The following is a 144,179-nucleotide window of genomic DNA, read 5'->3' on the forward strand; positions in this document are numbered from 1 at the left end:
GTCCAGGATGAAACCCAGGTTGCGAGCGTGGTCCGTCGGTTTGGGTGCGGTGCCCAGGGCGGGGGGCCACCAGGAGTCGTCCCAGGCGGAGGGCGAGGAGCCCAGGATGAGGACCTCCGTCTTATCTGAGTTCAGTTTCAGGCGGCTCGTCGTCATCCACTCGGCTACCTCTCTCATCCCTTCGTGCAGGTTGGCTCTGGCGGCGGCGGGGTCGTTGGTCAGGGAGAGGATCAGCTGGGTGTCGTCGGCGTAGGAGATTATGTTGAGGTTGTGTTGGCGTGCGATGGCCGCGAGGGGACTCATGTAGACGTTGAAGAGAGTCGGGCTCAGTGAGGATCCTTGAGGGACGCCGCAGATGACTTCGGTAGCCTCTGACTTGTACGGTGGTAGGCGGACTCTTTGTGTTCTTCCGTTGAGGAAGGAGACGATCCAATCCAGTGCCTTCTCCTGGATTCCGACGTTGCTGAGGCGCTGCACTAGGGTGCGGTGGCAGACCGTGTCGAAAGCCGCGGAGAGGTCTAGGAGGATGAGGGCCGCTGTTTCTCCGTTGTCCATCAGGGCTCGGATGTCGTCAGTGGCGGCGATGAGGGCGGTCTCGGTGCTGTGGTTGGCACGGAATCCAGACTGTGATGGGTCGAGGGATCCATTCGTCTCGAGGAAGGTGGCCAGCTGTTTGTTGACGGTCTTCTCGATGACTTTGGCTGGAAACGGGAGTAGAGAGATGGGGCGGTAGTTCTTGAGTTCGGTGGGGTCTGCTGTAGGTTTCTTAAGTAGAGCACTGAGTTCGGCGTGCTTCCAGCTCTCGGGGAAGGTGGCGGTGTCGAAGGATGTGTTGATGATGTCTCGCAGGTGGGGTGCGATGACAGCGTCGGCTTTGTTGAAGACGTGGTGAGGGCAGGGGTCGGTCGGAGATCCGGAGTGGACGGAGTTCATCATGTGGACGGTGTCTTCGGTGTTGACCGGGGTCCAGGCGCGGAGGGTGGTGGCGGGAGGCGTTGCTGCGGTCGTGGCGTGCGTCGGTTGAGTGCTGAAGCTGTTGTGTATGTCTGCGATCTTGTTGTGGAAGTAGGAGGCGAGGGAGTTGCAGAGGTCTTGCGATGGGGTGATGTCGTTGTTTCCGGCATTGGGGTTGGAGAGCTCTTTTACGATGTTTAAGAGTTCCTTGCAGTTGTGAGCGTTGTTGTCCAGTCGGTTCTTGAAGGCCGTTTTCTTGGCGATGCGGATCAGTTGGTGGTGTTTCCGGGTGGCGAACTTGAGGGTGGTTCTGTTGTCCGGCGTGGGTTCCTTTCTCCAGGCTTTCTCGAGGGCTCGGCAGTTCTTCTTGGAGCTCTTGAGTTCGTCGGTGAACCAAGGGGCTCTCTTACTGCCGGGTCTGCTGGGCGGGATCCTCAGAGGGGCGAGTTCGTCTGCGCATTTGCTGATCCACTTCGAGAGGTTGTCGGCGGCCTGGCTGGGGTTCGCTGAGCTGGCCGGAGGGTGCTGGCTCAGGGAGGCGGCGAGTTGGTCGGCTGTGATCTTGTTCCAGCTTCTTCGAGCAACCTGTTGCTGGTGGTGGTGGATCGTCGTTCTTCTGAAGGTGAAGTGGATGCATCTGTGGTCCGTCCAGTGGAGTTCTGTGGCGTGGCTGAAGGCGATGTCTTTGCTGGATGAGAAGATGGCGTCGAGTGTGTGTCCGGCGAGGTGGGTGGGGGTGGACACCAGCTGCTTGAGTCCAAGGTTGGCGAGGTTGTCGAGCAGGGTGCTGGTGTTGCAGTCGTTGTTGTTCTCCAGGTGGAAGTTGAAGTCCCCCAGGAGGATGTAGTCAGCGGAGGGGAGGGCGTGCGGGCTGACGAAGTCGGCGATGTCCTCGCTGAATTGAGTGCGTGGTCCCGGAGGTCGGTAGATCAGGGTGCCTCTGAGGGTGGTCTTCGGGTCAGTGTGGATCTGGAAATGCAGGTGTTCGGCGGAGGGTGGGGTGTTGTCGGTGCTGGTCGTGATGCGGATGGTGTTCTTGTGGATGATGGCGATGCCTCCTCCCACCTGGTTGGCGTTGCGGTCCCTCCGGGTGATCTTGTAGCCTTCTGGGATGGCGATGGCGATGTCGGGCGCTGAGGAGGCGTTCATCCAGGTCTCCGTGATGAAGGCAACGTCAGGGGCTGTGGCGTCTAGGAGGTTCCAGAGTTCGGTGGCGTGTCTGTGGACGGAGCGGGTGTTGAGCAGGATGCACTTGAGGTGGTTGCTGCTGGTGTTCGGCATGGCGGGTGCTGGTGTGGGGCAGGTCCGGATGCAGGTGAACTTGCAGGCGTGACAACTGAAGGGTCCGTAGGTGCGTCTCGGGGGGGCTTGGTGGCAACCTGGGAATCGGCCGGTGTTGAGTGCGATGAGGGTGGCGGCGGTGTACGTCAGGCGGGTTGGCCGGGGTCCTCGAGGGCCAGGGGTCCTGGCACTGGGCGCGGTCCAGGCGCGGACGGGCGTAGACGGGCTTGCCTTTGGCGCGCCTTCGGCGCACAATCGGCGCGCCCGCTGCGCGTGACCGCTGCGCGTTCGCACGGTCGCCATATATGGCGAAGTGCGCGGGTGGGCGGAGCAGCTGGGAGGCGGGAGCGGGGAGGGAACAGAAGGAAGAAAGGGGCGGGGTCAGCGGTGGTGGCGGGAAGCGGGGAGCGGGGAGGGAAGACGGAGGGCGACAATGGGCGGGGAAAAACGGGCAATACGGCGGAATACAACAAATCTGACAAATACAATTACAATTCCACAATTACAATTACCATACAGTAAAACAACACCAGGGGCACAGGGAGAGGAGCGCTTAACACGGACCACGCCGCTCGAAGGAGGGGGCGTGGTCACGAGGCGGCAGTCGGGCAGCGAGGCACAATGGAGGGGGAGGCACACGCAGCAGCTGGTGGCCGTGCGGCGCAGGGGTGTCCTAGGACTAGGTCACACTCACCTGCGTCGCACGGTCGCCATATATGGCCAAGTGCGCGGGTGGGCGGAGCAGCTGGGAGGCGGGAGCGGGGAGGGAACAAAAGGAAGAAAGGGGCGGGGTCAGCGGTGGTGGCGGGAAGCGGGGAGCTGGGAGGGAAGACGGAGGGCGACAATGGGCGGGGAAAAACGGGCAATACGGCGGAATACAACAAATCTGACAAATACAATTACAATTCCACAATTACAATTACCATACAGTAAAACAACACCAGGGGCACAGGGAGAGGAGCGCTTAACACGGACCACGCCGCTCGAAGGAGGGGGCGTGGTCACGAGGCGGCAGTCGGGCAGCGAGGCACAATGGAGGGGGAGGCACACGCAGCAGCTGGTGGCCGTGCGGCGCAGGGGTGTCCTAGGACTAGGTCACACTCACCTGCGTCGCACGGTCGCCATATATGGCCAAGTGCGCGGGTGGGCGGAGCAGCTGGGACTGGGACTGCATCAGTTAATCATTAATTATTATTATTTTTCCCTTTGAGGCGTTAAGGTTTTTACCTGGACCAAGGAATTGAATGAATGTATGTATGCGGTGTTATGGGCCCCAACAATATGAAGTTGTTCTTTCCAGGTAATTGAGTTTGTGTAAGCCTGCCTTAGAGGGAAATTTTTTGTTTAGCCTCGCTGGATCAGGTGCTGCGGTGCGAAGTGCAGTGGTACGGCGGGCGGTGTCCCCAGATCGTGGTGCGAGCAGCGGCTCAGTGGCAGCGTCAAGTGGCGGCGTCGGTGAGACCAGGGTTGCGGTGCGAGATGGAGGCGGTGCTTGTCGCGGTGCTAGCAGGTCACGGTGCATGCATCTGCGTCGTCGTTGCTGAAGCGCTGTCGTCGGTTGACGAGCGGGAGTCGATGGCACCAGCGTCGGGGAGCCAAGGCTGTGGTGCGGTACGAGGGCGGTGCGTCGTGTAACTTATGAGTGATGCCCCCTGTCCGCAGTGAAAGCAGCGGCGTCGATTCCGGCGGGAAGTGGCGGCGTCAGGAGAGCCACAAGCCACGGCGTCATCGTATAGCGATGCGAGCAGCGGCTCGGTGATGGCATCTGTAGGTGTCGTCGGTGAGACCAAGTTTACGGTGCGGCATTGCGGGGGTGTCCTCTGTGGTGCCAAAGCTTTGGCGTGAAGCGAGGCGGTTCGGAGTGCAGTGCCCACAGGTTGCGGTGCAAGCAGTGGCTCGGTGGCGGCGTCAACAGGTGTCGTCAGTGAAACCAAGGTTGTGGTGCTGTGTTGCGGCGGTGCCCTCTGCGGTGCCTTCAGGACACGGAGTCGGCAGCGGCATTGTAGACGTTGTCAAGTTGTTTTTCTTCTGGTTGCAGCACAAAACACACAGTCCCCAGTGCTGCGGGTAGAAGAACTTGAAGTCTTTGCTGTTCCTGAGACTTCGTGAACAGGGGGCAAGCTCTACCTCTTGGAAAGACTCACAAATTTGGTTGCAGAAAGTCCAGTCCAGGCCTTTCACTACCCAAGACAAAAGCAGCCACTGCAGGTCAGCCCAGCAAAGCACCTAGCAAAGCAGTCGTTCCTTTTCGCAGCTTCTGCGGCTCTTCTTCGTGGCAATCTTCTTTTCAGATGAGTTCTAAAGTTGTGGGGTCTGGGACCCAGTATTTGTATCTAAAAATCCTTTGATCTTCCAGGCAGAGGGTGTCTGTGTCTGTCCGGCCAGAACCAGTTGGGCCTTCTCTGGCGTGAATTCCTGGCAGGTGGTGGAGACGGCTTGGTCAGGGGTTGACCAAGCGCTTTGAGGTGCAAGGAAATCTCCTCCTTCTTTCCCCCATTGCAACCCAGGTCTATGTAGCCCTTTCCTGTCCTACCTAGACTATCGGAAGCCACCCTGCGTCCTAGCCATCTGTCGTCCAAAACCCAAACAGGCAATCCACATTCCAACAGAGGCACACGGGATGACCGAGCAAAATAATACCCACTTTCTAAAAGGGCACCCTCGCTAAAAGCTGCGCCTTTAAACGCTGAGTTCAAGCATACCAAACTCTATTCACTTGTACCTTTTCTGGGCTACGTACGTGGGTGGCACGATCCGTGCTGCAGGCCCACAATTAGCAGGTGACTCACAAGCCCCGGCACCCGCAGTGCCCTTTACTGGGGACTGACAAGTAAGTCAACCATGCAATCATAACACAATTTCCCACAGCAGCACCAGCACTTTACCACTGATTAGCAGTGCGAAAAGCGCACAGAAACGTTAAACCAGCAAAAACAGAGTAAAAAACCAGGAGGCCAGAAAGCAAAAACTCGGGGGAAACACACCAAAAGATGCCAAGTCTAACACTGGGTGAGTGCCTCCCTCTTTTACAATTTTTAAAGCAAGAGAGCTAGCCTCAAAAATCCTTCAGCCAACCCCAGCGAACTCCAACATTACTGCCCAATCTCCCTGCTCCCATTACCAGTGAAGGTACTGGGAAAGATCATCAACAATCAACCCATGACTCACCTGGATCAGGACCAGCTACTTGACGCCTCCCAATCCGGCTTCCACAGCAATCACAGCTAAGAAACCGTCCTGATCGCAGCCACTGACGGCATCCAAACCCTCCTCGACAAAGTAGAAACAGCAGCTTTCATCCTCCTTGACCGCTCAGCAGCCTTTGACACCATATCCCACCACACACTAATTGAAAGATTCCACCACATCGGCATCCAAGGAGACGCGCTCAGATGGATCACCTCCTTCGTCACTAGAAGAACCCAGAGGGCCCACCTCCCACCTTTCACCTCTGAACCCAAGGAGATCACTTACGGTGTCCCCCAAGGCTCATCCTTAAGCCCCACACTTTTCAAAGCATATTTGACCCGCTGGTCAACATAGTCAGATCCTAAAGTCTCAACATAATTTCCTAAGCAGGTGACTCCCAACTCATCCTCTCACTCACCGATGTCTCTACCACCACCAGAAACAACTTCCACAGATGTATGACAATCATCGCTGACTGGATGAAGAAAACTTGCCTGCAGCTAAACACAGACAAGACGAAAGTACTGATCTTTGGCAACAGCAGCAACACATGAAATGACTCCTGGTAGCCATCAGACCTAGGACCCACACCCACTTCTTACAACCACGCCAGAAACCTTGGAATCATCATCGAAAACAAGCTCACCATGAAATAACAGATCAACGCCGCCTCACCTGCCTACTTCCACACTCTGTGGGGACATTGTTGGTTGCCATTTTAACCCCTGTATGCTCATGACGGCTCCCGGCTGTCATGCATCACGGTGGGCGTGTGCGCACGACGGCCGGGAGCCGTCCGAATCCCGCCCACCGTTTATTTCTCCCGCACAGCGCGGGAAATAAACCCACGTCCAAGGGGTTAAGGGTCGCGGTCTGGTTGTCGACCGGCCGACCCGACCCCCTAATGGGAACCGCAACACAGACGCGATACAGACGCACCAAAAGTAAGCCTGTCTGCGCCTGTCCGTGGCCAGCGCCAGCCATGCTGCCCGATTTTCAACCATGACCCGTATTGCCTGGTCTAGAGATCAGCTTCTAAACATGGACAAAACTGCCTGTCTGGGTAAGCCCAAGATAGACCTGGGGACGGGCGCCTCTGAGTATTTCTGGAGCACATGCCTCTTTAAGCTGGTGGTTAGCGGAGGAAGGGTGAGTGGCAGTATGACTGCGTCAAAGCCCCTCTGGTGCCCCCCTTGGCCAATAGCATTAATATCAAGGCCTGGTTGATCAACTAGATCTTTACCCAAACACGCAGAGGACTTTTGGCTCTCCCTGGAGTCAAACTCCTGGGATCTTATGTTTCTAACAGAAACCTGGCTGAGGGAGGGCACTAACCCTGACCTGATGCTGGCGCTACCCGACGGCTTTCGAATTACTTGTGCCAATCGGGGTGGCAGCAAGATAGGAGGGGGTGTGGTTTTTATCCTGAGGGATGTTTGGGAGATCTCCACTAGGAAAATGGAGCACATTGGTTACAGTGAGGCTCTGACGTGTGTCAGAATCTCACCCTCCTCCTCAGTGATCGGGATGTTGGTATATAGACCTCCTGACAGCCCATCCTGCCACCTGTTGCAGCTCTGCGACATTGTCGCTTAACTCTCTGAAGTATGCCAGTCTAAATGCGCCAGGCTAATTCAACGTCCATGTGGATGATAAAAAAATTCCCAAGCATCATTACTGGTAGAAACTCTAGAGGGTTTAAATCTCATGTAATGGGTGACCGCCCCTACTCGCATGGTGGGCCATATGCTTGACCTTATTTTTTCCAAAAATCCTAACCTTAAAGTGGAGGCACCGGTACGCCTGATCTGGACAGACCATTTTCTGATATCATTCAGTTTCTGGCTTGAATTCAATTGGTCTAACTCCTGGTCGATTTCTGACAGGAGGAGAAACTGGAGGAGGGTCACCTCAGAAGCTATGGGATCGGCACTCCAAGATGCTCTCCCCCAGTTGACAGGTGATCCCGACAGTGATGTATCCAGCTTCAATCGCTAGGTCACCTCCGCCTTAGACAGTGTTGCCCCACTTAGGTCAGTGACGTCTTCAAGAAGGAAACCCTCCGCCCCCTGGTTCACCACGGAATTACGAACAGAGAAAAGTTTCTGAAAAAAAATTTGAACGCTCCTGGAGAAACTCCTATGATCCAGTGGCTAAATGTAGAGGCATTGAAAAAATTCCATCGGCGTAAGCGCAGTACTATAAGAGAATATTTACCTAACCAAACCAAACAATCTGACAACTCGGTCAAAGAATTGTTTAAAATTGTCCCAAGCTTTACTACTCCCGCTGCTCTGGACAGTACAGTTAACGCCATCTTCTACCCTCTGCGCTGACCTGTCAGACTACTTTGAGGAAAAAGATTCAAATGATCTACTTCGTCTTTCCTTTGTCATCGTCCTCCCATGTGCCAAGTCTAACGCCAGACCCTCCTGGCACCTGGTCTGAATTCCGCCCGTTGCTGCCCGAGGTGTCACACAGGGAGATACACAAGTGTAAGTCTGGCTCTCCGGGAGATCCTTGCCCAGCTCAGTTCTTCAAACTACTGGTCCCTTGGCTCAATCTGCTTCTGAACCAGATCTGGAACTCCTCCCTGACAACTGGCATTTACCCAGCTACTTGGAAGCAAGCATTCTTGCTGCCTCTAATTAAGAGACCAGATGCGGGTCCAGCAGAACACAAGAATTTTAGGCCCATCTCCGTACTGCCAGCTCCAGCGAAAATTCTGGAGAAGGAAGTCCAGAAGCAACTGGCTGAATTCCTTGAATTGGACAACTGCTTTCATGATTCGCAATTGGGTTTTAGAACGGGGTACAGACTGGAGACCACACTTCTTGAAGTCTCTGAAACTGTGCGTGAATCTGTGGACCAGGGCACCTCAGCTTTGCTGGTGTTGCTGGACCTGTCCACGGCTTTCGACACAGTGGCTCAGCCTATTCTACTGGAGAGACTGAGACAGGTGGGAGTGAGGGGTACTGCTCTGTCCTGGCTCCAGTTGCTCATCGAGAATCTCTAACAACAAGTATTCCGACGCCCTTATGTCTCCTCTCAGAAACCCCTTGTTTACGGGGTACCCCAGTGTTCAGCGCTGAGCCTGCTAATTTTCAATGTATACCTGGCCCCTCTAGCGACTGTGGTTGAGACATGAGGTGTGAGAGTAGTCTCCTATGCTGATGACACTCAGATGGTGTTCTCTTTCAAAGAACACTTGGAGGCTGCCTTTCTGAACTTTAAGCAATGCCTGAAAAACATCTCGGCCTGGATGATTTAGAATTGCTTAAAGCTTAATGCTGAGAAAACAGAGGTCTTATTCTTCACTGAGGCAGCACCACCACCTTTTAATTTATGGTAGCCCTTGGAGCTGAACCCACCACCTAACCCGGTGGATTCGGCCAGAAATCTGGGATTTAAACTTGACAATGACCTCTCTTTCAAGACCCAAGTGTGGTGTGTCTCCTCTATATGCTTCTGGAAGCTAAAAGCTTTGAGAAAATTCTTACACTTCCTGCTGGAGGCCTGCAGGAAGACTACAGTCCATGCACTGGTGACCTCCCAGCTGGACTATTCGAACAGTCTTTATCTAGGGCTGCCAGCTTATCTGGTCCTCATGCTGCAGATAATTCAAAACGCTGTGGAAAGACTAATTAGGAACGTGCCGATTCGTCATCACATTTCCCCACATTTACGGCGCCTCCATTGGCTTTCTGTTAATAGAACGATCGAGTTCAAGGCGCTCACTTTGGCCTACAGAGCCACCGGAGACAGGGCCCGGGTTGTCTGAGGTAGAGATTGCAAATATACCAGCAAAACCAGGCCCTGAGATCAAACCACCTGCGACTGCTCTGGGTTCCTCCCTTCTTTAAGGATAGGTGGCAGAGCGTTCACGGTGAAAACTGCAAAACTCTGGAATGCTATGCCCCTTCACCTTCGCAAGATGGAGTCAGAACAGGCCTTTAGAAAGGCACTAAAAACCTGGCTCTTTAACCTGCCTTAGATTGACCCACTTGTTACCCTCACTGCAAATCTGCAATCTAGTGCCAGGACACCTCTGTTGAAGTAGCCGTGCGCTCTACAAACTACATTTATTATTATTATTCCAGAATTCCGAATGGCCCTTGTTAGAAATAGGGGTTTCTAGTTGGCAGAGGTAGGTACCTTGTAAGCAAATAGGGTCCCTTACTTCTAGCCAGGGGATATACACTTCAGATAACCAGTGCTCACCCCCTTGGTAGCATGGCATGAGAAGACAGGCTTATCCCAAAGGCAATGTGTTAAGTATTTGTACCAACACTCACAGTAACACAGTGATAACACCACAAATGGACACCACACCGAATTAGAAAAATAAAGTATCTTTAACTGAACTGAACAGGACCAAAATGACAAAAATCCAACATAAACGTATTAAGAAAAATGACTTTAAAAAGGTTTTAGCAACTGAGTCCATAGAAAACTATAGATGTGTGATTTCTTGCAAAGTACCTGTTGCTGCGACTAAATTCACAAAGCCAAACAGCTGCAGCGATGAGAAGCATAAAAAAATTAAGAGATGCGTCGTTCCTGAGACCTTTTTGGATTCGATGCAACAGTTCCGTTGTACACAGGGGAGCGATGCATTGGATCTAGTCTGTAGGGGTAAGCGATGCTTTGATTCTGAGACGACTCCGATCCGTGGGTGATGATTCGGGAAAAACGTGACGCACAGGGACGATGCGTGGAAATCCGGGATGCGGTGGCGAACAATGCAGCGGCAGCGAGGCGCTGCGTTGACCGTTTCAGCCACGATCCCTCGATGTGTCGGTTATTGCCTAGGCGACAAGCGCGGCGTTGGTTTCGCCAGCGGCGCGGGGAGCTTCTGCTCGCACCACGGCATTGTGTTGGAAAAACTCACAAAAAGAGCGATGCGTCGATTTCCTTGTTGTTGCGTTGCTCTTCCAGCTCTCAACAGCAGAAACAACCTCCAGAGGCCCAAGACAGTCACAGGCACCTCTTGGCAGGTCAGAACTCCCAGCAAAGAAGTTCAGGGGAGCTGGGGGGAAGTCGCTGTGTTCCTGAGACTTCAAAACAGAAGGCAAGCTCTACTCAAGCCCTTGGAGACTTTCCTCAAGCACGGAACACAGCAAAGTCCTTCTCCTATCCTTTGCAAAAAACAGCAGCTGCAGGCCAACCCCAGACACACAGCAAGGGCAGTACTTCCCCTTTAATTTCTCCAGCTCTTGTCCTTGGCAAAGGTTCCTCTTGATTTCAGAAGTAGTCTAAAGTTCAGGGGTTTTAGGTCTAATACTTATACCCCAAAATGTCTTTGTTCTCTTTGTGCAAGGGTCTCTGAGCCTAGTCCAAACCAGTTCTGCCCTCTCTGGTGCAGCTGCCCGACAGGAGGTGGAGACAGCATTGAGTAAGGTAGATAGGCCCTATTCAGATGCATGGGAAATCTTCTCCCACCACTCTAAAGGCAGACCAGGCCTACTCAGGTGCTAGTGAGAACTTCTCCCCCTTCTCTGAATGCAGCCCAGGTCTATTCAGTCCAGCCCTGACTCATTCAGGAAAGGCAGGACTCACATCACCCCCCCCGGTGCTGTCTGAGAGAATGCACCTCCCCAGCCCGTCACTCTGAAACCAGACAGTCAATACACAAACAGGCAGAGGCACACAGAATCGTTAAACAAGAAAATGCCCACTTTCTAAAAGTGGCATTTTCAAACACACTATTTACACAAGCATTTACAATGCAATAGGTCTCGCAATGACATTGTTTTTGTCGCGATTGTCGGCCAGCGGCCGCGGTATGGAACTACGATCCCCAGAAGCCCCACAACCCCTCCTACCGGAAACAGGAAGTCACACCCGCCCAGCCGGAACTACAAAGTTTTGCCGCTCCCACAGGAGGGGGCTTGTCAATCACGAAGTTCCGGATCTTTGAGCAGTACTTTGTAGAGCCACAACCCGCGCGGCGCCTGGAGCGACACTTTCGACATCTTAGTTGCTTGATTCCCCTGAGTCAGGTTTCCTGGATATTTGCCATCCTTCCTCCAGACTCGGTCAGCGGAAGGTGTTGTCCCCGCAGGACGACCGAGTCTCACTCCTACCACGGACCACTAAACCTGGGAAGCGGTTGCAGACGCGTTCCCTCCATCCTCGGCCAGTATCACATTTCCTTCGGTGAAGTAACCGGATGGAATCCGGTATTCCTTGCAGCTCGACGGACACGCTACGGTCAGGTATCTAAGTATCCTGAAACCCCTGTGCCTTGCTGATTTTGGTTTGTTTGCTTGTTGTTTTGTTTTGTTTTCGAAGTATTCACGGGCCATAGCCACGTGTGCTACTTCTTGCGCCTGCGCTTGCCTATTGCTGATTTTTTGTGCATTGCCTCCCACGACTCGCCAGTCTCTGGTTCTGAATCCCTGACGTTCCCCCTGAGCACTATTATCCTCTGGCTCCCTGAATGCTGTCGGGAGAAACTATTCCATACATCACCGTTTGTCCTGTCCGGCGCAAGTCCAAGTGCACCATTACAATCTTACAGGTACAGAGCTTATCAGGAACAAAGTCAGCAGCGCAGGGGAGGAACTGGGGTGGTTCTGCCTGCCCCCATCTCATTAGTCTTTCTCTCTCTTCCCCTGTACAGTCCCCTTCAATTAACTAGCCGGCCTATCAGGAGAACTGGAAGACAGGAGAGACGCAGTGGTGTTCCTTATTTATCCCCTTCTTCCGTTTTTTCCCCAGAGGACAGTTCCCATAGTAGAGTGCATTCTCATTTTCCTGTGAGGTGCTGCGCCCTGGGGAATTTGGGGGTTTATACTTCAGTCCTCGTTCCTGCTGATGATCTTCCGAGGTTAGTGGCTATCCTAGGGCGTAAGCTGCTAGCGTCGTGACAGTTTTGAGCTATTGGCATTGCAAATGTCATTGGGTTTTTCCCCCTTCGTGAAGCATTAATCAAGTAATGGCGTAAATGACAATGCCTTTTATTTATGCTTTAAAAACTAAAACAAAAATAAAAGGCATTGTTATTTGCAATGTCAATAGCTCAAACTCGCGTAAATGCGACACCTATTGCATTGCAACCACTTTATTGTTATTTCTGAGCTCGGATTTTGGAAGGACGCTCATTCCTGCCTTTTACATCACCAAGCAAATATATACATTTTATTAAAACGGTGCATTAGAATCCTGCATGTTTTGTAGCCTAAACAAATGCACTTGAACCCTCTGCCCGGTGCAGTTTGGGCACTCTAAACACATACATGAGTGCATGGTGCATGAGCGCACCAGTTGCATTACGGACAGACATATTCTTTTTTTTTTTTTGCGGGGGTAGGGCACAGGAGATTAAGTGATTTGCCCAGAATCACAGGCTGTTGAGCCTCCTGCCGCGACTCAAGCCCGGTTTATCACCTTCAAGTATGGCAGCTCTACCCCTTATGCCACAATCTCCCCAGCTTCTGATTTTTTCTACACAAAAATGTGTCCAGCAGCAAGAGGGCGAGGAGGCCTGCCTTTACCTGCGATAACCTGCAGTTCTTCTGAGCAGAGATTTAAGAACACACAAGCAACGGTCTAGGAACAGACTGGCACTTGTCGGAGACACAGGAAATAGTCCACATTTTCACCTGCCATCAACAGCAATGCTGTCTCTTGCTCACCTAACTTATTCTTCAGTGCAGACAGCACAACTATCTCTCATGTTGCGTCATAGGTAGAGCTACTCCTCAATTGCAGCAGTAAGGGCGGCTGCCCCTTACTTGCCCAAGACAGCTAGGCTTCGCCTCCCTATTGGCCGATCAGTTTCTTGCTCTGCTGGGTGATATCACACTCATCACAGCTAGCAAATCTATCTCCCGCCTGTCTCAGACAGCAGAGCTGCCCCTCACCTTTCATAAACACTGGTGTGATCCCACAAAAGTTACAGACAGAAGAGCCATGCCCTGCTTCTTTGCGCTCCAAGGGCACTGGAATTATGTGATTGTGCGGTCACGGCGATTTTCGCATAATTAGATATTTGCTGCATAATCCATCATCTGCTGGGTTTAAAAAACGTGTCCCTCACACGTGCACATAACCTATACATCTGACAAATGTAACATGAAAACATATTTTGTAGCCTAAACAAATACACTTGAGCAATCTGCCCGGCGCAGTTTGGGCACTCTAAACACATACATGAGTGCATGGTGCATGAGCGCCCCAGTTGAAAACCCGGTTGAGAGCAATACTTCATAAACTGGGCTGACAGAAATGCACCGTTTGTGCAAGCACCTTTCACAATGCGCTGAGTCAGCCCGCTCCTCCTCGCCTCCCTCCTCTAACAAGCATCGATCTCTTGTCTTTATGGGGCCATGTGTTTCTAATTAGAAACACATGGCCCAATAAAGATAAGAAAGTGCTTTGCGACGGCAGCAAAGCTGGCAACCCAGTCCGGCTCTGAGGGGAAAAGGAGTGAACCAAATCCCTCATTTCCAATGGCAGGCCACCGTTTAGAATAAACGGTGATGCCAGCCAATGGAAATGAGGGCTTGGCCTTCATGTCCCTCTCAGATTTTTTTCCCCCCAAGTAGTGTCGCTCTGCGAGCTGCGCATGCGCGCAGCAACACGAGGCGAGACCTAAAGCAATCTTTAGTAAAAGACGTTTTTATTAAATTCTGAGTTCAGAGAGGCTAAACTTTCTTTTTATATCTTATCCCTATGGGAAGATATGCTTGTAAAATGTTACAAAGCATTTCCCAGTCTGTCCTATGGGGCAAGAGAGCCTTTCAATAGTGAAAAACAAAATTGGCAGTATTTCGCCATCAGGACATGTAACACACATCAGTACATGTTCTACCTTTCACATACACTGCACCCTACCCAGGGGGGGGTACATTGGCCCTACCATAAGAGTGTCCTATATGTAAGAAAAGGGAAGGTTAGTGCCTGGCAAGTGGGTGCTCTTCCAAAGTCGACATGACAGTTAGTAAACTGTGCACAGGCACTGCAGTGGCAGGTCAGAGATATCTTTTTAGGGTTACTGATGTGGGTGGCACAATCAGTGCTGCAGGCCCACTAGTAGTATTTGATTTACCAGCCCCGGTACACCCAGTGCACTTTACTAGGTACTGACCAGTAAATCAAAATATGCCAATCAGGGAGAACCAATCATAATAACAATTTACACAGAGAGCATAGGCACTTTAGCACTAATTAGCAGTGGTAAAGTGCCCAGTGTCCTAAAACCAACAACAACATGTCAAGAAAAAATAGGAAGAAGCAAAAATTTTGGGGATAACCCTGCAAAAAGGGCCAAGTCCAACAGCCCTCAAGACCTGGCTGTTCGATTAAGCCTACAGGACCTGCAAGTGCCTGGATACCCTATCGGATGATTAGCCACGCTTTATAAATCCTGCTCGATCGAAGCCTTGATCACCGTGGAATTCACAGTTAGCCTTTCTTAAACAAGTAAAGCAAAGTGACTCATTTTTTATAGCCTCTATCCAAGTATCGATGTCTTCAGGATGGTGAAACACTGACCTATCAATTGCTCCTTCTGTCCATTCAAGTGTGGGAATCGATAGAAATCGCTGTTAGCATGAGCTGAAGCCATTTTGTTTGTGGCTGCCATTTTAGTTAGCCAAGGAGTGACTCCCCTGCTTGGCAGGCACCAGAAACGCTAATCAACGGTCGCAAACTTTCCTGCTCCCGCCGGAGTTGGAAGTCCCTGCAGCCCCAGAAGTGGATTTCCTGACTTCCTGACGGCCATTGTGAGTCCCCAGCAGAGTTGAGGTGAGTGGACCCCACGAGTGATGAGGAACAGCAAGACCCGGGTACCATGAACTATTGTCGCGTGCAACCCCTTCACGACATTCTCCGAACTTGTGCTTTGGACCATTTATGGTTCAAGCCTCCAGCAGGTTTTGCAGTGAAAATCAGAGGCCTACCCCATCCCGAGCGACCGTGGGCTCCTGTAAAGCATTTCCTTCTGAGGCGTTTTTGCAATCCCTTGCCTGTTGGCTTGTGGGTCCCCTGAAGACTTTCTGATCAAACCAAGGGGCTTCCCTGGTTGCTCCAGGCCTGCCTTCACTCACCCTCACTGGGTGAGCCCCACAGACCTTGCTGGTCTGCAATGCTGACTTTCTTCGATTTCCACAAGACTTACTGTTGCCAAGGCTTGTTGACTCCAATCCGGTTGCCGACACCCCAGTAAGCTGCAGACGTCGTGGGACACTCCGAATCCAGCTGCTGGTCATCGTCGATCCTTCCTGGACCTCATGAGCAAAGAGTCAAAATGCCCTTGATCACCTGAAATCACCCGACTTCCGTGGGCATCCAGCTTCCTGGTTCCCGGTCACTGGCAAGTGACTGTGAACACTGTCCCTTCAATTTTCAGGTCATCTGCATCTAGAATCCAGCCTTGGATTCCACCGGACACTTCTCCAGTCTTCACAAGCAGCAAATCTTCTTTGGTCTCCATAGAAAACAGCGACGCGCCCCAACACCAAAAGACACCTATGCACCCGGCTTCCCTGGGTGAGGTAACTCGTGCACTCCGGTGCCATAGTGTGTGTTGGCCCTCGAATTACCTACCTTGCTTGTAGACTTCCTCAAAGTACCCTTAAACTTTAAAAATCAAACCGAGACTTGCTCCATTTTAATCAATAGGGAACCCGCGGCTGTGTTCACACACTGCACGCGTCTCCCGTGGGTTGTTTACTTACCTGCTTTTACTGCATTAGTGAAGACCCAGCGATTCTACAGGCCCTAGGCCGAGTCATTCTGCAAGTCGACTTTCCTAAACCTCTTTTTTAGTATATGATCTTTTCCGCCCCTAGGGCCCCAGCAATATTTGTGCTTAACTTATTGTGAAACATTGATATTTGAATGTGTTCCTGACTTCTAATCTCATAAAGAGATTAGTAGAGTGTGTCTAGAAATAAATACATATATAGTTGATATATATACCTGTGTGGTGTCCTTTCATTTGGTAATTCAAGAGATTATAAGGTAAAACAAGCTGCTTTATATTCCTCAATGACTGAAGGCTGCTCTCCACAACTACCACTAGGATAGCTTTCTTTAAAAGGTTGTCTTAAACCTATCTACCATAAAAGTCGAATTGGACTGGTGCAAGGTGGCCACTATAACTAGTGACCAGCATATGCCAGGCCAACTTCTCACATGGTGTTTTCTGTGAGGATATTAGAATACAGCAAGGCCTTTTTCGTCTGAAAAAGCATAGAAGCTAACGCCTTCAGGTCGTAAAACACAGCTGAGTAACATGGCTATGCCCGGGCACAAGCTACAGATCAAGCTGTGGGGACTAGGTTTTAAGTTAGTACAAAATGGTATAAAGGCACGTGCATTGAAGACTACTGATTTTAAAAGTTAGAAATATATCTTCATTATTTTGGATAAAAGAGAGAAAGGATAAAAGTAGGGACTTTCTTGTTGCTTTTCTAATAAGCACATCTGTGGATGTGATGGTAAATAATTATTGCCCTCTAAAAAGTGACACAAACTTTTTATGTTTCACTAAAACTTCTGTGCTTAGTGTTCTAAATAAATGCATTTAAAGGTAAAAGGAAAGGAATAAGGCTTGCTTTTCATATGTGGAAACATCAAAAGAGGTTAGTGATCATTATTCAAGAAAAATGACAACATGACTACATGAAAAAAATTGCTAAAAGTCATTGCACTAAAATCGCTTTTGCATTATTATGATCTTTATAATGTCTAATAAGACTATTGTGGAACTTCAATACTATTTAGTAAAGTAGAAAATTACCCTGTGCAAAGCGTGCGTTAAAATTTCAATGTCTAAATGGTTAAATATACTGTGCATCAAAATTAAAAAGAAGAATATTAGTTTCTCTAGCAATGACAATTTTATTCAATCTTAGGGACAAACTTAAAATATGAATCCTAGTATGGCCTACTGGCTGCAGTCTTAAATACACTTACAAGTTATGCAAAGAGTAGCTGTACAGACATATGAAGTACATTGCAAGCCTTTATGCGCAAGAATTCTGGGAGTATTATGGCATTCTGAAAACTAAAATTTTGAGCCAGTTCTTCAGGTGTTAGAAAGCACAGCGCACAAGAATAAAAAATATAAAGAGCAAACGTTGCATCCTACCTTTAAAATATCAGTGCACAGGCACAGAGCAGGAATGCCTTCAAGCTATGCTTCTCGTGAGTTACTTTGAGCTGTGATAATTACGTGGGGATAGCTTTGCACAGACATGGGACAACAGGTTTAAGGGTCAAAGGCTGAGTTCTATATTCAGCAAACTGGCAGGGCTAAGGGCAAGGCTTGCTCTGGCACTTCGACCTAGGAAGATATTCCAAAGGAGGGGGGTCAGCGCAGAGAGAGAGCGAAAGCTTTGCTTATTATTTTTGGCAGGAGACCAGGCCGGTTCCGCAGAAGCTTTGTGAAGGGGGAAGTGACTAAGGAGGATTGAGAGGTCACTGCTTATAAGTGTCATTGACATGAAAAGTGTGACGCTTGCAGCAGAAGTGGGTATTGGAAAAAGGTGGGGGCCGGGAGTGCTCATAGTGGCTGGTTAGCAGCCCAGAAAGTTCTGTGCTGGGTGCCTATTTTTAGTTTACTGATAAGATAGGACGGGCCAGACGAGAAATTGAAGGTTACAAAGCTGTCTTTGTATTTTACATAGTCAAAATAGGGGCACAAAGAAAGATAAAATTGAGGTAGCTGCCTGCTTGTATGTTGTAGACATGACAGGCCTAAGAGGGACACTGAAGGTAAGTAGTGTCAGTTATGATTTGTGCTTTTTATTATTTTGTGTGTTATGTTGAAGTGTCTTTCTTACTGTTTTGTGTATTTTTGCTTCTATTCAGAGCTCTTTCATGAAGTGTTCTAGGGCTGACAAGACTATAGTTGGACACGTGAGTTGGTTTGAAAAAGACGTCATAGGTGTGCACAATGGTCTACGCAGTTTTATATAAAGCGCTTTAAGCTAAGTCCCCCCTCTCCCGTAAAGAATGGGTTAGATGCAATCGCAGCAGCGATGGACCATACCACGAGGTGGTGGAACGAGTGTTCCGTATGTACCCGTGGGACCTAATCAATGTGCGAATTGTAAAAAAGAAAGGCGCTGTCAGCTGTGTGTTGAAGTATATGTGTTTTTAAACAAGTTGTTTAGAAAGAAATGTTGGTGCATTTTTCATTTTTGTGCGTTTTGTCTTTTTATGAATTGTTCATGCTGTTCCTGTGTGTCAGATGAGACACAGTAAGTTGTGTCGACAGGTCACCACTTAGGTCACCTACTGTTGAAGGGGGGAGAGGAAAGTAAGGAAATAGAATATTATTTTTAAGCCTGACAAATTAAGCAGGCCAGAATATTAGTTTTTGGGCTGCAGGTTCACTGTGCATAAAGTGCATGACACAGTGTTGTGCGTCATCGATCATTTACATAATATATTGAAATTGTTTTATGTTTTCTGAGCTTGGTATACAGCAAGTATACATGATGGCTTGTCGTGTGTTTTTATTTTATGCACGTTTTTGTTTTTGCACTTTTTTCTTTTGATACTATTACAAGCTCCCCTGTGTTGTGAGGGGATGGTCATGACGATGCCCATCGATACGCAACAGTTGGTTGGACTTGTTCCGGTTACTAAATTTCACAGATATATTTCATGCTGTGAACATGACAGACAACAATTCACCAGTGCATGTCTATTTGGCTATAATGGTATTGAAGAAAAAGATAGACAGGATTAAAAGTGTGTCACCTGCAGTCAGTCATGTTACTGCCCCTCCCTATTGTAAAATTGGTGGAGATGGAATTGGCATAGCGACAAAGGGACGAGCAGACTAGATTGATGTTCCCTGATTGGATCCTTAAGGAGAACTATAAATCTGTGGCTCTTGCTAAAGGTGACCTTTTAAACTTTCTCATGATATTGCATTTCTATACGTAGTCATATGAGACACCAAGAGTTTCTTATTTGCTATCCTGAGTAGCAGGACCGAGACTTTTAAGTGGGTAGAGTGCTCCCCCCTGGACAGGTGATGTGGGAGAGGATAATGTTTTTGGATCAGACACCAGAGAACTAAGAATTATTAGACTAGTGTGACAGGTATTCTCAGTGACCATGAGGAGGCATTGTTCAGCTTGTGCATTGCATAGGGCACCTCATGCACAATTACTAAAAGGGGTATTTGCATGCCCCTGATCATTTGTATCATGCTCGTTCCCTTTTTGGCCTTTTCCAGATAAGGAATGCAGGAACATACAGATGTAGTAATTCAAAAGATGTTTACTCCACTAGACAATGGCGCTCTGTGTGTGAAGACATACATTCAGATAGAAATTCCATGTAGCAATCTACCCTTAGCTGGCAGAGGATAGTCCTCTCACATTGAAGCTGGCGAGGATAGTCCTCTCACATTGAAGCTGGCGAGGATAGTCCTCTCACATTGAAGCTGGTGAGGATAGTCCTCTCACATTGAAGCGGGTGAGGATAGTCCTCTCACATTGAAGCTGGCGAGGATAGTACTCTCACATTGAAGCTGGCGAGGATAGTACTCTCACATTGAAGCTGGTGAGGATAGTACTCTCACATTGAAGCTGTCGAGGATAGTACTCTCACATTGAAGCTGGCGAGGATAGTACTCTCACATTGAAGCTGGCGAGGATAGTACTCTCACATTGAAGCTGGTGAGGATAGTACTCTCACATTGAAGCTGGCGAGGATAGTACTCTCACATTGAAGCTGGTGAGGATAGTACTCTCACATTGAAGGTGAGGGCTGGTGAGGATAGTACTCTCACATTGAAGCTGGCGAGGATAGTACTCTCACATTGAAGCTGGTGAGGATAGTCCTCTCACATTGAAGCTGGCGAGGATAGTACTCTCACATTGAAGCTGGCGAGGATAGTACTCTCACATTGAAGCTGGCGAGGATAGTACTCTCACATTGAAGCTGGTGAGGATAGTACTCTCACATTGAAGCTGTCGAGGATAGTACTCTCACATTGAAGCTGGCGAGGATAGTACTCTCACATTGAAGCTGGTGAGGATAGTACTCTCACATTGAAGCTGGCGAGGATAGTACTCTCACATTGAAGCTGGCGAGGATAGTACTCTCACATTGAAGCTGGTGAGGATAGTACTCTCACATTGAAGCTGGCGAGGATAGTACTCTCACATTGAAGCTGGCGAGGATAGTACTCTCACATTGAAGTTAGTGAGGATAATGGAGACGACCCAATTGAAGAGACCAGAAGTATTGCCCTTGGCTCTGTATTGTATGAGGGCGACAGCGCATTTTAGATCAGAGCTGTCCCATGGCTTTTGGCCCTCCTGATTGTTGCGGGCCACCTGCTCACTGCTCCAGTGTCAAGCAGCAGGCGATTTGTTTTTGTGCTACTTGTAGGAAAATTAACAAAAAGTTACCTTTCCTATGCCACCAGGTTCTGCAGGTTCTCCCAGAAAAGAAAACAAAAAGAGGAAGGACTTTGGCATTTTGACCTGCAGAACGGTGCTCAGATAAATCGTGACTTGTGAGAACAACAGCTACAGTCCCAGCACTCAGAAAGCAGCAAGGCTGGACAGCGATCGCCAGCGCGCCGTCAGTGGCATCTCCAAAGCATCGCATTTGCTCCATCAGAGGGTGTTGGACAGCAGAAGAAGGAGGAGCTGGTTCCCTGCTTGCCGCAGAACCAGAGTTTCAGCACAAAAGAGTGAAAGAAAAGGATGCATCCCTGTTGTTGACGGCAGGGCTTACTTAGGGTTTTATGCTCCACCTGTCATGTGCTGGTAACCTCTGACAGCGTGCAGTCCCTCGAGCCCCTTGGCCATAAGTCTTGGCCACCCCTTTTTTCTTTGCTCCAACGGAAGGCCAGTGCACCAGAGGATCTGAGATTTGCAAAAGGCACTACATTTGTGGTGCCCATGTTGAAAGATAAAAAGCTACACTGATGCACCGCCTTGAGACATTGAGACTGTAAAGTGAACAGCGGTGTTTGCCTGGAGGACACCCTGACCGACACAATAGAAGCCTACCAAAGAGGCTTAGAACGGACTTTGGCGTAGTTGATCATTGATTGAAGAAGGTCGCAAGTGACTATCATTATTATAGAAAGTAGGTGTTCGATATGTTCCCATTTGGGAGAGTTGTCGCGCAAGAGGAACAGCTTCTGGCGGCCCAGCCCATAGGTCAAAATGATCCTGGGTGGCCTAGTTGGACCACTAGAACCAAAGTTGTGGTTTTATTCTACATTTTTTGTTGTTGTTATGATTATATTATTTGGCATGATATGTTATCAAGTTTAGACATGGCTCCGCCCCAGAAATGATGCAGGTTGGTCCAAATTGATCCTCCAGAGATGAAGTAATGTGATAGTTTTTACGGTCCTCATGAAACTGTTTGGAATAGTGTCCTGTCTAGTGGAGCATCATCAAGTTCATACCCTGATAGAGACCGCCATTGTTTCACCTGCTCATGCCTATGCCATGTTTGTCCTGCGTAAGGAGGGACACCGATAAAATATGGGCAGTATATGATTAGATCCTACTAGTTGTAGGGCCTGTGGATTGCTCCCCATTGTGATTTGTTGTGAGACTTTTTTCCTGCTGCCTGTTTTCAATGTGGCCTAATGCTCTGTTCCCTTTGTGCTCCTGCTTATACCTTATATACCCACTTAACGAAATGTTTAGTATATAAATGCCCACCTAGCAATGGATCAGGATATTAATGAATGTATGAGAATACATGTGCAAAATATTTTCTATAGTCCTTCTAGATCATAGGGATGTCTTCAGCTAATGCTAAAAGGGCCCTCTGTGAGAATCGATAGAAATCGCTGTTAGCATGAGCTAAAGCCATTTTGTTTGTGGCAGCCATTTTAGTTAGCCATGTGCTGGCCATGTGCTTCTTGTCTCTTTACTGTTGTCTGTTTTACTATTCTGCTGACATCATCACTATAGTTAACTCTTCCTGCACTGAGCCCAAGCTATGTACATTTAGAAATGGCCTGTAGTTGCTAGAATACACCTGCTTTAGAGTGTAACTGTCAGGCTATTCCAACTAATGTAAGCTGTATTGTTAGTATTTTCTGTCTAACCATGTATGTGAATAGCTATTCTTGTGTATGCTTGTGCCTCCTCTTTTTGACTCTTTATGCTTACTCAGCTGTAATATGGGCATAAATGCCCCATGGTGTCTGCATTCCATGTACTGCCGTATACATTGCCTGTGGGTTCTGTATTGATGCTGTCCCATCCATGGATGTCAATAGACTTGTTATTTGATGTTACAGCTTCCGTGCCAATCTCTGTTCTGTTAGTCTAAGGACATGCGAGCAAAGAAAGGCAAACTCCTGTAACTGGCAGGCCCCTAAAAAGGCTCGTTCCCTCACAAGGACTGAGGATTTATATTTGTATTCTTCCCGCTGTGACTCTTCGGTCACCAAATGGGCCCACACAGTTCAGTAGTATTATGTTTTTTATAATTGTTACTTGGTGGGAGCCCAGTCGGAGAGGAGTGTGGTACAGCGTTGTTGAATTTGTCATGACAATTTATCATAGGAGACTCTGGAACAGGAAAAGGGCTTTATCATGCTGCTCAGTGACAATGAGTCGGCTTTGTTAACAGGACACATCACTGGATGTGTCATCCCGTCACCACACCCAGCAGTGACACCGTAAACCACCTCAATCGAAGTATACAGGCATAGAGTTGATAAAATGGATACAATGTCTCTTGCCTTGTGTTGATGGTTTAAAATGTGTATTGTGCTTATATACAGAACCATAAAACACACAAATGATAGACGGAATTCAGAATAAATCAAGCATTCATCCCCAGTCAAGCGATCTGGGTTAAATCCATTGCTCTTTTGCTTACCATGCCACACCAGTTCAGACCCAGCCATATGAAAACCATTGGCCCTGCTCCTCATGGGAACAGTCCACCTCGAACTGCAAAGCCAGGTACTCCCTGGCCCAGAAACAAGCATCCTGGGACCGGTTTTCATCCCTCATCAGTCAGCTTGAATCCAGTGCACAGTGAGCCTGGGACCCACGTCTAGGCATACCCTTGGCCCTTTATATGGTTCCTACCCAGGGTGGGCTTTCCTATGGTACATTGGCTGTGCGGTGCCCTTCAAATAAATGCCTTGTCACTTTCTGTACGTTCATACAGTTACTTCATTAATAACACTGTCACAGTCTCCAAGAACTCGCCCCGAGTTCTGCAAAGCCATCTCTTGCTTCATCACCCAACTCGCCATTGCCTCCGAACACTACATATTCATAGCAGATCTCAACTTCCACATGGAAGACCTTAGCGACGTCAGCACTGTCAATCTAATAGAAAGCATGAGCAACATTGGCCTCATCCAACTCGTCATCGACCCAACACACATCGTAGGGCACACGCTTGACCCCATCTTCATCTTTAGCGAAACAATCAAGTACCACCATGTCATAGAACTCGCCTGGACCGACCACTCCATTGTCCACTTCACCATCACAGGGCACAGCGCTACACAATGCTACTGAAACCAAAGCCAAACCACTAAGGACACACCAGCGCAACTGGAAAACTGTCTCAGACATGAACTGGGACAACACTCTCCATTCCAACTGACCGGACACAGCTCCAGACCTTAAACAGGCCATCAGGAACTTCACACACTGGATCACCAACTATGTCACCCCCACTGAGCCAAACAAGATCAAAGAATTGGCAAAGAGTGTCAACTTCTTTACCCCGGAACTTCAGACTTCTAAATGAGACTGTTGGCTGGAAAGAAGACGGCGTTCCAATAAGGATCCAGTGCACTACACCACCTTCAGGACATCGATCAACCACTACCACCTCCTCCCTAAAGAAGCGAAGAAGAGTGCCCTCACATGCTGGATAAAGATCAGATCGAACTACAGGAATGAGCTCTTCACCATCGTTATGGAATTCAGCAACCCTGTGTCCACCGAGAATATCATAACTCCCTTCCGGGATCTGTGCTACACGCTTGCTGACTACTTCCATTAGAAGATCTCCGTCATCTACAGGGACTTTGAACCTCAGCTCTCTGCCAGCGACAGCCTCGACCTCCTCACACCCACTGACACTAACTCTGACCGCTTCCTGGGATCTTCTCATTGCACAAGAAACCACCTCTATAATGAACTCCATGCACTCTGGGGTACCCACTGATCCATGTCCCCACCATATATTTAACCTCAGGAGCAAGGCGATCAGATTAGAGCTCACAAACCCACTGAACAAATCGATCGCCATGGGCTCCTTCGCGGAAGAGTGGTAACACGTAGAAGTGAAACACTTCCTGGAAAAACGTTTAGCAGACCTAGAGCAGCTGAAGAACACCCGACTGATGCCCCTGCTCTCGTTCCTGGCCATAGTCTTTGAGAGGACAATTAATAGTAAGCTGACCAGACACCTGGAGCACAACAACCTCCTGGACTCCTCCCAGTCAGGCTTTCGTGCCAGTCACAGAACAGAGTCTGCCCTGATAGCAGCCACAGATGATATCAGAGCCCTCCTGGACCTCAGTCAGACCACAGGCCTCATCCTCCTTGACCTCTCGGCTGCCTTCGACATGGTCTTCCACCAGATCCTGATCGACAAGCTCCACAACATCGCAATCCAAGGAAATGCCTTCAAATGGATCGCCTCCTACCTCACCAGAAAATCCCTGAAAATCCGACTCCCGCCTTACTCCTGAGCTCAAGGACATCATCTGTGGTGCCTGACAAGGATCCTCCGTCAGCCCCACCTTCTTCTACACTTACATGATAGCCCTAGCCAAGATTATTAGATCACAAGGGCTGAAGGTAATATTCTACACCAACTACACCCACCTCACCAACTAAAGACACAACTTACATAGGTGCATGGCCAACATCACCGACTTGAAGCACAACTGCCTAAAACTGAACACGGACAAGACGGAATTCCTCATCTTCAGTAACCATGCATTTCCTTGGAGAGACGCATGATGGTCAGCAGAACCTGGCTTCTTCCTCTCCCTTACCGATCATGCCTATGACTCACAATGCACATGCGCTGCAAGATGATCTTGCAACTCCCCACCAGCACCAGACAAATGATCACCCAAGCCCTCGTGACCAGCTGGCTTGACTACCTAAACACTTTGTATGTAGGAATCAACACTAACCTCCAGAGACAACTGCAGACAATACAGAACTCATCAGCCAGGCTAATCCTCAACCTCCTGAAGCATACCCCACACCACTCCCAGTCCATAAAAGAGAAAAGATACTGACCCACGTTTATAAGGCACTCCACAACGAAGGAGTTGCCTACATCAGCCAAAGCTTATTCTTTAACCAGCCTGCCAGACATCTGCATTCCGCCTCCCTCTTGCTCGCTCAAACTCCCAGAGTCTGACAAACCAGGCACGGAGGCCGCTCTTTCTCCCACCTGGCTGCAAAGACCTGGAATGAACTTCCCCCGACACTTGAGATTTGCCTCATCAATGCATCTGGAAAGATCTTGAGATCTGGCTGTTCAACTGATCGGCCCCTCTGACAACTCCTTCCCCAACGGCTTGAGAACCTCAAGGATGATTTGCAGCGCTTAATAAATACCCATTGATTGATTTGAGTCTGTACATTCATATAGATTTTTCCCAGTAGGGAATTTGATGTTGTTTTAACTCTCCCTTGCTAATAAATGCCTTGCTACATTCAGTGCAGTCTTCAGAGAGGACTTTTGATGTTGCGTTAGCTCTGCATTCATGAATTCATGGTCACATTCAATAGATGTATAGAGTTTCTCTCCTGTGTGAACATTCTGATATATTACATTTTGTTTTGTAATCGATCCCTTGCCACATTCTATTTATTAATAGGGTTTCTCCCTAGTGTGGATTTGTTGATGCTGCATTAGCTTATTCTTCCTTGGAAGACTTTATTACACTCTGTACATACATTAGATTGTAGATTTTCAGATGTCGCTTCAGTTGACCATTTCTTATGAATGCTTTGTGGTATTCAATACATACATATGTTTTCTCTCCTGTGTGAACCCTCATTTTGTATAAAATGTTGCTTTGTAATGAATGCCTGGTCACATAACGTAAATTCATGTGGTTTCTCCTCACTGTGGACCTGATATGGTTTTAAATCTCCCTTTATATTAAATAGCTTGTCACATTCAGTGCAGTTTAATGTTCTCTTTCCATTTGGTATAAATGCTTTGTCACATTTTGTACACTGGTATAGTTTCTCTCATGTGTGAACCTTCTGATGCATTTTTAAACTTTGCTTTGTAACAACTCATAAGTCAGTCAGTACAGCCATATCGTTTCTCACCAGTGTTGAATTTCTGATGTTGTATTATGTACATTCATAGAGTTTCTCCCCTGTGTGGACTTTCTGATGTTGCATAAAATTTGATTTTCTAATGAATGCCTTCTCACATTCAGTGCAGTTAAATGGTTTCTCCCCTATGTGAATTTTTTAATGACGCTTCAGCTCTCCAGTTGTTATAAATGCTTTGTCACATTAAGTGCATTCATACGGCCCACCCCCCAGTGTGGACCTTTTGATGTTGCTGTAGCTGTCTATATTTTATAAATGAATTGTCACATTCTGTACATCGATATGGTTTCTCCCCTGTGTGGACATTTTGATGTTGCTTCAGCACTCTATTTGTTATAAATGCTTTGTCACATTCAGTGCATTCATATGGTTTCTCCCCAGTGTGGATTTTCTGATGTTGCTTCAGCGCTCCATTACTTGTAAATGCTTTGACACATTCAGTGCATTCATATGGTTTCTCCCCAGTGTGGATTTTCTGATGTTGCTTCAGTGATCTATTACTTGTAAATGCTTTGTCACATTCAGTGCATTCATATGGTTTCTCCCCAGTGTGGATTGTCTGATGTTGCTTCAGCGCTACATTCTGTGTAAATGCTTTGTCACATTCAGTGCATTCATATGGTTTCTCCCCAGTGTGGATTTTCTGATGTTGCTTCAGCGCTCCATTTCTTGCAAATGCTTTGTCACATTCTGTACACTGATGTGGTTTCTCCCCAGTGTGGACTTTATGATGTATCATTAGATATGACTTTCTAATAAATGCCTTATCACATTCTGTACATTTATATGGTTTCTCCCCAGTGTGGACTTTTTGATGCCAAACTAGATTCTGCTTAAATTGAAACACTATATTACATTCTGTACATTTATACGGTTTCTCCCCAGTGTGGACCACTTGATGCCACTTTAGATTTGTCTTCGATCCAAACCCTTTATTACATTCTGTACATTCGTACAGTTTCTCCCCAGTGTGAAACCTCTGATGTTGCATTAGCTCTCCATTAGTTATAAATGCTTTGTCACATTCTGTACATTCATACGGTTTCTCCCCAGTGTGGATCATTTGATGCTGCTTTAGACTTGTCTTCCATTCGAACCCTTTATTACATTCTGTACATTCGTACAGTTTCTCGCCAGTGTGAAACTTCTGATGTCGCATTAGTTCTCCATTTGTAATGAATGCTTTGTCACATTCAGTACATTTATATGGTTTCTCCCCATTGTGGATTTTCTGATGTCGCATTAGCACTCCCTTTTTTATAAATGATTTGCCGCATTCTGTACATTGATATGATCTCTCTCCAGTGTGGGTTTTCTGGTGTTGCTTCAGCTCTGTATTTCTTATAAATGCTTTTTCACATTCAGTGCATTCATATGGTTTCTCCCCAGTGTGGATTTTCTGATGTTGCTTCAGCGTTCCATTAGTTGTAAATGCTTTGTCACATTCAGTGCATTCATATGGTTTCTTCCCAGTGTGGAGTTTCTGATGTTGCTTCAGCGCTCCACTACTTGTAAATGCTTTGTCACATTCAGTGCATTCATATGGTTTCTCCCCAGAATGGATTTTCTGATGTTGCTTCAGCGCTCCATTACTTGTAAATGCTTTGTCACATTCAGTGCATTCATATGGTTTCTCTCCAGTGTGGATTTTCTGATGTTGCTTCAGCGCTCCATTTCTTCTAAATGTTTTGTCACATTCAGTGCATTCATATGGTTTCTCCCCAGTGTGGATTTTCTGATGTTGCTTCAGCGCTCCATTACTTGTAAATGCTTTGTCACATTCAGTGCATTCATATGGCTTCTCCCCAGTGTGGATTTTCTGATGTCGCTTCAGCGCTCCATTACTTGTAAATGCTTTGTCACATTCCGTGCATTCATATGGTTTCTCCCCAGTGTGGATTTTCTGATGTTGCTTCAGCGCTCCATTACTTGTATATGCTTTGTCACATTCAGTGCATTCATATGGATTCTCCCCAGTGTGGATTTTCTGATGTAGCATTAGCTCTCCCTTTGTTATAAATGCTCTGTCACATTCTGTACATTGATATGGTTTCTCCCCAGAGTGGACTTTTTGATGTCGCTTCAGTTCTCCATGGGTTACAAATGCTTTGTCACATTCTGTACATCGATATGGTTTCTCCCCTATGTGGACATTTTGATGTTTCTTCAGCTCTCTATTTGTTATAAATGCTTTTTCACATTCAGTGCATTCATATGGTTTCTCACCAGTGTGGATTTTCTGATGTCGCATTAGTGCCTCATTTTTTATAAATGATTTGTCGCATTCTGTACATTGATATGATCTCTCTCCAGTGTGGATTTTCTGGTGTTGCTTTAGATTTCCCTTTCTTTTAAATGCTTTGTCACATTCAGTGCATTCATATGGTTTCTCCCTAGTGTGGACTTTTTGATGCTGCTTTACCTCTCCAATTGTAATAAATGCCTTGCCACATTCTGTACATTCATACGGTTTCTGCCCAGTGTGGACCATCTGATGCCACTTTAGACTAGTCTTCGATCCAAACCCTTTATTACATTCTGTACATTCGTACAGTTTCTCGCCAGTGTGAAACTTCTGATGTCGCATTAGATCTCCATTTCTTATAAATCCCTTGCCACATTCTGTACATCCATACGGTTTCTCCCCAGTGTGGATTTTTTGATGTTGTCTTACATTATTCTTCCATTCAAACACTTGATTACGTTCTGTACATTTATATGGTCTCTCCCGAGTGTGGTTTTCCTGATGTTGTTTTAGTTGTCTACTTGTTATAAATGCCTTGTCACATTTTGTATATTCATATGGTTTCTCCCCAGTGTGGATCATTTGATGCTGCTTTAGCTTTGTCTTCCTTCTGAACACTTTATTACATTCTATACATTGATATGTTTTCTCCTCTACATGGACACTTGGATGCTGCATTACATCTTTCATTGCAAAGAGCACTTTTCCACAGTCAGTACATCGATACGGTTTTTCTCCAGTATGAAGTTTCTAATATCACACTTGCTCTTTTTTTGCCTGGTAAATGTTTTGTCACATTCTAGAAATTCATACGGTTTCTGTCCGGTGTGTTCTTTCTGGTACCAGGTTATCTCTTCCTTCGTAATGAGCACCTCAGACTTGCTTCAGTAGGTCAGTGTGTTGTGTCTTTAATGTCTATCAGCTGATATCTAAGAGCCAAGTACAGACCTCATTGGGCAGCTTGGGTTTTCTGCTGTAAAAAAAGACTTTGGCGAGGCATTAGCCTTCAAGGGAAGAGTTTTTGAGGCATACTGTTTTTACATCACTGCCCACACCAGTGATGTTAAATATCTTCACTTTTTTGTTTATTACTGCATTTATTTCACCTGTTGGATTAAGAAAAAGAAACACTGAATAAGTTTAAATGCAAAGCTCTTCAGAAAAACCTATTGGCTTTTAATGATACATTTAAGTGTCCATATAGACAAGTGCGCTGAAGAAATTCTAGATTCCACTTTCAATGTAAAGATGCAATAGGCAGAGTAAGGGCATACGATCCTTACGTGATCCCCTTCTATCGAAGAGTGTGGACTCAAGGAGTAACCAAGAGACCAGAGACTGTTCCTTGTTCAGCGAGTGAGATCTTCTCCCCACGACACACTACAATGTTAAATCCACAGCACCAAGATGCTTCCCTTCTTAGCCAGGGAATGGTTCCTATTATCACACGGCCTAACTAATAATACAAGATGGAGCCTGTTAGAAACCGGGTCTCTAGTTGGCAGAGGAACGTACCATGTCCAAATAGGGCCAGCAATCCTAGTCAGGGTAAGTCACAACACAATTCCGAATTATGCTGTGCTCACCCCCTGGTAGCTGGGCACAGAGCAGGCAGGCTTAACTTAAAAGGCAATGTTTAAAGTGTTTGTGCAATAACTCATACAACAACACAGTAAATACCTCACAAAAAGACTCATCAACAGTCTAGAAAAATAGAGAACATTTATCTGAGTAAAACAAGTCTGAAACGATCAAAATCAATCAAGTAGAAGCTGAGATATTGAATGTTGAAGAAATAAATGGAAATAAAACAATTAAAAGCAGGTAACTCTAAAAAAGGTTACTTCAGGTTGGCCGCGAGGGACTGGTGCAAGTTCAAAGTTCAGGCCGACTGTGATGGAGCGCAGGAAGACTACAGGGACTCATTTGGGCCCGCTGAACACAGTACCTTGGAGTGCAGTGTGCGTGGTGAGGCCTTGTGCCATCTAGCGGCAGAGGCTTTGCAGGGCTTTGCGCTGTGTCACATCGGATTAGGCAGAGACTCCGCTGCAGAATCCACTTCTGGGGTCCAGGACTTGGAGGGGGCACCTCAGACAAAGGTAGGACTTACAGACGGTAGAGTCTAGCAGCAACAACAGAACTGCAGGAAGTCTCTTGTGTCTCTGACACTTCAGAAACAGGAGGCAAGCTAACAAGCCCTTGGAGAACACTTTGGAGTGAAGACAGAGTCCAGCTCTCCTTCCAGGAGAGTCGGAGAGCTGCAGTCCAAAGGCCAACACACAGAAAAGCAGTTTTTCCACTCAAACAGTTGTGTCTTTTATGCAGCACCACAGTTCTTTTGACAGCGGTTCTGTGTAGATCCAGAAGTGTTGTATATGACACGGCAAGAGACTCAGCACTTACGTCCAAATGTGCCTTTGATGTGAGGGAAACTCCAAAGTGCGGTTTTGAAGTGCACCAGTATCTCCACTTCAACCCCAGCACTCACTCCAGACTACCAAAGGGAGTGATCAGTCCTTTGTATGGGGTCAGTCCACTGACATGTGAAGGGTGGGCCCCGTCCTCCCATCTGCCCAGGAAGACCCATCGGAATGCATATGGCTGCTAAATCACACCCAACTCGTGCAGTGTCTGTGGCTGTCTAGAAGTAATGCACAAAGGCGGCAGTCACCTAGCCCAGACGTGTATTAGAGACAGGGTGTAAGGCACAAAGAGCAGTACAAGCAGAGAAAAGTCCACTTTCTAAAAGTAGCATTTCTAAAATAGTAATGTTAAATCAGACTTTACCAGTAAAGAGGATTTATTATTACTATTCCAAAAATATGAAATATGAAATGGCTACTACTTTCCAATCAGGAATTACAGCTTAAAGGTATTCTAAGGAATTCCCAGTGCGAACACAAGTGCGGGATTGCCCCTGGACTACGGCTGTTTGACATAGACCATAAATATTCTTTCAATTTGTAAATGTGAAGACTTACCAAATTTATAATAACCCTGATAAACAAATACCCGTGAAGAGCTACTACTTTAAAATTCAAGTCTTGAAAAAGCCCTGGTCTACTCAACCCTATGGGCGAAACACGTGTCGGCTGTTAGCACTTACCAATATGATCTCATAATAACATCATTCAGAAATAAGGATGTAATTTGTGTGGTGGACTATTTAAAGAAGACTCACTATAACATAAACATAACAAGTTTTTCCAAAAAACGACTCAATGAATTTTTCTTGATCATCTCAATACTTAAATAAATGAGGAGGGGTATCTACTCATGTTTCACTAGCCAATGAGCGTAGGCCTTACAGCAGTGAAAATGGAATTTAGCTGTTTGTCACTACCAGGACATGTAAAACATAGAAGTAGAGGTTCTGACTTTACTTACATAGCACCCTCCCTTTGGGTTACCAAGGGCCTTCCTTAGGGGAGACATATGTAATAAAAGCAGAGTTGAAGGCTTGGCAAGTAGTGTTAAATGCCAAGTCGATGGGGCAGTAAACTGCACACACACAGGCATCGCAGTGGCAGGCTTGAGACATGGTTTCAGGCTGCAGATGTGGGTAGCACAATCAGTGCTGCTGACCACTAGTAGCAAATAATTTGCTGACCCTGGGCACATGTAGTGCACTTTAATAAGGATTTATAAGCAAATTAAATATGCCAAGTGAGTATGAGCCTATGCTACCATGTCAGACAAATCTGAGCTGCTCTTTTTCGGCTGTGCCCCTGATCCGGGCTGGAAGACATGGTGGCCCCAGGACATGTCCCCCCCAGAGAAACCATCTTCTCAGGTAAAAAATCTCGGAGTGGTGTTTGACGATGATCTATCTTTCCGTCCACACATCCTGGGATTAGCAGGGAAATGTTTCAGCATCCTCAAGATGCTCAGGAAATTTCTTCCTCTACTCTCACTGCAGTACCGTAGGAATGTAGTCCAGGCGCTGGTGGGCTCCCGCCTGGACTATGCGAATGCACTCTTTGCAGGCCTACCTAAGTATCTGTTATCCAGACTGCAGATTGTTCAGAATTCGGCGGCCAGAGCTATCTATGGGCTGCCCAGGAGAGCTAGTGCCTCTGCGCTCCTGACTAGGCTGCACTGGCTCCCAATTTCGGGGAGAATTAGATTTAAGCTCCTCACTCTGGCATTTAAAGCCCTCCATGCGATTGGCCCTAACTACCTGAGGAAGCGTGTTGTTTTCTATGTGCCGCGGAGGTTGCTGAGGTCGGCGGACCTGGCTAAAATGGAGGTGCCTGTGGTCAAACGTGTTCGGATGGGAGGTCGTTCCTTCCAATATGTGACAGCCTGCTTGTGGAACGAGCTCCCACTCTCCCTTCGGAAAGCGAACAACCTTCTGGCTTTCAGGAAGGAGTTGAAGACTCTGTTCTTTACCAAGTAACCCGCTGTGACTGTAGTAGGTTTGCCTTTGGTTTCTTGTTTCTCTGGGCCTCTTTGCCAAAGCGCCGGGACACCCTTTTGGGGTAGCCGTGCGCTCAAAAAGTGCGGCTTAACATAACATAACATTTAGGTGAGAGAGCACAAACACTTTAGCACGGATTAGCAGTGGTTACATGCACAGAGCCCTAAAGCCAGCAAAAACGAGCACAGAAAAAGGAGGGAGACAGGTAAAAAGTTGGGGGAAAGACTACCCTAAGACTGTCAGGTCTAATAGAGCCTTTTCCAGTGAATGGACCACGCAACACAGAGCATCACAATAACAGCGGAACACACAAGCAACTGCTGCAAGGGAGTCCTTTATACTATCAGAGAGCCTGGGATAGGACCTGGACAGGTAATCGGAGCATCTTCCACATAGTGTGCCCAGAGATCAGAGGCTCTGACCAGATCTACACAAGGAACAGGAGGTTTACAACCATAATAAACAAACATTGGCAAAGTCAAGAAGTCGCACCTTTTAGACGTATAGGCTTTCCCAATGCTGCACAACATCAAGAAAAACAAGCATTTGCAATGCAATAGGTCTCGCATTTGTTAGAGTTAGAGCTACTGGCGTTGTAAATGTACATATATTTTACTTATGTGTGTAGTAGTGGATGGATGTGATGGCAATTGTGCGTTTTACCATTAATCTAAAAGAAAGCATATTGATTGTGTTTCTGGTGTATTGGGCTTACTGCGATACAGTTTAAAGCAATCCTGGATTTGTTTTAGCAAATGGAAACTATGCATTTATTAAGGACACGACAAGAATGCTTCATTACATAAAGGGAACTGCTGGGTATGGACATATTGAATCCAAGAGAATAGGAGATACCTGATTATTTTATTTGTGGGTATTTAATAACGTTAAGCAGTATGATGGTGCTAGTTTTAACTGTTTTTTAACACCACGTTGGGTGGCTGCTATGAATCTGTTGCGATTAGTGCTAGGGACCCACAACGAGCAGAATAAAAAGAGAAAATTCCAGGTTGTAACCAGTAGGTTTGTGCACAGACTAATGAAACATAGCCAGAGGTTGTAATGATAGGATGAGCAGGGAGACAGATCCCTGGGTGCGGACACAGACTGGAGATGCACAGGACGCATAGGCATAGGGAGCAGAGACCCGATGAGCAGGGCTAGAGTGAGGCAATGTGAGTTGAAGCGGACACAGGAATTACAGGTTATGAAGGCAGCGATCCCATACAGTGGACACACACTGGGGGCACAGTGAGAAACCATAAACCAAAAGGGGGCATTTTTTGGGGTAGACACATTGGAGAACAAGGGGATCAACCAGGCATAAGGAAAGAATAAGAGGATGAACAGCCATCAAGGCACAGAGGCCGGGGGCCCATGCAGTGGACACAGTGGGAAGGAAGGCAACTTGTGAGAGCTAGCATATTGCAGGGAGGCAGAGTTACGGTGAGCACATACAGCTACGGAAAAACCGATGAGATGTATATCTGCGTGAACCCATTAAGAGGTAGCAAAGAAGAGCCACATAGGAGTGTCCTGAATTTTTACAGTTTGTCCTGAATTTTTACTCTTATCATCCTAAATTTACACCCATGCCAGTTGGTCCCCCAAGGTGGTAGGGGTGCATAAAGCGCCTTGGTGGGCCTAGCAGAGGGGGCAGAGGCTAGTGCCTGAGAGGAGGGAAAGGCAAGGCAAGCATAGTGCTTTAGGTTAAGTAGAGGAAGAAAGTGCTCCGGGGTGAAGGGGCAGTGGGGATTGCTTCAAAGGAAGGACATTGTAAAAGAAAAACCCAGCGCTGGTGAATCACATTCTCAATGACATGGAGTCATTATGTGAACCTACCTGGTCAGTAAAGCCTTTGAGAGTGGAGCCATGTCAGGATTTCACAATATCCACCTGAATCTTATTTACATGCGATAATGAAAATGAGAACCAGAATGGGTGCGTAGTCTGGCCCTCGTCGACCTGCGTCGGATGACCCTGATGTATAAACAATTACAAAGCATTATCACGATGCTGCCACAAGAAGAGCAGGCATTGGGATGCTAATAATCATATCCAAAATAAAACTGACTTTTATTTTTAAAAAAAATGTTTTTAAATGTTCTAGCTAAGAAGGTAATGGTTATTGATATTTATTGAATGACTATATTATTGTCTTATTAGGAACACAAGCATTTTGAGAAGACAAGTTGCCTGCCGAGAGTGCTGGTTATTCATTCCTCCTCAAGTGTCACACACGACTCGCCACTGATAGAAAAGTACCGGACTCCTGGAACTGGAAGGGATCTTGAGTATGACAACTCTACAGAGGGTTCATTTTACAAAGGTGAGTTTTTAATAAACCAGTGAGGCTGACTAAGACCCTCGTTTCAAAGGTCGTGCAAATTTGGTTGTGATACTGCTGCACCAAAAATAATGTATTTATACATTATTACTATTCATTGTTTAAATTAAATATAAAGTATTTTTCAGATGTCAATTAGTTCCTCATGCATTACAATGCAAAACTTCAGAGGAAACCGAGGTATATTTCTGGGTGAAGCCAAAATGCTTTAAGCATTTAAAGAAGCATTAACTGTCATACAAACAGCTGCCTTGTTTCACCCTCAATGCTCGTTCCAAACTAAGGGGCTGATTAGGATGGTGGTCTGACTTTCATCCAACCGCCACCTTTTCGCAAAGGTCGCGAAGTCTATGTTTTGCATTGCGGTGGGTGCGGCTGGCTGCAGCACACGCCGCAGTTCAAAAAGGGAACACTTAGCAATTCCCTGCCCTTCGTGGCAGGCACCATGCGGTACCTGCCACATGGTGCAGGAATATGTAGGAAGCACCATAGGTGCCCCCCAAAACCCACAGCTGAGGGCTAGGAGGGAGGAAGGGGGCACACTACAGGCCCCCATAGTCCATTTCCGTCTCCCTTTTGATGGCGGGTTAACTGCCATGAAAAGACAGGCTTAAAGGCACATTGTAAACCCTGCGGCGGTGTCTTGCAGGCACCGCCACCGTTGTAGGGAATACAACCCCCTACGCCGCACCGGCATGCTAAAGGAGCCCGTCGGATGTGTGGTGGTCTGTCTTTCCAACCGCCAACCATCCGCCAGCCATTGTAATATGGAGGGCAGAAAACATGGTTACGACGGCACCACCACCGACGGGCTGTCGGTGGCAGTCTCACCTTCATCGTAATCAGCCTCCAAGTGTAATTTAATCAACGCCACTGAAGTTACCATGTAAAACGTTGTAAAGGGGGCTTTGCACACCTGTGTAAACTTCTAGGAGGTCAATGTACCATTCCTTAGACAAGATCCCTGAAGCACCCATTCATTTAAAGTTCCTTCAACAAAAGTACTCTACTCCATGGAGTACTTATTTCTCAGGCAACAGTGTCTAAACCATCTGTGGAGTTTAGAGAATAAAAATGGATGCAAATTAAAGTAATCTGTAAGCTGGAGCACGTACTACTTCCTTGGCAACAAAAGTTCCCATCCCCTCAATCCCTCCCCCTCCGAAACAGCATTGGGTGGAAATTTCTGAAGAACAGATACCCTTGGGTACTAAAGCATGGTGGCATCTAGTACAAACGGGTCACAAAGTCTGCAAGAGATAGATGTCAAAGGCTTGTATGTCAAACTGGCCATTACGAACTAGATCAGTTAACTACCATGAAAGGCAGAACTAGGATTGCCACAAGAATATTTCGTAAAAAAAGAAATCTGGTTTCTACCGGCAATCTGAGTGCATCAAGTAAGTACTAGGCAACCCTATGACAAAAAGTAAAAACAATCCTCAAAACTAAACTGTAAACGTAGGGAGAATTCCAACCTCTGCACCCCACATGGTAGCACCACTGGTCGACCTCCAGTAACATCAGTTAAAATGAAAGGTTTTGTTAGGCAGCATTGCCAGGTGGTAGATTCAGCACAGTAACAATGCAAAGCAGCAAGATAGGAAGGAGTCCACCTAGCAAACCTTACTTTCAACCCCACTTCTCATACGAGGACCTCAACAAGGGAGTCAGGACAAGACAGAAGCAGCTACAAAAACAAGTTGTGTCACCAAACGCAGCCACAACCTTCAACCTCCGAATGACGTTTCAATTGAATCGGCGATTTGGTGCACAAAATATAATTGTGTGCTCTATTCGTTGTCGCAACACTGTGGTGCAGGGGTCTCAAATGTTCTCCTGACAAGCTAGAAGTTCACTCATTCAACCTCCCACTAATATGCAAGCATTCACAATGCCATTTCCCTCCCAAATACAGACATGTGAATTACTCAGCATATGAGCCCGGAGAGAATGGAGCGAGGTGTAAGCAAGTACACTTAAAGCGCCTTTTGTGCTACGGCTCAAATAGCAGCTCTTTTTAGCTACAACCGATTGAAGTAAATGATCTGGGTGAATGAGAATGGCATACACAATCTGTAGCCGTGAACTGCCAACGGGCCGGATAATCAGAGCTTTGCACTCAAGTGACCAACAACCAACCAATGAAGAGTGCGCCATGTCCCATACAGCACATTCCTCTATGGAAACTGGGCATGTGGACCAGGAACTGGCTGTGAAAGGATGCTTCTGGTAATGGTCAAAATGGACTGGGCCAAACTCCCATCACCCACCAAAGCAGACATCATGCAGGACTTGATAAGGAAAGATCCGACATAGCTTATGCATGCTTGCTGAAAGTAGACAATAAGCTCAATAGAACATTAGGTTGTTTCTTGTCTCTATCACGGAAATTAGACATGATTTACCCAGAGTGAGGACTGGGCTGAACTATAACCTGTGAGAGCTATGACCAGCTATGACCAGCCACCCGGGAGAACACTACTGATCAGACATTCTTCACACTTGATCAGTAATCATCTGTCGGGCTTCTGTTCTGAAACTACTAGTGTGAAACTCTACAAACCACACACAGTTACCACGCAAGACGTCCATCCAGCCACCAAATGATATGGAATGGGGTCCTGCCCTCACTGGTCCTATTCTCTGGGTTGGCAGGTTGTGCTCCCTTCTCTTCCACAGGTCACGACACCATATCTGCCCCACAGATACAAACCCCTCCCAACTGTTCTGATCTTCTGTGCTCGCAGCACTTCCAAATGTACCTACCTTGTCCTCCTTCTACAGCTGTTCACAGCCACCCAAAAGCCATTCTTTCACTTACCTGCCTCCCTTACACCCCCATACTAACCACCAACCCTCACAACTCTCCCGCACAAGATCCCAAACACATGTCCTGCTTTGTGTCTCAAGCGTCACTTGCTTCAAGCTTCAGACCGTACACTGCACCCAGATCCAGCAGCGTGGCATCACTGCACGCACACAGGCACTTCTGATAACAGAATCACTGGCAGATCGCACACTACACAAGTGCCAGTACCATAACATGGGCACACTACACAAGCACCAGTAACCTAACATGGGCAAGCTACACAAGCACCGGTAACATAACATGGGCACGCTACACAAGCACTGGTAACATAACACAGGCACACTGCACAAGTGACAGTAAAATGGGCATGCTACACAAGTGCCAGTAACAGGGCCACGCTACCCAAGTGCCAGTAACATAACATGGGCACACTACACAAGCACCAGTAACCTAACATGGGCACGCTACACAAGCACCGGTAACATAACACGGGCACACTGCCCAAGTGACAGTAACATGGGCATGCTACACAAGTGCCAGTAACAGGGCCACGCTACCCAAGTGCCAGTAACATAACATGGGCACACTACACAAGCACCATTAACATGGGTACACTACACAAGTGTCATAACATGGGCACACTACACAAGCGCCATAGCATGGGCACACTACACAAGGGCCATAGCAAGGGCACACCACACCAGCGCCATAGCATGGGTACACTACACAAGCGCCTGCAACTTGGGCACACTACAAAAGTGCCAGTAACATGTGCACGCTACAAAAGTGCCAGTAACATAACATGAGCACGCTTCACAAGCACCAGTAACATGACATGGGCACGCTACACAAGCGCCAGTAACATAACATAAGAACGCTACACAAGCGCCAGTAAAATAACATGGCCACGCTACAGAAGTGCCAATAACATGAAATGGGTATGCTACACAAGCACCAGTAACATGACATGGGCACGCTACACAAGTGCCAGTAACATGGGCACGCTACCTAAGCGCCAGTAACATAACATGGGCACGCTACACTAGCGCCAGTAAAATAACATTGGCACGCTACACAAGCGCCAGTAACATGGGCATGCTACACAAGCACCAGTAACATGGGCACGCTACACAAGCGCCAGTAACATATTATGGGCACCCTTCACAAGGGCCAGTAACATAACATGGGCACATTACACAAGCGCCAGTAACATAACATGGGCACGCTACACAAGATCCAGTAACATGGGCACACTGCCACTGTATCAAGGACCCCCATTTGGGCAAGTCCACGTGTACCATCAGGGACATCCGCAATTCTTCCAACAAGGAAATAACCTCCCTTTTTAGACAGAGGTTGGAGCAAAAGAAGAGGGCGGAGAAGAGGGCTTCAAAAAAGAGTACAATGGCAGGAACAACCAACCCTCTCGGTAGAGACGAGGAGCCAGACAAGAGGGAAGAAAAATTGATTGTTAATCTCTCCTCTAGGACTCTTACCTCTTCCGAAGAGAAAGTACTACAGAACGGTTTGGGTTATGTCCCTACCCCTAACACTGATACGTTTTGTGACACCTGTGAAATTCAAGGCTTTTTTTGCAAGATACGCCTCAAAGCCTTTTTCCTCGACAAACCCACCATCCCAACGGAGGACTCAGGGCTACAAAAACCATCCACCTTCACACCAAACAGTAGCATGGTACCAAACGAGGTATTGACATTTGAGCAGGCTGTACTCAAAGACCTAACCAATGACATTAAACCTACTACCTTTCACAATTTATCCTCAGCTGAACTGACAGCTGTCAGGGCTCTGGCGGATGACCCAGACATTACCATTATACAAGCCGATAAGGGAGGGGCCACAGTGAAGTGAACTGTTGACTATGATACAGAATTCCTACGACAACTCAGCAACCGGAGATATTACACTCCCATAACAGATGATCTCACCCCGCGACTAGCCATCATTATATCAACCGTGGTCTTCTCTGCTGAGACTGAAGGGTGGATCACTAAGAAGGAAGCAGAATTCCTCATCACCAAGGAACCCAAGACACCCAGCTTTTACATCTTGCCAAAGATTCACAAAGGGGTTACTCCAGTACCCAGTACGCCCATCGTCTCGGGGATTGGGTTGATCCTCGAACCACTCTCTTGGTTCTGTGATTATTTTTTGCAACCCCTGGTTAGAGCCATTCCATCGTTCTTACAAGACACCACTGATGTCCTCCGCCTGATTGAGGGGGTCCAGCATCCAGAAGAAATTAACCTTCTGGTTACCCTGGATGTTGAGGCCCTCTACACCAACATCCCACAACGTGCCACATTAAGTGTCATAGAGGATACACTGACTAGAACAGATTGGGAATTTCCGACTCCAGTGCCATTCGTGCTCGAGTGTGCTACGTTGGCGTTGACTGAGAACTTTTTAAAATATAATAAACAACTCTATCATCAGGCCCAGGGCGCTTCAATTGGCAGCACATTCGCGCCGAGTGTGGCGTGTTTGTATATGTCTGCCTTTGAGGAAAGAGAAATCCACAGTCCATCGAACCCCTACCTCACTAATGTGGTTTTGTGGAAGAGGTTTATTGATGACATCCTCATCTTGTGGAAGGGGGAAAGATGGAGATGTGATGAATTTTGTTACTGGATCAACACCTTAAACCCCTATTTGAAGTTCACCAGCACCATCTCAGACAATAATATCCCTTTCCTTGACCTCAAGATCATGTTAGACGAAGGTCAGATCAGTACTACACTGTACAGAAAACCCACCGACCGAAATTGTCTTTTACCGTTTAGCAGCCACCACCCAAGTGCCTCGAAAGAAAACCTGCCTTTCAGTCAGTTCCTCCGAATTAGGAGGAACTGCAGTTCTGTGGCCGACTTTAAAACGGATGCAGACATTTTAGCAGAAAACCTACGCAAAAGAGAATATCCGAAACGCAACATTGCACTATCACTTAAGTGGGCCAAAAATAATAATCGAGTAGCACTACTAGAAACAAGACAAAAAGAGTCCAGTGAGGTGCTCACATGTCACCACTTTTACCCCATACTCTAATAAGATCAGGAATATCATAAGGAAACATTGGGGCATCCTTTATTCCGGCACACTTAACCTGCCCACTCCGAGGTTTGCTTTTGAATGCACCAGCAACCTCAAGGATATGCTGATACATACCAGGCCCAAAGTCCACAACACCACCACACAGAGATCCTTGTGGGACCTTCCACCTGTTGTGGGACACAACCCATGCGGTGCCTGTACAGTTTGCCCACTTACAAAACCTACTAAAGATACCACATTTTGCAGTGGGTTTAAATGGCAGCTAAAGAGGCACACTAACTGCAACAGACCTATCAAGACACGCATTACAGAACACGGGAGCAATATCCGATGTCATAAAACCAACACCAAGATGACTGCACATTTTGAACTCCTGAAACATTCACCAGATTCACTATGCTGGGTCATTTTAGAAGCGCACCCCAAAATGAACAAGGGCACTCTGTTCCACACTGAACAGGGATGGGTGCTTAGGCTTGCCTCCGATAAAGAGGGATTAAAGGAGGATATTTCCTGGATCCTGCTGACTATATAAAATATACCCTCTAGAGTATCCCTTTCCCTCAGAATTCTGGTTGATCAACACATAATTCTGGCTGGTACACAAGACGCAGTAACATAACATGGGCACGCTTTACAAGCGCCAGTAACATAACATGGGAACACTACACAAGCACCAGTGACATGGGCATGCTACACAAGCGCCAGTAACATAACATGGGAGCACTACACAAGAGCCAGTAACATAACATGGGCACGCTACACAAGCGCCAGTAACATGGGCACGCTACACAAGCGGCAGTAACATGGGCACACTACACAAGCGCGAGTAACATGGGCATGCTACACAAGCACCAGTAACATAAGTTGGGCACACTACACAAACGCCAGTAACATGACACGGGTACACTGCACAAGCACCAGTAACATGCGCACGCCACACAAGCCCCAGTAACATAACATGGGCACGCTACACAAGCGCTAGTAACATAACATGGGCACGCTACACAGGCACCAGTAACATGTGCACGCTACACAAGCGCCGGTAACATAAGATGGGCACACTACACAAGCGCCAGTAACATGACACGGGTACACTGCACAAGCACCAGTAACATGACACGGGTACACTGCACAAGCGCCAGTAACATGGGCACGCCACACAAGCCCCAGTAACATTACATGGGCATGCTACACAAGCACCAGTAACATAACATGGGCATGCTACACAAGCACCAGTAACATGACACGGGTTCACTTCCACAAGCGCCAGTAACATGACACAGGCACACTGCACAAGTGCCAGTAACATGGGCACGTTACACAAGCGCCAGTAACATAACATGGGCACGCTACACAAGCGCCAGTAACATAACATGGGCACGCTACACACACACCAGTAACATAACATGGGCACGCTACACACGCACCAGTAACATAACACGGGCACACTGCACAAGCGCCAGTAACATAGGCACGCTACACAAGCGCCAGTAACATAACATGGGCATGCTACACAAGCGCCAGTAACATAACATGGGCACGCTACACACGCACCAGTAACATAACATGGGCACGCTACACATGCACCAGTAAAATAGGCATGCTACACAAGTGCCAGTAACATAAGATGGGCACACTACACAAGCGCCAGTAACATGACACGGGTACACTTCACAAGTGCTAGTAACATGACATGGGCACACTGCACAAGCGCCAGTAAAATGGGCATGCTGCACAAACGCCAATATCATGGGCATGCTACACATGCGCCAGTAACATAACATGGGCAAGCTACACAAGTGCCAGTACCATGGGTACACTACACAAGCGCCAGTAAAATGGGCACACCACACAAGTGCCAGCAACATGGGCACACTACACAAGTGCCAGTAACATGGGCATGCTACACAAGTGCCAGTAACATGGGCCTGCTACACAAGCACCAGGAACATGACACGGGCACACTGCACAAGTGCCAGTAACATGACATAGGCACACTGTACAAGTGCCCATGACATGGGCACACTGCACAAGCGCCGGTAACATGGGCATGCTACACAAGCGCCAGTAACATGGGCAGCTGAACATCCCCAAACTCATGTTCTCACACAGAAAAGGAAAAAACCCAAGAGACATCTTGGTACACACCCGCCCCAAACTAGAAACGATAAGTCCCAACAACTACTGAGTACCCTACCGATGGGCCACCATCCTTGTTGGAAATGCAGTGTGTGTCACCTGACCTCCACTACAAAAAAAGTAACCTTTAACAACAAGATGAGTTGGGAGTTACGCAAATTCACTAACTGCAATACCACAGGGGTCGTGTACTTGATCACATGCACATGTAACCTACATAATGTGGGTATGACCACCAGAAAGGTTAGCACCAGGATAGGAGAATACAGCAGCAACATCAGGTGCCACTGGGTCACCAAAAAATTGTATCACATTACAAGTGAAACACACCCCTAACGATTTACACCAGGTAGTGTTAGAACATCTCAAACACATCAAGAAATCAACAATCTGGAAAAAAAGAGTACTAGAGAAAGAGCAGCGGTGGGTGTATAAATTGCACACGGACACTGAAGGACTGAATCATGATATCCCGTGGGGGCAGTTCGTTAGATAAATCAGAAATACACCTTCTGCCAGACTTAGCAGTTTGTTTGAGTATACCACTCTACTCACAATATAACGGAAGTAAAGGTCCAACCGCACCCGATACTCACACTAACGAAAATCATAAAGCTAATAACACATGGGTACACTTCATCTAGAATGCCCAATTGCACAGGAAGGCTCCATCACCATTCCATTAGCAGCAGCTCATTTGGGAACAGCAGACTGCCCATCGGTGGCATTTATACTCCAAATAGGCTACTACGAGTCTACTATTCCATACCAGATATCTTGCATTATCCAGTAAACGGGCACCATTTATGACTTCCACCTAACAAGACATGAGGTTTAGTCATCACATGATGTATATGCAAACTATTCTGAGAAGAGCGCAGTCGAGCTGTTATGTCTAAGGGCTTGAGCATCATTCTGTTGTACCCCATTATCCAGGAATCTGGCATTTTTCATGACTACCTCTAACACGACATGAGGTTTAGTAATTTCATGATATACATACAAGCTATTCTGAGAATTTTATTTATTTATTTTTGTGTTTTATAGAGCGCGAACTTGACCCGTGAGAGTATCAGAGCGCTTTACAAGGTATACAGTGGTGAACAAAACAAAAGTTTAAAGTGCAGAAATATACATAATCAACAGAAAGGATGGCAAGGGGACGGGGTGCTGAGAACAAAGGGAAAGAGGGGGATACAGATGTATGGTTACAATCACCGTTAGAGTCAGTAAAAACAAAGGTGCCACTTATTCTCGGCGGGGAGAATTGGTGATCTGGGGAAGAAGCGAAAGTCTTAGATTCATCTGGCACAATGTGGTGGTTGAGGGCATGTCTTAGATGAGGAATTTACCCATGAGGAAGGTTTTGGCCTCCTTTTTGAAATGTGCTAGAGAAGGGATTCTTCTGTTGGCGGGTGGGAAAGAGTTCCAAATTCTTGGTGCCGCTCCGGTGAAGGCCCTATTGTAGGTTCTTTTTTCTGAAAGAAGGCAGGTTAGAGTAAGAGGTTTCTAGCAGATTGGGAGTTCCTCCTTCCTCCAGATACCATTAGTTTCTGTGCCAGATAAGCAGGGGAGTTTGTGTATAGAGTCTTGTGTGTAATGCATGCCAGTTGGATTCTGGCCTCTAAAGGGAGCCAGTTCAGCACTTTCATGTGTGGGGAGATGTGGTCGAGAAGAGCAAAGTCGAGCTGTTATGTATAAGGGTCTTGCGCATCAATCAGATGCACTGTTGCGCACACAACATACTGCAAAAATTACCACTCTACATCATACTTGAGTGTTTAAATGTATCCCCCTTGTAATGTTATCCCCCTTGTTAGTTTTCTTTTCTTTTCACCTTTTGTCCACAATACCCGACCGTTTTCTCATTCGCCTAAGATGGCCCTGCTCCATTGCCAGTCACAGCGGCCATTTTGTGAGAGACACGGTCTAGTTTTTGAAGTAAGCATGACTAGGCTGATCCGGGTCTATTACATTCGCCCAAGATGGCCCCGCTCCATTGCCAGTCACAGCAGCCATTTTGTGAGAGAAACAGACTAGTTTTTTTAAGTAAGCATGACTAAGCTGATCCGGGTCTATTTAATGGCCAATAGGAGACAGACGCGGTAAGATGCAGTTTCCAGGGGTGCCATTAGGTCATTTTCCGAGAGGACTACTTTGACAAAGTAAGTCCAGCCAGACCCTTTTGACCTTATTTCTCATTTTTCCAAGGAAATAATAAGGTTTCTATTTTCCTTATAGAATAAGCCAAGGCACTGGGATTTCCCTCCCCGTTCCTATCTCATTTACCTTTAGGAAACTCTATTGACTATTTCTATGTCCCCATTACCATTTTATGTCCCCATTACCATTTTGAAAGCCCCTCTGCCCCTGCAGATCATGGGGCATATTTCTGCTGAAACTAAAGTATGTGTCATTGATATGTAATACTATTATTTTGTTATATGTTGTATGTCACTTGGTGTCTTTTTCATAAGTGCTTTTAAACTGCAATTTGTACATAATAACTTATCTTCACAAAGACATAGTGTATGATTGATTTCTTCCATCACAGATGATCGCACAAAATAGCTGTTAAGTATACCCACTATAGAGGAGGTCATTGATCGAGATAACACGCCGCATTTATAAAGGGCCTGCCAGCTTTTTAAATTTTCATTTTGGTTTATTTCCTACAGATACCGCATGTCAGTGTACAACCGTATGTATTCAATATTGGGAAATTGCGTCTCCTGCGATTTCACGTTTAACATCACTACATTTGAACATGGCAATTTAAAGTACAACTTGGAAACTTTTTCAAACTGTAACACACGGAATGTAGTGTATTGTATCTGGTGTCCATGTGGCCTCCCTTATATTGGACAAACACAGCAACCGGTCAAAGCACGGATCAGCCAACACCGTCGTCGCATACGTAGATCTGTACTGAATGCCCCCCTGGTATCACAATACAATGAGAAAAATCACACTGCAGACGAGATAAAATGTCAAATAATTGATATTGCCTCTTTACCAGAGAGAGGAGGCGACATCACAAACATACTCCAACGCAGTGAGTGCCGCAGGATAGATAAGGTCAATTCTATTGAAGAAGGGCTTAACTCTACTGAAGAATGGAGAGGGTATGTCACCACACTTCATTGATGAACCCTTACTAGACCCGGTCTGCATTGTCATAACCAATAACCATACGGCATACTACATGTAATGTATCATGTAGTTACTCACAGAATACGCCTGCACTAGACTCGGGATTGACACTTGTGACATGTGTTCACTAATGTAAATAATATGTGGTCATGGACAACTCCACCAAGCTGATCGGCAACCTCGCCAACCTCGGCCTCAGACAACTCGTCACTGCACCCACCCACGCCGCCGGACACACGCTGGACGCCGTCTTCTCCACAAGCACCCACGTCACCTTCAACCACACCACCGAACCCCACTGGACCGACCACCGCTGCATTCACTTCACCTTCAAAAAACCAACCACGTACCACCGCACCCAACAGCTGCCTCGCCACGGCTGGAGCAAAGTCACCGAAGACAAGCTGCTCACCACCCTCTCCCAGAACCCTCCCACCGACCCCACCAACCCAGACGCCACAGCCTGCAATCTCAGACAGTGGATCGACGACTGTGCCAACACCCTCGCCCCACTGAAGAAACCCCCCAATAGCAACGCCAGCAAGAGAGCCACCTGGTTCACCGACGAGCTCCTGGCCTCCAAGCGCGCATGCCGGAAACTGGAGAAGAAATGGCTCCACGAACGCACACCAGACAACCACGCAGCCCACAAGGACGCCACCCGCAGACACCACCACCTCATCAGATCAGCCAAGAGGTCCTCCTTCAAAGACCGCCTGGATAACAATGCACACGACAGCAAAGAGCTCTTTCGCATCGTTAAAGAACTATCCAATCCCAGCGCCAACACCAACGACATCCCGCCCTCACAGGAACTGTGCGGCTCACTGGCCATCTTCTTCCACCGCAAGATCGCTGACATCCACGACAGTTTCAACACCACGACGGACCCGACCACGCCAGACTCCACCCCTCCTCCGAACACCAACAACGCCAACTGCCTTACCTCCTGGTCCAACGTCAGCGACGACGAGACACGCAAGGTCATGAACTCCATCCACTCAGGATCTCCGACAGACCCGTGCCCACACCACATATTCAACAAGGCAGACGCAGCCATCGCCCCCCAACTACGGAAGGTCATCAACATCTCCTTCAAAACAGCGACATTCCCAGAAAGCTGGAAGCACGCCGAAATCAACGCCCTCCTCAAGAATCCCAAGGCGGACCCCAAGGACCTGAAGAACTTCCGGCCCATCTCCCTACTCCCGTTCCCGGCGAAGGTCATCGAGAAAATCGTCAACATGCAACTGACCCACCACCTCGAAGACAACAACATACTGGACCCATCCCAATCTGGATTCAGACGTAACCACAGCACAGAGACTGCCCTCATCGCCGCCACAGACGACATCAGGCACCAATTAGACAATGGCGAAACATCAGCCCTCATCCTCCTAGACCTCTTGGCCGCCATCGACACGGTCTGCCATCGCACTCTAAAAACACGCCTCCAAGAAGCCGGTATCCAAGAGAAGGCCCTCGACTGGACCACATCCTTCCTCTCCGGCGGATCCCAGAGCATCCGCCTCCCACCCTTCAGATCCAAAGCCACCGACATCATCTGCGGCGTCCCCCAGGGCTCCACCCTCAGCCCTACGCTGTTCAACATATACATGGCCCCCCTTGCGCAAGTGGCCCGCCACCACAACCTCAACATCATCTCCTACGCCGACGACACTCAGCTCATCCTCTCCCTCACCAAGGACCCGAGCACCGCCAAAACCAACATCCACGACGGAATGAAGGCCATCGCCGACTGAATGAGGAGAAGCCGGCTGAAACTGAACTCAGACAAGACGGAGGTCCTCATCCTCAGACCCTACCCCTCGGCCTGGGATGACTCCTGGTGGCCGGCCACTCCCGGGACAGCACCGACACCCACCGACCATGCACGCAATCTAGGATTCATCCTCAACTCCTCCCTCTCCATGTCCAAACAGGTCAATGCCGTCTCCTCCTCCTGCTTCAACACCCTCCGCACGCTTCGCAGGATCTACAAGTGGATCCCGACGAAATAAGAAGAATGGTGACACAGGCCCTCGTCAGCAGCAGGCTGGACTACGGCAACGCTCTCTATGCCGGAATCCCAGCCAAACACCTACGACGACTACAGCGCATCCAAAATGCCTCCGCCTGACTGATCGTCAACGTCCCCCGCTGCAGCCACATGACCCCCCCACCTGACAAACCTACAATGGCTCCCCGTCGACAAGAGGATCACCTTCAAACTCCTCACCCATGCACACAAAGCACTCCACGACACCGGACCCGGCTACCTGAACAGCAGACTCAGCTTCCACACCCTCACCCCCCAGCTCCGCTCTGCCAGCCTCACACTCGCCGCCGTCCCCCGCATCCAACGAACAACCTCCGGTGGCAGATCCTTCTCCTACCTCGCCGCCAAGACCTGGAACACCCTACCTACCCAGCTACGGCAGACCGAAGACTTACACGCCTTCAGAAGACTCCTCAAGACCTGGCTCTTCGAGAAGTAGCGCAACTCTCCACCCCCTCAGTGCCTTGAGACCCTCACGGGTAAGTAGCGCGCTCCGCAAATATCCGGATTGATGGACCTTATGTATATCTCATTTTAGATTGCGAATTTCTGTCCAATGCATGCTTGTTCCACATGCCGCAATGGTCACAAATTACACAATCTGCAGAATGTACCGCGAACCGTGCAGTGTGTATATAATAAATAGCCGCACTTCTGAAGGATAATTCACCTTCCTCACCATGCACCCTATTTTTAAAAATTATGCCTCCCAGTGCCATCATCAACACTAGCGCAGTCTTTCTATTTTGTGGCACACTTTAAACAGAATTGCACACACACAGAGGTCTCTCTTCACTGTTTACCCTTCGCGGGCACCGATCGTCGGATTGAACGGCGTTACGGTGATCCACAACTAGGCCTGTCAGTTCTCCATGTAGAATGGCGGGAAAATCTTGTATTTAGCAGACTTCACCCAGAGCGATCAGTGTCATTGAACCGAGAGCTGACTCACGCGGCCAGAACTGAAGCTGACTTACGCTGCTTTCTTCTACAGACACAGAGATCTGTCCGGTCACAACACGATCCGGGTAATGAAGTACTGGGTTTTTCGGAACCCAGCGGTGCCAGGGAACACACCCGAAGACTTCGAGTTCTTCCTGTTTCAGACTTACAGAAACACTGAGTCTTCTTGGTGAAGTCAAAGATCGTATTTATTGGCTGCAGCCAGTAACAGGTATCCTAGAAGTACAACATGTGTATATTCTCAGGAGACTGCTCACTTACGAAAACCAGCCTTCTCCTTATATACCAAATATTATGCTTTAGGCAAACATTCCTCGTTTTACGGTATGATCATTCACATGCATTCATTACAAAGGAAAAGACAGAGTCATAATGGCAAGTACATATTTCAGTTCGTTCAGCCCTTAATCAATTACCCGGCAAAGCTTAGCACCTTCATCAGATATCGACGGACACCCAATAAAAACGGGCACCTCCTCCTCGTAAAACGGGTCATAAAGAGGGTAACAGGGGCAGGTGTGTAGAAGATTAGGCATGGTTTGTGTGTGATGAAAGGTTTCGTGATATGCTGGGCCCTGATACTAATCTCATTTGGCCGCGGGAAGGGAACTGACCGAACAGGTTTGGCCTTAGGCAGCGGAGTCAGTTCACCCAGGTCACCGAGGAGTCAGCGAAGGTGTGTGTGTCCTTCAGACCCATGCTTGGCCGTAGTCCTGTTGCCTATGAGAGGGCAATCACAAAATGGCTGTCGTCCTAAAATGGAGCTCGAGGTATTAGGACAGAAACTCTGATTTCAGGCGATCTCGTCACTCAAATGTGACGCAAATGCTTGTGCATAGTATCCTAAACATTGTCGGTCTGTTGATAAAGAAATCGTCATGTTAGAATCATGCCAGATACGTGGTTCCGAAATTTACAGTACCACAGACCCTCCTTTTGCCCTTACATAGGCAATAACCTATACTCCCGCTAGTCTGATTCCAGGTCTATGTCCATAAAGTCGCGGAGATGTTGCTGTAGCATCATCCTATTGCTTAGCTCGTCTCGTGTTACAGGTTTCCTTATACATGATGTAGCGCAGATGCCACAAATTACAGGAGCACACTGTACACATAGACAGAGCAGGAAAAGAATGGCTAAGATCATTCCAATGACTATCAGGATCTTCCAACCCCAAGCGGATATCAGTTCCCAAAACCACCCCGCCAATGACCATTCCCCTTTATCTACGTGAATAGATTCGGAGATTCTATGCAGTTTGGAAATGGCCTGGAAAACTGTTGGAGCGTTATCTGGAATAAAAACACAGCAGCTAGATTGGATCACTCTACATACCCCACCCCGGTCTGCAAGTATGACGTCTAACGCGACCCTGTTCTGAAGAGTCATAAGACGATCCGACTGGAGCTCAGTAGTCAAATTACCAAGGGCACCGGCTGTTTCAACTACCGTGGATTCAACCACTCTTGTCAATTGCCTTATGTTCCTGCTGTTAACCATTGGACCCCAAAACAGCAGAGAACCCTTTATGAAATCTCCAAACTCTTGTCCTGCAGTGTCATCTTGACTGATGACGCCTCTAACCATCCTTGTCTTATGGTAATCTGCCGCGGTCATATAGGTGGGAGGCAGCAGGAATGAAACAAAACATGTGCCCGAAAAGTCCGGGGGCAACCATGTATAGGCTCTATCATGGCAGATGAAATAGGTACCCTTGGCTGCTAAGAACGAAGGGGAAGTCTGAGATGCAAAAACGTAAGTTTCAGCGCAGATACTTTTCCCTAACTGAGCTCTGGGATTCTTGCCATAACCTTGCAAACATAGGTGACCCTGATGGGGTACAATCCAGATCGGTGAGGATTTCTTTGCTCGCTGGTTCTCACTCAGAGTAACTTCATATCCTGTCATATTCCAGCCAATATATGCTAGTGTCTCATCTCTTGGGATGGTTTCATAGGAAATCTCTTCCCTAATCATATCCACGATCCCCTTAACTAGAGCACTATTCTTGGGATTATCTTTCACAGAACGTAGGGGGTTGGCTTCATGAGCATACATGAACATTGTTCTATACGCCCACACAGAACCATTATGGCTGAAAGGTAGGAGTAGGTTCGGGATACCTTTATCACTAGTATGGGGCATAAGGCCACACATCCAACAGTTAGTTGTGTTTACTACTAGTTGGTGTTGGTGTAGGAGCTGAATGAACGAATTATTGACAAATTCCAATCTTCTAGCGGACTCGTGTTCAGGCAGGGGATGAAGGGAATGCGAGGAAACAGTAGGAGGAGGTATGGGCTGTGCAGTTGGTGCGAATGTTACTTGGAAAGAGAATAAGACATATCCTATGAAGATCGTCATCACACTCAGTAACATGGAAATACATAACATCAAAAATCGTTTTCTTGTCATCATTATACATGTTCTGTCTTTGCAGTCCATTGGTTTAGCAGGTCTCTCATTCTCGAAAAACTCCATCCTCTCTGAGTGCTGCTCGCGGTGGTAGGGTGTTCTATGCTAAGGAAATGCTTCTGTCAGTCCAGGGCAACTCCTTGGACCGACCAGAACTGCTGACCTAACGTCTTCAGTTGCACTCCAAAGACTTGGGCAACCGCGACCCTGCAGCTGAACCCGGATGGCGGTTCGAAAAAGCAAAAATAAGCAAGTTTCTCAGATGAAAGAGAGAGCTGCACTTCCCAAAATTATTAAAAAATAGCAAGGGAAAGGAAAAGAATTGTATTTATCCATAGTCCTTGGCCTCAAATTGTAGCGATTTCTCCCAGGTACTGTCTGGTCTTGAAACAAGAGTTCAGGCTCTGTAGTGTCCAATCGAATTGACGGTGGCACAGCCTCTTGCAAAATGTCATCGCTTTCCTGCTCAGAACTTGTTCCTTTTACACGTGCATCGCTAAACGGCAGAAAACGAGGCACGGTTTCAGTCTCAGAATCAGCGATCCCCTCCTGGACCCACCGGTCATATGGCAGAGGCAAAGGGACCCTCTTGCAATGGACGCCGTGGATCCAGTTCTTTTTCCCTTTTACTCGAACAGCTGATCTCGTTGAGAGAAGGACGAGACGGGGGCCGATCCAACGGGGCTCATCATTCTTTGTCCGTTGAAAGTTTTTGACCAGCACCCATGATCCAGGATTGACAGGATGTCCTGGAGTTTCAGAGACCTGAGGAAGAGTATCATGCACCTGTTGGTGTAAAACACGCAATTTAGCCGTCAATTCATACAAATAATCAAGCAGTACTGGATACTCGATCTCACTGAATTTTGTAGGCCTTGGCACTCCCCATATATTGGCCGGGCGGCCAAACACGATTTCATAGGGACTAAGTCCCACTACTGAATGTGCAGTCATTCTTGTTGACAGGAGTGCTAAAGGCAGAGCGTCAGGCCATTTAAGACCAGAGCTTGCTTGAATCTTGGCCAACTTCAATTTTAATGTGCCATTATATCACTCTACTAATCCAGCTGACTGGGGATGATTTGCAGCGTGAAATTTTTGCCGGATACCCAGTCCATCACATACTGTTTTCATCACTCGACCCACAAATTCACTCCCATTGTCACTCCAGACCATTCTCGGCATTCCACATCTAGGGAAAATTCTTTTACAAGGGCTTTAGCTGTGGACAGAGCAGTGTTGTCTTTTAAAGGGTATGCTTCTATCCACCTTGAAAAGGCACAAACAACAACGAGTGCATATTTCAAATTGTTGCATCTTTCCATGTGGATGAAATCTAGCTGCAAAACCTCAAACGGATACGTTGGAGGCGCAAAATGACCAGCTGGAGTTGGGGTTCCCCTACCAGGATTGTATTTCAGACACACCATGAAGTTTTTGACCACATTCTCTGCACATTTAGGAATTCCAGTATTTTGCCATACTGGAGCCAACAACTTACAAATCCCTTTCACACTGATATGGGCCATTCCATGAGCCATTGTCACCACTGCAAGCACGTACGCATCGGGTAACAACCATCGCCGATGTTCTGACAAGTCAATCCAACAACCATTTTCATCCAGTTTACCCGTACTTTCTCTCCACATACTTAATTCTTTCTCTGAAGCTTCGGCTTGAAGAGACTTCACACTCTCTATCGTGTCTTCACACATTCCAACATCACCAACCCATCTTGCAGGGCCTGCAACATACATCCGATTCTTCACATTCTTTGCTGTTTCTTTTGCGATTTCATCCGCAAATGCATTACCACGACCAACATCATCAGTAACCTTCTTGTGTGCACTGCATTTCACAATCGCAACTTGTAGCGGCAATGTCAGTGACTCAAGGAGCTCATTCACCAACTGACCATTTTGTATTTTAGCTCCATGTGAAGTCAGGAACCCACGTTCCTTCCATAATCGCCCAAAACTATGGGCCACACCGAAAGCATACTGACTGTCGGTATATATGGTCACTTTCATTCCTTTTGATAGCACACACGCTCTTGTAAGTGCAATTAACTCTGCTGCTTGGGCTGAATTTCAACAATCGTATGCAAAGTCGTGACAGCATATGCTGCAGTTGTATCACCATTCGAAAGCTTGAAACATGAACCATCCACCCATAAGGTACCATCACACTCTACAAGGGGAGTATCTTTGAGATCCACTCTCCCTTTTGTTTCTTCTTCTGTTCTAAAAAGACAATCATGCTGCTCAACATCATCTGTCTCCACTGAAATCGGCAATAACGTGGCTGGATTCAACGTATTGCACCTTTGTATGTGAACATGACTCGCTAGCAGTGTCAACACGTAACCTGACAATCGAGCACTAGTTAAGTGCTGTGTTTTGGTTCTGTTTAACAACGTGTCCACTGCATGTGGAACCATCACAAACAACGTGTTGTTCATTACTAACCCAGCAGACTGTCGAATAGAAACAGCGGCTGCCGCTGTGGCTCTCAAGCAACTCGGCAATGCTTTAGCTACCGGATCCAAAATTGATGAAAAATACGCGCATGGACGCTGCTTGCCTCCAAAAGACTGTGTCAACACCGACAATGCACAACCTTCACTCTCGTGCACATATAGTTTAAAAGGTTTGCTGTAGTCAGGGGTACCCAGCACAGGAGCCTAACATAATGCTTCACGCAATTCGGAAAAACTTTTCTGACAATCTTCAGACTATGGGACGGGATTCGGTGTATCTTTACATGTTAATGCTATCAAAGGTTTGGCAAGCAGAGAAAACCCAGGTATCCATTGTCTACAGTAGGATGTAATGCCCAAGAAAGCACGTACTTCTCTCTGAGTCCTAGGCACACTCAATTTTGCTAATGCCTGAATTCTTTCTGGGGTCAGTTTCCTTCCCTCCTTCGATAAGAGATGACCTAAGTAGGTCACTTCTTGTCGACAATATTGCAGTTTTGAAAGCGACACTTTGTGATGTAGATTAGACAAATGACGCAACAACGACAATGTTGCTTCTTTACAAATGTCTTCAGTATCTGCGGCGATTAGTAAATCGTCAACGTACTGAATAAGGGTAGCACCATCAGGTAAAACAATCGCATCGAGCTGAGTTTTTAAAGCTTGGCTGTATATTAATGGACTTTCACAGTAGCCCTGAGGAGCGCGTTTGAAGCGAAAGCTTCGACCTCCTAGGCTGAAACCAAAAATATCTCTGCTCTCCTCGGCAATCGGGATGCTGAAGAAAGCATTCTTTAAGTCAATCACCGAGAACCAGGCGGCGGAGGCTGGAATCATAGTCAATAAGGCAGTAATATCAGGAATGACTGGAAACTGTGGCACAACTATTTTATTGACCTCTCTAAGATCAATCACGAACCTGTAAACAGGTGGCTGAGAAGGGTCAGTACGTTTCAAAACAGGCAGAACAGGACTATTGCAAACGTTGCCTCTGGTCTCCTCGATCACATCTTTTCCAATTAAATCATAAATGATCGCCAGCAACGCTTTTTCACCTTCACTAGAGTACTTATATTGGGGAATGCGTGGCAATTTAACATTGGCTTTCAATGTCACAACATATGGCGGTATTTCCAAAAGGCCCACATTATTAGGACCAGTAGCCCAAATGGCATCAGGAAGAAACGACAATTCTGTTGGAAGTTTATCCTTTGATAAATACATTGGAGAAACCTACCCAGTGTAAGTTGTACTTCCGAAGGAGAACAATATATTGTTGCATACAATCTTTTCAACAAATCCAATCCCAACAAGTTTTCACCACAACCTGTTGTCAAAATTAGGGGTGCTTCCAATTCACAAGGTCCAACAGAAAGGGACATAGGGCAAGAAATCGGATTCCTAACCGGGGCGCCAGAAAAACCTACCGAAACATTCATCTTGCCAGACAAAGGCGCGCCAGGGAGTTTTGAGTGCATAATAGAACTCTTTGCAGCACCAGTATCCAACAGAAAAGGCTCTGACACACCTGATGTAGTCACCTTAACATACGGTCCACGTTGATCTACTGGAACTGAAACAACTCCCTCTCTTTGTCTATGGCTGTCCTAGCAATCATTACCTTCCATATTCTCATCTTCCACATAATAATCATCATTATAGTACTGAGCCGTCCTACCAGACGCATTAGTTTGTTGGTCAAAACTATTCAGTGTATTTTGAGGTGGAAGGGGACGCGCGTTCTGGGTGAGACTTCCGCGTCCTCTACCTCTGGGAGTTTGCTGAACACCTCGACCTCTTGCGCTAAATGCACCATTAGCACGCTGCAACAAAATAGGACAACTATACTTGAAATGACCCTCTTCTTTACAATATGAACACTGATTGGGACCTACAGGGGCACGCGGTCGAGTAAATTCATACCTTTGCATGTTTTTCTGAAACTGTTGAGGTTGCTGATAATTACTCTGACCACCACGTGGCGGGTACGCCTGCTGTAAAAGAACTTTCGTTTTTAATTCCTTATTTTTCTTGTCTGCTCTATCTTTCTCATCTTTATCCCTGTTTTCCTAATACTGTGCAGTAGCTAATATTTGTGCTGAAGAGGAAACAGCCCAAGAGCTTTCTGAATCTTTCAATTTCTTACACAACTCTGGAAGCAAATTATGCACAAATTTGTCAACGAACAACCGTTGACCACCTTCTGTACTCATATCTTGACCACTGTGGTCGATAAACGTTTCCTCAAACCTAGTGAAGAAATCAGACTGTTTCATCTTTCTTCTGCTTACACGCAGATAACTTATCCCAATTAACACGCATCGCAGGCATTAAAGTTTTCATGTAAGTGATGATCCTAGCAGGGAGTTCTGCTACTACGGGATCAGGCTTGGCACCACCAACTTGCCCATCGTTAGCAGCTCTAATATTAGCCCATGTGGCGCCTAACTCTTGCACGTGATCTGTATTGCGAATCAATCCCCACAAAGGCTGCGGAACCACATTCCCAAATAACATGTCTATGTCAGCCAAATTCATAACACATGATTCCGTAGTCTGCGATAACTCCTTATAATATCCTGCAGGGTTCTTACGGGGGTCGGGTAAAGTTTGTTTAAGGGCTAACACTTCAGATCGTTTCCAAGGGATGTGTACCCAAACACGCTGAAAATGAGCTGGAGCAGCAGCAATACCTTGAGCGGCATCGGCCGCAACAGCGTCCTTCTATACCGGAGGGACTTCCCTCATAGGGTACTGCCGCACCTTTTTACCAGAGGAGTCATGTTTAAACAGTGACTGGGGAGGATCCTCAATCCTAAAAGATAACAATGTCGCAATTGCTTTTTCGACTTCGGGACCCACAATTGTACCTTTTTCAAACTCAAACCGTACACGGCACAAATCCTGCGGATTTGCATCCAAATCATTATCCTCCAATTCCTCACAAAGGAAAACACACATCTGTTCAAAAACGTATCTCTGTTTCGGTGCTTCCCATTGACAAAAGACCTCCATAACAGACTCCAAATTATACCTTGATGGGTGAACAATCCATTTGCGCGCCATACGGTCAAACATCTCTTTCTCGTGAGAATTAGGCAGTTGACTACGCGTCTGCTTACGCTTTGGATCAGGGGTCACACCAGACGACCCGAAGAAAGGTAATATAAAACTAGCAACTGTATCCGTCACTCTCTGTCGTACAGAAGGAGAAGCTGGCAAAAGAACAGGGGAAAAGACAGAGGGAAGCACAGTAGGTGTAGACGTAGATGTAGAGACAGTATCAGGAAGAGCGACAAGAGAGGCAGTCGATGTAGTAGGCAAAGTCGTAGAAGGTAAAGGGGGGACAGGCAGCAAAGTCGGCGGCCCCTGAGGGGGCTGCACCATAGGAGCAGGGGCCAACTGAGGAGGAACTGGTGGCAGAGGAGCTTGATGTAAAATAACTGGATGTTGCACAACTTGGTGTTGCGGAGGCGCTGTAGCACTCTGCGCATAAGGGGGTGGTGAACTTAACAAGTGTGACATCAAAGTATCTTTCTCTATTTCTTTTGACGCATCTTGCCGAAGAAGCGGCAAAACTGGATAACATTTATCTATCACTAGTTTACATTGTCTGTGCAACTGCTCACTCATCTGTTCCTCTTCATTATCTTGAAACTGCAAAGCAGCTTGCATTATCGAGATACCCTTTTCTTTTTTATTTCTTTTTGCCAATTTAATTTCCTTCTGTTTGGCTTCCTTACGCCATAGGCGGAAAGAGTCAAACATTGCCGGGCGGGCTTTCTTCTTAAAGAGTTTAACCTCTAGATTATCCAGAATCTCTGTGTCGAAACTACCGTATTGGGGCCACTTTAAGTCACCATCTTTTCTGGTGTAACGGATCCATACTTCATTATATGTAAGTGGGCCTATGCCATGTTTTACATATAATTCATAAGTTGGAGTTCCAATCGGAGGAACCGGACACGAGTCCTCCAATCGGGAATCCCTATTATAACCAAGACAAAACAAATTTCCAAGTATACTAGAACCAGACATCTTCGCTCTCTAGTCTAGTTTCAAACTTCAAAGGATTATCGAATACGAAAGTCTCGTGAATACACGAGTCCCTTGGTTTTGGCGCTTGCAAGTTCCAAATCAAAAGATCCCAAAGGGGATATCAAACCAAATAATCAAACTAAGGACTGGGAGAAGCTCCACTTATACTTAACTGAGGTATCGATGACATCACCAGAAGACTCGTTTAGCGTTTCGCTCTACCAATTCATCGAGGGTCCAAAACAGGGCGATAGTCAGGGCAGCAGTCCTTTGTAGCCGTTGGGACGCGGAGAACCTCGAAGCAAAGACTTTCGGACCACGTCGACATACAGGGGTCGATGAAGTGGCGGCCTTCCTCCAGAATTTTCCTACAAAGCTCCTCACGAACCTCTGGCTTGGACCGGTACCGCTGAAATCGCCCCACGCTGGGCGCCAACTAAAGTACTGGGTTTTTCGGAACCCAGCGGTGCCAGGGAACACACCCGAAGACTTCGAGTTCTTCCTGTTTCAGACTTACAGAAACACAGAGTCTTCTTGGTGAAGTCAAAGATCGTATTTATTGGCTGCAGCCAGTAACAGGTATCCTAGAAGTACAACATGTGTATATTCTCAGGAGACTGCTCACTTACAAAAACCAGCCTTCTCCTTATATACCAAATATTATGCTTTAGGCAAACATTCCTCGTTTTACGGTATGATCATTCACATGCATTCATTACAAAGGAAAAGACAGAGTCATAATGGCAAGTACATATTTCAGTTCGTTCAGCCCTTAATCAATTACCCGGCAAAGCTTAGCGCCTTCATCAGATATCGACGGACACCCAATAAAAACGGGCACCTCCTCCTCGTAAAATGGGTCATAAAGAGGGAAACAGGGACAGGTGTGTAGAGATTAGGCATGGTTCGTGTGTGATGAAAGGTTTCGTGATATGCTGGGCCCTGATACTAATCTCATGCGGCCGCGGGAAGGGAACTGACCGAACAGGTTTGGCCTTAGGCAGCGGAGTCAGTTCACCCAGGTCACCGAGGAGTCAGCGAAGGTGTGTGTGTCCTTCAGACCCATGCTTGGCCGTAGTCCTGTTGCCTATGAGAGGGCAATCACAAAATGGCTGTCGTCCTAAAATGGAGCTCGAGGTATTAGGACAGAAACTCTGATTTCAGGCGATCTCGTCACTCGAATGTGACGCAAATGCTTGTGCATAGTATCCTAAACATTCTGGGTCTGTTGATAAAGAAATCGTCATGTTAGAATCATGCCAGATACGTGGTTCCGAAATTTACAGTACCACAGAATGATTTAGTCTAAGTAGCAGGAATATTCTTCCACTCGCCTTATCTTATTGATACCAACCATCCCCTCCTACTTTACCACGCAGATAAACACAGTGCATTGTCATTGTATCCAGAACTCATCAGGGATTAACAACACCGCTACGGCTGTAGCATGTTCATGGAAGAGCCTGTTGGCCGAATTACACTTTTAATAGCCAGCCTTGCCTCACCTTGAGGTAAGACCAGCTCCACAGATCACACTGTATGACATATCCTGCCACAGCTTACCGCTGTTTCTGACTGATTCATTTCTCTTTTCATTATCCTATCAGGATAGAACCCGGCTGGGTCCTCATGTGAGTTATTTTCTTCACACTTCACAAAGGCTGCGCTTAGAATATTTCAGGTAAACCCCTTCCTTTGAAGCCCTTTTTAATCCTATTTCTCGCATCTGTGCCGGTATATGGGCCTTATGCTTACATTATTTTGTTATAGATGTCCCTGCATCACTAGTCCTGAGGAGACCCCACATTGACAAGAAGGGTCGAAACGTTGTCGACAAGCACAGAGAACGAACCATTACCCAGCGTGTATCATTGTGTACTTATGCTGTTGAAGAAATTATATATGAATGGTGGTTTCTTACAATCTATGGAAACCATGTATATAAATATTCATCTTATAACTCACACTTAGGTTAAATTTTTTCACTTGGGAACACAATGCACAAATACTTGCTCCCATAATTGAAAAATGGTATATATATGTTTTTTTGATTCTCAAAACTTGTTATACTGAACCTACTGTGTGGATGGTCTCTTGCCCTCTGACATTGTTGTACCCTTTGTATTGCGATTGTGCCTATATACTGCTTAAATCAGTTGCATTAGTCCGCAGGAACCGCCGTTTACTCATATATACCTAGTACCCTGGTTCTGTTGTGAGTAGGGTTCCCCTGTTCTTCTCACCAACATAACGTGGGCACACTACACAAGTGCCAGTAACATGGGCATGCGACAGAAGCACCAGTAACATGACACGGGCACACTACACAAGTGCCATAACACGGGCACACTACACAAGTGCCAGTAACATGGCCACACACAACACAAGTGCCAGTAACATAACATGGGCACACTACACAAGCACCAGTAACGTAACATGGGAACACTACACAAGCGCCAGTAACATGGGCACGCTACACAAGTGCCAGTAACATGACATGGGCACACTGCACAAGTGCCAGTAACATGACACAGCCACACTGCACAAGCGCCAGTAACATGACATGGGCACACTGCACAAGCGCCAGTAACATGACATGGGCACACTGCACAAGCGCCAGTAACATGGGCATGCAACACAAGTGCCAGTAACATGGGCACGCTACACAAGTGCCAGTAACATGGGAACACCACAAAAGTGCCAGTAACATAACATGGGCACACTACACACGTGCCAGTAACCAGGGATGTGGAATTCCCATAGCCCGACGCCCGGGACATATTGTTTGGGGTCAAGGGCAACAAGTTTTCATATGTATTTTGTCCTTGGGACAAGTAGGCCCCCTATAGCATAAAACCTTGGCTGCCACTTTACAGTAACATGTTATGAATCAGGGAAAGGCATTGCCTGCAGGTAAGGTAATATTTATATCCATGTGTTAATGCTGTTACAAATTGTATTTGTTGTTCATTAATTGAAAGCCTCTATTCTTAGGGTGAGCACTCTAATTAAATGTTGTAAGCTCCGACTGCACCACTGACAGTGGTTCCAGTATGAAAGTGTGTACATACGTTTTCAAAGTTTAGCAATATGAGGCTATGTATAATGCTCCCAAAATGCTCTTTGATTACATGCTAATATTCACAGAAGCTTGAAACAAATATTGATGATTCTTTGCTTTCAAAATAAAATGTTCACCCAAAACAATAAACATTTCACTAAGCTACTGATGTGTGTTGATGTACGCTAGTATTTCCCAAAAATATTCATAATGGAAAATCAGTTTAACCAGTTTTAATAAGATTATCGGAAACATGATAATAAATAAGCATTGGTAAAGCCAGTAGGTCGGGAGCAAAATGGAGTCAGCGTGAGTCACTCAGTCGCTCACGTCATGCACATTAGTGATCGGCTATCTGGCATGCGGTCTGCTTTGAGACGCCGGATCCAGAACGAGAGAACGGAATCCTGGTGATCGGTCCTTAAACTCAGACCGCCGTTCTTGAATCAGAAGCGACGAACGCTGTAAACGGGCTTGGTGCGTCAGCCTCCGTAAGAGCTGTAAGAGTGCTCCGGGCCTATTTATCCGCTGGCTGATAAGAAACATTGTTTCCTTGGTGCTCACATCAGTCTCTGTTTGTCTGCTGATACAATCGAGAGGAAAAAGACAGAGGAGCCGGATTATGTCGTCCAGGGTAGCCAAAGCCAACAAAGGAAATAAAATGAAAGCTGCACAAGTCAACGCAGCTTTTGGAGATGCCGGACCGACAGAGAACCCTTCCAAAAGTAAATGGGAGGTCGAGCCCCCTAGGAAGACAATAGGGAGACTCGGTGGGTGGTGCCCTGAACGATGGTGCAGGGCCCCAGCCTTCAATTGCCAAACTCTTCTCAGGTATTAAGGCACCTCCTTCAGCAGTAGACTCTTCTCTCAATCTTACTCCCCCCCTGAAAGCGAACCTGAGTGCTCACTAGTTGACAAGCAAGGTGACCCGTCTCTCCTTCAACCAATTATGCCCCCAGAGGAAGATCCCACAGTAGGCCAGCCTACGGATACTGAGACCCCAGGGAGACAGCGTGACCGCTTTGAAATATCGCCAGCCCTTATGAACTCTAACTTCACCCCAGCACCAATGGAAGGAAACATCGGAGGGGTTGGAGATCCGGGGAATCCAATGCCCTTCGCCTGTGCTGGCTCATCGTTAGATTCGGCTCCAAAGATTTGTGCTCCAGACGAAGGGTCCATACTCCCTGCAGCCAGCATTGCCAAATACATCCACAGCTTGGAAGCCAACCCTTCCCCCAAGCCCCTTGGACACTGGAGCTTACTGGTGAAAACTTCTACTTTGTGTCGGATGGCTCTGGATTCTCAACTGATGAGGCTGTATCTGATGCAAGTGAAGACGACAGCAACGACTCTTCCAAAGTTACTGGAACAGTGCAGCACCTAAAGAAGACAAGGAGCAAGGCTAAAAGGCGAAGCCAGCTTAAATGGGACTATTCAGACTCACAGATGTCCTAGCCCCTCGACGAGGACGCTGCCCAGTTCTTAGACGGGGGAATCTAAACACTACTTCAGAAGATTCTGCAGAACCCTCTTTAGCTTCCATCTTAACCTCAATCAAGGAATTTCAAGAAGAGGTTCGCTTTGATAGCTGCATAGCTAAAGGGCCTGCCAAGACATTACAAGGAGGCATGAGAAAACTAAATAAAATATGCACTGACATTAGTGACCGTGTCACCATGGTGGAAGGCCGCACAGAGAGTCTGGAAACAGAAGACTCCTCTATCAAAGAACTAGGCTCCTCTAATGCTGCATGTCTGACGGACTTGATGACGAAGATGGAAGAGCAGAAAAATCGACAAAGAAGGAATAATCTTCATTTGCTTGGCATTCCAGAAGGAGTAGAAGGGGACGATCCAATGCGCTATATCGTTAAACTCCTTCAAGAGGCCTTTCCCGAGCACTCGAACTGGAATTGGGACCTTGAAATCCAGCGGGCACATCGTTTCCCTTTTAACTTAAAGCAATGCTGTGATGGCAGCAGCTTCTCCGTGGAAAAACTAAGAGTTTTTTTGGTGTTCTTTGGAAACTTTATCCTTAGACAGCTGGTTTACAATCAGGCTCGCCCAAACTCACAGAAGGGCTCCAATGGGGTAATGTTTTTTGCGAAACCTGATTTCTTTCACTCTACAGTGGAAAGGAGGTAGTGCTTGCGACAGTTAATCACCCCCTTCCAACAAATGGGAGACCAAGTGTTTTTAATGAATCCTGCCAGATTAAAAGTCATCTTAAACGGGGCTTCCCAGGTCTTCCAGTCTGAGATTAAGGCTGGGGAATTTTTGGAGGAAATCAAAGCGAAAAAAGGGGCTGAGCTAGAACGCAGATGATATTCTTTGACTTAAGGGTAATCCCTGAACCTACCATTTTTACACTTTGCTTTTCAAGTTTTTCAGATCTGTCTAGTCTCCTCAGTCAATGGGCTTTACTAATGTGTTTTGCTCACCTAGCGTCCTAATAGAAGACATAGGCAGATTAGTATATGCATATGCATATGGAGCCATTTTTCTCACATGCCTCCTTTAGCATGTATTTATCTTTGATCCCTCTTTTTATGACTTTCTCTTCTTTTTTCACACAATATAAGCCGAGCTCTTTGTAATTGATCTAATGACGTGGCATAGCGGTGGGGACCCATTGCTGACAACCATCTCTCAGGTTTTTCCTGATTGCTCTAAGTTAGGGGGGGGATGGGAGGGAAATTATACTGTGGTGGAGGGTCTAAGGTTATTTTCTACGGATGTACTGCCTGGTTAAAGTAAAAATTTACTTAAAGCTCAATGAATTGACGGAGAAAAAGGGTGGGAATAAAGCTGAGGTGAAGGAATCTTTAAAGTGTGTTGTTCTCAGTGGGAAATTGAATGTAACTTTGTTTGCTTTTTGGGGTGCGCAGCCGCCATTTTACTTGGGGATGAATACAATTTACACAGTGTCTAAAGCTGACCAATTGACAAATTACTTTAATGAATAAGCTAAGTACTCTTAGAATTGTCTCAGTCAATATATGTGGTTTGAACAACACCATGAAGAGACAGAAAGCTGCACTGGGTTTACGATCACTGGGGGCTAACCTCGCGTGTCTCCAGGAGACACATATTGAGGGCTCACAGAACACCTGCCGAATTCTTTGAGATATAGAGTCATAGGGGGGGAACCACACAAGGGGCAAAAATAAGAGGTGTAGGGGGTTTTGGCTGAACACAGATACCCTCTAAGATCTACCCGCGTGAAATTGGATCCCCTGGGAAGGTGGGTTATTATGGAATGCTGCTTATCTTCAAATTATTATTTTACATTATGTTCCATCTATGGGAGCAACATGGATGATCCTGGGGTTTTCAATTGGATTAAAGGAGAACCCGCCCACTGGCCCCTGCCAATAGTTATATGTGGCTATCTTAATAGTAATTTACCTTGTAATTGGAAGGCGGATGATCAATGGACATATGTAGGTAGGAAGCACCAAACATTTTAAGCTATATTAAACCCAATGCAAATTCATGGGCTGAGTGACGTATGGGCTAATCTAAGATCTACTCAGCCTGGGTACACTTATTTTTCAGCTTCACATCTCTCTCTGGCAAGGTTAGATTATTTTTTGGTTTCATCTTCTCTGCTCCGCGACTGTTCTATAGACACTGCCCCACGCTTTATGTCAGACCATAACCCACTTATTTTAAACATTGTTGGAATGGGAAACAGCAGGGAGATTACGAACTGGAGTTTTGAAAAGCTTTATTGCAGGATATTGGATACCGAGCATATATGCAGGGGTGGATCCAAGAATTTCTTGAGTTGAATATAGGGACAGCTTCAATTGGGACGGTATGGGACACGTTCAAGGCGGGCATCCGGGGGGGAGACCCTTCGGTTTTCTATAAGAATAAACAAAAAAGAAAAAATGTAGGTCTTAGAAATCTAAGATAAGTTAAAAAAGGCGGAAGAGAAACTAATTCAGGCAGTCCAAACTGGGGCGGAAACTGACACCGCGCAACTTGAGGTGACAGTTTATAAAGCTGAAGTGGGGTCAATCTTCGCAGAGAAGGTTGCAGCCAAATGGGCCACCGCACGGGGAAAAAGTTATGAATACAGAAACTCATTGGCCCTCAACTGGCTCTTAGAACCAGACAGCAGGCTGCTGCCAATGGAATACTCTCTATTCAACTGGTAGCTGGTGAGATTACCAACGACCCGATCAAAATCCAAAAGGCATTTTGCGAGTTCTATCAGAAACTTTATTCTGATGAGAATAATAGCCCAGCAGATCAGAGAAAGGATGCGGTCGACGACTACCTGAATAAGATCACCTTGTCCTAATTTAGCGTGGAAGACCGAGACCAACTAGAGGAATCTCCTACCTGGGAGGAAATTGCTAAAGCCTTAGCAAGTCTGTCAGATGGGAAGGCAGCTGGGACTGATTGTATCCCGGTTGAGTTTTATAAATCTTTGCTCCCCAAATAAAGACTATCTTTACTTCACTAGTAGTCTCTATTTTTGATGGGACTCCTCCGCCTGCCTCCTGGTCCAATGTTAAAATTGTAATTTTCCCTAAAAAGGACAAGTCACAGCTCGAAATGGGCTCTTATAGGCCAATCACCCTCATCAACTGTGATTCTAAGATCTTTTCCCAACATTTTTGCAGCTAGATTATCTTCAAGAATCGAACCCTTGGTGTCTGAATGGCAACATGGGTTTATCCCCAATAAAGGAACCACCGAACACATCCGTCGGACTATTATATTATTTGACGTGGCCCAGGTATCAGGAGACCCGATGTCACCAATTCTACTTGATGCAGAAAAAGCATTCGATCGGGTCTCCTGGCAGTTTCTCTGGGGCGTCATGAGAAGGATGTGCTTTGGGCTTAAGTTAATTCAAGCTATCCAAGCCCATTATATTAACCCTACCGCCAGTGTATCAATCAATGGGAAACTGACCGAGCAGTTTGAAATTTCACGAGGTGCCCGACAAGGCTGTTCTTGCTCCCCACTGCTCGTTGCTTTATACATAGACCCCCTTATCAAAACAATTGAAAATAATCAAGCAATTCAGGCAGTGAGTAGATTTGTCAAAGACGCTAAAATTATGGCTTATGCCGATGATATGGCCGTGGTAACCCCGGATCCTGAAAGTGCCATTTCAGCATTGGAACAGGAGGCTCAGGAGTCTGGGAAAATCTCGGGGTATGCCCTTAAAAACAAGACCCAGATCATTTTAACCCCCGGCCGTCCCGCATCACAGTGGGCGTGGGAGGAGGACGGCCGGGGGTCGTCCTAAACATGCCCGCTATTCAAATCGCCCGCACGGCGGCAGAATTTGCGCCGCGGTCAACGAGTTAAACAATGAAATCAATTGGGTGGATAGTCGGGTCGTTCAGAAAGCCAAATATTTGGGGGTGACTGTTGCCGCAAACACTGATACGATCGTAGCAGAAAATCTAATCCCACTGGCTGCAGATACAAAAAGAGCTGTACACTGAATAAATATTCTGCACCTGACAACAGTGTTATTAAGATGACTTATTTCCCTAAATTACTCTACTTTTTTAGGGCTATACCTCTTGAGTTCAGTAAAAATATGCTTCAGAGTTTTGAACAGCTTTTTGCATGTTTATCTGGGCATATTCTCAGCCAAGACAAGCTTTTTAACAGCTTTCTCTACCCAGGGAAAGGGGTGGATGGGCACTCCCCAACATAAGACTATACTATTGGGCTTCAGTACTACAATATAATATGGAACTGCTGCACGACCACTCATATTTCTACCACCAGGCTCCCCTCTCCCTATCAATTACTACTTGCAAGGGAGGCTCGGGGATGTTTGTGGCGTCAATTGATGCTTGGGTACTACAGACGGGTTAGATTTAAGACTCTGATGAGTGCATTTAAAGTTTTCTCTAATATGTGTAGGCTCTACTGGCTGGGGAGATTGAATTATTACTCTCCCATTAATGGGAACACCAACTTGCCAGCCATCTTTGGGAAATCCTATCTTCTAGATTGGCATAAAGCAGGAATTTTAAAACTGGGAGATTTAATCACCATTGAAGGAATTAAATCATTTAATGATCTTAAAATACAGTATAAACTAAGAGAACAAGAGATTTTTAAATATATTGCTATAAGGGATTTCCTGTCCTGAAAAGCTGGTGTGCCCGCTGGATTCGCAAGGATAGAGCTAATTGATAAATTAAAAGCCCCTGCCTTACCTCGGATCAGATATATTGATTCTGCCCTAAACAGTCAAAAGCCCGATGATTTGCCCAAAGTAGCAAGCAGATTGCAACTGAAGTTAGAGATCCCTCATAATATTTTTCTGGAGGCTCTGAAAGCCGCCCAGAATGACCTGCTGTCGGCCAAACTGCAGGCGCAATTTTTTAAGACCACTTTTTCCTGTAGATAACACCTAGCAGGATTGTTAAATGGGGAACGGGCAAAGGGACGGTTTGTCCTAGGTGTTCGGAGTTCAGAGCAGATTCAATACATATGTTCACTACTTGCCCAAAACTTTCTCCATTCCTTGTCAAAATATAGGTTTTCCTAAGTAAAGACCTCTCTCAAGACATTGAGTTAACTCCTACGACTATTATGCTAGGGACACAAGACATGGTTAGCAGGAAGAGGGGTGGCGCACTTATTTTTGTAGCAATGATAATATTACGGATTTGTATAACCTCTTCAGGGATAGACCCAAATTCCCCATCGTTCTCCCAATGGCTGGCCCGACTAGTGTTGACATGTCATTTGGAGAGAGCAATATACGCTAAAAAATGTATCCGGGGAAAAAGGAAGGGCTTAATTATTTGGGAACCTCTAACTTTATGGCTTAATCAGACACACTGTTAGGACCTCTGAAAACCAATGTTCATTCTCAATTCTGTTCTTATACAAGATGTTATAAACTTTGTGTGTTTTTGGAATGCAATGAGAGGACAGCAGTAATAGGTCCTCTCCACCTAAATGTTATATTTTTTGGTTCTTCTATTGTAAAGGGGTGGGGGTGCAGGGGGGAGGGGTGGGGCGGCTTGACACTGCATAAATCTTTGTAATTGTTTTCTCCTTTTGTATCGTATGTTTTAAAAAAAAAAGGAAAAGCCAGTAGGTCTGAAATTGTTGGTCAGCCTTTTGTTTTCGTCAATGCGTCACTGGCATGGTTCTGTAAAACCTTATTGGTGTGGGAGCTGCCGGGCCCTCACAATTATAACAAACAGTGGCAAAAGCAAAAATTGTTTTGGTCTCAAAAGGCACACATTGCAAAGTAGTTCCTGGCACTCAACAAAACAACTGTGTGGTGATAAGCTCCTTGTGAAAGAACCGAATGCTGTCACTCACAGAAGCTAGCTGATAGACAGAGAGAGGCATTTTAATAAACACAAAAGGTCATGGTTAACGCCAGACCTAATTAGTGGCCCAATTATTAAATAAAGTGCACCCATGTCCTTGGATTAAGAGCAGATATACGACTTTGATGAATTCCCAAGACTTTACATAAGTAGGCCAAGAAATAGTACTCCTAGAAAATATTTGTGAACTGCATTTTAGCATGAGCAAATATGCAGGTGTAGATTTGCTCATGTGAAAATCTGAGTGTTTGCAAGTTTACTTCCCCTCCAACCACTGTTTTCCCAACCCAGGAAGAAGTTTTGTGTCTGCCATTGTCAGGAGTAAACATCCAAGTTTTCTCTGTATGGGAAAAGATTAGAGAAGAGTTGGTGAAATCCCTTAAAACATGCAAGTTAGTAGGTTTGCACAGACTCAAAAGGGCATTCCAACCCTGGAACAGTTTTACCATTACCTTCAGCCCCAGTATGTAGATCTGTGGAAACGTGGCAGCAAAAGGGAATTGCTAGTATTCGAACCCTACTATAGAAGGAGTCCTGGCATAATCCACCTTTATAACAAATCTTTTACCCAGCATACCATCACTCCGCATACAGAGATAACGCAAGTACCATTACTCCGCAATGCCATTATAACACATGGCATTACATTTAATATGCTTTTACCAAGCATGCTTTTACAACGAAATTAGTTGTAAAAGCATGAATGGTAAAATCATATTTTATTTAAATTGAAGTTTAAGGTAAGTATATGGTTTTGGTATGTAGGAGTATTTGTTTTGAGGTTCAGGGGAATTTTAAGGGTTCAGGGTGGGTTTGGGTAGTGGGGTGCACAGGGTATTTTTAGAGTATAGGGTGGGTTTGGGTTTTGGGGTGCTTGGGTATTTTTAGGGTTTAGGGGGTATTTAGGATTTGGGGAACAGGGGCATTTTTAGGGTTCAGGATGGGTTTTGGTTTTGGGGTGCAGGGGGTATTTTTAGGGTTCAGGGTGGGTTTGGGTTTTGGGGTGCTGGGGTATTTTTATGGTTTAGGGATTATTTAGGTTTTGGGGTGCAGGGGGTATTTTTAGGGTTCAGGGTGGGTTTGGGTTTTGGGGTGCTGGGGTATTTTTATGGTTTAGGGAATATTTAGGTTTTGGGGTACAGGGGTATTTTTAGGGTTTAGGGTGGGTTTGGGTTTTGGGGTGCTGGAGATATTTTTAGGGTTCAGGGTGACTTTAGGTTTTGGGGTGCAGGGGGTATTTTTAGGGTGGGTTTGGGTTTTGGGGTACAGGGGCATTTTTAGGGTATAGGGTGGGTTTTGGTTTTGGGGTGCAAGAGGTAATTTTAGGGTTCAGGGTGAGTTTAGGTTTTGGGGTGCAGGTGGTATTTTTAGGGTTCAGGGTGGGTTTGGGTTTTGGGTTACAGGGGCATTTTTAGGGTTTAAGGGGTATTTAGGTTTTGGGGTACAGGGGTATTTTTTGGGTTTAGGGTGGGTTTGGGTTTTCGGGTGCCGGAGATATTTTTAGGGTTCAGGGTGACTTTAGGTTTTGGGGTGCAGGGGGTATTTTTAGGGTTTAGGGTGGGTTTGGGTTTTGGGGTGCGGGGTAAAAATTTGCGCAGTGATTGTATTGCGGAGTAATTGCACCCGCGTTGTAAAAAATGCGGAGTGATGGTATGCGGTATAATAGTTTGCGGAATAACGTCATATATTCCAGAGAGGCTACTTCAGAGGTCCTATATAATGAGATTGCTGCCATAATTTCTCACCGCATTACAAGGCACAAAAGGTACAAGTGGATTTTGTTACAGGACAAGTAGATTTATAAAGCAACCTGCCCCATGGACAAGTAGATATTTTATTAAATTCCACACCCCTAGAACATAACATAGGCACGCTACACAAGCACCAGTAACATGCCATGGGCACGTTACACAAGCACCAGTAACATGACATGGGCACACTACACAAGCGCCAGTAACATGGGCACACTACACAAGCACCTGTAACATAACTTGGGCACACTACACAAGCGCCAGTAACATAACATGGGCCCACTTCACAAGCGCCAGTAACATAATATGGGCGCGCTACACAATCACCAGTAACATAACATGGGCACGCTTCTCAAGCGCCAGTAACAACATGGGAGCACTACACAAGCGGCAGTAACATAAAATGGGCACACTACACAAGTGTCAGTAACATAAAATGGGAGCTCTACACAAGCACCAATAACATAACATGGGAACGCTACACAAGCACCAGTAACCTAACATGGGCACGCTACACAAGCGCCAGTAACATAACATGGGCACGCTACACAAGCGCCAGTAACATAACATGGGCACGCTTCACAAGCGCCAGTAACATAACATGGGCACACTACACAAGCGTCAGTAATATAACATGGGAGCGCTACACAAGCACCAGTAACATTACATGGCCACACTTTACAAGCGTCAGTAACATAACATAGGAGCACTACACAAGCTCCAGTAACATAACATGGGCACGCTTCACAAGCGCCAGTAACATAACATGGGAGTGCTACACAAGCACCAGTAACATAACATGGGCACGCTGCACAAGCGCCAGTAACATAACATGGGCACGCTACACAAGCGTCAGTAACATAACATGGGCACGCTACACAAGCGCCAGTAACGTAACATGGGCACGCTACACAAGCGCCATTAACATGGGCACACTACACAAGTGCCAGTAACATGGGCACGCTACAAAAACACCAGTAACATGGATTCGCTACACAAGTGCCAGTAACGTAACATGGGCGCACTACACAAGCGCCAGTAACATGGGCACGCTACACAAGCTCTAGTAACGTAATATGGGCACGCTACACAAGCGCCATTAACATAACATGAAAACACTACAGAAGCGCCATTAACAAATTATGGGAACGCTACACATGCGCCATTAACATGGGCACACTACACAAGCGCCAGTAACATGACATGGGCACTGTTAGAAATGGGGGTCTCTAGTTGGCAATGGGTGGCCACTGTCCAAGTAGGGACCCTTCTTCCTAAGTCAGAGTAAGCAGTCTACACCCTTTGACAACCCCTGCTCAACCCTGTGGTAACGTAGCATGAGCGGCTAGGCTTATCTCAGAGGCAGTGTGTGAAGCATTTATGAGGAACACTACAAATGGACACAACTCAAGTAGTTATAAAAAATAGGTATATTTATATAGACTTAATCACAAGACCAATAACAGTAAAAAATCCACACTACTAGAAAAATAGGGTTACTTTAAAAATGCTGAAAAAATAGTTCAAGGTGCACAAAATGATGTTCAGTTCAATGCAGTGGTCTCTGCGAACCTTTTACTCACAAGATATCTGGATTCTGTAGCAAAGCAACAAAAATGTCGCTAAGGAGTTGTATCTATAAATTTCCTCAGGCTAACCAGCGATGCGTTGAATCCTTACCACAAGGGAGGATGATGCGCTGGGTTGCGGGCAGGAGAAAGCGACAAACTTCTTCATGCTAAGTCGGTGATGCGATAAAATCCTTGCCGCTAAGGGAGGATGATGCACCGAGCCTGTTGCGTGTGCGATCTTGCTGCAATAGAAGTAAATGGCGCTCCACGAGGGAGCGATGAAACTGATGCGATGCGGGGAAAATGGCGAACGCTCGGCGTCCGCGCTGCGATGGGCTTGGTGCGATGATTTGAGGTTAGCGAGCGCTTTGGGGCACGCTAACAAGCAAGGTGACAATCTTCGGATCTTTAGCGAGCGTTTTCAGGCCCGCCGTGAGGCGATTCAATAACTTGGGTTAGCGAGCGTTTTCAGACCCGCTGACAGGCTCTGCGACGATCTTCGGGATAGCGGGCGTTTTCAGGCCCGCAGACAGGTGATGCGACGATCTTCGGGATAGCGGACGTTTTCAGGCCCGCTGACAGGTGATGCGATAACCTTCGGGGTTAGCAAGCGCTTTCAGGCCTGCTGACAGGTGATGCGACGATCTCCGGTAGCGAGCGCTCGGCGGTAGCAGAGCGACGATTTTTCTCACGCTCACCAGCTGCAGCGGCTCGCTAACGGGGGTTAGCGACAATTTTCAGCACTCTTTTCTCAGCAGTAGAACTAGAGGCCCTGGAACTCACAGGAGCCTCACCTGCAGATAGAAATCCTCGCTGGGAGGAAACAGGAGGCTGATGGTGGAGTCTGGTGTGCCTGAGACTCCTGCAGGAGGCTAGCTCTTTTCTAGCCCTTGGGTGATTGCTGTAGCAAAAATAAAAGTTCCTTTAAAGTCCTTTTCCTCTTCTTCCAAGTCCAGTGGTAACCACTGCAGGCCAGTCCAAGAAACAGCACACAAGCACAAGGACAGTCCTTCTCCTGCAGATTCCTGTAGTTACACGGACAGAGGTTCTTCTTGTTGTCCCGGAGCAATACAAATTGTAGGGGTTGGGGCATAAATATGTATACCCCCAAAGTCTTTGTTCTTAGGAGCCACAAGTCTCTGAACCCAGCCAGAACCAGTTCTGCCCAGCCCTGGAGCACTTTGTTTACCAGGCTGCATCCTTCTTTTCAGAAAGAGGATGTCTGACCTCAGACGCACAGCGGGAGGTGGAGCCAGCATTCACCTTGCCAGGCACAGCACTATTCAAGTGCAGGAGCTACCCTTCCCCTTACTCCAAGGCAGATCTCTCTATTCAACCTAGGTCTGACTCAGCCTGCCCTGTCACTCCAAAAACCAGACAGCCAATACACATAATAGCAGAGCACACTGGAAAGCTTAGGCAAGAAAGTACCTATACTCTAAAAGTGGTAGTTTCAAACACAGAATATAAAAATAACCTTCACTAAAAGATGTATTTTAATATTCTGAGCTCAGGCATACTAAATTCATTTTTCTACCATGTTCTGGGGGTCAGTTAGGACTATAGGATGTAATAGCCAAAACCTCCCATTCTGGCCTACGGAGAACAGGTAGCCTTTCAGTAGAGAAAAACGAAATTGGGTGTAATTCACTACTAGGACATGTTACACACATCAGAGCATGTCCTACCTTACACATAGAATGCACCCTATCCTAAGGGTGGCTTACAGGATGCCAAGGGAAGGTTCAGGGACTGGGAAGTGGGTGCACTTCACAGCCAAGATGGCAGTTCTGGACTGCACGGAGACACTGCAGTGGCAGGTCTGAGACACACTTTACAAGCTGCTTCTGTGGGTGGCGCAAACCAGTGCTGCAGGCCCAACAGCAGCATTCGGTTTACCAGCCCTGGGCACACATGGGCCACGCTACTAGGGACTAACAGGTAAACCAAATAAGCCAATCATGGATGTACCAATTCACATATCATCTTTACAAAGGGAGCATTCGCGCTGGGGCACTGAATGGCAGTGGCACAGCGCCCAGAGCATCTATAACCAGCAAAAACAGAGGAGACACAGCCAAAAATGGAAGGGAAACTCACGCCAATGGTGCCTGGTCTAACAGGCATGCGACACAAGTGCCAGTAATATAGCATGGGCACGCTACACAAGTGCCAGTAACGTAACATGGGCATGCTACACAAGGGCCAGTAACATAAGATGGGCACGCTACACACGCACCAGTAACATAACATGGGCACGCTACACACGCACCAGTAACATGGGCACACTACACAAGCGCCATTAACATGGGCACACTACACAAGCGCCAGTAACATAACATGGGCACACTACACAAGCGCCAGTAACATAACATGGGAGCACTACACAAGAGCCAGTAACATAACATGGGCACACTGCACAAGTGCCAGTAACATAACATGGGCACACTACACAAGCGCCAGTATCATAACATGGGCACGCTTTACAAGCGCCAGTAACATAACATGGGCACACTACACAAGCGCCAGTAACATAACATGGGCACGCTACACAATCGCCAGTAACATAACATGGGCACACTACACAAGCGTCAGTAACATAACATGGGCACGCTACACAAGCGCCAGTAACGTAACATGGCCACGCTTCACAATCGCCAGTAACATAACAAAGGCACTCTACACAAGAGCCAGTAACATAACATGGGCACGCTACACAATCGCCAGTAACATAACATGGGCACACTACACAAGCGTCAGTAACATAACATGGGAGCGCTACACAAGCGCCAGTAACATAACATGGGCGCACTACACAAGCGCCAGTAACATAAAATGGGCACGCTACACAAGAGCCAGTAACATAACATGGGCACACTACACAAGCGCCAGTAACATAACATGGGCACGCTACACAAGAGCCAGTAACGTAACATGGGAACACTACACAAGCACCAGTAACGTAACATGCGAACACTACACAAGCACCAGTAACATGGGCACGCTACACAAGCGTCAGTAACATAACATGGGAGTGCTACACAAGCGCCCGTAACATAACATGGGCACGCTTCACAAGCGCCAGTAACATAACATGGGAGCACTACACAAGCGCCAGTAACATAACATGGGAACACTACACAAGCACCAGTAACATAACATGGGCACGCTTCACAAGCGTCAGTAACATAACATGGGCACGGTACACAAGCGCCAGTAACATAACATGCGAACACTACACAAGCGCCAGTAACATGGGCACACTACACAAGAGTCAGTAACATAACATGGGAGCGCTATACAAGCGCCAGTAACATAACATGGGCACACTACACAAGCGCCAGTAACATGGGCACGCTTCTCAAGCGCCAGTAACATAACATGGGCACGCTACACAAGAGCCAGTAACGTAACATGGGAGCACTGCACAAGCGTCAGTAACGTAACATGGGAGCGCTACACAAGCGCCAGTAACATAACATGGGCACGCTTCACAAGAGCCAGTAACATAACATGGGCACGCTACACAAGAGCCAGTAACATAACATGGGCACACTACACAAGCACCAGTAACATAACATGGGCACACTACACAAGCGTCAGTAACATAACATGGGAGCGCTACACAAGCGCCAGTAACATAACATGGGCACACTACACAAGCGCCAGTAACATAACATGGGAGCACTACACAAGCACCAGTAACATAACATGGGCACGCTGCACAAGCGCCAGTAACATAACATGGGCACGCTAGACAAGCACCAGTAACATAACATGGGCACGGTACACAAGCGCCAGTAACATAAAATGGGCACGGTACACAAGCGCCAGTAACATAACATGGGAACGCTACACAAGCACCAGTAACATAACATGGGCACGCTACACAAGCGCCAGTAACATAACATGGGCACACTACACAAGCGCCAGTAACATAACATGGGAGCACTACACAAGCACCAGTAACATAACATGGGCACGCTGCACAAGCGCCAGTAACATAACATGGGCACGCTAGACAAGCACCAGTAACATAACATGGGCACGGTACACAAGCGCCAGTAACATAAAATGGGCACGGTACACAAGCGCCAGTAACATAACATGGGAACGCTACACAAGCACCAGTAACATAACATGGGCACGGTACACAAGCGCCAGTAACATAACATGCGAACACTACACAAGCACCAGTAACATAACATGGGCACGGTACACAAGCGCCAGTAACATAAAATGGGCACGCTTCTCAAGCGCCAGTAACATAACATGGGCACGCTGCACAAGCGCCAGTAACGTAACATGGGAGCACTACACAAGCGTCAGTAACGTAACATGGGAGCGCTACACAAGCACCAGTAACATAACATGGGCACGCTTCACAAGCGTCAGTAACATAACATGGGAGCGCTACACAAGCGCCAGTAACATAACATGGGCACGCTTCACAAGCGCCAGTAACATAACATGGGCACGCTACAAAAGCGCCAGTAACGTAACATGGGCACACTACACAAGGGCCAGTAACATGACATGAGCACACTACACAAGCGGCAGTAACATAAAATGGGCACACTACACAAGTGTCAGTAACATAAAATGGGAGCTCTACACAAGCACCAATAACATAACATGGGAACGCTACACAAGCACCAGTAACATAACATGCGAACACTACACAAGCGCCAGTAACATGGGCACGCTACACAAGCGCCAGTAACATAACATGGGCACGCTACACAAGCGCCAGTAACATAACATGGGCACGCTTCACAAGTGCCAGTAACATAACATGGGCACACTACACAAGCGCCAGTAACATGGGCACACTATACAAGCGCCAGTAACATCACATGGGCACGCTGCACAAGCGCCAGTAACATAACATGGGCACGCTACACAAGCGCCAGTAACATAACATGGGCACGCTACACAAGCACCAGTAACATAACATGGGCACGGTACACAAGCGCCAGTAACATAACATGGGAGCGCTACACAAGCGCCAGTAACATGGGCACACTACACAAGAGTCAGTAACATAACATGGGAGCACTACACAAGAGCCAGTAACATAACATGGGTACGCTGCACAAGCGCCAGTAACATAACATGGGAACACTACACAAGCGCCAGTAACATGGGCACGCTACACAAGCGTCAGTAAAATAACATGGTAGCGCTACACAAGCGCCAGTAACATAACATGGGCACGCTTCACAAGCGCCAGTAACATAACATGGGCACGCTTCACAAGCGCCAATAAGATAACATGGGCACACTACACAAGAGCCAGTAACATGACATGAGCACACTACACAATCGCCAGTAACATAACATGGGCACACTACACAAGCGTCAGTAACATAACATGGGAGCGCTACACAAGCGCCAGTAACATGACATGGGCACGCTACACAAGCGCCAGTAACATGACATGGGCACGCAACACAAGCGCCAGTAACATGACACGGGGAACACTGCACAAGCGCCAGTAACATGGGCACGCTAAACAAGCGCCAGTAACATAACATGGGCACGCTTCACAATCGCCAGTAACATAACATAGGCACACTACACAAGCGTCAGTAACATAACATGGGAGCGCTACACAAGCGCCAGTAACATAACATGGGCACACTACACAATCGCCAGTAACATAACATGGGCACACTACACAAGCGTCAGTAACATAACATGGGAGCGCTACACAAGCGCCAGTAACATAACATGGGCACACTACACAAGCACCAGTAACATAACATGGGAGCGCTACACAAGCGCCAGTAACATAACATGGGCGCACTACACAAGCACCAGTAACATGACATGGGCACGCTACACAAGAGCCAGTAACATAAAATGGGCACGGTACACAAGCACCAGTAACATAACATGGGAACACTACACAAGCACCAGTAACATAACATGGGCACGCTACACAAGCGCCAGTAACATGGGCACACTACACAAGCACCAGTAACATGACATGGGCACGCTACACAAGAGCCAGTAACATAAAATGGGCACGGTACACAAGCGCCAGTAACATAACATGCGAACACTACACAAGCGCCAGTAACATGGGCACACTACACAAGCGCCAGTAACATGGGCACACTACACAAGCGCCAGTAACATAACATGGGCATACTACACAAGCGCCAGTAACATGGGCACACTACACAAGAGTCAGTAACATAACATGGGAGCGCTATACAAGCGCCAGTAACATAACATGGGCACACTACACAAGCGCCAGTAACATAACATGGGCACACTACACAAGCACCAGTAACATGGGCACGCTTCTCAAGCGCCAGTAACATAACATGGGAGCGCTACACAAGAGCCAGTAGTGTAACATGGGAGCGCTACACAAGAGCCAGTAACATAACATGGGCACGCTACACAAGTGCCAGTAACCTAACATGGGCACACTACACAAGCGTCAGTAACATAACATGGGCACGGTACACAAGCGCCAGTAACATGACATGGGAGCGCTACACAAGCGCCAGTAACATAACGTGGGCACGCTTCACAAGCGCCAGTAACATAACATGGGATCACTTCACAAGCGTCAGTAACATGACATGGGAGCGCTACACAAGCGCCAGTAACATAACATGGGAGCACTACACAAGAGCCAGTAACATAACATGGGCACACTACACAAGGGCCAGTAACATGACATGAGCACGCTACACAATCGCCAGTAACGTAACATTGGCACACTACACAAGCATCAGTAACATAACATGGGAGCGCTACACAAGCGCCAGTAACATTGTTGGACTTGGCCCTTTTTCCAGAAATGTTTCGCTTTTCTGGGAAAATAAATGTGTAAATGGAAAGACTGAATGTGTGCAGACTGAGTTTCCCCATTTTAAAAATGTAATTTAAGATGGATGCCAAAGCTGTGTGGTTGCGCCGGTTGACTGAGCTGGGTTGACAGTCTAGGCGTTATTTCCCAGCAGCCCCAGCTTTTGGAGGGAAGCCTGGCACCCAGGGTGCTCTACCCCTCCCCCTAGGCCAGTTAGAGCCAGTTTCCCCAGACGCTTCTAGAAGCTTCTGGCACTGTCTGGAAGGTGGGGGTGAGGGGCGTAGAAAGGGCGGAGCTGGGCTGCCATGCAGTCAGTCAGAGGGTGGACCTGGGAGAGAGGGGACCTGCTGCCAGGGGTTACCGCCACATAGGCCTGTGTGCTGGGCCCTGAGCCTACCTACCCCCCCCCCTACTGTCCACAGGGCGAGGGAAAGATATAGTTGGGGCAACGCAAACCTGGAGAAGCCCTCGCAGGAGTTTTAGGCGGTAGGATCAGTCAGGGACCTATGCCTCTGAAGGTGACAGGGTTTAGGCACTGCCCTTTAAGTGAGTGAGGGATCCTGAACTACCCACTGATCTGGCCCGGCGAGAGGAGAATCCAGGGACGACAGGCAGAGACTGAGTAGTCCGCCTGCAGCCACCAACGCAACTTCCCCCCTCAAGAAACCCTCAACCAAGGGGCAGGAACCAGAACGCGCTATTTACCAGCCGCCTGCAAAGAGAGAGCGCTATTTACAAGCTGCCTGCAGGGAGAGAGCGCTGTATTCAAGCTGCCCAAGGAAGGAGAGCGCTATATTTGGTGAGCGCTATCTGGGGACGGACTGCAGTCCCTGCAGAGAGAGAGAGAGCTATGTATAAGCCGCCTGCATGGAGAGAGCGCTATATTCTAGCTGCCCGTGGAAGGAGAGCGCGATAGCTGGTGAGCGCTACCTTCCTAATTGACTGTGCCCGGCTGGTGAGTGTGGGAGAACTGCCTTGGTCAAAGAGGGTGCCCACCCCGCATTTGTGGCGCCGCCGCATATTTACAACATCGGGAGCCCACCCCGTGTGTGTGCCGCCATGCGGTGTTGTTTATTTATACTAGCGGGTGCCCACCCCGCACTTTGTCACCGCCGAAATCACCGCCGCGGCCCCCGGAGCGAGGGAAGGACTGACGCGGCTGGAATCAAGGCCGCGCGGGCCTGAGGAACGCTTCGAGGCATTGCCCGGCAACAGGAGCCCCGGCCGCGTCATCGGCCGCGCCCCCGCGACAGCCGCGCACGGATTGGCTGCCGGACGGCAGGAAGCCAAGAAGCAGCCCGGAGGTCGACGGAGACTTCGCTCCGTGGTGGGGGCCCTCCGGAGCCGGAGGAGAGCCCCGAGTGCTGCGTCGAAGTCCCGGGTCCCAGGAAGGGGCCTGGGGGAAGCCGAGGGAAGCCCCGTGTGGAGCCGCAAAGCGGGAGCATTGTCGGAGTCCCGGGTCCCCAGCGGGAACCTGGGCGAAGTCCTTCAAGAGTGCCGGTGAGTGGAGCCTTGGTCCGCGCTTGAGGGGGGAGGCATCGGGGCATTGTCGGTGCTCGCCTTTCCCCCCCGGGACCGCCTGAGTGTGGGTGGTCCTCAGCTGCCCCACTTGACAGCGGGCAGCTGCATCGGGCCCCCAGAATCGATTTAAAGCACCTGGAGGGCAGGCTCCCCCACGAAGGGGCCTTTTTGAGGAGCGGGGGATGGTGAGGGTGACGGGGCACATTGTCGGTGCCCGCCCCCCCCCTGCACCAGTGTGGCTCCAGAAAGGCTCCGAGCAAGTGCCAGGGGTAGGGGCTAGCACTGTTTAATGCCTCCACCGCTTGCTACGTTTAGGGCTCCAAGAGCTTGCTACTGTTTGGGACCTTGGGGGGCCGCATTTGAAGCGGGTCCCGGAGTGGGGCCCCAGGGTCCCTTCCTCATCACGACTGTGGATGCCCTGACCTACTGTAATGCTGAGGAACATGATTAAATGCCAGGGTTGGCGCCATATTTACAGGCCATGTTTAAGCGCTATGTTACAGGACATGTTTTAACGCGCGAGTGCATCGCCCTGTGCAGCGCTATGTTGAAGGGTATGATCTAAAGTGCTATTCAGATGCCAGGGTTTAATGTATTGATGCCTGTTTTCACGCGCTATGTTTATTTGCCATGCCCTGCGCGCTAAGGCTTGTTTTAACGCGCTATCGCCGTGAAAGGTGCAGCGCTATCCTCGAATGTCATGTTCTTAAGCGCTATGTTAATGGTTATGTCTAGATGCCAGGTTAAGGTGGTGATGCTCTACCTACCCTAATTTCCTGCCTAAGGGGATGCCCAGGACGGTCAGGTATATTGTGATGCTGTGAGGTTTCCTTTACAGGTGTGCCGGCCTAATGTTCAACGTCATGCCCTGATGTATTTTATTGCAGGTTGCAGCTAATGGACTTACGTTTAGTATCTGCTAAATCGCAATGATTCCGGCAGGGGCCCGATTGGCCCTGCCCTGTATATAATTCCCCCCTGTAAATTTGACCCAGCGCCAGTTGGCGCAGTGTAGAGATTACCTGACACCTTGTGGTTTTGGACAATACAATAGTTCTTTTACCTAAACTGGTGTAGTGTCTCTTTTTGTAGTGTGCCTTGTGTGTCGCCTGTGTGTACTGCGTGGATGCTTTGCACATTTCCTCCGGAGTTTGGCCCGCCCGCTCTGCACCACGCTACCCGTTTCCAACAAACATAACATGGGCACTCCACACAAGCGCCAGTAACATAACATGGGAGCGCTACACAAGCGCCAGTAACAGAACATGGGCTCACTACACAATCAACAGTAACATAACATGGGCACGCTACACAAGCGCAAGTAACATAACATGGGCACGCTTCACAAGCACCAGTAACATAACATGGGCACGCTACACAAGCGCCAGTACATGGGCACGCTACACAAGCGCCAGTAACAAGACACGGGGCACACTGCACAAGCGCTAGTAACATGGGCACTCTAAACAAGCGCCAGTAACATAACATCGCCACGCTACACAAGCGCCAGTAACATAACATGGGCACGCTACACAAGATCCAGTAACGTAACTTGGGCACACTTCACAAGCGCTAGAAACATAAGATGGGCACACTACACAAGAGCCAGTAACATGACATGAGCACGCTACACAATCGCCAGTAACATAACATGGGCACACTACAAAAGCGTCAGAACCATAACATGGGAGCGCTACACAAGCCCAGTAACATAACATGGGCACTCTACACAAGCGCCAGTAACATAACATGGGCACACTACACAAGCGCCAGTAACATAACATGGGCGCACTACACAATCAACAGTAACATAACATGGGCACGCTACACAAGCGCCAGTAACATAACATGGGCACGCTATACAAGCGCTAGTAACATAACATGGGCACGCTACACAAGCGCTAGTAACATAACATGGGCACGCTACACAAGTGCTAGTAACATGACATGGGCACGCTACACAAGCGCCAGTAAGATGACACGGGGCACACTGCACAAGCGCCAGTAACATGGGCAGGCTATACAAGCGCCAGTAACATAACATGGGCACGCTACACAAGAGCCAGTAACGTAACTTGGGCACACTACACAAGCGTCAGTAACATAACATGGGCACGCTTCACAAGCGCCAGTAACATAACATGGGCACGCTTCACAAGCGTCAGTAACATAACATGGCGACGCTTCACAAGCGCCAGTAACATAACATGGGCACGCTACACAAGCGCCAGTAACATAACATGGGCGTGCTACACAAGAGCCAGTAACGTAACATGGGCACACTACAGAAGCGCCAGTAACATAACATGGGCACGCTACACAAGCACGAGTAAGACAACATGGGCACGCTTCACAAGCGCCAGTAACAGAACATGGGCGCACTACACAATCAATAGTAACATAACATGGGCACGCTACACAAGCGCCAGTAACATAACATGGGCACACTACACAAGCGCCAGTAACGTGACACGGGGCACACTGCACAAGCGCCAGTAACATGGGCACGCTAAACAAGCGCCAGTAACATAACATGGGCACGCTACACAAGAGCCAGTAACGTAACATGGGCACGCTTCACAAGCTCCAGTAACGTAACATGGGCACACTACACAAGCGTCAGTAACATAACATGGGAGCGCTACACAAGCGCCAGTAACATAACATGGGCACGCTACACAAGCGCCAGTAACATAACATGGGCACACTACACAAGCGCCAGTAACATAACATGGGAACACTACACAAGCGTCAGTAACATAACATGGGAGCGCTACACAAGCGCCAGTAACATGACATGGGCACGCTACACAAGCGCCAGTAACATAACATGGGAGCGCTACACAAGCGCCAGTAACATAACATGGGCACGGTACACAAGCGCCAGTAACATAAAATGGGCACGGTACACAAGCGCCAGTAACATAACATGGGCACGCTACACAAGATCCAGTAACATGGGCATCTATGTAAGACTGGGAATGTTACTGTTTAATTATATATTTGGACTGAATTTATAGGGCTTGGAGCTACTAGCATCGGATTAGGAGGGTTACAAACAAAGCAGGTCCTGCTCTCGTACTGTCTCTTTAACTCCAATTATAACAGTCCTTATGACCCCAGTGCCCGCGTCTATTACTTAAAACATTACACTTCGGCTTGGAACACGCAGCTGAAAACTGCATCAAGTACAACCACAGCACCTCTGGGTGAAAATAATCCGAGTGTCTGTGTCTGCCACCCACAACTCACCTGCATCAGATCACACGGCGCGCTCACCTCACACAGCACCTCTGGGTGAGAATAATCCGAGTGTCTGTGTCTGCCACCCACAACTCACCTGCATCAGATCACACGGCGCGCTCACCTCACACAGCACCTCTGGGTGAGAATAATCCGAGTGTCTGTGTCTGCCACCCTGCAACTCACTTGCAGCAGATCACACGGCCCCTGGCTTCATCTGACTGACACCCAGGACTCATGTGGTCGCCTCGCCACCAGTGAAAGTGGTCAGACGGGGGCGAGGCATTCCCAAAAACACCCTCTAGTCACCCCCACCCGAAGGATAATTGCTTTTTAATGGCCGGCTGTTGTGCCCATCTCTCAAGGGAGGGGGATATGGCTGGACCGGGGGCCTTACTGGATCCCTCCCTCCCCTCGACTCCGAACTGACATGGGAAACCTGACGGGGGCTTTAGTGGTGACTCCAGCCCACGGAGGCTTGCGACAGCTGAAACATCTGTGGAGGAGCCCGGGCATAATTATAGAACCTGATGTCAGCAGACTAGGATCGGGACTGGCAGGCGCAGCTGGTACCCACACGAGCCCCGCACTGCTGCTGAGGACGCAGAGCTCATACACGCGTGCCACACCTCCCGCTCCGGGAGACTGCCGTAGAGGTTCGTCCCCCGCCGCCGACTCCTGCAGAGAACAAGCATTGGCAATGCAGCGGGTCTCGCATCTTTTAAAATCAAAGCTATCGGCGTTTTAAATGCCGATGTCATTTGTCCTGTGTGTTTGAGTTTGGAGTGTAGCTGATTATGAACGGAGACACGCCTGCAGCACCGCCCAGGGCATGGGTACTCGCAAACAATTTCCCAGGGGGCACAAAGTTGGTCTGTGATGTGGCCGAGGCCGTACTGATGCCAGCAGGGTAGTGATGGGGGAGGGGGTGGGGCAGGAGGGTTTGCAGTCAGATGGGTTTAGGCGAAGCGAAGCATATACATCTAGTGTCTGAATTGAACAACGTGAAACAAGAATCTTGGAAATAATCTCATCTTCTCCATTTAAACAAATTGTGCCATCCGACTGAACAGTTTGATTTGACTTTCTCTCGTTTTTCTTTTTTATCACATATTAGGACCTTGAAATACGTCGCTTGGGGATGTGTGCTGTACAAAAACACCTCCTGTGTTTGATTTTATAAACTATAATGCTGTTCATGTATAATAGAAAACCATGTCACGCAAAGAGAACACATAACAAGCATTGGCATAGCCAATAGGTCCCGCTTTTGGGACCTTATAAGTGTTTAGTTATGCAGTACAATATCCTTGGTGCAACAACATCAACTGTTGCATGGCTAAACACTTATAAGGTCCCAAAGGCGAGACCTATTGGCTATGCCAATGCTTGTTGTAGATTGGGACCACCTTGGTGCCTTTCCAGGATTCTGGCACTGGGCAACCATCTGCTAGGGCATTAATCAGTAGCTGGATGTACCCTGACCAGCCTCTAGGGTCAGCGAGAAATAGGTCTTCGGGGAGGCCGCCTGGTCCGGGGGCTTTGGCGGGTACTATCTTCTTGACTGCTGCCTCTATTTCCACCAGAGAGAAGGGTTCGCTACTGGAGGGATGTCTTTGGGGCCGCATGGCCCCTCCAGACATCCGTCCTCTGTAGCGGAATACAGTTTCCCAAAGTGCTCACGCCAGTCTTGGCTTGTGATGTGATTAGGAGGAGCGTCTTGTTCCCTGCTGTTGCCCCAGCTCACTAATGTCCAAAACTGGTTCGTGTTTTTTGTAAGGCTGGCATTCTTCAGTTCCTGCCAGTGCAATTCGTCCAACTCAATCTATGCGTTGCGCCGCGCAGCATTATATTCCTTCCTTGCCTTTTTGCCCAAGGGGCAATTATTCCTTCTGATTGCTTGGGCTAGGGACTGTCTTTGAGCCTGCAGTTCTTGGAGTACCATGGGTCCTGCTTTTTGTGAGGGGCGCTCGATTTCTTATGCTTGTCTGGTGCTCGAAAATAAGAACTCAATTGTTCCATTGTATGTGAATGGATGATGGGGACTGCTGCCCACTCGGCCTGTGTCTGCAAGTGCGGCCTGGAGCTCTAACGTATTCGTGGACAGGACATGCTGAATACCCGCTATTTTGGGTTCTTGTAAGGAAACCTTATGCCACTTCAAGTACCTTTTGCAGTTGGAGGGGGGCAATATCAGGGGTAAAGTTTGAAGCCCGAATAGTCTGAGGGTGGGGTGGTAGGTCCCACGGGATCTTCATAGTCATACATAGGGGATTGTGGTCACTGTCAGACGTTGTGCCCACAAACATGTCAGTCGTTTTGCCCCAGAGTTTTACATCAATTAGAATATAATCAATGCGTAAGGGGCAGCGGACTCTATTGAAAGTGTTTGCCCCCTGAATGTCCAAGGGAGTTTTGCCGTTGGCTGTCCTTAGGCCGAACTCCATGGTGAATTCATTAAGTTGAATTGCTAAGTGGGTCCATCTTTTCACAAGGGGTATGTTGAGTGGAGGGAGAGCCCATTTTCTGTCATCTCCCTCCGGCCCCAGTATTTCCTCAGAGTTCAAAGGTGCAATTAAAGTCACCTGCAACCAGAATTCTTGCATGAGGCGAGCAGCTAGATATAGCTTGTTCTAATAAGGTGACAGTAGGTGATGGGTTGCCCGCCTTAGTCCCTCTAATGTAGACATTAAACAAGTCTACATTGTCCCCCCCAGGGCCCTTGATGGCGAGACTCAGGATATCGAGACTCAGGGTTGGCTGCATGATGATTCGGCAGCCCAATGCAATGTTCATCCAGATAATCAGCCACCTGAAGGACGCCCTCTTCCCATGGTGGTAGCTGGGGAGCAAAAGCAGACATAACCTGTTTTATGTAGTGGGACCAAGCCCCAGGTCTCCTGGAAAATACAAACGTCATAACTCTCTATCAATTCGTTCCAATGGGGTAGTGTTCGTTTCTTTTTTTAGTCCAGCTAGGTTTCATGATATGATCTTCAACTGGTCTAGATTTGGGGCCAGGGCGAGATAAGGATTGCTTCTCGGTAGTTGTTGATTTGGTAACATTGGGGGATGGAACATTACAGTGTGATCTAAAGGTATCCTGAATCCTAGCTCGTGAGTTCTCTGAGCAGTATCGAAGTGGTTGTCTGGTCCCTTCGTCCCTGAGTTATCTATCAGTAGTTCGTGTTTGTCATTGTGAGATAAAGAGTTGTAAATGCTACACTTATTGCTTATGGAAGTGGTGCTTTAGTCCTTGTGTGGGTAAAGGTCGTGCTGTAGTCAATTGACTGCCTCTAAGGATGTCCCTCCCTCTGAGGTAGCAGATGTCCCACCCCCTGTGATTGTTTGTGCTCGTCTGAACTGTACGGATGAAGTGGGAGGGGGGCAGGTTCGGTATTCTAATGCAAGAAGATTCTCTGCCAGATTGGTGGTGGAAAAAATAAGTTTGATGCAGTCATAAGGTTGCGCAGGGGGCGAGCATCTATGGGCCCTAAAGATATCCTCACGTATCACTGAGCGTCAGTCCCTGATGTGGCGAATCCAGTGTATGACTTTGTTAAGGAGTCAACACTTTCAGGGAAATTGTTTGAGCCGAGCTTGGGGACATTCACCATAAAAAATGTTGGGCCATGCGGCGGCGTGGAGGTGCGTGAGTAATGGGTCTGCTGGAGATGTTTCACTGGAGGATGTGTGATCGATAATGTGCAGGTGGAGCGAGCATGTTCTGAAAGAACAGGAGGGGCAGTTTGATGACAGCGATCTTTGGGTATATAGGCCTTTGAGTTTCGCGGATCTATAGATGTATTGGCCTTCGACTTGCGATGGAGGTCAACTTTAAAAGCTTTAGAGGTGGAGTCTGTAGAGGGTGTTGAAGGTGGTGGGACTGTGCCACTTGTTGAGGCCCTTTCAGTGGGAGGCATTTTGAGTGCCAAATAAGTTTGTTGGCCATGGTTGGGTGGATGATTCGCAGGCTGGTCTCCGAGTGGAGCCATGGCGAGTAGGGCTTTGACCAGTGCGGTGAGATCTTTGATCATGTGTCTCATGGTTCCTATCTACGACCTAAGAATGTTAATAAGGTGAGAGTTATCAAGTGGTGCGGAGGTTTGTTCTTTGTTGCCTTCTGTTTGTAATGTGTTTAGTGACTGGGGTGCTTCATCTCTGGCGATGTCATGGTTGACCGCCAATAGTGCAAATCTATTTGAACAGTGAACAGGGGGACCAGGTACACACTCGTCAATGCAGAGAGAAGGGTCTTGCGGATTGGTGTCCTCCGCCAGTGCTTTTGCATGCGGCACTAGTGTAGTATTGCTATTATCGGGATCACCCTTTCGAGGATGCTTTTGAAACATTATAGGGATAGTTGGTGGACGAGTAGGACTAATGTGGTTGGGAGGAGGTTGGGCATCAATGAGGGGCGCTGTTGGTTCAGCGACTAGAATTCCCTCGCTAATGAGGGTGTCTATTCTGTCAAGGACACAATTGCTAGCTGCATGTTTTTGGGATTTCGTTGCCTTTTTCCCCTTGCCTACGCCGTTATTACTGCTTCCTGCCACTGTACCCTCCATGACGTTCCGTTTGCCCATAGTTTAACCAGGTTAGAAGGATAGAATAGTTTGCATTTAGAAGCCAAAGCAACAATTAGTTATAAGAGTCACAATTGCTAATTAACATAGTGGGCTAGTGAGTCTTAAAACTCACTAGCCCACTATGTTCAGACAGTTCAGATGAGTTGGGTCTTTTGCAGCTTCTGTTGCTCCACACGGTTCATCCACAGGCACAACAGAAGTTATCACAATACCTTATCAAGTCTGGTTGCTGGGAGGCTGCAGCAAGCAGAGGCACAAACCAGGGGTGAGATGAAAGGTGAAAGGAGGGTAGCCCTGCCCTGCCTCTTCCTGGCAATGACGGGCAAGGACAGGTGTGGATGTAGGCGCTTTTGAAGCGCGATGGCAGCAGGTTCCTCCCTCCTGGGAGCAAGGTACCCTGGGGCTTGAAGTCCCCCTGGGAAGCAGTGATTGTGGCAGCAGTTGGCAGCGCGTCCCACGCTACGGTGGAGGTAGGCGCTTTCGAAGCGTGACAGCAGCAGGCTCCTCCCTCCTGGGACCACGGTACCCTGGGGCTTGAAGTCCCCCTGGGAAGCGGAGATTGTGGCAGCAATTGGCAGCGCGTAATAATATTGAAGAGATGGCTTCCTGCTTCAACTATTGCATGAGTGCCATATTCAACTGGATCAATCAATCAATCGGATTTGTAGAGCATTACTGCATCACCTGTGAGGGTCTCAAGGCGCTGGGAAGGCGATCTGCCGGTTCTCCTATTGGGTGAACATCTAGGTCTTGAGGCCCTTCCTGAACTTCTGGAGCGATGGAGAGGCTCTGAGGTGCAGAGGGAGGTTGTTCCCGGTCTTGGCCGCCAGGTGGGATAAGGAGCGGCCTCCACTGTTGGTCCAGTAGATGCGACGTGTGGCTGCAAGGAAGAGGGATTCAGAGCAGAGTTTCCTTATGAGTAAGTGGCAGTTCATTCGAGTTTTGAGGTACGCCGGTCCTTCGTTGTGTAGTGCCTTGTAAGTGTGGATGAGCAGCTTGAACTGGCATCTCTCTGCAACTGGTAGCCAGTGGAGTTTCCTGAGGTGAGGGGTGATGTGAGTTCACCTGGGGAGGTCGAGGTTGAACCTGACCACAGTGTTCTGGATAGTCTGGAGTTTCAACATGAGTTGGGTGGTAGTTCCAACATAGAAGAATTTGCCATAGTCTAGTCTACTGGTGACAAGAGCATGTGTGACATTTCACCTGGTGTTGGTTGGGAACCAACTGAAGACTTTCCTGAGCATTCGATGGGTGAGGTAGCAGGCAGAGGAGACGGCGCTGACCAGCTTATACATGGAGAGCTGTCTGTCGAGGATGATGCCTTGGTTGCAGGTGTGTTAGGGAGTTGGGCCTAGCTCAGGTGGCCACAATTCGTTGTTCCAGAGGTTGTCCTTGCCTTTACTGGAGAGTACTTCTGTTTTGTTGGTGTTGAGTTTGAGACAGTTGTTGTTCATCCAGGTGGTCACGTCTTTTATGCATTTTTAGAACTTGTCCTTAATGGTCTTTGAGTCATTAGTCAGGGAGAGAATGAGTTGGGTGTCATCCGTGTAGGAGACGATGTTCAGTCTGTGGCTCTTGATGACATTTGCTAGGGGTGTCATGTACACGTTGAAGAGAGTTGGGTTGAGGGATGAGCCTTGAGGTACACCGCAGGTGATGTTCTTAGGGAGCGAGGAGTAGGACGGGAAGATTACCTTATGCGTTCTTCCTGTAAGGTAAGATGCCATCCAATTTAGGGCTGCTCTTTGGATGATGATCTGGTGGAGTCTGTTTAGCAGTGTGTGGTGGGATACAATGTCAAAGGCTCCTGAGAGGTCGAAGAGGATCAGGGCTACTGTTTCCCCGTGGTCCAACAGCATTCTGCTGTCATCCATGGCTGCAATTGAGGCTGTCTCTGTGCTGTGGTTTGCTCTGAAGCCTAATTGGGAGGGGTCCAGAAGGCTGTGGTCCTCCAGATATCTTGTGAAATGGATGTTGATGTCTTTCTGAATGACTTTGGAAGGGAAAGGGAGTAGGGAGATAGGTCGGTAGTTCTTGGGTTCTGCTAGTCCTGTTGCTGTCTTCTTAAGCAGTGGCTTCATGTTGGCATTTTTCCATTTCTGGGAGATGTGGGACGTGGTGGTCGTGGAGTTGAGGACCTTGGTGAGTTCTTTGCTGATGGGTTGATTGTCGAGGTTGAAAGTATATGTGGGCAGGCGTCTGCTGAGGCTCTGGGGTAGATGGATCTCATGATGGATGCTGTTTCCATCTCGGAGAAGATGTTCCACGAGGTGAGGTGGTGTGGCTGTACATCAATCGGCATGATGCAGTTGATGCTATCCTCGGTGGGGTCGGAGTGCAAGGTCTTGGTAGATGGTGTTGATTTTGTGGTGGAAAAAGTCTTCAAGGGTGTCACAGAGAGCTTGCTAGGATGTGAGGTTGTTTTCTGTTGCAGAGGTGTTGGTGAACTCCTTGAATTTGTTGAAGAGTTCCTTGCTGTTGTGGGAGCTGTTATCGATGCGGGTGGCTAAGACGGTCTTCTTGGTGTTCTTCTAGTGGTAATGCTTGAAGGCATCTTTGAAGTGTTTTTGGTCTTCGAGGATCTTACTGTCGCGCCATCTTCTTTCCTTCCGTCTGCATTCACATTTCTGCATTTTGAGTTCCTCTGTGAACCAGTTGGGGTATTATATTTGTTTTTTGGGGTTAGTGGGTTTCTGCAGTGCGACCTTATCAGTGCTTGCCAGGAGCCAGTTCTCGAAGTTGTCCACCACTTGTTCTGTGTCTCTGGTGGTGGTTGTTAGTCGGGCATTGAGGGTGTTGATCCATCATTGTTCTGATATCTTAGCCCAACTGGGCCATGTCTGGCTGACGGCGGAGGCAGGGGTTCTGGGGGGTTCAAGATGACGAAGTAGATGTAGTGGTGGTCGGTCCAGGTGAGCTCCTCGGTGTGGGTGTATTTCATTCTGTTGCAGGCTGAGAAGATAGGGTTGAGTGTGTGTCCTGCGGAGTGGGTGGGGTCAGTGACCAGCTGTTTGAGTCCGAGGTTGACCATACTTTCTAGGAGGTCTCCTGCATTAGTGTCTTTGGTGTTCTCAAGGTGAAAGTTGAGGTCTCCTAGGAAGATGTATAGAATCGAGTCGATGGCGAAAGGGGCAATGAAGTCGGTGATAGCTTTGCAGAAGGCGGGGCGCGGTCCTGGAGGTCTGAAGGCAAGGGTGCCTCTGATGGTGGTTTTGCTGTTGGTTTGGAGTTAAAAGTTGAGGTGCTCCATGAAGGGGGTGAAGTCATCCGTGGTGCTAGAGCATTCAAGGTTTTCCTTGCAGATTATGGCATTGCCGCCGCTGTTTCTGATGGATCAGTCTCGGTGTGCGATCTTCTATCCGTTGGGGGTGACTGTGGCAATGTCTAGAGGCGATGCAGGGTTCAGCCATGTCTCTGTAATGTAGATGGCATCGGGGGTGCGGGTTATGATGGTGTCCCATATTTTCGTGGCGTGTTTTCAGAGTGAGCGAGCATTGATCAGCAGGCAGTTGATTTTTCTGGAGGTGTTAGCGATGGCCGTGCTGGTGGTTGCATGCGACGCAGTGTGGCTGGTAGATGTGGCATGAGCTCCCCTTGTCTCAAATTAAACTCTGAAAAGACAGAGGTTCTCCTCTTCGGGCAGGATACCTCCTTCTGGAACAATTCTTTGTGGCCTCAAGCCCTGGGCTCTCTTCCAATCCCAGTGGCTAAAACAAGGAATCTTGGAAAAAAGTTTGACACCAATCTCTTTGGATAAAACCAATCATTTGACTTCCTCATGCTTCCATATTTTAAACATTTGAGGAAAATTCTCCTTTTGTTACCATTTTAACTACAGAAGACAGTGGTCACTTTTCTGGCGCTATCAAAGCTAGATTATTCCAATGCCCTCTATGTGGGTGCCCAGCAGTGTGTTTTGGGAAGACTCCAGAGCCTGCATAATTGTAGCAATAAGGCCCTGAAAAAGATAACTAAGTTTAAACCCATTTCGAAAGCTAGGGAAGAACTCCACTGGCTGCCTGTTAAAAAGAGAGTTACCTTTAAGGCTCTCTGTATTTATTGGCTATAAAACATTGTATCTTCAGGGCCCTGACTTTACTAAAAACAAATTTTCATAGTACACGCCAAACAGATCATTGCGCTCATCCACAACCAAGAAAGTGCCTGTTCCCTTCATTTCTTTTATTTCTTTTATTTGTTTATTTTTTTTATATAAAGAATACAATCACAACCACTGTTGCAGGGTTATTTCAAAGCTTCTTGGGTAGGTAGAAGCTTTTTCCACATCACTTCTCGCCTCTGGAACAAAATTCCAGAGCACTTAAGGAATATTTCTAAATTCCTTGCTTTGGAAAGTCACTAAAAACATGGTTGTTCCCTTTCTCTTTGTAAACTTTAAATGCTGGCTTCCTCTTTCACACAACAGGTTGCACCAAGACGCCCTAGGGCATACATCGCGCTTTACAAAAAATTTAAATCAAACCCCCCCGAGGCCCGACCTTTTTATTCTGGGTTCGCCTAAGGGCACCCATTGACATCTGTTGGGGACCACGGGGAGAGCCTGAAAGACCCTGTGGTCTCAGCTGGTTCCCTGCCTCCTGCAAGAGCCGGCATTGCTCTGATAGACAAGGGGCCGCTGAAAGGGAAATCCCTGTCTGTCAGAGCAATATTTGTATCTATTTCCCTGCAAGCATATTTGCGTGCAGCGAAACAGATGAAAACTCCCCTTTCTACAACCCGGAGCTGTTTGACAGCTCTGGCTTGCAGAAAGTGGAGTTATGTTTGCTTTTGTTGGTGGGAGGTGTCGGCTCCTACCAAGCAATAGAAACAGATATCTCCTGAGGGTGGCCACCTCGTTAGGTAGCAGGAGCCAGTCCTCGGGTGTGGCAGTCTTCAAAGCCATAAATGTCTCCATGATGGGGGAGCCACACGGCCCCCTCAATCATACAATTTAGCCCCGGGAGGTGGTGTTCCCTGGTGGTCCGTGATAGACCTGCTACATTAATTGATATCAGCCCTGGGGAGGTGGCAGACCCTGGGGCTGTGAATGGGCTACCCGCACCCCTTCAATAAATTGTCCAGTGGTGTCTGCCACCGGGGTGCGTGCGGATCCAGCGGGACCACCTGTATATATATTTTGTATTAAGCCCCGGGAAGGTGGCGGTCCCTGGGGCTGCGGGGGGGGCATGCGGGCCTCTCCACATTATTTTCTCATGATTTGCCTTGGGGAGGTGGTGGGTAACCCGCAGGTATTTAAACATTTGCCCCGGGGAGGTGGCGGTCCCTGGCACTCCCCGTTCCCTGATGCCCCTGGGACCTGGTCTAACCAGGAGCTAAACATTAGTGAAGTGCAGGAGTCCGCACTTCTGTTTTTAAAATTTTTTGAAAGGTGCATGGATCCAGTGCGTCTTCTGCCAAAAATGTTTTTTTGCCATGAGAGGATCCTTCTGGGACTCCACCACCACATCTAGGGGGTCAAGGTATTCCTACCCTGCCCTCCTTTTTTTTAAATGTTTCGCTTTGGGACTCGGCTGAAGCTGAGTCCCAAGATGGGTGCCAACACTACATGTTTGAAGTGTTGGCAACCAATCAGAATTGAGAACAGGGACATTTGGATCCTCGGAAGATCCGCATCCCTATATATACAAATTTGAATTTCTTTTAATATCTCTAAATTTCGTGAAGATTCGTCTAGTGGCGCCATAGATATAGTCAAGTCAAAAAACTCTTTTCCTATGGAAACATGGTCCTAACTATAACTATACTCTGGCAACCGCCAGTAGGTAATACATACATATACACACACTATTACACTACAAACACATATACTTATCTTAACTATACTTACCATGTGTGGTAAAGGCATAGTCATGATAAAGACTTGCGTTGTTAAGGCTGCATGGTAAAGGCGCTGCGTGGTTAAAACATCATTGTGAATGATGATAACCATTCAATACAAGTGAGAGTGGCACAGATTGCATGGCTCTTGTTTCCCTTCATTTTTTAACACATGAAAAATGCTTTTTCTGGTGCTCGTCTGACCAGTCATATCTCTCTTTGTCCCATGAAGGTTGGTGTCGTGCACTCTCAGTGGATTGTGTGGTGCAGCCCTCGCCTTAGTTCTCAGCACCAGCCAAACTCTCACAACGCTCTGCCTTGGGGAAAATGAACTGGGAGATTCTGCAGTGATGCAGCTGTGTGAAGGACTGACCGAGCCAGGCTGCAAAATTCAGACATTTGAGTAAAAATCCATCAATTATTATGTTTAACATAGTTTGTTAAGTGTATCCCAGCTTCTTGGCTGCACCCTTTACACCGCAGCTAACTATTTACCTCAGAAATGATCTCTGCACACCAGAGGGGTACCCTGCTCCGACAAACTCTGTGTATGGTCACTCAGAGTATCCTATGTCCTCACTGGAGCCTCCTCTGGCTCCGCTGATGAAAGACATAGACCGACGGCTCACAGGCATCAGGCCATCGGTCTGGGTGCCTCAGAGTGTCCACTATAGTTAAGGCAAATGTTCAGATTAACTTTTTTTGTGGTTTGCTGTTAGCCAAGACCTTTTGATTTTGTTAAACATTTTTCTGAAAAATGTACTTACCAAGTGGAATTGTAGCCGTCTCCCTTCATCCATTTGTCTGTTATTGTGTCATTCATTTTGATTCCCCCAATCCAGAACACAGAATGGGGCACAGGGTCCGCCTTCTTCAGGCATTGGCTTGCTTCACTGTGAGTGACAGTGTTCTGCTCCTGCACAAGGTGCACTCCTACCGACCAAAATAGTGTACTTCAGCTTCACTTCCGCCTGCTGTGCTTGATTTTGGGGATGTGGCCCACCCTGCCCCTTCATGCTTTGCCTGCCTTTGGTATGAGACAACCAATAGTGGTCCAATCGGAAAGTCCACCATGCGGATAAAGATAAATGAATCAACTTATCCTGATTACTTTTTCAAACAAACCCAACTCATATAACTTGAAGATGGAGGTATATATTATTTCTGAAAGTAGTGAAGAGTATGTTATTGTTTTATACATTTTACATCGCACACAAAGAATACACATTTAATTGTATGACTTTTTCTGTAAAATCTAGTATCTGTCTTCACTCTGCGTGTGCTGTGTATGGTAATAGCTAGTACCTGTCTTCACTCTGCGTGTGCTGTGTGTGGTAATAGCTAGTACCTGCCTTCGCTCTGCATGTGCTGTGTGTGGTATTAACTAGTACCTGTTTTCACTCTGCGTGTGCTGTGTGTGGTAATAGCTAGTACCTGCCTTCGCTCTGCATGTGCTGTGTGTGGTAATAGCTAGTACCTGTCTTCACTCTCCGCGTGCTGTGTGTGGTAATAGCTAGTACCTGTCTTCACTCTGTGTGTGCTGTGTGTGGTAATAGCTAGTACCTGTCTTCACTCTGCATGTGCTGTGTGTGGTAATAGCTAGTAACTGTCTTCACTCTGCGTGTGCTGTGTGTGGTAATAGCAAGTACCTGTCTTCACTCTGCGTGTGCTGTGTGTGGTAATAACTAGTACCTGTCTTCACTCTGCATGTGCTGTGTGTGTTAATAGCTAGTACCTGTCTTGACTCTGCGTGTGCTGTGTGTGGTAATAGCTAGTACCTGCCTTCGCTCTGCATGTGCTGTGTGTGGTAATAGCTAGTACCTGCCTCTGCTCTGCGTGTGCTGTGTGTGGTAATAGCTAGTACCTGTTTTCACTCTGTGTGTGCTGTGTGTGTGTTCTGCTTGGGTTTTCGGATCAGATAGAACCCGCTCATCAGAGCCTCTCTAACCCAGCCAGAACGTTACCCCCTCCCTAGGGCCTATTCACAATAAGTAACCACATGTATATACCACCTAAGGACAGGGAATTCCTACTATATATACCAAGACCTCTTATAATCGGCGGCCTCGCGATCCCATACGAATCCAGACCTCTCTACCCAGACGGCAGTCTCAGACACAAGTGGCGGCCTCGCGATCCCATACGAATCCAGACCTCTCTACCCAGACGGCAGTCTCAGACACAAGTGGCGGCCTCGCGATCCCATACGAATCCAGACCTCTCTACCCAGACGGCAGTCTCAGACACAAGTGGCGGCCTCGCGATCCCATACGAATCCAGACCTCTCTACCCAGACGGCAGTCTCAGACACAAGTGGCGGCCTCGCGATCCCATACGAATCCAGACCTCTCTACCCAGACGGCAGTCTCAGACACAAGTGGCGGCCTCGCGATCCCATACGAATCCAGACCTCTCTACCCAGACGGCAGTCTCAGACACAAGTGGCGGCCTCGCGATCCCATACGAATCCAGACCTCTCTACCCAGACGGCAGTCTCAGACACAAGTGGCGGCCTCGCGATCCCACACGAATCCAGACCTCTCTACCCAGACGGCAGTCTCAGACACAAGTGGCGGCCTCGCGATCCCATACGAATCCAGACCTCTCTACCCAGATGGCAGTCTCAGACACAAGTGGCGGCCTCGCGATCCCATACGAATCCAGACCTCTCTACCCAGACGGCAGTCTCAGCACAAGTGGCGGCCTCGCGATCCCATACGGATCCAGACCTCTCTGCCCATACGACAGTATCACGACAGTTTATCCTATGATCACCATAACATACAAAAACGGAATCAGTCTCACTATTCATCAGATCACACAAGGACTGCCAGTTCGAGCACAGCCTGTTCCCCGGTTCAAGGGGCTCCTCTCTCCCTTATTCAGTTACCACTTACCTGATCAGGGTTAACATCTGTTCATGTAGCTGCAGCTGACTAGAGGAATAGGCTACCCTCTCATACAAGAACACGCAGCACATGTTGGTTCACTACAAACTGGATACTTTATTACTCATTACATACGCAATCACATGACATTACAATATAACACATAACCTGCAAAGAAAAGTGAAAGGTTAAGTTGTACGCTCTAATAAGAAAGGGTCGACATCACCTTAGTAGTGTGTAGCCTGCACTCCGTGGTCATCTAGGTTCCCTTCTCGTCTGTGCCTCGGCTCGCCTGGAAGTCACCCTTCTCCGAGTCACTGGGACCTCTTCCTTATCGGCTACTCTCTTCTCTCTGGCTATTCTGCTAGGAGAGTATCTGTCTCTCGGTTTTTCTCCGCCTTCAAGATGGCGTCTGTCTCCCCTGGAATAAGTAGAAGCTTTACTGCTAACGGCTAGATGCCGCCTACGGACTGAAACAAGTGCCGTGAAACTGCCTCAGACTTTCACTAATATAGAGGTGCGTTTCCTCATGGAAAATTCCGGCCCGTAACCTGCCGCCCACCAAATTCTTGTACCTCCCCGTACCAAGGACACGTTCCCAGCCGGCCGGCCTGATGTAGTGTCTTCGGCATGAATAAAAATACAATCCTTCGATAAGGGCCGGCCTGAACCGGTTCTCTCCAAGCGAATAACACCTCATAACTAAAACATTACATTTGACCTAGAAGCATCCCAAGCTGCCGGAGCAGAAAGAAAGATGGAGTCTCTCCCGTTTGAGGCCTACCAGGCCTGAATTCAGCACGGCTCCATGAAATACCCTCACTACAGGACAGGTTATCCCTAATACTAACGAATCTATCCCCTAGGCTATGTGTGCAAGCCCTGATCTATGGGGAAGAGCACAGGATCATGTCGAAGTGCCTAGTAAATAGGCTCCATTCACTACTCTAACCCTTAGACTTGGATGGTAAGAGACTGAAGTCACATTCAATCACCCTTCAACACAAGAAGGCCGGGAAAATCGAGCAGTACAGTGTGTTAATAGCTAGTACCTGTGGCCTCTATCATGGCCTCTCCAGCTCTCACCGAGTTGACCCTCTCAAACAACAACCTGGGAGATTCTGGGCTGCGGCTCCTGTGCGATGGGCTGAGGACTCCAGGCTGTAAAGTACAGAGTCTGTAGTAGGTAAACACATATTTCCATTGAATGATCTTTGTATCCATTGTAGGAACTCACTCTCTCATTTCTCATCCCACTATTGACCTCTTTAGCTTACTCTTCCCTTACTTGAGATGTCAACCTTGGCTGGTAGGTTACTCCAGGCGCACCTTGAGTGTCACTCACTGCTTCGTATTTGACATGCACATCTTTAGTCACAGCGCACACTCAAATGACTCTAAAGTCCCACTGTCTTTAGAGAAGCTCTGTGCAGTAAGTTGCCTTGGAAGAATGTCCTTTCTTGGATAGTTAAGAGTTATATGCTGCCAAATTGTTCATTTTGAATGTTTCCACCAGTCCCTGGGATCACCTACGGTCACTCATGCAGCACTTCCTGTGGGTTGTTGCTCTCGTTTGAAGACCCCTCTCTACTGCAGGATGCACCTCGTGTGTTTATTGCTTCTCCCGCAGTGCACTGGACTCCACTGGTCTGATAACCTGCAGTCACAGGGGATACTGGATTATACTGCAAGGACCCAGGCATGTTCATCTGTTCCCCAGTTGGAGGGGTCTACGAACTCCCTCAGCAACTCCCTGGTCCTAGGACCGGCATCAATGAAAAAGTGTGTTTTGTGTGATTTATCTTATGTGTGGTGGACATGTGACCTTACGCGGTACATCCTTGGTATTGCACTACACGTTCGCGTGGTGGTTGAATGTCAGAAGGTTATAGACGTTGTGAGAAGTTGGCCTGGCATATGCTGTCCTCTAGTTATAGGGGACACCTTGCACCAGTCCAATTTGACTCTTAAGGTGATAGGTTAAAAGATAACCTTTAGAGAAAGCTATCCTAGTGGTAGCTGTGGAGAGCAGCCTTCAGGCTAAGTCTTGAAGGAGTGTAAAGTAGCTTGTTTTACCATATATAACCTTTGAATGACCAAATGAAAGAGTAGTCCACACAGTTATATAGTCAAAATATATGTATTTATTCTAAGAATAGTCCCACTAGTCTCTTTATGAGGCTGGAGGTTAAGATACAATTCAAACAAGCATTGATAGTTACAATAAATAGCACTGGAATCATAGGGCCCCAGGGGGGGACCACACCATATATTAAAAAAGTGGTATAAGAACCAAGACAATTCTACAGACAGTGCCCAGGGTACTTAGGGTCGCTGGCCCCTTACGAAACCACCCAAGGTAGTGGGGAAGGGGACCCACGGGAGACGCGTGCAGTGGTATAAGTTACTGTCGGGATCTCTATTAAACCCTATGGAGAATGTCGCGGTTGGAATTTACAAGAATCTAAACACTTCTAGTAGGAGTTCAAGTTCAGGAGTTTAAGCTCTTGGAGGGCCCACACACACGAGAGTACCGAGGTACCCCTGTTACCTGCCCCAGGGAAGCCGGGTGCATAGGTCGTTTTCGATGTCGGCTCGATGTCTGGTTTTCAATGGGAAAACGTGAAGAACTGCTGCTAGCAAGAAGCGTTGTCAATGTCGTGCAGATTGAAGATGTAGATCTTGAAGGGAAGGACCTGAAAGCAGAGGGGACAGAGTCTGTGTCACGGCACAGTGACCAGGGGGCTCAGGAAAAAGAGCCTTCAATGTTGGGTGCTTCTAGGTTGAAGACAGGTAGCTTAGATCAGCAGCCACGGGCTCCAGGAGGCATCAAGGAAGGCCAGCTTCGGGAGGGCGACTGTCCCACACAGGAAGAGGGTCGCTGCCGTGTTAGTGTCCGGATTAAATCCACTAAGCCTTGACAACCGCAACCCATGCAAGAATCAAGAAACAGCTACTGGTGCAGACCCACGAGGTTTGAGCAAGGTCTCCAGTTAGGAGACTGTAGAGCAGGCCTGGCGCAACCAGGGGAACTCTTTAAAGTGAAGATTGACCTCTGCTAGGGCCCACCAGTCGAGAGACAAGGGACTGTGGGTGGCAGCAATTTGGCATGCGTAAAGATGTGCCCACGGGTTGCTGGAGCAGGCTAGGGCGTCGATCTTTTGCACAGATGATGCTGAGAGGTTGGCTCAATAATGGGCCAAAGCACAACTTCCCCACTTGTCGGGGTCGTGTGCTGTGCAAGAGGTGGCCGGTGTCCTGGAGTATTGGGGATCTCGGCACCCACGGGGTCCACGGTGCTGAACTTTGCTGTGCCCAATCACTGGCCTCTGGGATGCTTGGAAATCCACCTCAGTGTAGGTAGAAGTCTTCGTTGTCCGTAGGAGCAGCAGAGTTCCAACCGGGTCACTTGCAGTGTTTTAGGTGCCTGCCAAGCAGGGGGGTAACTCCTTTACCCCAAGGGAGATTTCTTCATTCAGCTGGGCAGCAGCTCGTCGAAGGTCAAGTCTTTGAAGTCCAAGATTAATCTGAGGCTCTGGGGACCCTGCACCCACCTTTATCTAGAGATTAGGGTGATGAATACAAGCCCCAGCTAGGCCCGCAAGAGACAAGGGTTCGCTCTTCTGTAACGAAATCTATAAGGAAGTTGGCACGGAAACTGCAAAGTACAAAAACAACGTTTATTAACCCTTAAGGGTGGTCCTACAATCCACACAACACTCTTCAGTATTGCAAGGAGTAGCACACAGAACATTCGTACACAGTCCCCTTTTATACACAACAGAGGGGCTCATAAGTGGGTGGATACCACATAAGGTTGAAGAACATTACCATTTAGGGTCATTCTCGATACTGAATCAATACATGGGCGGAGCCAACACGCTCTTTGGGCCCGCGAAAACACATGGTCAAGCAAAGCTAATTATAACAGATGTGGTCAAGTCTGGGCATGCGCCAGACGGACAAGAGAGAGCTATTTATAAACTGTTGCTAGGCAGATTACAAGAGCAACTAACACAGAGGTCGGACTCTCCTCGTGGTGAACACATGGCAGCATGTCAATACAAATGGAGTCCGGACTTCGGCCAACATAATGAGGAAAACATGATCTAAAGGGAAAGCATTAATGTTTTCAGTAAATGCTTAATCACATTCTGCCTTAATTTACAACAGACGACCCTTTCAGCATTTACTGAAGACATCCGGTTTCCAAGAATAATCATCATATATGTCAATTATCATCATTCCCTTAACCTCTTTAGCTAGACCCTTCTGTCGAGCAACATCGGCAATAGCTTTCTTATCTGGAATGCAGAATGAAATGCATACGGAACAGCACAATGGTCCACATTGAATACACATACAGAAAAGGAACAGAACTGCTATAATAATGCAGAGACCAGTTAAGACCTTCCATCCCCAGGCAGTAACCAACGGCCAAAACCATCCAGAAAAGGACCAAGTGCCGTTTTCTGTGTGGATTTCAGCTGCTATTTTGTGCAGTTTGTTAATGGCATTATAAACGGATGGCGTATGATCAGGAATGAACACACAGCAGCTACTTCCAATAATTTTACAGGCTCCTCCTCGATCAGCTAGCATTACATCTAACACCATACGATTCTGCAATGCAACAATCCTAGTAATTTGCAATTCTTCCGTAAGATTCCCAAGAGCAGCAGCAGTTTGATTAGTCACAGCTTCTACCACTCTCGTTAATCTTCGGATCTTCCTACTATTCAAAGCGGCTCCAACAAAGAAAAACAGTCCTAAGTTAAAATCAATATACTGTTGCAAGCTGGTATCTGTTTGATCCACCTCATCAATTGATAGAGTACGTTTATATCTATTTACAGTCACATTATTCAACAGTTTTAAATCCTTATGATATGACGCGGGTGCTAGAAATACAGGAGGTAATAGGAATGATACATAGCATACCCCAGACCACCCAGCCGGCAAACGGTAATAACCTTTATTTCCACATACAAAGTAGGTATTATGGGACGCTAAGAAGGTGCTGTTGTTTAACCCATCAATGTTTAGTACGGTTATACAATCACTGACACCCACAGGAATAAAACCCACACTCTGGACACACAGGTCCGCTTGGGCTTGTGCTACTTGGATTACGAATTTGTCCTTCCCCTCAGTGTCTCTGGTGTTTGTGAAGATATAGGGGATGGATTCATTGTCCGGTCGGTACTCTTCCCATTCCCAAATTGTCCCATTCGCTTGTGGATATCCATTCTTGTCCTGATGGCATTCTTTATTAAGTCTAAAAAGCAATCGTCCCACTGTCGGTTTCCGAGTGGCAAACAACAAAGTGTACCATGCTCTACAAGAGCCATTGTGAGAGAAAGGAAGTGGTATGAATGGCGTACCTCCTTTCTTCTGATGGGCTGGCATCATCCCACATATCCAACAGTTCGTAGCGTTTGTAGCAACGTGGGTGTGATGCAGCATCTGAATGAAAGTGTTATTCAAATAGGATTGTCGATGCTTCAACTCTTGATATGGCAATGTATAAAAGTAGTGCTCCGCAGGCACTGGAGTCGTCAACACAAGTGTCTTTCGAGCAGGAGTTGCCTCCTCCACAAACCATGTGGTTATACCAACAATAGCTACTGTTAGCATGAACCCCAACGCACAAAGAATTTTCTTCTTCTCCATGTCAAAGGAAACAATACCCTGATATCTTCCTGAAACTAAAAAGGTCTGTCAGAACTCTTCCCCTTGGGCAGCGGTTGATTTCTTCACCAGCGGGCCAAGACGGGTGTCGCTACACTAATGCAGGGCTGATCCCCCCCCCCTTGCCTCATCGGCTCTCCGTTTCACTAACCCAAGGGCCGTTCTGACAGTATGTCCCGGTACTGGAAATCTCACTTCCTTGGTCGCAGGTGATATCGCCTTCCTCCAGAAGTCGTGTGGTCCGAAAAGAGCTCCTCAGTGTCGTTTGGCTCTGCAGCACGGCCTGTCTCTGCTGCTAGGATGTCTCGTTGATCGGTCAGCACGGCAGACTCCACCAATCCGGGCGGTACCTTTCGACAGTGCAAGGAATGGATCCAATTCTTCCTGTTCGAGACTCGCACAGCCGTCCTCGTTGCAAGAAGGACTTGCTCAGGTCCGACCCATCTCGGCTCCAAACTGTTCGATCTGTCGAAAACCTTTATCATCACATGATCTCCAGGCCGGAGACCATGTCCTTCGCCAGTAGACCGATCAGGGAGCGCCTCTCGGACCTGTTGATGAATAGAAACCAAGTTATCCGTTAATTGTGCCAGGTAATCACTCATCATCACACAAGGTACATCATACACAGCCTTAGGCCTTGGTGGACCCCAAATATTCATTGGGCGTCCAAATACTATCTCATAGGGTGTAAGGCCGGTTCGAGAGTGTGGCACCGACCTAATTGACAATAACGCCAGTGGCAAGGCGTCTGGCCAAGTCAAAGATGTTGAAGCTTGAATTTTGGCGATCTTAAGCTTCAGTGTACCATTATACTTCTCGACTAGTCCTGCAGACTGGGGGTGGAACACGGCGTGGAACTTGTGGGTGATGCCTAGGCCCTTCAAGACATACTTTATAACATCCGCTACAAAGTGAGGGCCATTATCACTCCACAAAAGTCTACAGACGCCGTATCGGGGGAAAAACTCTTTCAGCAATAGCTTCGCTGTAGTCATTGCAGTATTGTCTCTCGCAGGGTACGCCTCAACCCATTTACTGAAGGCGCAAACCACTACTAGAACATACTTCAAATTGTTACAGCGCTCAAGCTGGATGTAATCCATCTGCAGAACCTCAAAGGGTGCAGTGGGCGTCGCAAATCCTCCTGCTGGAGTTCGCGTGCCTTTCCCTGGGTTATACTTCAGACAGATCATACAGGTCTGCACCACCCTCTTTGCTGTGCTAGCAATCTCTGGATGCTCCCAGACTTGGGTAAGCAATTTCACAATTGCGGAAGCTCCAACATGTGCTAGCCCATGTGCCATCTGGACCATAGGTTGTACAAAAGCCGTGGGTAATTTCCATCTATCCATCTGCTTATTTCTCCAGCAACCCTCGTCATCCAGTTCTCCTTCGCTAGCCCATTGTTCCCGCTCTTTGTCAGAAGCGGTCTTTTGTATTTCTCGCACTTCCTCCTTCGCATCGTGCCATCTCTCCACCTGTGACTTCACTACATACATGGCAGTAGTACCGGGCTGCATCGCAGTCTCCCGTGCTACTCGATCCGCTAACGCATTCCCTTCTCCAACCTTATCAACCACTTTCCTATGGGCGCTACACTTAACAATGGCGATTTTCTTTGGGTATGTCAATGCAGTTAAAAGATTGTGGACTAACTCCCCATGCATTATCTGTACCCCATGTGACGTTAGAAACCCTCTCTCCTTCCAGAGTAGGCCGAAATCGTGCGCTACTCCGAAGGCATAGCGGCTGTCTGTGTAAACATTCACACACAATCCTGTACTGAGCTCACACGCTCGTGTTAATGCTATCAGCTCCGCTGCTTGAGCTGATTTCTGTGGTATGCGTGCTGTCTCCACTATCGTGTGTAATGTGGTAATTGCATACGCTGCTGAAGTCGTACCATCTGGTAGCTTCAGGCATGACCCGTCTACCCACAACTCTCCATCTACCTCTGAAAAGGGCGTATCCTGGAGATCAATACGACCCTTTGTTTGTTCCTCAGTCACAAGAATACAATCATGCGCTTTCTGCGCCTCAGGCTGGGTCTCGGGGTATGGCAACAATGTGGCCGGGTTTAATGTCACGCACCTTTTTAACGTAATATGAGGAGCCAAAAGCGTCAACTCATATCCTGTTAAACGGGCACTGGTCAAATGCTGCGTCTTTGTTTGATTAAGCAGGGCATCAACAGCATGGGGAACTAACACCAACAGTTTATGGGATAACACAATTCCTTCACTCTGCCGTATTGACACAGCTGTCGCCGCAACCGAGCGAAAACACCCTGGCAATGCTCGGGCGACAGGATCAAGTACAGCCGAAAAGTATGCACAAGGGCGCTGCTTATCGCCGTGCATCTGCACTAAGACTGATAATGCACATCCATCTTTCTCATGCACATACAACGAAAAGGGTTTTGCATAATCAGGGGTCCCTAACACTGGTGCTGAACAAAGGGCCTGTCTCAATTGCTGAAAAGCAGCGTCACACTCATCTGACCAGGGGATCGGGATGGGCGTGTCTTTTGTCAAGAGAGCTAGTAATGGCTTAGCTATGTGTGAAAACCCCAATATCCACTGTCTACAAAAAGAAACAAGACCCAAAAATGCACGTACATCCTTCTGCGTGGATGGCCTTGATGTGTCCAAAATTACTTGGATACGATCTGGTGTGAGTGCACGCCCCTCCTTAGACAAAAGGTGACCCAAATAAGTCACCTTTGGTCTACAGAATTGCAACTTCTTCCTAGAGACCTTGTGATTGTGGAATGCTAAAAAGGAAAGTAAGGCTATCGTGCTTTTCTCGCACAACTCCAGGGTGTCAGCCGCCAACAGGATGTCATCGACATATTGAATGAGGGCGACCCCCTCGAGTAAGGCAAATGAATCCAACTGTCGCTTCAAGGCCTGACTATAAATACTAGGGCTTTCTGTATAGCCTTGGGGAATTCTACAAAAACGATAAGATCTATTGTTTAATGTGAATCCAAAAAGAAATCGGCTATCAGGGTGAATGGGAATAGAAAAGAAGGCATTTTTCAAATCAATCACTGAGAACATGGTCGCCGTAGGCGGGACCAAAGTAAGCAACGTCGTGATATCAGAAACCACCGGGTACTGAGGTATCACGATCTTGTTTACCTCCCTCAAATCAATTATGAACCAATAGACCTTTGCATCCGTGTCCTTTTTCAGAATAGGGAGAATCGGACTGTTACAGATATTATAGGGAACTTCTTCCACTACTCCTACTGCGATCAAATCTTGCACAATCTGTATGAGAGCTTCCTCGCCCTCCTGGGAAATACGATACTGTGGGAGGCGCGGTAGTACCGCCCCCTCCTGGACACTAATGTGGACCGGAGGAATCACCATTTGTCCGACATCTGTGTCCGAAGTCGCCCATAAAGCTCGGGGGAGGGTAGCCAACAACGCATCCTCTGATATCGTACACATCCGCCCAGACCGGGGATAGTTGTCATTTAAAATCACCCTCACACCCTCAGGGGAACAGCGGATTGTAGCCCTAAAGTACTTTAACATATCAAGGCCCATAATGTTATCCGGTGTGTACGGAGCAAGCAGAAACGGACAGGGCGCAGAAAAACAGTCAACTTTAAATGCAAGGGGCTGTGAAAGAGGGCTTCGGGAGAGTGTACCGTCAAACCCTACCGATGTAACTATTGAGCCGGATGGGGGAGCCCCCGGAACCAAGTACCTAGACAATGCACTACGTGTCGCTCCTGTATCCACTAGGAACTGATCAGTAGAACCTAAAACCTCAGCCGATACATAAGGACCCGTCTGATCGACCGGCACCTCAACTGATTCGGACCCCCATCCTACGCATTCCTATGCATGCTGAGAATCATGATATCCCGATCGATCGATGTCCGATACATGATACTGGTGCTGGCGATCGAAAACATTTGAGCTATCTCGGTGCTGTCCGGCAGTATCGAAACGGGCATTATCGCTGGAATTCCCTCTAAAGTTCGAGAAGCCCCCTCTACCTCTCGGGCCACCCGGAGCGTGCCCCTGACGCGAAGCACGCAACGCTGGGCAATCCCTGGCCCAATGGCCCAACTGCTTGCAATACGCACACTGGTTCCTATTCAAATCAGATCGGCCCGAAGGGGGACCATAAGATCCACCCCTTCCCCTATTATTATTACCCCGGCGGGCCATATACTTGTGCTAACATCACTTTGGTTTTAAGATCTTTCGATTTCTTCTCCTCCTGGCCCTTCGCCTCGTGCTCCTGACGCTCATAATACTGGGCGATGGTCAGAAGGGCCGTCGGTGTCGCGGAGGACCAAGAACTCTCACTCGCTTTTAACCGGGCCGCAACTGCCGGCAGCAGATTAGCCACATATTTGTCCGCGAAAAGGTGGCGGCCCGTGTCGTCAGTAAGCGACTGGCCACTAAAATCATGAAACGTCTCCTCAAAGCGCGTAAAGAAGTCCGCAACTGACTCGTCAACTTTCTGTTTACACGCAGCTAACATATTCCAATCAATCTTTTTAGGGGGGATAATCGTCTTCAACTTAGCCACAATAGCCGCAGGGAGATCTAAAATATTCTGGGGTGGTTTCTGTGCGGGCTTCCGTTCCCTATCCTCATCCTCAAGGTCAGACCACCGGGCCTTGAAGGCAACCGCATCATCTACCTTTCGGACAGAGCGCCACGTATCCGGCGGTAGGATAAGGCCAAAGAACAAGTCTATATCCGCTAAGGTCATAATGCAAGAATTCAAGGCCCCCTCGACTTCTTCATAGAAGGCCGCTGGATTCTTGCGGGGGTCAGGCAGCGCATTTTTTAATGCCATAACATCGGCCCTATGCCATGGAGTATAAACCCAATTATACACAAAATATCCCCTAGCATCGACAGAATTAATATCCGAGCTAGTCCCTGCTCCTTTGGGAGGAACATACAAAGGCGCCGCCTCTCGCATTGGTTTAACATGCACTATGTCATCCTTATCTGACTGGGAGGCGGATGGGTGGCCCCCTGCTGCAGACGAATCCGACTGCTTTTCCTCCTCCGTTTGTTGACGTGCTTTCTCTCTAAGGGCCAGCACCTCGTCCCGTAAAGCGAACAGCCGCCGAGCCGCCTCAGGAGCCTTAGGGGGAGAAAAAACACCATTACGTAATGCTCCGGCATCCGAAGACACTTCGTCAGGCTCAAGGACACTAGAATATTTTCGGAAAGCAGCAATTACTTCATCCGCGAAATGAGACAGAAAATACACCCTCTCTCTATCTTGCCATGACCCCCAAGTATGGAACAACTCATCCTTAGACATTTTGCCCTTAAGTGCACGGAGGGAAAGTTTCCGAAGATCAGCCATGTGCTCGGTCGATAACATGGACCGCGTGTCGACCTTACCCGAAGCCGGGCCAGAATCTTGCGGCCGCGGAGCAGATGCGCCAACATAAGGGGGCGGAGAGCGATCTAGTAAATAAAAATCGTCATCAGGATTATTAAGGACAGGATAAAGCGGCTGACGAACAACATATTGACCCGACACTTGTAGCCTACGCTCTTTCTCTTGTCTGTCCGTTTGCTCTTTGTCCTCCCGACGCTTCGCTTCCTGCGCTCGCACATGATCATTCTTTCGTTGCTCCTTATCAAACAGCGCTTTCTCACGTTTCTCTCGCTCACGCACTTCCTTCACCCATAATCGCACACACTCAAACATATCCTGACGAGCACGTCGCTTACACATACACTGTTCCACATACTCAATCTTACGTATATCAAACGATCCATACAAAGGCCATCGCAACTCAGGATCCTTCCTCGTATATTTCCTCCATAACGTGCTGTACATTATGGAAGAAAGACCATGCTTCACGTACATATCCCTATTAGGAGTCCCCTCTGGGGGAGCTGGAGCAGATTCCTCGAGGTTCAACCGGTGTCCAAGACAGCAGCACCACTTACGAAGTGCGCTAAAAGCAGGCATGCTAGGAATAATGCAAAATATGCAGTATTATCAAGAAAATGGCACTTAATCGTTGCGCCGTTCAAAGTTTACACAGCTCCGGAGAAATTTCTCCACATTACCTGCCTATATGTGTTGCAACGCATATATTTTTCACAAAGACAAATTCAAAATATGACTAGTCACCATCAATCAAACTCAAATAGCCAGACCAGGCTTCAAAACTCGGAGCAAGTACCGTACAACGGTTCTTACCAATCAAGAGTCCAGGTTCCAACTGCCAAGCTCCACAATCGCCCAAACGGCTCTCACGGCAGGACCGACAGAAGAGGTCTCAGTCGATGACCGGCGCCACCCAGACGGTCAGCTCGGAAGGGAAGGAAGAAAAACCTCGGGATGCCAGGGCTAAGACGCCGCTGGCAGTGATCACGTCCCCGGCCAAACTCCTCACCTTCGTCGCGACCAGTCCTTCGAGCATCCGAGTCGCCGATGAGCCCCACGTGACGGGCGCCAATTGATGAATACAAGCCCCAGCTAGGCCCGCAAGAGACAAGGGTTCGCTCTTCTGTAACGAAATCTATAAGGAAGTTGGCACGGAAACTGCAAAGTACAAAAACAACGTTTATTAACCCTTAAGGGTGGTCCTACAATCCACACAACACTCTTCAGTATTGCAAGGAGTAGCACACAGAACATTCGTACACAGTCCCCTTTTATACACAACAGAGGGGCTCATAAGTGGGTGGATACCACATAAGGTTGAAGAACATTACCATTTAGGGTCATTCTCGATACTGAATCAATACATGGGCGGAGCCAACACGCTCTTTGGGCCCGCGAAAACACATGGTCAAGCAAAGCTAATTATAACAGATGTGGTCAAGTCTGGGCATGCGCCAGACGGACAAGAGAGAGCTATTTATAAACTGTTGCTAGGCAGATTACAAGAGCAACTAACACAGAGGTCGGACTCTCCTCGTGGTGAACACATGGCAGCATGTCAATACAAATGGAGTCCGGACTTCGGCCAACATAATGAGGAAAACATGATCTAAAGGGAAAGCATTAATGTTTTCAGTAAATGCTTAATCACATTCTGCCTTAATTTACAACAAGGGGAGTGTCTGAATCAGAGCCCACCAATGAGAGTTCAAGCAGGAAAGGGTGGCTACACCCTCTCCCCTTTGTGTGTTTTCCCGCCTGGGCAGGGGACAGGATGCCCCTGAACCGGTTTGAGGCGGTTTATGCAGAATTAGGCACTGGAGAAGCCTACGTGCAAGTTTGAAAGGCAGCCTAAGGTGCACCCACCCAGTTCCAATCCACATAGTCTGTCTGGGGAGGTGGGAACACCTTCCTGCAACAAGATCCCTATTGTCCAGCTGCCGTGGCTGGAGTTCTGCCCAGCAACAGGCAGCCAGAGTCGTGTGGGTGCAAAGATAATCCTGTGCACACATAAGAGTTCCAATGCATAGATGCAACATGATACAACTAAAGAAAATTCGTAAAAACAGAAGTAGAGCTGTGTATTCTTTATTCTGTCAAGGACACGCAACCAGCCGACACGTGTTTCATCGGGGTATAATAACCCACGACTCTTCAGGGCTGAATATAGTTGCTAAGGTGTAGAGGAATCCCAGGACCAGTGATCATTCCAACCCGGCTGGGTACAAAGTCAACACGGCAGGATAAATAGGGCAGATATTTCAAGCTGATTCAAAATCTAAAGTGCTCAAGCCATCAGTAAAGCTAAAGAGCAATCATCCAAAGACCTAAAATTAATGGGTAAAAGAGTATCCCCACGCGTATGTGTAAAATTCGAAGACAACAATGGTCTGAGGGACAAACACGAGTATGTGTTTCCCACGAAAGCCTTACTGATATGAAGTTCAGGCACGTCCTGACGGCACAAGCAATCGTAATGGTGTATGAGTCATGTGGGTGGCGGGTAGCATCTGTAGGAGAGTAGGGTCTGCTATCCTATGGTCACCCCAAATTTTTGCTTTTTGCTTCACTGGTTTTCGACATATTGAGGCTGTGGGCCTGCTAATCAGACCCCCAGCCTGCTGTTCTCTCTACTAAATTGACACTATGCAATTTAGGTGCATAACCCATTAGAACTGGATCACCCTGTGAGCCCCTGTATTAGTGTACCCTAGGTACCCAGGGCATTGGTGTATCTGAGGCCTGCCCGGGGCTGAAGCATGTATTATGCCACCCCTGGCCTGGCCTAGCAAATTTGACACAACTGGCTGATCACTCAGCTGGGGTAAGTTGGTGTATCCACCTCTTACTTAGGTGTAGTATGCCTATACCTAACCTTAAATGGGACACGTGTTAACCTATAAGTCACTCCTATGGCAGGCCTTAACAATCCTGAAGGCAGAGTGCTTGGTTACATGTGAGATGGTGCTCTGGCATGAGCTGAGCCTGTCTGCAGTGGTCGGAACAACTTCCTTCTACCGTTTCCAGATATCGCCATACCATATACTCTTAAGTGCATTATGAACCTCGCGGTTAAATGCTAACTTTGGTTTGGCTTTATCAAAACATGTCGAGTAAGGTGTCATACGAATTGGAATACTAACCCCTCGCCAATTCTGGCGATGGGGTTAGCATTCCACCCTTCTAGAGGGACACGACATGTACGGAACCTGAAACCCGGGTAAAATCAGACATAGCCTCAGCTCCACAAAATGGACGCTGCCACCACAGACAAAAGTCTGCCCTCCTGCTGCTGGGAGTCCTTCCAGCTTGGGAGACGTGGACAAAGGGTTTCCTGCCAGGGGAGGTGCGAGCACCACCCCAGACAGGATTTTGTGTATTGGTCAGGTAGGGCTTGAAAGAAACCAGACATGCCTGAGGCTCACAAGGAGCCTCGGTGCATATGCCAGTTCAATCCGGTCCTGGGGCACACCAGCCCCAGACCTGGGGTGAGCTGGACAAAGGATTGGGGGTGTAACCACCCCCCTTCCTGGTCCCACCCTTAGGGAGGGACCTAGCAGGTAGTCCGGCCCCTAGAATCCGCTTAAAGGTAGGAGCTGTGTCCCAAGACTTTAGACATCCTGGAATCAACTTAACACTAAGAAGAAGACGGGAACTTCGACGTTCTGCTGCATAGAAGACTGAAGTCAAATCTCCCCTATGGTCAGGGAGTGACCATCTTGCTAACGCAAGCACCACCCAGCGAATCAACGTCTGCTTTGTCGCCGCCTCCCGCCGGAGCCCGAGCCCAGAGACCGACAAGAACTGGACCTCCAGACCTCTCACCGCCCGATCCACAGTCCCTGCAAAGAAGGAACCCGTGGAGGCACCGAGACACGTGGAGCCAGCCATCTTGGAAGACACTCGACAAGCTGCAAGCGCGACGACAGAGGCTCCCTCCGAGTTGTGCGTTGGGTCCTGAGAAGCACAACATCCGAGCAGCATCTGCACCAAAGGTGAGCCCGCCAGCATCTCCACGATCTGCGTGGGGCCCCTCTGCACTTTGCGACTCGACGCGCCTACCCGGTCACTGGCCCGTTAGCTAGTGGCCCTCTTGGCGAACCTTTTGATAAACTACACCACTGGTCTGGTTGCTCCAGACTGGCCCTTGCTCCCCTCCAAAGGAGCAGCCCCTCTGACCTTGCTGGTCAGAGCTACAAGCTTTCTTCCACCTCCTGCTACTCCTGCTTTTGCCAAGGCTTGTTTGCTTCTTCCGAGTCGCCAACGCCAACGACAGCGAGAGCCTGCGTGGGACAGCTCGTGACTCAACTCCTGGACATCATCGACCTTCAGGGACCACGTGGCTGCGGAGACAAGCTACACCTCTTCACCTGTTTGCACCTGACATCGCCTGGTACCTACCTGGTGCCGCGCCGGTCACTAGCTAGTGACTGTGAACATTGTCCCCTTTGCTTTCAGGTCTTCTACACTTCCGATCCATCCTTGGATCCACCGCATCTCTTCTGGACCGACCGCCTGCAGCATCCTTATCTTCAGGCTCCATTGAACAGACAGACGAAACCCGACGCACTTTGGGCCCTATGCACCCGCTTCCTGTGGGTGAGGTAAAGCTGGCACTCTGGTGCACAAGTGTAGAGTAACATCTCTAATGTCTAGGTTTGAAGTCTTGAGTTCCTAGTCCATCCGGAAGATCCTTCTAGCAGTAACTTTTGAACAATTACGCACCCATTGAAACCCATGGGCGCCCGCGTGTAACTTTCCTCACTGCACTCGTGACCTGTGGACCTCCTGGTCACTAACTAAAGTTATCTCCTTGTAGGCCCAGCGATTCTAGAGGCCCTAGGCCTTCTCCCTTTTCTGTTCGTGGTACTTATACCACTATTTTAGTATATGGTTCGAGTGGCCACCAGGGCCTATCCATATAAAGTGCAACATTCGTATAGTGTGATACTTTCTTGTTTAACGATTTGTGCTCATAAAGAGTCTAGGGGATACTTTGAGTAATAAATACATATATATTTTGAATATATATCTGTGTGGTGTCCTTTCATTGGTATAAAGGGGGTTACATATGGTAAAACAGCTGCTTAACATGCCAAAACGAGTTTAGGCTGAAAGACTGCTTAGCCTACGCTACCACTAGGGCAGCTGGTCCGAAAAGGTTGACTTACAACCACACCATAAGGGTTGCTTGGCATGGTACAAGGTGGTCACTTTAATTAGTGAACAGCATATACCAGGCCAACTTCTCACATTGGTGAGCAGCGGTTGGATTTGCGCTTGCTGTGTTTTACCTCTGTAATCTCTTTGTTACCAATTGAAAGATCATACAGGTACCTGTAGGTACATATAAAACAAGTTAGTTATATACTTAAGTTCTACTGAACTTAGTTGGTGTAGAGCAAAGGGAGTAGCACACCCTGACTACAACTACTAGATAGGTTTAGTAGGAAAACCCAAGTGTAGGTAGTTGCAACACTTCCACCCACACTTAAGAGCAATGGCTGGGGCAGAGGGGTCCAAGGTACCCATCTCTGTCGAGAGTGACCCCCAGAGGGCACCATCCATCTTTGCTACCCTAAACCAGAAAGAGCTCAGGCAGTTGGCTAATTCCAGGGGCCTTAAACAGCCCAAGAATCCTACCTCTGCTGAACTCAGAGAACTCTTACAAGCTGATGAAGATCAGAGAGCTCTCAAGAAAGCCCCCCAGTTAGGCCCCTCAGGGACTGGAACAGGAGGCCCTCCTTCTGAAGATGCTACTGAAGCACCCCTTCCTAACAGTCACCCCTTAGATCTGAATCAGACTAAAGATGATGAGGATCAGCATAGGGACGAGAGTGACGAGGGTGACATTTCTGATAGTGGTAGTGATTCTGATGGGAGAACTAGCCCAGTACCAAGTGTTATACTTGGCACAGCTACCTTAAGACTGTTTGGGAAGGACAATGGTTTCCCCCCATTGGGCTTCCCCAGTGGACTTAACCAGGGGTCTGGGAGACAGAGGAATCGCTCAGGTGACTCTAATGCCTCTCATGCCTCTAGAGGCTCTCAGGGTCAGTCCCGGAAAAGGATGACCAGCCCTCAGAGGAGGGAGTATGAGGCCAGAATGCAGGAAGCTAAGCTGAGGATCAGGAAACAGGAGTTAGAAGTAGCTCTGATGGAAGAGAAACTGAACAAGGCTAGGCAACCTAGAGAGAGTGGGCCTCTACCCACTGGGGGCAGCATTGTCCCAAAGGACAAAGATAGGGTCTTTGATAATAGGAACCTGTCCAAGGTTGTGCCCCCCTACAAAAGTGGGGACGACATCCACAAGTGGATGACTGCTCTTGAGCGAGCCTGCAAAGTACAGCAGGTTCCTGAGGACCAGTGGGCAGCAATCTTATGGCTCTCCTTTGAAGGTAGAGGCAGAGATAGACTCCTCACTGTTAGAGAAGAGGATGTCAGAAACTACAGAATCCTGAAGAGTGTCCTGGTTGATGGGTTAGGCTTAACCACTGAGCAGTACAGGTTAATGTTCAGAGATACCCAGAAGGCACAGACTCAGGACTGGTCTGAATATGTTGAATGTGCCACTAAGGCTTTGGAGGGTTGGTTGCTGGGAAGTAAGGTTTCAGATTATACAGGATTGTACAATTTGATGATGAGAGAACAGATTTTAAATAACTGTCAAAACCAGCAACTGCATCAACACTTGGTTGACTCGGATCTGACCTCTCCCCAAGAAATGGGAAAGAAGGCAGACAAATGGGTCAGAACCAGGGTTAAGCAAAAGAACCAACCAGAACCAGGGCCAAGGGGGTGATCAGAAGAAAACAGACCAAAAGGGTAATGATCAGAAATCCAAAGACCAGAAGTCTTCAATAGGGCCCCAAACTAGTACTAACGAGGGTGGGTCCCAACAATCTAAAGGGAAGAAGAAAGAAGGTCCAAGAAACCCTGGTGCAAGTCTTGCAAGAATACAACTCACTGGACTAGTGATTGTAAGAAGGGTGGAGCCCCCAACACTGTTGCCCCTAAGGCACCTGCTCCCAGTAGTACTGTTAGCAGTGTTGGTCCCCAGACAAAGGGTGTAGTGGGAATCACTATGGGAACTGAAGGAGATTCTGACCTAGACAGAACCCTTACACAGGCAGTCTTGATCTGTGATGGGGACATGGATTTGTCCCTGACTGTGAGCCCCAGTAACTTGGGCAAGTACAGACAGACTCCATTGATTAATACAAAAGTGGCTCAAGCCTACAGGGACACATGTGCCAGTGTCTCTATGGTGACACCAGGCTTTGTGGATCCTGGACAGTACATACTAGGTGAGAATTACCTGGTGACCAATGCCAGCAATGCCACTACTTCACACAGTGTGGCTGTTGTTAACTTCTCGTGGGGAGGGGTAACTGGCCTCAAAAGGGTTGTGGTTAGTGCAGACCTCCCAGTAGAATGTTGTTGGGCAATGACCTAGAGAGTTCTCTATGGTCAGAAGTGGAGTACAGGACGCACGCAGAGATGTTAGGTATATCACCACATGTCCTTGCTGTGACCAGGTCACAGGCCAAAAAGTGCCTCACTGAACCTCAGGTCTTGGATCCTGGAACAATGGACCAAGCACCTTCCAAGAAGAAGGACAGGAGGGTTAAGGCTGTGCCTTCCCCCCTGCCTCCAAGTGATGATCAGTCTTCCCAGGAAGATTATCTCGAGACCCTTGAAGGAACAGTCCCTGAAGAGCTTGAACCTGACCAGGTTGAGTTTCTGGGGACAGGGGGACCTTCTAGGGCTGACTTGGGGCAGGCTCAGTTATCCTGTCCATCTCTTGAACCCCTCAGACAGCTGGCTGCTGCTCAGGCTGCTGGGAATGCTCAAGGCACCCATAAGGTATATTGTGATGATGGGCTCCTTTACTCAGAGGCTAGAGACCCCAAGCCTGGCACGACCAGGAGGTTGGTTATACCTCTGCAGTTTAGGGGCTTTCTTCTCACCTTGGCCCACGAAATTCCTTTAGCAGGACACTTAGGCCAGAATAAGACTTGGGACAGACTTGTTCCACACTTTCACTGGCCTCACATGTCAGAAGATGCCAAGGAGTTTTGTCGCTCCTGTAAGACCTGCCAAGCCAGTGGCAAAGCAGGTGGCACTACAAAGGCCCCCCTAATACCACTACCGGTGGTGGGAGTGCCCTTTGAGAGAGTGGGGATAGACATTGTAGGACCAATGGACCCCCAAACTGCATCTGGGAAGAGATTTATACTGGTGGTAGTGGATCATGCCACCAGGTATCCAGAGGCAATGCCCCTAAGGAAATCCACAGCTCCAGCTGTGGCCAGGGCCCTGCTTGGAGTCTTCTCCAGAGTGGGCTTTCCTAAGGAGGTGATTTCTGACAGAGGTGCAAACTTCATGTCAGGATATCTGACAGCAATGTGGAAGGAGTGTGGTGTCAACTACAAGTTCGCCACCCCTTATCATTCACAATGTAATGGGCTTGTTGAGAAATTCAACAAGACTCTTAAGGGCATGATCAAAGGATTACCTGAGAAACTCAGGCGAAAATGGGATATCCTTCTGCCCTGCCTTCTGTTTGCTTACAGAGAGGTCCCACAAAAAGGAGTTGGATTCAGCCCCTTTGAATTGTTGTTTGGGCACCCTGTAAGAGGCCCACTGTGTTTAGTAAAGGAAGGATGGGAGTTACCTCTCAAAAAGCCTAAGCTAGACATAGTGGATTATGTACTTGGTCTCCGCTCCCAGATGGCTGAATACATGGAGAAGGCTTCTAAAAACCTTGAGGCAAGCCAGGCCCTAGAGAAAGCTTGGTACGACCAAAAGGCTGTCTTGGTTGAGTTTCAGCCAGGACAGAAGGTATGGGTGTTGGAGCCAGTGGCCCCAGCAGCACTCCAAGACAAATGGTCTGGACCCCATACAATCCTGGAACAGAAGGTAGAGGTTACCTACTTGGTGGACCTAGGCACTCCCAGGAGTCCCCACAGGATACTCCATGTTAACAGGTTAAAAGCATATGTTGACAGGTCAGACATGGGCTTGCTCATGGCTACAGACGAGGGACAGGAGGAAGAGAGTGACCCTCTCCCAAACCTGTTGTCTCAGAACCCTGAAGATGGTTCAGTTGAAGGAGTGACCCTTGGAGGCAACCTCACTGGGCATCAGCAGATTGAATGTAGACAGGTTCTACAATCATTTCAGCATATGTTCTCACTGATACCTAGTCAAACTGACTGGTGTACCCATGTGGTGGACACCGGTGACAGTCTTCCTGTGAAGAGCAAACTTTACAGGCAACCTGACCACGTCAGGGACTGTATAAAGACTGAGGTACAAAAGATGCTGGAACTGGGTGTCATTGAGCCCTCATAGAGCCCCTGGGCTAGCCCAGTGGTTCTGGTCCCCAAACCTCACACCAAAGATGCCCAAAAAGGTTCAGTGGACAGTAAGCTGTCAAAAGGCATTTGATGACCTGAAGGAGGCCATGTGCTCTGCACCTATCCTGAAAAGTCCTGACTACTCCAAAGAGTTTATTGTCCAAACAGATGCTTCTGAGTTGGGTGTGGGAGCTGTGCTGTCACAACTTAATGTAGATGGTCAAGACCAACCCATTGCTTTTATTAGCAGAAGGTTGACCCCCAGAGAGAAGAATTGGTCAGCTATTGAGAGGGAGGCCTTTGCTGTGGTGTGGGCCCTGAAGAAGCTGAGGCCATACTTGTTTGGCACTCACTTCAAGATTCAGACCGACCATAAGCCCCTCTTGTGGCTAAATCAGATGAAGGGTGAAAACCCCAAACTGCTTAGGTGGTCCATTTCCCTACAGGGGATGGACTTTACAGTGGAGCACCGGCCAGGTACGGACCATGGGAATGCAGATGGTCTCTCCAGGTACTTCCACTTAGAACATGAAGACTCGACTGGTCAAGGCTAGTTTAATGTCCCTGCGTTTGGGGGGGGGGGGGTTGTATAGGAGAGTAGGGTCTGCTATCCTATGGTCACCCCGAATTTTTGCTTTTTGCTTCACTGCTTTTCGACATATTGAGGCTGTGGGCCTGCTAATCAGACCCCCAGCCTGCTGTTCTCTCTACTAAATTGACACTATGCACTTTAGGTGCATAACCCATTGGAACTGGATCACCCTGTGAGCCCCTGTATTAGTGTACCCTAGGTACCCAGGGCATTGGTGTATCTGAGGCCTGCCCGGGGCTGAAGCATGTATTATGCCACCCCTGGCCTGGCCTAGCAAGTTTGACACAACTGGCTGATCACTCAGCTGGGGTAAGTTGGTGTATCCACCTCTTACTTAGGTGTAGTATGCCTATACCTAACCTTAAATGGGACACGTGTTAACCTATAAGTCACTCCTATGGCAGGCCTTAACAATCCTGAAGGCAGAGTGCTTGGTTACATGTGAGATGGTGCTCTGGCATGAGCTGAGCCTGTCTGCAGTGGTCGGAACAACTTCCTTCTACCGTTTCCAGATATCGCTATACCATATACTCTTAAGTGCATTATGAACCTCGCGGTTAAATGCTAACTTTGGTTTGGCTTTATCAAAACATGTCGAGTAAGGTGTCATACGAATTGGAATACTAACCCCTCGCCAATTCTGGCGACGGGGTTAGCATTCCACCCTTCGAGAGGGACACGACATGTACGGAACCTGAATCCCGGGTAAAATCAGACATAGCCTCAGCTCCACAAAATGAACGCTGCCACCACAGACACAAGTCTGCCCTCCTGCTGCTGGGAGTCCTTCCAGCTTGGGAGACGTGGACAAAGGGTTTCCTGCCAGGGGAGGTGCGAGCACCACCCCAGACAGGATTTTGTGTATTGGTCAGGTAGGGCTTGAAAGAAACCAGACATGCCTGAGGCTCACAAGGAGCCTCGGTGCATATGCCAGTTCAATCCGGTCCTGGGGCACACCAGCCCCAGACCTGGGGCAAGCTGGACAAAGGATTGGGGGTGTAACCACCCCCTTCCTGGTCCCACCCTTAGGGAGGGTCCTAGCAGGTAGTCCGGCCCCTAGAATCCGCTTAAAGGTAGGAGCTGTGTCCCAAGACTTTAGACATCCTGGAATCAACTTAACACTAAGAAGAAGACGGGAACTTCGACGTTCTGCTGCACAGAAGACTGAAGTCAAATCTCCCCTATGGTCAGGGAGTGACCATCTTGCTAACGCAAGCACCACCCAGCGAATCAACGTCTGCTTTGTCGCCGCCTCCCGCCGGAGCCTGAGCCCAGAGACCGACAAGAACTGGACCTCCAGACCTCTCACCGCCCGATCCACAGTCCCTGCAAAGAAGGAACCCGTGGAGGCACCGAGACACGTGGAGTCAGCCATCTTGGAAGACACTCGACAAGCTGCAAGCGCGACGACGGAGGCTCCCTCCGAGTTGTGCTTTGGGTCCTGAGAAGCCCAACATCCGAGCAGCATCTGCACCAAAGGTGAGCCCGCCAGCATCTCCACGATCTGCGTGGGGCCCCTCTGCACTTTGCAACTCGATGCGCCTACCCGGTCACTGGCCCGTTGGCTAGTGGCCCTCTTGGCAAACCTTTTGATAAACTACACCACTGGTCTGGTTGCTCCAGACTGGTCTTAGCTCCCCTCCAAAGGAGCAGCCCCTCTGACCTTGCTGGTCAGAGCTACAAGCTTTCTTCCACCTCCTGCGACTCCTGCCTTTGCCAAGGCTTGTTTGCTTCTTCCGAGTCGCCAACGGCGCCGATAGCGAGAGTCTGCGTGGGACAGCTCGTGACTCGACTCCTGGACGTCATCGACCTTCAGGGACCACATGGCTGCGGAGACAAGCTACACCTCTTCACCTGTTTGCACCTGACATCGCCTGGTACCTACCTGGTGCCGCGCCGGTCACTGGCTAGTGACTGTGAACATTGTCCCCTCTGCTTTCAGGTCTTCTACACTTCCGATCCATCCTTGTATCCACCGCATCTCTTCTGGACCGACCGCCTGCAGCATCCTTATCTTCAGGCTCCATTGAACAGACAGACGAAACCCGACGCACTTTGGGCCCTATGCACCCGCTTCCTGTGGGTGAGGTAAAGCTGGCACTCCGGTGCACAAGTGTAGAGTAACATCTCTAATGTCTAGGTTTGAAGTCTTGAGTTCCTAGTCCATCCGGAAGATCCTTCTAGCAGTAACTTTTGAACAATTACGCACCCATTGAAACCCATGGGCGCCCGCGTGTAACTTTCCTCACTGCACACGCGACCCGTGGACCTCCTGGTCACTAACTAAAGTTAGCTCCTTGTAGGCCCAGCGTTTCTAGAGGCCCTAGGCCTTCTCTCTTTTCTGTTTGTGGTACTTATACCACTATTTTAGTATATGGTTCGAGTGGCCACCAGGGCCTATCCATATAAAGTGCAACATTCGTATATTGTGATACTTTCTTGTTTAACGATTTGTGCTCCTGTGCTCATAAAGAGTCTAGGGGATACTTTGAGTAATAAATACATATATATTTTGAATATATATCTGTGTGGTGTCCTTTCATTGGTATAAAAGGGGGTTACATATGGTAAAACAGCTGCTTAACATGCGAAAACGAGTTTAGCCTGAAAGACTGCTTAGCCTACGCTACCACTAGGGCAGCTGGTCCAAAAAGGTTGACTTACAACCACACCATAAGGGTTGCTTGGCATGGTACAAGGTGGTCACTTTAACTAGTGAACAGCATATACCAGGCCAACTTCTCACAGCATCCATTTTGTATTACGTGTGCTCTTTTAAATTGGTGTCTAAAATCTGCCGCTTTTACCATATCACCCCTCTAGCAGGGGGGAATCATGCCCTCACTCCCATGGCTGGATTGGGGGTATGATTCCACGATGTTTGAAACTAACATGACATGGTTCTGTGCAGCCATTCTCAAGTTATCACGCTATCGCGATTACTTATAATGCAGTTAAGAGTATATGGTATGGCTGCACTACAAACAACCTCGCAATAGTTTTAACGAAAGTTGCAGAGGGGCCCTACTCAGGCAGGGGTTCCCCCTCACACATATCTCAGCACCATGCCTTGTAGGATTAGCAAGGCCTGCCTTAGGGGTGACTTAGGAGCCTATATGTGTTGTAATTAAGTGGGATGCAGGGTACCTATATCCCTGTAAGGGGTGCAATCACCACCTTACCCAGACTACAGTAGTGGTCTGGTGGTGTCAGTTTGCATAGCTGTCTCAGGGGTGGCACAATAAGTGCTGCAGCCCCTGGTAGGCCTCTGAGGGACCCATGCCCTGGGTACCTAGGGTACCATCTACAAGGGACTGATAAGGTGTCCTCACTATCCAATTTGGTAGGTACCTAGGGTACTCAGATCGGTTTTAGAGAGGAAGCAGGTAGGATGGGGTCCTGGAGAGCAGGGCCACAGCCTGGCTAGAGTAAAAAAACAGTCAATACATCAGCAAAAAGTTGGGGGCAACTATGCAGTCGATGCCACTCTCCTACATAACACCCCCAAACGCAGGGCTATTAAACTAACCTTGACCAGTTGAGTCTTCATGTTCTAAGTGGAAATATCTGGAGAGGCCATCTGCATTGGCATGGTTGCTCCCAGGTCTATGTTCCACTGTATAGTCCATCCCCTGTAGGGAAATGGACCACCTGAGTAGTTTGGGGTTTTCACCCTTCATCTGTTTTAGCCATAGGAGGGGCTTATGGTCTGTTTGACCAAGGAAGTGAGTGCCAAACAAGTATGGCCTCAGCTTCTTCAAGGCCCAGACCACAGCAAAGGCCTCCCTCTTTATAGTTTAACAACGTTTCTCTCTGGGGGTCAAGCTTCTGCTAATAAAAGCTACTGGTTGATCCTGGCCCTCTCCATTCAGTTGTGATAATACAGCACCTACCCCCACCTCAGATGCATCAGTTTGAACTATGAATTCTTTGGAGTAGTTGGGGCTTTGGAGCACTGGAGCAGAGCGCATGGCCTGTTTTAGGTCATCAAAAACGTTCTGACAGCTGGCAGTCAACTGAACATTCTTGGGCATCCTCTTAGAGGTTACGTCATTTAAGGGGGTCACAATGGATCCATATCCCTTTAAAATCTCCTGTAGTAACCAGTCAGGCCTAAGAAAGCTCGGACCTGAGTCTGGGTGGTTGGAGCAATCCAGTCCATGATGGTCTGAATTTTGCTCTGTAGTGGTTGAACCTGGCCTCCACCCACAAGGTGTCCCAGGTAGACAACCTGACTCTGCCCTATCTGGCACTTGGTAGCCTTGATAGTGAGTCCTGCCTTTTGCAGGGCTTCCAAAACTTTCCTCAGGTGGATCAGGTGATCCTCCCAGGTGGAGCTGAAGACAGCAATATCATCTAGATATGATGCACTAAAGTCATCCAGGCCCGAGAGGACTTGGTTCACCAACCTGTGAAAAGTGGCAGGTGCATTTTTCAAACCAAAGGGCATTACAATAAATTGATAGTGCTCACCAGGGGTTGAAAATGCTGTTTTGGCTTTTGCAGATTCAGCTAACCTTATCTGCCAGTAGCCAGCTGTCAGATCAAATGTGCTCAGATATTTGGCTGAGGCCAATTTATCTATGAGCTCATCTGCTCTGGGAATGGGATGACAAATGCAAAAACAACAATTGATGGACAGAATGCAGAACAATGTCATACATTCACCCCAGTACAGAGATCTGGGCCTAAATCCATCGTTTTTTTGCTCACCATGCCGTTCCAGTTTGAACCCAGCCATATGCAAATCAGTCTTGACCCTGTGCCTCATGGGAACAGTCCAGCCCGAACTGCCAAGCCAGGTCCTCCCTGGACTGAAAACAAGCATCCTAGGACCTGTTTCTGGCATTTCAGCCGTCTACAGCCAGGCTTGCTTGATTTCCAGTGGCATGGAGAGCAAGGGACCCACGTCTGGGCATACCCTTCCCACTCGGGGTGACAAAAGCAAAAACAACAATTGATGGACATAATGCAGAACAATGTCATACATTCACCCCAGTACAGAGATCTGGGCCTAAATCCATCGTTGTTTTGCTCACCATGCCGTTCCAGTTTGAACCCAGCCATATGCAAATCAGTCTTGACCCTGTGCCTCATGGGAACAGTCCAGCACGAACTGCCAAGCCAGGTCCTCCCTGGACTGGAAACAAGCATCCTAGGACCGGTTTCTGGCATTTCAGCCGTCTTCAGCCAGGCTTGCTTGATTTCCAATGGCATGGAGAGCAAGGGACCCACGTCTGGGCATACCCTTCCCACTCGGGGTGACAAATGCAAAAACAACAATTGATGGACAGAATGCAGAACAATGTCATACATTCACCCCAGTACAGAGATCTGGGCCTAAATCCATCGTTTTTTTGCTCACCATGCCGTTCCAGTTTGAACCCAGCCATATGCAAATCAGTCATGACCCTGTGCCTCATGGGAACAGTCCAGCCCGAACTGCCAAGCCAGGTCCTCCCTGGACTGGAAACAAGCATCCTAAGACCGGTTTATGGCATTTCAGCCGTCTTCAGCCAGGCTTGCTTGATTTCCAGTGGCATGGAGAGCAAGGGACCCACGTCTGGGCATACCCTTCCTACTCGGGGTGACAAATGCAAAAACAACAATTGATGGATAGAATGCAGAACAATGTCATACATTCACACCAGTACAGAGATCTGGGCCTAAATCCATCGTTTTTTTGCTCACCATACCGTTCCAGTTTGAACCCACCCATATGCAAATCAGTCTTGACCCTGTGCCTCATGGGTACAGTCCAGCCCGAACTGCCAAGCCAGGTCCTCCCTGGACTGGAAACAAGCATCCTAGGACCGGTTTCTGGCATTTCAGTCGTCTTCATCCAGGCTTGCTTGATTTCCAGTGGCATGGAGAGCAAGGGACCCACGTCTGGGCATACCCTTCCCACTCGGGGTGACAAATGCAAAAACAACAGTTGATGGACAGAATGCAGAACAATGTCATACATTCACCCCTGTACAGAGATCTGGGCCTAAATCCATCGTTTTTTTGCTCACCATGCCGTTCCAGTTTGAACCCAGCCATATGCAAATCAGTCTTGACCCTGTGCCTCATGGGAACAGTCCCGCCCGAACTGCCAAGCCAGGTCCTCCCTGGACTGGAAACAAGCATCCTAGGACCGGTTTCTGGCATTTCAACCGTCTTCAGCCAGGCTTGCTTGATTTCCAGTGGCATGGAGAGCAAGGGACCCACGTCTGGCCATACCCTTCCCACTCGGGGTGACAAATGCAAAAACAACAATTGATGGACAGAATGCAGAACAATGTCATATATTCACCCCAGTACAGAGATTTGGGCCTAAATCTATCGTTTTTTTGCTCACCATGCCGTTCCAGTTTGAACCCAGCCATATGCAAATCGGTCTAGGGATGGCATTGCTTGGCAGTTCGGGCTGGACTGTTCCCATGAGGCACAGGGTCAGACTGATTTGCATATGGCCATGTCTGAACTGGGGTGGCAGAGTGGGCTAAAGAACGGTGATGGATCAAACCCAGATCTGTTGACTGGGTGTGAGTGTTTGATTGGTTCTGATGCTCCGTCCATCACCACCCCCTTTTGTACCGCTTTGGTCGCCATAAGTTGGCAGGGTATGCTCAGACGTGAGTCCCTTGCTTACTTTGCCACTGGATTCAAGCAAGCCTGGCTGAAGACGGCTGAAATGCCAGAAACCGGTCCTAGGAAGCTTGTTTCCGGTCCAGGGATGGCATTGCTTGGCAGTTCGGGCTGGACTGTTCCCATGAGGCACAGGGTCAGACTGATTTGCATATGGCCATGTCTGAACTGGGGTGGCAGAGTGGGCTAAAGAACGGTGATGGATCAAACCTAGATCTGTTGACTGGGTGTGAGTGTTTGATTGGTTCTGATGCTCCGTCCATCACCACCCCCTTTTGTACCGCTTTGTTCGCCATAAGTTGGCAGGGTATGCTCAGACGTGAGTCCCTTGCTTACTTTGCCACTGGATTCAAGCAAGCCTGGCTGAAGACGGCTGAAATGCCAGAAACCGGTCCTAAGAAGCTTGTTTCCGGTCCAGGGATGGCATTGCTTGGCAGTTCGGGCTGGACTGTTCCCATGAGGCACAGGGTCAGACTGATTTGCATATGGCCATGTCTGAACTGGGGTGGCAGAGTGGGCTAAAGAACAGTGATGGATCAAACCCAGATCTGTTGACTGGGTGTGAGTGTTTGATTGGTTCTGATGCTCCGTCCATCACCACCCCCTTTTGTACCGCTTTGTTCGCCATAAGTTGGCAGGGTATGCTCAGACGTGAGTCCCTTGCTTACTTTGCCACTGGATTCAAGCAAGCCTGGCTGAAGACGGCTGAAATGCCAGAAACCGGTCCTAGGAAGCTTGTTTCCGGTCCAGGGATGGCATTGCTTGGCAGTTCGGGCTGGACTGTTCCCATGAGGCACAGGGTCAGACTGATTTGCATATGGCCATGTCTGAACTGGGGTGGCAGAGTGGGCTAAAGAACGGTGATGGATCAAACCCAGATCTGTTGACTGGGTGTGAGTGTTTGATTGGTTCTGATGCTCCGTCCATCACCACCCCCTTTTGTACCGCTTTGTTCGCCATAAGTTGGCAGGGTATGCTCAGACGTGAGTCCCTTGCTTACTTTGCCACTGGATTCAAGCAAGCCTGGCTGAAGACGGCTGAAATGCCAGAAACCGGTCCTAAGAAGCTTGTTTCCGGTCCAGGGATGGCATTGCTTGGCAGTTCGGGCTGGACTGTTCCCATGAGGCACAGGGTCAGACTGATTTGCATATGGCCATGTCTGAACTGGGGTGGCAGAGTGGGCTAAAGAACAGTGATGGATCAAACCCAGATCTGTTGACTGGGTGTGAGTGTTTGATTGGTTCTGATGCTCCGTCCATCACCACCCCCTTTTGTACCGCTGGGAATGGGATGTGCATCAGTCCTGGTGACTGCATTGAGTCCCTTGTAGTTTACACAAAACCTCATCTCTCTCTTACCATCCTGGGTGCGAGGTTTGCGTACTAGGACTACTGGGCTAGCCCAAGGGCTATCTGAGGGCTCAATAACTTCCAATTCCAACATCTTTTGGACTTCTGTCCTTATGCAGTCCCTGACATGGTCAGGTTGCCTGTAGATCTTATTCTTCACAGGCAGACTGTCCCCAGTGTCCACTTCATGAGTGCACCATGTGGTCTGACTTGGAGTCAGTGAAAACATATGTCTGTATGACTGAATAACTTGTCTACAGTCAGACTGCTGCTGGGCAGTGAGGCTGCCTGCCAAGGCTACACCATCTACTGACCCATCATCAGGGTTGTGAGAGAGCAGGTCTGGGAGAGGGTCACTCTCCTCCTCCTGTCCTTCATCAGTTGCCATGAGCAAGCCCATGTCAGCCCTGTCCACATATGGTTTCAGTCTGTTTACATGAAGTACCCTGTGGGGACTTCTGGGAGGGCCAAGGTCCACCAAATAGGTGACCTCTCCCTTCTTTTCCAGTATGGTATGGGGTCCACTCCATTTGTCTTGGAGGGCTGCTGGGGCCACTGGCTCCAACACCCATACCTTCTGTCCTGGCTGGTACACCACCAGTACAGCCTTTTGGTCATGCCAGGCTTTTTGTAATTACTGACTTGCCTCAAGGTTTTTGGTCGCCTTCTTCATGTACTCAGCCATCCGGGAGCGGAGACCAAGTACATATTCCACAATATCCTGTTTAGGAGGTTTGAGAGGTAACTCCCATCCCTCCTTCACTAGACAGAGTGGCCCTCTAACAGGGTGGCCAAACAAAAGTTAAAAAGGGCTATAACCAACCCCCTTATGTGGAACCTCCCTGTATGCAAAGAGAAGGCAGGGCAGAAGAACATCCTATTTTCGCCTGAGCTTTTCTGGGAGCTCTTTGATCATGCCCTTAAGGTTCTTGTTAAATCTCTCAACAAGCCCATTGCATTGAAGATGATAAGGGGTGGTGAACCTATAGTTAATACCACACTCCTTCCAAATTGCCTTGAAGGAAACTACTCACAAAGTTTGTAGCTCTGTCAGACAACACCTCCTTAGGGAAACCCATCCTGGAAAAGATTCCCAGGAGGGCTCTTGCCATCACAGGTGCTGTGATGGTTCTAAGGGGAATAGCTTCTGGGTATCTGGTGGCATGATCCACTACCACCAGAATAAACCTGTGCCCAGAGGCTGTTGGTGGGTCAAGGGGACCAACAATGTCAATCCCTACCCGTTCAAAGGGAACCCCCACCACAGGTAGTGGTATCAGGGGGGCCTTTGTGGACTTACCTGCCTTGCCACTGGCCTGGCAGGTAATGCAAGAGCTACAAAAACTCTTACAGTCGTCACTCATGTGAGGCCAATGAAAGTGAGGGACAATTCTGTCCCAAGTCCTATTTTGGCCTAGGTGTCCTGGTAAGGGAATATCATGGGCTAGTGTGAGTAGGAAGCCCTTAAACTTCTGAGGTATGACCAACCTCCTGGCTGCTCCAGGCTTGGGGTCTCGACCCTCAGAGTAAAGGAGTCCATCATCCCAATATATCTTATGGGTTCCACCAGCATTCCCAGCATTCCCAGCAGCCTCAGCAGCAACCTGCTGTCTGAGGGGTTCAAGAATGCGGCAGCTCTGCTGCTCCAGGCTCAAGTCTGCCCTAGAAGGTCCCCCTGTCCCCAAGAACTCAACCTGATCAGGCTCAAGTTCATCTGAGACAGTTCCTTCTTCAGGTGTCAGATTCTCTTCTGCTACAAGAGTCTCTTCAGACTGATCCTGGGGGAAGGCACTGCCTTACCTCTGCTACTCCTCCTCTTGGAAGGTCCTTGGTCCATTTTTCCAGGATCCAAGGCCTGTTCAGTTTCTGTCAGCTTAGCTTTTGATCTTGTCAGGGCAAACACTTCTGCGGGGATACCCAGCATTGCTGCATGGGTAGTCAGTTCCACCTCAGCCCATGCTGAGGTCTCCAAATCATTTCCTAGCAAACATTCTACTGGTAGGTCTGCACTCACCACAACCTTCTTTAGGCCAGTTACCTCTCCCCAAGTGAAGTTAACAACTGCCAGAGCATGGTTAGTACTGACATTGCTTGCATTGGTCACTTGGTAAGTTTCCCCAAGTATGATTTGACTAGGGTCCACAAGGTTCTTAGTCACCATGGTGATACTAGCCCCTGTGTCCCTGTATGCTAGAGACTCCCTTCCATTTATCCTAGGCTGTTGATTGTATTTGCCCAGACCACTGAGACTCACAAATAGGGACAGGTCCCCATCACAAACTAACACAGCCTGAGTAGGCATTCTGACTAGGCCAGAGTCCTCTCCAGATCCCAGTGTTAACCCTACTAATCCCTTGTTCTGTGTACCACCACCTATAGCTGGACTAGGGGGAACAGATGCCTTAGGAGCTGGTGAAGTGGTACTTGTGGAGTCTTTGGTCTTGTTACAGTTGATGTCCAATGGGTTTTCTGCTTACAGTTTTTACACCATGGCTTCCTTGGCTGTTTAGCTTTGTTTGATTGGGAATTATCAGATGCTGCTTTTTGGGGGCCTGTTGAAGACTGCTGGTCTTTTCCCTTTTCCCCACCCTTCTCAGAGTTTTTGGCATCTTCCTTTTTAGTTGCACCCCGCAAGGGCTGGACCTTTTGCTTGATCCTGGTTCTGATCCATTTGCCTGCCTTCTTTCCCAATTCTTGGGGAGAGGTCAGATCTGAGTCCACCAGGTGCTGATGCAATAGCTGATTCTGACAATTATTAAGGATCTGCTCCCTCATGATGAGATTGTATAATCCTTGGTAATCATTTACTTTACTGCCAGTTAACCAACCCTCCAGAGCCTTGGTAGCACAATCTACAAAGTCTACCCAATCTTGATTCTGTGCTTTCTGGGTATCTCTGAACTTTAACCTGTATTGATCAGTGGTTAGACCAAACCCATCTATCAAAGCATCTCTCAAGATATAACAATCATCAGCATCCTCTTCCCTTACAAAGAGGAGCTTGTCTCTTCCTTTGTCAGCAAAGGAGAGCCAGAAGATTGCTGCCCACTGCACTACTGGGACCCTCTGAACCTTACAGGCCCTTTCAAGTGCAGTGATCCATTTATGAATGTCATCCCCTGTCAGATAGAGGGGCACAATCGTATGCAGGTTCCTATTGTCAGGAGCTTTCTCTCTAACTCTAGGGGTATTATTACTGCCACCAGGGGTCTCTAGACCCCATTTTCTTGAAGCTTTCTGAAGCTCCATGGACCCCCTGTCTAATGCTAACTGTTCTCTCCTGAGCTGAAGCTTGGCTTGCTCAAACTGGTTCAGTCTGCACTTCCTCTCTTGGGAGGAGTTTCTTCTCTGAGAAGAGGCAGAGGTCCTTTTGGATCTCCCAGAATGGACAGACCCCACTGAGGGTGATCTGTTTCTCCTGTCTGGATCCACCACTCTCTCATTAGGGATGGAGGGAGTGCCTCTTGGGCCTTCACCTCCATGTATAGAGAGGTCTGTTTCTTCCAGGTCAAGTTCATTATCCTCTTCCTGGCCCTCATCAGAGTCCACCAACTGGGTGTCCTCTTCTGTGGGATGCCCACCCAACCTGTCTACCTCATCAGACACTAAAGTCTGCTTGAAGTCTGCAATGAGCAGAATTTCTCTGAGACGTTGAGTGTTGGCACCTTTGGTTGTCTTCAGATGTCTAGCAGTGCACATCTCCCTAAGCTCAGCAAAAGTGGAATTGTCATACCTGTCGACTGGGACCTTTGGAGGTCCTTCCAGGGCCTTATGGGCACCTGATCCTAAAGACATTTCTAGTGTAGTGGATGTTGCATCTACCTACACTAGGTGTGGCCTACTGAACCCTTTCTTGAGTTGTAGTCAAGGTGTGCTAAGCCCTCTACACACAACTCCTAAGTTCAGTAGAACTTATTGTATTCTATGCTGCATTTATATGTACCTCAAGTACCAAAGTGGCTTTCACTTTAGAAATTCAATTTGTTATCTGGTAAAACAATGGCAAGCTTGAATCCAACCGCTGCACATCAAGGTGAGAAGTTGGCCTGGCATATGCTGTCCTCTAGTTATAGGGGACACCTTGCACCAGTCCAATTCGACTCTTAAGGTGATAGTTTAAAAGACAACCTTTAAAGAAAGCTATCCTAGTGGTAGCTGTGGAGAGCAGCCTTGAGGCTAAGTCTTGAAGGAGTGTTAAGCTTATTGTTTTACCATAGATAACATCTTGAATGACCAAATGAAAGAGTAGTCCACACAGGTATATTCATAATATATGTATTTATTCTAAGAATAGTCCCACTAGTCTCTTTATGAGGATGGAGGTTAAGATACAATTCAAACAAGCATTGGTAGTTACAATAAACAGCACTGGAATCATAGGGCCCCGGGGGGGACCCAACCATGTATTAAAAAAGTGGTATAAGAACCAAGACAATTCTTCAGACAGTGCCAGGGCACTTAGGGTCGCTGGCCCCTTACGAAACCACCCAAGGTAGTGAGGAAGGGGACCCACGGGAGACGCGTGCAGTGGTATAAGTTACTGTCGAGATCTCTATTAAACTCTATGGAGAATGTCGCGGTTGGAATTTACAAGAATCTAAACACTTCCAGCAGGAGTTCAAGTTCAGGAGTTTAAAGTTAAGCTCTTGGAGGGCCCACACCCACGAGAGTACCGAGGTACCCCTGTTACCTGCCCCAGGGAAGCCGGGTGCATAGGTCGTTTTCGATGTCGGGTCGATGTCTGGTTTTCAATGGGAAAAAGTGAAGAACTGCTGCTAGCAAGAAGCGTAGTCGATGTCGTGCATATTGAAGATGTAGATCTTGAAGAGAAGGACCTGAAAGCAGAGGGGACAGAGTCTGGGTCACGGCACAGTGACCAGGGGGCTCAGGAGAAAGAGCCCTTCAATGTCGGGTGCTTCCAGGTGGCAGATGGGTAGCTGAATCAGCAGTGCGAGCTGGAGGAGGCATCAAGGAATGCCAGCTTTGGGAGGGCGACTGTCTCATGCAGGATGAGGGTCGCTGCGGTGTTAGTGTCCGGATTGGATCCACTAAGCCTTGGCAACCGCAACCCACGCAAGAATCAAGAAACCGCTAACTGGTGCAGACCCACGAGGTCGGAGCGAGGTCTCCAGCAAGGAGACTAAAGAGCAGGCCTTGGGCAACCAGGGGAACTCTTGAAAGTGAAGATTGACCTCCGCTAGGGCCCACCAGTCGAGAGACAAGGGACCGCGGGAGGCAGCAATTTGGCGTGCGTAAAGATGCGCCCACGGGTTGCCGGAGCGGGCTAGGGCATCGATCTTTGGCACAGATGATGCTAAGAGGTTGGCTCAATCATGGGCCAAAGCACAACTTCCCCAGTCGTCGGGTTCGTGTGCTGTGCAAGAGGTGGCCGGTATCCTGGGGTATTGGGGATCTCTGCACCCACAGGGTCCACGGTGCTCAGCTTTGCTGTGCACACTCACTGGCCTCTGGGATGCTTGGAAACCCACCTCAGTGTAGGTAGAAGGCTTCGTTGTCCGTAGGAGCAGCGGAGTTCCAACCGGGTCACTTGCAGTGTTTCAGGTGCCTGCCAAGCAGGGGGGTAGCTCCTTTACCCAAAGGGAGATTTCTTCATTCAGCTGGGCAGCAGCTCGTCGAAGGTAAAGTCTTTGAAGTCCAAGATTAATCTGAGGCTCTGGGGACCCTGCACCCACCTTTATCCAGAGATTAGGGGAGTGTCTGAATCAGAGCCCACCAATGAGAGTTCAGGCGGGAAAGGGTGGCTACACCCTCTCCCCTTTGTGTGTTTTCCCACCTGGGCAGGGGACAGGATGCTCCTGAACCGGTTTGAGGCGGTGTATGCAGAATTAGGCACTGGAGCGGCCTACGTGCAAGTCTGAAAGGCATCCTATGGTGCACCCACCCAGTTCCAATCCACATAGTCTGTCTGGGGAGGTGGGAACACCTCCCTGCAACAAGATCCCTATTGTCCAGCTGCCGTGGCTGGAGTTCTACCCAGCAACAGGCAGCCAGAGTCGTGTGGGTGGTGGGTAGGACATATTTTGTATTACGTGTCCTCTTTTAAATTGGTGTCTAAATTCTGCCGCTTTTACCATATCGCCCCTCTAGCAGGGGGGGATCATGCCCTCACTCCAATGGCGGGATTGGGGGTATGATTCATGTCAGTTACCCGGTAGGCTTTGTGCTTCACAGGTAAGCTGTCTCCTGTATCCACATCATGGACGCACCAATCTGTGATACCAGGAACCAGGGAGAACAGGTCAGGAAACTGCCCCAACAGGTGGCGGCAGTCATCCTGTTGCTCAGGGGTCAGGGTGGGTGAGAGGTTAACTCCATCCACTGACCCGTCTCGCTCTGAGGCTACCAAGAGGTCAGGAAGAGGCTCGGACTCCTCTTCCGTCCCATCATCAGTGGCCAAGAGCATGCCCACTTCGGACCTCTCCAAGTGGGGCTTCAGTCGATTGACATGTAGGACCCTTAAGGGGTTCTTAGGAGACTGCAAGTCCACCAAGTAGGTGACGGAACTCTTGCGCTCCACAATCTCAAAGGGTCCTGTCCACTTGTCCTGGAGTGCACAAGGCTCCACAGGGGCCAGGACCCACACCTTTTGACCAGGTTGAAGCTCAACCAGAGTGGCATTCTGGTCGTACCACCGCTTCATTTCCTCCTGGCTGGCTTCCAGGTTTGCCTCAGCAAGTTACCTGAAACGCCTAGTCTGGTTCCGAAAAGCCAGCATGTAACTGTATACATTCTGGGGAGGTTTCCTGGGAGATTGCTCCCAGTCTTCCTTGACCAGACTAAGAGGTCCTTGCACGGGGTGGCCGTACAAAAGCTCGAAGGGACTGAACCCCAGAGACTTTTGTGGCACCTCACGGTACGCAAAGAGAAGGCATGGTAAAGGACGTCCCACTTACGCCTCATGGGTTCCTCAAGACCCATAATCATGCCCTTTAGGGTTCGGTTGAATTGCTCAACCAACCCGTTTCCTTGGGGATGGTAAGGGGTGGTGAACTTGTACGTCACTCCACACTCTTTCCAAAGGGATTTCATATATTTGGATATGAAATTGGTCCCCCTGTCAGACACCACCTCTAGAGGGAATCCTACTCGTGAGAAAATTCCCATCAGTGCCCGTCCCACCACGGGGGCCGTCACTGTCCTCAGAGGGATGGCTTCAGGGTACCGGGTGGCATGGTCCACCAAGACCAGGATAAACCTGTTGCTCATTGCTGTCTTGGTGTCCAGTGGCCCCACAATGTCAATCCCCACTCGCTGAAATGGGGTACTGACCACAGGGAAAGGTTGGAGTGGAGCCCTCAGCTTCCTTCCACTCTTACCACTTGCCTGGCAAGTCTGGCATGTCCTGCAGTGAGTGTCAGAACTCCTGCGCATTTGAGGCCAATAGAAGTGGGTGACAAGCCTTTCGAAGGTCTTGTCCTACCCCAAATGCCCTGCTAACGGCACATCGTGAGCCAGCCCCAGTAGGAAGGCTCTGAACTTCTGGGGTACCACCAGCGCATGGGCTGACCCAGGTTCAGCAACCTTAGGCTCTGAGTACAGGAGGTCGTTCTCCCAGTAGATTAAGTGAGTACCGGACTGATCACCGTTGGCCTGGGCTGCAGCCTGCTGCCGCATACCCTCTAGAGAGGGGCACTCCTTCTGCTCCCTGCAGAACTCCTCCCTGGTGGGGCCTCCTTCTTGCTGCCAATGGGTCAGCTCAGGCAGTTCCCCCAGTTCGGCTATCTGTTCCCCGGTAGGCTCCAGGGCATCCCCCTCAAGGTCTGCTTCCTCCTGGGCCGTGGGAACTGCAGGAGCCGGTTTCCCATGCCTCCTGCGCCCTCTCTCTAAGGCCGGTTCCTGGGCCTCTCCCTCAGGCTCCAGGGTTCCTTCAACACCCCTACTGGCTGCCATTGACCGGGTGGTCACGCACGCCCAATCAGGTAAACCCACCATCCGCAGGTGATCTGTCTTCTCCACCTTTTCCCAAGGGGAGCTTGCCAAATCATTACCTAGGAGACAATCAACAGGCATGGCCGCTCTCACAGCCACTTGCAGAGTACCAGAGACCACCCCCACTCAAAGGGAACCTGAGCCATTGGACACTGACTCTCTGTGTTGTCGGCGTTGACAGCACGGCAGAATGCGTGTGGGACCACCTGCTCTTGAGACACCAGGTGTTGCTTGACATCAGTCACACTGGCTCCTGTATCTGTAAGAGCCCCCACCCTTTTGCCATTTATGGTCACCCACTGCCCGTACTTTTGAGCATTGGGGGGCAGTTGGGCCTCAGCGACCATCTCACTGTCTCCTAATGAGACTAGTGTCATCTGTACGGGATCCCCCGCCCCTTGGATATCTACCTCCCTCCCAAAGGCTACACTAGCCACTTGCCTGGGGGGTGGAGCACCAGGGGGTGCTGGTTTACCAAACATGGGGCACTTGGGATCCATGGAATAGTGCCCCAGGTTGTTACATTTGTAACATCTGGGGGGCCCTCTTTGAACAGGGTTACCTGTCGGGCCCCGGTCTGCTTCGGGGGTGGGGGTGGCTGAGAACCTTTCCCTTGGTTCCCCTGGGAATTACTTTGGGGCCCTCTGTAGAACTCCCTCTGTTTACCCTTGTCCCCCCCCCACTCTTCTGCTGGGGACCCTGACCACCCTTGGCGGGGCCTCCCACGTGACCCTTGTGGACCCTGGTGCTGATCCAGCGGTCCGCCACCTCAGCAAGCTTCCTAGGGTTAGTTAGCTTGCTATCGATCAGGTGCTGGCGTAGCTCAGGAAAACAATTATCAGACAAGTGCTCCCATGCAGTTAGATCAAACAGCCCTTGGTAATCATTTACTTTGCTACCCTTTACCCAACCATCTAGCGCTCTGGAAAAAAAGGTCACATATTCTACATAAGTGGTACCAGGTTTCTTGGTGCATTCCCTAAATCTCTGCCTGTACAATTCAGGAGTTAGCCCATACCTTGTCATCAGAGCTTCCTTCATATGTGGATAGGATGTGGTGACATCAGAGGGAAGAGCTAGCAGTGTGTCCCGCCCCTCACTCAAGAACCTTCCCCACAACCCCGCTCCCCAATCTCTCTCAGGGACCCGGTGGGAGGACATGGCTACTTCATAGGCCCTGAACCACTGCCCAATATCATCCTGCTTATAATACTCTTTCACCACATCTTTAGGAATGTGCACCCTTGACTCTGTTAAATTGCTGCCACCAGACGGCGAGTTGTTTAAACTCTTGGCCTTGAGATCCAACTCCCTCATTCTTATTTCATGCTCCATGGCCAGCCTTTGTCTTTCCAATTCCATTTGAAGCTTTGCCATCTCCACTTCATGTGCTCTTGCAGCAATCCTGTCGGCCATCTCCTCTGGCGACAGGCCTCTGCCAGGCTCAGGAGCACCTTCTGGGGGGATCACCTCCAGCACATTCTCTGGGAACTTGGATTCGTACCAGGCCCTCAGCGCCTTTGTATACTGCTCCTTGTTTTTCAATCCAGTATGGTTAATTCTGTACTTGGAGAGGTATCCTTTCAAAACTTCATTTGTGCACTTCATCAGTGCCTTCTCATCCCAATCTATGTCATCAACCCCAGAGAATATAGAGGCCGCCCTGCCTCCATCAACTGAGCTAGGCATGGTTTCTTAAAGTGGAGATTCTTCAGCGAAAACAAAAATCAATACTGTGTGGCTCCGTTATCGGTCTGAACTCTCTACGTTGCGTTCACTCAATCACTGTACATGAATCACAAATGCAAATTCAAATCCTCACCGCTGACCACCAATGTTAGAATTGGGAATCTCTGGTTGGCACAGGTATGCACTGGTGCCAAGCAGGGACTCTTACTTCTAAGTCAGGATAAGGGGATCACCCTTTCAAATAACCCCTGCTCACCCTTTAGGTAGTGTGGCGCAAGCAGTCAAGACTATTCTCAGGGCGTCATAGGTTAAGAATTTGTGAACACATACAGTAATACAATGACACACCACAAATGGACACCAGTCAAGGTTGTATAAAAATAGGTTTCTTTATATAAGGCTTAACACAAGACCAGAATAACGAGAACATGATCACAGTATTATTTTAAAGTTCAATGTTCTTGTAGAAAGGCTTAAAACACAAAAATAGGCTTCTTTCAGTTAAATACGCTTCTTTCAAGGCTCTGTACGGTTCGTACCTGGGTGTGGGATTCGCTGGCGTTACAAACAAAGAAAGTACGAGTCGAACAATGGTTGCGGACTCCGGAGTCCGGGACGTGCACACTGCGGTGCGAACAGAACAAAGTACCTTGGTTTCGTGGGGTCCGCGACGGACAGTGCGGGACAAGTCGATGGGTCCGGATCGTAGTTCGGCAGCGTATTCGGTCTGGTCGGGTCGCGGCGTCGGGACGCGGCGTTGATACGGGACCTTCAGGGATACGTTGCGGATGGTCCGGTTCGGCTTGCAGAGTCTGTGGCGTGCGGCAACACTTCTCGGCGCCGTAATGCGTACGGGGAGGATCGGTGCGGTGCGGCTTCTCGGCTCTGCACAGTACAGTACGTTTAGCAGCGTACGGACCGTACCTGCGGGACAACGAAGCTTGATGCGTACAAGATCAGGCAGCCATGGTTGTACGACTCGAATCGGCGGGGAAGGTTAGGTGCGATGCGGCCGGGAGGAATACGGTGCGTACAAACGCTTTTAAATCAGCGTAGACACACGGTGCCGGGCGGCAAAGACACGGCTTCGCGGCGGATGGTGTACGGGTCGTACTGGGGCCAAATCCAGCGGGAAACAAGCAAGAATTGTCCAGGCAACTCAATTTTGGAAGGCAGATGAGTCCAATGGTCCTGGGACTCAGTTCAGGGGGCAAGCTCTCTTCCAAGCCCTTGGAGATCGTTGAAACAAAGTTGCAAAGTCTCTTGTAGTCTTTTCCCCTCCTTTCTCAGCAAGGCACCAACTGCAGGCCAATCCCCCAGGTTAGGGAAAGTTACTCCTCCTTAAGCTTCTTCCAGGTTCTTCTAGTCAGGCAGAGTTTCTTCGTGGTTCAATCAGGATCTGATTTCTTAGGAGCAGGGCTCCTACATTTATACCCAGTTTCTTTTGTCTTTACAGGCCAGGGGGGCCTTTGCATAATCCCAGTCCAGCTCTTTTCAGTGTGGAGCACATTGTTGTTGGGACTCGGGCTTCTTCTTTCAGCAGGCAGGGCAGAGACATCAGACGCTCCCCAGGGGGTGGAGCCAGCATTGTGGTGGCAGAGCACAGCCCTATTCAGAGTCAAGGTGCACTCCTCCCACCCATTCTGGTGTAATCTCTCTATTCACCACCTGGCAGCCCCAGCCTGTCTCCTGGAACTTCCCAGCCCTGTCACTCCAGCTACACACAAAGAAGTTAACCCCTCCCAGCCGAGGCGGACTGAAATGGTTAGGCACGCAAAGGCTATCTTTCTAAAAGTAGCATTTGCAAACACAGGATATTAAAATAAACTTTACTAAAAGATGTATTTTATTATTCTGAGTTCAGGCATACTAAACACAAATTTCTACCATGCTGCCTGAGCCTGCTAGGATTATAGAGTGTTATAATCTAGCAGCCCATTCTGGCCTATGGAGAGCAGGTAGCCTTACAATCGTGAAAAACGAAAATGGCTGTAATTCACTATTAGGACATGCCACACACTTCAGGGCATGTCCTACCTTATCCTTACAATGCACCCTGCCCTAGGGCCTACCATAGGGGTGACTAACATGAAGGTAAGGGAAGGTTTAGGGACTGGCAAGTGGGGACACTTGCCCAGTCAGCATGACAGTACCAGACTTCATTCAGGTTCTGCAATGGCAGACCTTAGACACATTTTACCAGGCTGCTTCTGTGGGTGGCACAAGCAGTGCTGCAAGCCCACTAGCAGCATTTGGATATACAAGCCCTCAGCACCCCTGGGGCACTCTACTAGGGACTGACAGTAAACCAAATAAGCCAAACATGGAAGTCAATTCACATAATACATTTTCCCATAGGGAGAACTTGCACTGTGGCACTGGATGGCAGTGGCACAGTGCCCTGAGCAACTAACACCAGCACAAAAATACATTGAGGCACAGACAAAAATGGAAGGGTGACCCACGCCAATGGTGCCAGGTCTAACATACCAGTGACCAGGAAGGCGATGAGCGGATGCCCACCGATGTCGGGTGGTTTCAGGTGAAGAAGGTGAAGCTTGACTCTTCAGCCACGAGGTCCTGGAGACGTCGACGACGAAAAGGAGCTGGACTTGAGCAGCCCCACAAAGGATGTCGAGTGCTGCTGTGTCGGTGCCCGGATTGGACCCAACAAGCCTTGGCAAAAGCAACCCACGCAGAAAGTAGAGATAGGCTCGGTGCAGACCAGCAAGGTCTGGGAGACTCACCACTTGGTAAGGAGGCATGGCACGTCAGGAGCAACCAGGGAAGCCCAAAGGAAAATAGAGTTACCTTTGAGGGGACCCACCAGTCAACGGACTAGGGATCACGAAGGAGCCTCGAGCGGAAATGCAAGAAGCAGGCCCACGGAACACTCATGGAGTGTAGGCCCACAATCTTCGGTGCAGATGATTCTCCGGGTTTGGGCTACAAGTAACCCAAAGCACAAGTGTTGGAAGGCGGACCTCGGGGGAGTCGGAGAGACCACCCAGAGGGGCCCCCACACTGCACGAAGTAGCCGAGCGCTGCTGAGAAGCCTCCTAGAGAGGTCTTTCTTCTATAACGTACTAGCACAGTAACACCACCACACAGGACTCGAGGATGTTTATCAAGACGAGTAGTTCTTTATCAGCATTAAAGGAGTTACTGTTATCGATATGTACAAGGGGGATCGAGAGATCCACAAGAGTCTCAAAGTCTTTGGTAGGGACGGGGTAGCGGGACAGTCTTTAGTAGCAGCTAGGTACGAGGCTACCTGGGGCCCAGTTCTTATCCTCAAGCTGGAAGGGCTCCGGATCTCGGCGGGGTCGAGCCACGACGGCGTCAGCAGGGCTCTGGCGATCAGTTCGTGGAGATTGAGCCGCGACCAGGTCAGCAGGGCTCTTAAGGTGTTTCAGTTCAGCTCGAGCCGCGACGACGTCAGCAGGGCTCCGAGGGAGGTGTCAGCGAGGTTGGGCCGCGACAGCGTCAGCAGGGCCCCGATGTTCCGTGAGGTTCCTTGTCTCAATAAGGTGGAGCCGCGACGCAGTCAGCAGGGCTCGTGGTATAGTCTCAGGCAAGAGTTTCTCTCCGTAGGGTTAGCCGCGATTCCATCAGCAGGTCTCTTGACTCCGGGATACAACTACTGTCCCATTGCGGGGTTGCCCCAGATATAGGTCTGGAGCCCTTTGATGTCCGGACCCTTGCGCCTGGGGGGGCGGAGAGGCCGGGCTGGGAGAGGCCAGACGCCCAGCGGGAGAGGCGCCAGGCCCAGGGAGGCCGGAGGACGGTCGCACCTAGGTGTTGAGGGACGATGGGGGTGCCATCAAAACTCCCCTCCTCCGGGAGTGGAGAGGTGGCCATGTGGTGCCCCCTGGCGAGATCTTGGTGCCTCGATGTCGGGGCTTCGCTGGGGCCGAGGCCGGAGGGAGCCGGGCCGCGGGAGCTGGTGCGTGGAGCAAGCATGATCCAAGGAGGGGGACCCCGAAGGAATGAGGGGTCCCTGTGCGGCCTGGAAAAAGGGGGCCGCTTAGGCTGAAGTAGGGTAACGGTTACAATCCAAGGGGGGACCCCGAAGGGAGGGGGGGGTCCTTGGGCGGCCCGGAAGGGTGGCCCGTGTAGGCCGGTGCGGGGAACGAGCACAATCCAAGAGGGTTAAGACCACGCCACGAGGCCGGGTCCAACAGGCGTCCCCCCCAGCCGAAGGCAGGGAGAGTCACCCATTTCCTTGGGCGTTCTCCTCGTCGAGGCGGAAGAAGCGGGACAGGCCATCGGCGTTGGCGTGGTCATTGCCGGGCCGGTGTTCAACAGAGAAGTCCATCCCTTGCAGCGAGATGGACCATCGCAGCAGCTTGGGGTTCTCGCCCCTCATTTGCATTAACCACCGCAAAGGCCGGTGGTCGGTTTGGACCCGGAAGTGGGTGCCGAAGAGATAGGGCCGGAGCTTTTTGAGGGCCCATACCACAGCGAAGGCCTCCCGCTCGATGGTGCTCCACCTCTGTTCTCGGGGCAGCAGTCGGCGGCTGATGAAGGCCACGGGTCTGTCGAGTCCCTCCGAATCTACTTGGGACAGGACGGCCCCAATTCCATATTCGGAGGCGTCCGTCTGCACCACGAACTCCTTGCTGTAGTCAGGGGCCTGTAGTACGGGGGCAGTGCACATCGCCGTTTTGAGAGTCTCGAAGGCCATCTGGCAGCGGGGGGTCCAGTGTACCTTCTTGGGCTGCTTTTTTGACGTGAGCTCTGTGAGGGGGCCGACAATGCTCCCATAGTCTCTGATGAAGCGCCGGTAGTACCCGGTGGGGAGTTCCCACGCCTGGATGGCATCAACTTTCGGTTGGAGGGGAGCCACCTGTCCGCTCCCTACTTGATGGCCCAGATAGGTCACCGATCCTTGGCCTATCTGGCATTTGCTGGCCTTGATCGTGAGCCCGGCCCCTTGGAGGGCGGCCAGGACTGCTTTGAGGTGCCCCAGGTGCTCAGCCCAGTGGCTGCTGTATACGGCAATGTCATCTAAATAAGCCGCGCTGAAGGCCTCTAGCTCGGCCAGGACCTTGTTCACCAGTCTCTGGAAGGTGGCCGGGGCGTTCTTCATGCCGAAGGGCATCACCCGAAAGTGGTAGTGCCCATCAGGGGTGGAGAAAGCGGATCTCTCTTGGGCGCCGGGGGTGAGCTGGATCTGCCAGTACCCGGCGGTGAGGTCAAAAGTGCTCAGGTAGCGGGCTGCCCCTAAGCGGTCGATGAGCTCGTCGGCCCGGGGAAGAGGATGGGCGTCGGTCTTGGTAACCGCATTCAGGGCCCGGTAGTCCACACAAAATCGTAGCTCCGGGGGGGTGCCTGGTGCAGCGGCCTTTGGCACCAGGACGACGGGACTGGCCCACGGGCTGTCGGAGGGCTCGATGACCCCGAGGGCCAGCATCTTAACCACCTCGGCCTGGATGCAGGCCCGCACCCGGTCGGGTACTCTGTAGGCTCTGTGTCGCACGGGGGGACTGTCCCCAGTGTTGATGTCGTGGACACACCATGGAGTCACCCCCGGAGTGAGGGAGAAGAGGGCCGCAAAGGGCTGCAACAGTTGCTGACAGTCGTGGCGCTGTTCCGGGGTCAGGGAGGAGGCGAGTTGGACGCCTTCGATGGTCCCGTCGTGGTCGCTGATCCGCAGGAGGTCGGGTAGGGGCTCGGAGTCGCCTTCGCCCCCGTCGTCGGTCGCTAGCAGTAGGCTTAGTTCGGTCCGGGCAAAGTGGGGTTTGAGCCAGTTAGCGTGTAGAACCCGGAGGGGGTTCCGGGGAGACTACATGTCGATCAGGTAGGTGACAGGGCTCTTCTTTTCCACCACCTTGAAGGGCCCGGTCCATTTGTCCTGGAGGGCGCAGGGGTCAACCGGTGACATGACCCAGACTTGCTGGCCTGGCTCAAACTCGATGGTAGAGGCGTTTTGATCGTACCATCTTTTCATGTCTTCTTGGCTGGCCTCGAGGTTGGCTTCGGCCAGGGCTCGGAACCTTTGTGTCTGGTTTCGTAGGGTCAGGAGGTATCTGTAGACATCGGGAGGAGCATCTCGGGGCTTCGTCTCCCAGCCCTCCTTGACCAGGCTGAGGGGTCCTCGGACCGGATGGCCGTACAACAATTCGAAAGGGCTGAACCCCAGAGACTTCTGCGGGACCTCCCGATAGGCAAACAGGAGGCACGGCAGCAGGACATCCCATCTCCGCCGTAGGGGTTCTTCCAGGCCCTTGATCATGCCTTTTAAGGTTCTGTTGAACCGCTCGACCAGTCCGTTCCCCTGAGGGTGGTATGGGGTGGTGAATTTGTACGTGACCCCGCACTGCTGCCACAGGGACCGCATGTATTTAGAGATGAAGTTCGTACCTCGGTCGCTCACCACTTCTCGGGGAAACCCACTCTCGAGAAGATCCCCATTAAGGCGCGGCCCACAACGGGGGCCGTCACAGTTCGAAGCGGGATGGCCTCAGGGTACCTGGTTGCGTGGTCTACGAGGACCAGGATGAAGCGGTGACCCAGGGCGGTCCGGGGGTCCAGGGGCCCTACGATGTCTATCCCGACCCGTTCGAACGGGGTGTTGACTGCTGGGAAGGGCTGGAGAGGGGCTTTGACCCGTCCCCCCGTTTTTCCGCTGGCTTGGCAGGTCTGGCAGGACCGGCAGTGGTTGTCCACGTCCCTCCGCATCCGGGGCCAGTAGAAGTGGGTCACCAGGCGGCTGTAGGTTTTGTCCTGCCCCAGGTGCCCAGCGAGGGGCACATCATGTGCCAGGTTAAGGAGGAACTCCCGGAATCGGAGGGGGACCACCAGCACTCGACTGGCCCCCAGTTCCGCAATCTTCTGCTCGCTGTACAGTAGTCCTTCGGCCCAATAGACCCAGTGGGTTCCGGTCTGGTCACCGTTGGCCTGCGAGGCCGCCTGCTGCCGGACTCCCTCGAGGGAGGGGCAGGTCTTCTGTTCCTGCAGGAACTGTTCTCTGGTGGGGCCCCCGTTGTGGCACCATTGGGCCAGCTCCGGGAGTGTGCCGAGAGAGGCGATCTCATCCGGGGAGGGTTCCGTGGGTCTGGCATCGGTGTCCGCTCCTTCCTCGCTGGAGGCAGGTGGTGGCACGGGCCCCTCGGGCTCGACGGTGTCGGCTGCCATGGACGAACGGGGGGCCTGGGCGGCCATGGACCGGGTGGTGGCGCAGGCCCATTCGGGTAGTCCTAACATTCGGAGATGCTCTCGCCGTTCCACTTGAGCCCAGGGGGAATTCTCGAGGTCGTTCCCCAGGAGGCAGTCCACCGGAGCGTCGTCGCGGACCGTCACCTTCAGCATGCCCGTCACCCCTCCCCATTCGAAGGAAATCTGGGCCATCTGGCACATGCTCTCGCTGTTGTCGGCCGTCCGGACGGGGCATAGCACATTCGGCAGGATCTGTTCGGGGGCCACCAGGTGGCAGCGGACAGCGGTGACACTGGCTCCGGTGTCCCGGAGGGCTTCGGCCCGTCGTCCATTGATAGTGACCCACTGTTGGTACTTCTGGGTGTTGCTCGGGATGGGTGTTCGGGGCACCATTTCTCGCAGACCAGGGACATGGCCGCCGGCTCCCACTCAGTGGACCCCCCGTCGAGGGGTTCTTTCTCCTCCTCCCCTTCTCCCAGGGCGGCAGCCGCTAGTTGTCGGGGCGGGGGCCCGCTGGTCCCACCTCGTCTGTTCATGGGGCAGGCAGGGTCGCTGGCATAGTGTCCTGTTTGCTGGCAGCCGTAGCAGGTTATCGTGGGCCGGGGTCCGGTTCTGGCTGGCGTCGTCCCTCTTCGGGCTAGGTTCGGGGAGGTGTGTTGCTGAGGCGGCCCCCGAGGTGGACTCCGGGGCGGCCCGGCTGGGATGTCCCGATTCCTGTTCGACCCTCCTCCTCTGCCGCGCTGGCGGGGGAGTCCGGTGGGGTTTCGCTGGTACTCCCCCATCGAGCTCCGGGGGACTCGGGTGTTGACCCATCGATCGGCCTCGGCGGCGAGCTTCCGCGGCTCGGTCAG

At 48.8% G+C, this 144,179-nt stretch overlaps 2 protein-coding genes across 4 annotated transcripts; both read right to left on the reverse strand.

Annotated features, from left to right (window-relative positions):
* Window positions 1-17,266: 17,266 nt before the first annotated feature.
* On the reverse strand, window positions 17,267-84,621 carry LOC146822424 (uncharacterized). 3 transcript variants are annotated; one of them, XM_085613518.1, is made up of 2 exons: window positions 84,287-84,621; window positions 17,267-30,080 (listed from the first exon to the last, which is right to left on the reverse strand). In XM_085613518.1, the coding sequence occupies exon 2, from the start codon at window positions 29,662-29,664 to the stop codon at window positions 26,923-26,925; it is 2,742 nt and encodes a 913-aa protein (XP_085469644.1). In that variant the 5' UTR covers window positions 29,665-30,080; window positions 84,287-84,621; the 3' UTR covers window positions 17,267-26,922. The 3 variants fall into 3 exon arrangements, with proteins under 3 accessions (XP_085469644.1, XP_085469645.1, XP_085469643.1); XM_085613519.1 differs by having other exon boundaries at window positions 84,314-84,576; XM_085613517.1 differs by lacking the exon at window positions 84,287-84,621 and adding an exon at window positions 84,199-84,277.
* On the reverse strand, window positions 50,249-84,245 carry LOC146822425 (endogenous retrovirus group 3 member 1 Env polyprotein-like). Its single transcript, XM_085613520.1, has 2 exons — window positions 84,199-84,245; window positions 50,249-53,143 (listed from the first exon to the last, which is right to left on the reverse strand). Exon 2 carries the CDS (start codon window positions 52,421-52,423, stop codon window positions 50,912-50,914), a length of 1,512 nt encoding a protein of 503 aa, XP_085469646.1. The 5' UTR covers window positions 52,424-53,143; window positions 84,199-84,245; the 3' UTR covers window positions 50,249-50,911.
* Window positions 84,622-144,179: the final 59,558 nt, after the last annotated feature.

The sequence above is a fragment of the Triturus cristatus genome, chromosome 6 (assembly GCF_964204655.1).
Source record: "Triturus cristatus chromosome 6, aTriCri1.1, whole genome shotgun sequence".
NCBI classification, from domain to species: Eukaryota; Metazoa; Chordata; class Amphibia; order Caudata; family Salamandridae; genus Triturus; species Triturus cristatus.

Excerpts from the sequence above, each read along its gene's own strand:
- LOC146822424 (XM_085613518.1), bottom strand. The coding sequence starts at position 29,664 with ATGAAAGATGTAATGCAGCATCCAAGTGTCCATGTAGAGGAGAAAACA.
- LOC146822425 (XM_085613520.1), bottom strand. The coding sequence starts at position 52,423 with ATGGAGTTTTTCGAGAATGAGAGACCTGCTAAACCAATGGACTGCAAA.